The sequence below is a fragment of the Archocentrus centrarchus genome, chromosome 17 (genome assembly GCF_007364275.1).
Source record: "Archocentrus centrarchus isolate MPI-CPG fArcCen1 chromosome 17, fArcCen1, whole genome shotgun sequence".
In the NCBI taxonomy this organism is placed as follows: domain Eukaryota; kingdom Metazoa; phylum Chordata; class Actinopteri; order Cichliformes; family Cichlidae; genus Archocentrus; species Archocentrus centrarchus.
This window is the reverse complement of record NC_044362.1, coordinates 11357177-11470668: the sequence shown is the minus strand read 5'-3', so window position 1 is coordinate 11470668 and position 113492 is coordinate 11357177. Positions and strand designations below refer to the sequence as shown.

Sequence of the window (113492 nt, the reverse complement as noted above, 5' to 3'; positions counted from 1 at the left end):
GCGTGCTTGCCAGTGTAGAGAGGAGGGCATGTTGGGTTCTGTAGACGCGTGCCAGATAGGAAATCACGTTGAAATAACTGGAGCATGATTTTAAAACTACTGAAGGTGCTAAATGATGACTAGTCATGATAAGATCCTGGTATTACTCAAGGATTAAATGCATGTTGTTACACTTTTGGGCATTACTTTGCCACTAGAGTAAAGAGTAATTAGTACTGAACTGTTATTTAAACCTTTTTGACAAAGCAGGCTGTGAATGTGTCTAAAACAATTTGATGACGTAAGCGTGATGATGTAAAATAGCCTATGAGCAGCAGTCCTGCAGAGACACGCCAACCGCTGTGGAGGACAGTTGAGGGTCTGACGGGCCCAGCGTGTGTCCTGAGCGTGGTGCTCACACAGCGGGCCACAAGCAGAGCGTGACCAGAGGTCACAGGTGCCCCTCATTCACGCTCCCAACACAACACGGCTCCATCAGCATGTTGTCCTAAATCTGGCAACCCATCAACAGACCTGAGAGCCTGTCACCAAAAGATGGGGCCTCTCTTTGACAGCATTACGCGGTGCTCTGAAGGCAAACACTCCAGTCAATCCATGATCATTTAGCTGCTTCTGATTTGAAATCAGTGGACTTTAAAGGGACTAGGTCATAACTGAGACACATGCTGAACAACTACTGATTGGTGCACAATCTTCAGCACATACAGTACCAGTCAAAAGTTTGGACACACTTATGGTAAGTGTGTCCAAACTTTTGACTGGTACTGTATGTGTCCACAGTAAATTTAAATCTGAATTTCTTGCTGCAAATATGAATCAAATAACGTGTCTGTCACCCTAACAAATTACAAAACCCCACGCTTTGTGCAAATGATTCGGTCATTTAAGTTCACATCTCTGTTCTGGCAGAGCTGAGAGAAGATCAGCATTAACGAGAACTAAAAGACAAAATAGAGCTCCCCCTCCTATCAGAGCATCCTTTGAGAAGACCCTCGGAAAGACAAAAACAAAGACGGGCCCCTCAGTGGCTCAATGGCTCCTCTCTTTGTGACCCTCTCCATCTTCATAAAGGGCCTTTCCCTTGTTTATCCAGGAAGAGGTTTTATGGCTGGGAGCGGGGGAGGACCATGCTGTCACTTTCGCCGTGCTAAAGAAGGCTTATTGTTGGCTGCTCCCAAAGGTCCTGGTTTTAAAGGCTTTCTGACAGCTCTTCAGGCAAAGCTGCGCCATTCAGATAAGAAGAGCTCTGAGGTGCTGACAGGTATTCGCTGTATATGTGAGACAGACTTTTTGGAGTGGCTTTGGGCAGAGCAGCTCCAATAGATCATGACTCCTGCTGGTGTCTGTCCCCTCATCTCATCTCATCTCATCTCATCTCATCTCATCTCATGTCTTGTCTTATTGTTTCTTATTCCACTCACTGCCCCCCCTCCACTGAATCGAAACCCTACTTTGATGCAGTTTCTCCCAAACGCTGTAGAGCACAGAATGATAAACATGAAGACGGGTAGGACCTGCCCCTTTACTGCGCTCCATGATTGATGGCCTCCCCTCAAAATCAGAGTGGCAACAGTGACAGGTTCCCTGCTTGCAGAAACCGTCTCCCTCTGACACACACCGGAAACCTCCAGCGCCTCCACCTATGTGTGTGAATCGCCTCACTATTGTTCTTAAGGTTGTTATGGTGTTGATGGGGGTCGAAGTAGTCACCAGTTGTTCACATCAAGGCTAATGAATAGATTATGCGCTCGATATCAATGGTGAATGAACAATACTCTTTGTCACTTCACTCCAATTCATCACTTTTTGATTTAGCTGGTTGTTTTGGAAAATCTCAACAACCCAGAGGGGGGGGAATTTAGGACGAGCGTGACGCGATAACACTGGAAGGGGAAAATTGATTACTTTGAACCCACACAAAGTGATGATGCAGTGTTAAAACCAAATAACTCTGGTACTGCGTCATAAGTTATCACATCTTCAAATGGGATGTTGTGCTTAATGTCTGAAGGGGTGGAGGGGGTCTTGTTTTCTCTGTCTTTGTGGGCTATAAGCCCACGAAGGGTTATGAAGAAGGATTGTTAGGCTACATTTTCACTCAAGGTGTCCCTTTAAAGTCAAACATCAGATACATCAGATTTTGTACATGCTACACAACTGCAGCTTTAAATATGAAATAATTTTTTTTTTAAAAAAGCCTTGCATTTACTAAAACCTACTTTCAGTTTACCCCCCAAATGTTGGGCTTTAAAATTCTTGTACAATGACTTTGAGCAGAACCATCAATACAAATAAGGTGCAAAATTGAAAACAAGGAATTTATTGTGAATGTTGTATTGTTAGAGTCAGCATATAAAGAGCTCTGCTGTTTGTGGGAACTCTCAGGAATCCAAGTACCAAAGAGACCTAACCCCTCATTACCTCCTGGCTGTAGTGCAGGTAAAGCAGGTCACCTACTAATTGGAAGGTTGGTGGTTCAATCCCTGGCTGTATGCCAGTCTGCACACCAACGTATCCTTGGGCAAGATACTGAACCCCAAGTTGCTCTCATTCATCATCTGAAGCACGTAGACATAGAAAAAGTGCTTGTGTGAATGGGTGAATGAGGCATGTTGTATAAAGTGCTTTGAGTGCTCAAGTTGAGGAGAAAAACACTACATAAGAACAAGTCCATTTACCATTTTCATAAAATACACAAGGAATAAATTTTAGATACTACAGCCGGCCTCAGAATTGAAGCTCATAAAGAGGAGGACGTGGTGATGGAACAGTGTAAAAAGCAATTATGTAGGGAGTTAAATGCAATCGATGCAAAGCTTCTAACTTTCAGAGTATCAGTCAGCAAGTGTGATATATGATAAAGATGAAATTCTGGCTGGTCTTTGAGCTGCTGCCAGTCCTCACTGAGGCCTTCCCCAAACTGCAGACTCAGGCCCAGATCTATACTTATTCCATCTGTCATCCTCTTTCAAGAAACATTATCAGCCTAATTGAGGATGTGGTCTCTGCTAGTGAAGTGTCCTTAGTGGGGAGGTACTCTACATTATATTTACAACTGCAAGTGGAAGGATTCGTTTCTGAATCAAAGCCTGGAATCATGACTTGTCTGGATTGCATTCATAAAATAATTCAGGGAGAACGAAGCTTGGTGATGTTTTATTAAAACCATATTTGTGAAAAACACGTTTGTTTTATAATATATTTACTGCAGGAAGTTGGAGCATTAGAAGGTATTTCAGCAGCAGTGCACTATAATGTTTTGCAGTGTCTGACTTAAACTATAGAATGAAGGGCTGCATGCATGCATACATAATAAAAGCTCTCCATCTGGACACAAAACAAGGATAGTTTTTTGAGAGCAGAGTCCTGAGGGCCATAGTTCCCGATTCATCCTCCATAAATGTAATGTGATGATAAGGAGCTTATAGCCTCTTGTTATCCTCCAATAGGGGCTGACAAAACAAAGGGCAGTGTACCAGTATGCTAAAAGATTTCCATTCTGGTGATATCTCCCCGTCCACTTAACACCCACATCAGGTCAGCTGTTCTTAATTTGGTCAGCACCACCAATTAAGCTTCCATCCAGGGGTCTGAGTGCACTGAGGGGTAAATATTGACCCTTGTTTGTAAGCAAGGTTCACAGTTTGAGTGTGCAAAATGGCCCATTTGTGTTCGTGAGATGTTTAGGTCACCGTATCATCTTAACTGTGTCTCACCCTTCTCATAGGCTGTGCGAGAGAGAGGACCTAATAGACACCTGCCCACATAATAGCAACTGGTGTTGGTTATCATTTCATGACTGACTGAACTCATTTAAATGAGGCTGAAAGACAAAAACCATAATTGTGATGTTGGAAGTAGAAGAAAAAAAATTTTTTTTTCTCCCCCTGAACATTGAGACGTGTCCCCCAAACAAAATTCTATACAGCAACTTAATGTGACATTAGTTAACATTTTCCCATCAAAAAGTGAAATCCTGAATTCTCCCCACAGGCACTGAGCCTTAGATGACCTCTGGTCTTTGTCCTGAGGACCCTGCCCTGCCCTCGCCACCTCCTTTCTCACTGACCAGTCTAAACTCTGTGGGAACCCCCCCCCCCCCAGTGCTTTGTGTTGTTTTGGACATTGTGTGCCTCACCAGATAATGTCTCCTCCCCTCTGTGTCTCTTCTCTTCGATCTGAAGAGCTGCTCCGTGGAGTGTGGTGTCCGGTGCTAAATGCCCACTAAGCTGGACACAGAGATGAGGTGTGGCCACGGGGGCGAAAAGCAGCTTTTCATCCTGCGTCACGGGGCAGCACTCAGACACTGCTGCTGTAGCTCTGCTGAGTGATGAGAGCAATTAGCAGTGATGGATGCTGACGGGTGACTTAGTACTGATAACTCCATTAACTTCTTAATTTCCCCAAATTTCCCAATTTATGAATAATAATTTTCAGGAACTGTGAATTCCTGGAAGGGGCTCTTAAAAAAAAATACGATTTTCTATTATTGTAGCTCAATAATAGGTCATGTGATCACTTGCATGATAAAACTGAGGAGATCAATAATCTGACTGCAGCTCTCCACAGCTCCACAGAGCTTCAGAGTATGAGCTCTTTGCTTTGGGTTTTTACAAACTGCAGTTAATTCATTCTGCTCTCATTTCTGAGGCTAATGTGTCGAACGGTTTCTGTTTGAAGACGCAACTCTGACAGGCTAGCTTAACTGTTTCTTTAGCTGCTAAACTCCAAACTAATAGTGTCTACCTGCTGATTAGAAGCATTTTGATTAAGTCATATCAATAATATGAAAACAATACAATTGTTTTACAGCATTATTTGCATCAGCTAGGTTTTGGTTGATTTAATTCACAATATAATCATTGGATAGCGCTAATTACTCTTAATATAGCAGGAAACAGCCTCACAAATATTCTTCAGTGACTGCGTTGCTGACTGTGACTCATCCTTTTAGTTTCTTTTCTGTTCATATAAATGCCAGCCCACTCACTGAATAGAGATATGCATTTAAAGACTTCCATATGTGTTTCTGCTCATTAGCTGTACTTTAAACTTTAAATGTCCTGTTTTCAGAGTTTCAGTCAAGTGAGGATTACCTCCAGCTTAAGGACATCCCTCCAAACTCTGGAATTAAGTACACCACCACTTGAATTGTGATGTCAGTCACCTCGAAACGAGGACCCAATTGACCCCCTGGCATTTGACCCTTATTAACCATGGGTGAGAGTGCTGTATTCAAGGTGTAGCCATCTGTGTGCCTTGTTGTGTTGGGGCTTTCCTCCGCCCTCACTCTTTATTATCCCTCTCAGTGTTCTGGAGCAGTGGGGTGATCAGAGACTGGTTGGCTGATATTGAGATACTTTTGAAACACTGTGATGAATAGTTCACCCACTCCACAGTCAAGTATGATTCAGAAATATATGGAGAGATGTAATGCACACTACAGTCTGAAAGTTTGGGGCCACTTTGAAATGTTCTTGTTTTTGAAAAAAAAAAAAAAAAAAAGTTAAAGAAATGCTGTAAATGAAAATTTATAATTAGTGGAATCATCCTGAGAAATCATTAACAATTTTTAATGGTTTATGTACATTGACACACAGAGGCCTATTTTCAGTAAGATTCACCCCTGTGATCCAGGGGCACATTGTGTAACCTGAAGCAAGTTTATCAAGTTCATCTGCTGATTGATCTTTAGCTAACTGAAGGTTTGGACAGTTCATGTTTGCAGCTGCTATGCCTGTTCTAAGAAATACAGTCAGTTCCATGTGGGAAATTGCCAAAAAACTAATATTTTGTCAGTTTTCCTGCACTGAACAGTCTGCATGTAAATAATCATTTACAACATTTCTAATCGCTTTGTTATCCTGAATAAAAACTAATGTGCTTTTCTTTCAAAAACAAGAACATTTCCAAGAGACTTTTGAACAACACTATAAGTGTATTCATTTAATAAAATAAATTATACTTGCAGTGGACGTGCACTGACATCCTTCTGCTGCTTCGTATTTCTAACGCACTCCAGGAAAATCCTGCTCTACTTATTGCTGGATGCTATGACTGATCTAAGCCACGGTTAGCTTATGATATATAACACTGCCATGGCTCAACCCTCAAAGTGGTATATGCAATCATAATTAAAGTTAAGATAAATAATATTGCAACTTTCAGCTGCTGCCTTATTCACAAGGGGAACAGGTAGCTCAGCATGTTTGATTTGGCAGATGTTTTACCCCGGATGTCCTTCCAGATGCAGTGGATATTCTGCTCATGGTTGGACCGCTTTGCTTCCGTGCTGCTTTTCACAGTTTGAATGCCAGATGTTTACTTGTTATGGAGTACTTTTACATTTGGTATTATTGCTTTTACTTGAAAAAAGGTTCCTGATACATACTTCTACTTCTTCTACCACTGATTTATGGACCAATAATATTTCCTGCTTTGAAAATTCAATCCAGTAATTTGAAGAAGCAAACATTTTATTGAAATTGTTCACAGGAAGCTAACACCAAACTTCTTGAAATCAAAAATATGCATTGACATATTCATAACTACTCTGCCCCGTGCCAGTGATGATTGGTGTGTCTGAAGTGCCAGAGTACATAAAGAAGAGAACCTCTGACATCTGCGGGAGTTTAAATCACAGTAAAGGCGCATGTGAACACATGACTGACAGATTACTCATCGTTTCTTTAAGCAATGACAGGATGATCAGAACCTGAGTTGAACTTTGAACTTTAAAGAAAAGGTTCACCCACCTTTCTTATCATTCAGCTGCATTTGTGTGTATTAGTTATCAGCTGGTGAGTTAGAGTATTGACTCTGACAGTCACAGAACATGTAACGAGACTGTTAGTGTGGAGAAATTTTCACACAGAAAAAGTATGAAAACTACTAAATGGGGGTCTCGATCAGTGTCTCATTTCTACATTGTGAAGGTTTGTACTCATTTTTCACAATATGCTCCTCAATAGTGCCGCTATCCTCCTGAAACTGCACCTTCACCATCAGTGGGGAACATTTATCTACTTTACACTTTATGATCATGGTGCCATTTGATGTTTGTAGGCTACAGGTGCTGAGATCAGGCATCTCATCTTTAGACAAATGACACACAAGCTGATCCTTGTTGATGGACATGACTGTCTGTCTTCTCAAAAAGTCTGGGCTCTGACATACCACTCTGTCCAGCATCTCCACGTTCTTGCTGTTTGCCAGCACCCAGTCGTGCAGGTACCACATGTGGCAGTCACATTTCCAGGGGTTTCCATGCAGCCTCACAGTGTACTGCCAGATAAAATAGTCAAAAAGTTCCTCTGGGAGACTTTCCAGCTGGTTGTCAGACAGGTAGAGCTGCTGAATGAATAGCTGACTCTTGAACAGTTTGGCATCCAAAGTGCTGAGATTGTTCTTATGCAGGTAAATCACCTTAATATCAAAGAGTTCATTAAAAATCATTTCAGGCAGTAAAGTGATCTGGTTTTCAGACAGGGCCAGGTTCTCCAGGGCTGTAAGATTTCTAAATATGTCTTCAGTAAGATTGGAGAGCTGGTTGGAAGACAAGTTGAGGTCAGTAAGTGAGGTCAGACGACTTAGAGAGGACAGCTCAGTCAGTCTGTTGCCTTTTAGGTTCAGCTCTGTCAAATTTGAGCCCTCATATCCAAACACTTTATCACTGAAGGCTGTAAGAAGGTTTCCACGGAGGTTCAGCACCTGCAGTTTGGTTAGCACAGAGAAGCTGTCATCATCAAGTTGTGTTATGTTGTTCCCCGCCAAGTGGAGCTCTGTCAGCTGAGAAACATTGTGAAATGTGTCAGATGTAAAATTGTGAATGAAGTTGTTGTTCATTTTCAGGATCTCCAGCCTTTCCAGACCATAAAAAGTCTCTCTTTTTACTTCCTCAAGCTTATTTTGGGACAAGTCCAGGACACGCAGCTTGCGAAGGCTCAGGAAAAGAAATGCAGGTAGATCTGATATGATGTTGCCCTTCATTTGCAGAGTTTCTAGCTGTTTCAAGGAGTCAAACATGCCAGGAAGCACCGTGTGGAACCTGTTGAAGTTGAGCAACAATTTAGTCAAATTTTCTTGCTTTGAAAAAGTTCCTAGAAATAAATTATCCAGCCCGGGGTTCCCGCTGATCTCCAGCTCCTGCAACTCAGTCAGATGCTCGAATGACCGGGAGTGGATACTTTGCAGTTCATTATTCAGGAAGATAAGCTTGGTGAGTTGGGGGCTCCCCTCTAAAGTGCGAGGGAACAGGTACTGCACAGCTGATGTCATTATAATAAAGTCCTTGACCTGCCTAGAAGTATTCTTGGGTAAAGACTTCATTTGTTCATCAGTACACAGAACTTGGACCGGAGTGAAACACTGGCATCCGTATGGACAAGACACTGGAAACTCTGTGTTGCCTTTGTGGCAGAGAAGCAGCAGGAGCAGGGCCAGACCCAAATCTTTGTCCATTTTCCACTGAAACAAAACAAAGAGGAAACTCTAAAAAAGCTGAAACCCATGCAGGATGAACAAATGAAATGTGACATACCTCTGATCCAGGAGCATTGCAGCAAGTCCCTCTGTGGACTTGGAAGTCAGCTGACACAAAATGCAAACAACAACAAGGCTGGATTAGGCAAGAAAAACCTTTGCTCAGTGCCCCCCCTCCCCAAAACACACACACACACACACACACACACACACACACACACACACACACACACACACACACACACACACACACACACACACACACACACAAAGGCTTCCTTGCAGTTCAGCAAACCAGCATGCAAAAGCAAATGTTTATTCTGTTGTAAGAAAGAAAACTAAAACTGAACAAATAAATCTAAGAGGAGATGCTCTGTCTGTCAGAGAGGAAAAACAGTACTACACTTAATACCACTGCTGCTCATAATGCTGTTACTGACTGTAATAGTAAGAGACAGAAAATCTAGCCTCCTGAGGCTGGGGTCCTGGGGCGACCTTCTGGTGATGTCTGTGTGCCTGTCCTGGTTGATGGTGGTGGGGGCTTGGATGGTGCTGCCTTCGGTCCTGGGGTGTGGGCGGGGTGCTTGGGGGGGTGGTGCCGGCCCTCGGTCGGTTGGCTGGTCTTCCCTGTATGGCTTGGGGGCTGGGGTCTGGGGCCCCGGCACTGGGGCCGCGCCGGCTCCCGGTGGGCCCCCCTTGGCGCGGGGGGGGCCTCTGCTGTCCCGGCCGCGCCGCCGGGGGGGGTGGGTTGGCCTGACGTCGGGATGTCCGGTCTACGCTTTTGGGGCCCTGGGGTGCCTGCATTGCAGGGGGGTGGGGTGGGGGATGGGGCCGCGGTGGGGTGGAAGGGGGGGACTGGGCACTGCATTTCCATGCCCAGGCCAGTATGTCCTGTCGCCTGTTTGTGTCTATTGTTGAGTGAATGGGCATCTAGGAGGAGCGGGCCGCCCTCTGCGGTGGGGGCGAGGGCGCCAACCTCGGGTGCTGCAGTGCTCCGGGATGCTGTCACCGCGGCCCCGGGCTCACCTCCCCCTGCCCTGTGCTGGGGTGTGGGAGGTCGGGGTGCCTATTGAGCCAGCGGACAGCTGGCTCTCTTCTTCCAGGATTCTTCCTGGTCATATGCCCCCCCCCCCCCCCCCCCTCCCCCTCCCCATACACAAACACACACACACACACACACACAGAATACACATCACTCACAGATGTAGGATGGAGAGGCCACGTGGAGAGCTGCACCACCACTTGCCTCTCCGTTTTAATTGCACTTTAGTCATTATAACTCACAACACATACACACTTACACCCTGATACACATAGGACCTTTGGGGCAGGCATGTTACTCAGAGGTTGATGAGATGGGCCGCTGAGGTAGCCCCACTCGGATCCTCGTCACTGTCTGTCTCCAAATTTTATTTGCACTTTAGACATGGAGGGTTTTGGGGGGGCAGTGTGGGCAAGCACTGACGACCAACAGTTGGCGCTTGTGGCATAACTGTCCCCTCAATTTTAACTGCACCCTATACACCTCATTCACTCACAAACATTAACACATAGACCTACAAGTTGGGGAGGAGGAGGGGTGGATGGGTCTTCTTACACCCCGATTTCTTGCGTCTCGCCCGGGGTAGGGGTCGGGTGGTTCCTTGGGGACCGGGCTGGTGGCGTCCTGGGGTCGCTGTTGGCCCTGGGGTGGTTTCCACTTGCCCCGCCTTCAGAGGGTGGGTAGCTATGGATGAATGTGTGTCTTTGTGTATTTGTCACCGTCTCCGTGAGTATGGGTGGGTGAATGAATGTGTATGTATGGCATATCTGTGTGTGGGTAAGTATGTATGGGCATGTATGAGTATCTGTGTATAAATGTGTACACGGGTGTCTGGGTGTGTTTGTATGTATGGCTGGACCTGGGTCTGGGCCTTGTGCCTTGCCTCCTGGCCGCTCCTTGCTGGTTGCCTCCTCCCCCCTACCCCCCTGGGATGGGGGTGCCTCGGGGTTCCTGGGTGGGGCTGGGTGTTCTGGCGTGGGTGCTGGCCTGCCCCCCTTGGGGGTGCGGTGCTGGGCTGCGTTGGCTTCTTCGGCGTGGGGGGGGGCTCTGTGGAGGGTCGGGCGGTCCTTGGGTGCCGTGGGCCCGGGAGCCCTGCCGCCGGCCAGTGCAGGGGGCTGGCCGCTGGGGGGGGCTGGCTTCTCATCGCCTTGGGTTCCCTGGAGCCCTCGCTCCTCGACTGGGGGGGCTCCGTCTGAGACCACCCTCTCCCGTCTGCTGGGGTAGGTGTGCGGTTGTCTTTGGACTGAGTGGCCGGGGGTCTTCCTGGCTCTTGGTGGGCTGCTGGTGGCCTGGGGTTCCGGGGGCTTTCCGTACCTGCCTCTGGCTTCTGATGGGTGGAGCTGCAGCGTTTTGCCCTTATTGGTAAGTACGTTCCATGACACAGACACAAACATGACACAGACACAAACGCCCACTCAATCACAACTCAACAAAATTGTTGGTGTGCGTAACATGCTTTGTTAGTTTTGTTTTTCACACACAAATTTATTTTTGCAAGTATTGATAGTATTTTTTTATATGTTAAAGTGATGAAGTATCTGATTAATAGACTTGTGCTCTTTCCCCTTTTTTTTGCTCCCTTTCTCTCTCCCTTTTTCTTCTCTTTATTTTCCTCTTCTTCAGCCTGTCAGCTCTGGCTGTTACATAGTATGTGGAAAAATAACTCAGATAAATAAAATAAAGGGTTAAAACATCAACAAGAAGAGCCTATTGAGAACCTATAGAGCTCATCTTGAAATAGCAAATATGTTTGGCACAACAACGCATTCAGATCACAGTTCTGCTTGCAAGATCTACCAGACATGACAGGCTTAAAAAAAAAAAAAAAAAAAAAAAAAAAAAAGAAAATCTAATTTATTTTTAAAACTCTTTTTCGTTTTTTGTTTTGTTTTGCTTGCTGTAGCTCGTACTCTGTATTTGTCATGGGGGTGGGGTGTTCATTTGGTTTCATTATTTGCAGAAGACCTTTACATCCACAAGGTGTCATCCTGCTCCACCTGACTTCAGCAGGAGGTGATGGCATTCCGGGATCCTCCCTCTCCTCCAGGTCATTCCTTAAGGATGCACTGGTGGTTAGATGCCTTTATTTGGGAGCAGGTCGACAACACAAAGTCACCGGGAACAACATCAGGAAAACTTTTTGAATCACTGTATCGTTTTGCTTTTTTAAAAGAACAAAAAAAAAATTTTTTTTTGCGTCTTTTATCGTTTACCATTTTAATTCATTAAACAATGGCAAATGCAGGAGTGCAGCTTCTTGGCTTCGTGCTGGCTTTAATTGGCTTGATAGGCATCATCACAGCCACAATCATGGTAGAATGGAAAGCTTCATCCTACACTGGGGACAACATCATCACGGCTCAAGCGATGTATGAAGGGCTGTGGCAGAGCTGTGCAAGTCAGAGCACCGGACAAGTTCAATGTAAAGTGTACGATTCCCTCCTCAAGCTGCCAGGTACTGTTTTATACATCATGTTTTTACCTTTAATGACATTCCTTCACAGTTATTAAACACTGAAGACCATCACAGACAGAGCATGATAAGCTTATGAATAATACTGTCTAAAATCAAATGTTTCTTCTAGAAAGTTTTGGGTGTGGAAGTGGGTAGGTGGGTGGGGGAACAGGAATGAACGGTGCATGTTATGCAAATAATATCTGAAGTTCTTCAAGAGTGACTTTCAGTGAATGTCATATGCTAAAAGTTTGGAAATAACTGTCATTTGTTACAGAAAAATAGAATATGTGAAACTCCGCGATCTTTCAAACCCTCAAGGCCACTGAACAGAGTGCTCCTTTCTTCTTCTGAGACCTCTTGCATGCAGAGACATGTTGGTCAAATACCAGAAGCAGTCTAATCAAAAAGAAGTGATCGAGAAAGTTTCATGCTGTTAGTGTTGCAAATTAGTTGAATGTAAACATTTTTAAATTCCTTTATCTTTATATAACACATTTATCATATTAAAAATAATGTCCTCCTGCCTTTTATTTTTGGAAAAACATTTGTTCAGGGGAGGTTAAACAAGGAACAACACAACCTAAAGAACATTGTAACACAAGCCCCGCCACAGATGCAAAAAAGGATAATAATATGCCAGATAAGATAAGAATAAAATTTGTTTAAAAAGTTATTAAAAAGCATATCCTGTGTATTGTGAGAGAGTTCTTCCACTTCCAACATATTTACCCATTAGAAGTAAGTTTTTCTGGTCTGAAAAAGTGACCAAACATTTAAAAACAACTCATGTTTTTGTTTTTAGGACGGCCTGTAATCTTTCCTGGGGGAGGGTGTTAGAACTCTCTCTGCACCTGAATGCCACGCTTGATAGACAGTGTTCGTGCAGCTGAAGAATATGCACGTTTACGCAATTAAAATGAGCTGCTGTGTGGTCTGCTGAGGATCAAGTAATAAACATTCAGAGTGTTAAAGCTGCCTGACAGTTATCTTGAGCGTATTCAGTACCCAAATCACTTCCCCATTTCTGAGAAGGATCCGGCTATTCCTCTGTGTCCGGGGAACTGTCACGTGATTGAAGAGGTGAAACAAAATGTTTCCAGTTTTGATGCTTCAAGATAAATCTTTCTAGGATAATGGAGAATGTGGTGATCTGAAAAGACTGATTCTGTTTTTGAGCTTGTTGTAAACAAGAGGAGTCACACACAGATTAATAAAATGGAATTCCTGATAGGAATCTCCCCGTTAGGAGAGATTAAATCTTTCTCTTACTACTGAGTTCCTTGTTGCTGTTGAAAGACATTGCAGGCAATGAAACGCTTTAGAAAGTCTTGAATGAAACCTGCTCCAACCAACAGACCCTCTCTGTGTCTCCAGCAAATGTACAGGGAACACGAGGGCTGATGCTTTCATCCATCGTGCTGTGCATCATCTCTATCCTGGTTGCGGTGATTGGCATGAAGTGCACTACCGTTATGAGCGAACAACCGGAGCTGAAGGACAAAGTGGCTCTGAGCGGAGGGGTTGTCTTAATTATTGCTGGTGAGAGCTGATTCAGTTAAGGCGTACACATGCAGTAGACACGAGCTCCCAGAGCATCATCTGGGTTTTAGAGATTTATTAAATTTTAAAGGTGTTGCATAGAACTCCTTTTATTTTGTTTTTACCTCTATTTGCAGCAACATCTGAACACACACCTTTGCAAGTTCTTACTTATATAATGCAAGAACACAGAAAAGCTTTTCTGCTCACGGTTTTCCAGGTCTGCTTGCCCTGGTGGGAACATCCTGGTTCGGTCACAACGTAGCACAGGAATTCTACAATCCACTCACTCCAACTAATTCCAGGTGAGGCTCTCTCCCGAAATGTTTACCTGCTCCTTTGAATTACTGCACATCCTGACATGTAGCATTGACTAAGTTTACCAGGGCTGGCTCAAACCTTTTCAATACCCAAACTGACATTTGAATTTGATGCCCCTTCTTCCGAATGGCTGACTGGCTAGATAAAATATATCACTCAGCACACACACACACACACACACACACACACACACACACACACACACACACACACACACACACACACACACACACACACACACACACACACACACACACACACACACACACACACAAGTGTGTTTTGCTATCTTTGTGGGGAATTTCCATTGACTTCCATTCATTTCTACAGCCTAAACCTTACCTTTACCCTTTTCCTAACCCTAACCATCACATACCTAACCCTAACCCTAACCTAAACTCAATTCATACCTTAGCCCTAACTCTGACCCCTGACCCAAAAACAGGGTTTCCCCTTGTGGGGACAAGGCTCCAGTCCCCACAAGGAGCAATTGGTCCCCACAACGTAGTATATGTCAGGAAAATTGTCCCCACAAGGTATTATAAACATACGCACACACACAAGTGTGTTTTGCTATCTTTGTGAGGAATTTCCATTGACTTCCATTCATTTCTACAGCCTAAACCTTACCTTTACCCTTTTCCTAACCCTAACCATCACATACCTAACCCTAACCCTAACCTAAACTCAATTCATACCTTAGCCCTAACTCTGACCCCTGACCCAAAAACAGGGTTTCCCCTTGTGGGGACAAGGTTCCAGTCCCCACAAGGAGCAATTGGTCCCCACAACGTAGTATATGTCAGGAAAATTGTCCCCACAAGGTATTATAAACATACGCACACACACACACACACACACACAGTAGCAATAGTAGCAATGTAATGTATGTCATTCACAGGTATGAGTTTGGAAGGGCCCTGTATGTTGGATGGGCAGCTGCCACTCTGGTCATTATAGGAGGGGCCTTCCTCTGCTGCCACTGTTCCAACCAGGACTCAGGGCCAGCTCGACGCTACCCCCAGTCCCAGGCTCCAGGAGGCAAGAACTACGTGTAGGAGGATATTCACTTCTGCCAGCCTCTGCTCATTTGAGCGTGCTGGCTGTAAAGGGGCATATTTGAGACCTGCTTACTGTTTTGCAGCATGTTTATTCGCAGGTACTAAAGGTCAAAATGCAGGGGTAAAAGTAGTGTAGTGGGGCGGGATGCTTCTTTTCAATAATCTGACAATTACATATATAAATGTTAGCACTGAATTTTACAAATAATGTCCGCGAACAAGCGCTAAAGACCAGTAACATGTATTAAGATTTAAACTGGAATTATTTTAAAGCTGAAATTATTTGAGTTAAAAAATGTTCAGAATATGTTGAAGACAGTTTTTGTTATTCTTTGTAACTATTTTTCATTTTTGTATAAAACTGCTAAGACGCTGTTGATTTTGGTGCTTGTGTTTTGTTCCCATTATTGTTTTACTACATGCCAAATAAAATCCCTGCCACTTTTCTATGAAGGGAGGGTGTAACATTGGAGTGTTTGATTTTATTTGTTGCGTATAGTTAAGAAGTGAAATATAGTTAAGAACTCCCTCTCATGTTTCCCAAACCAGTGCACCACAGTACATCCCACAGGTAAAGGACCAAGACACCATTACAGTGTTTTTACAGTCGCCTCTGAAGCAAAGTGAAAGGATCAGAATGTTCTTTTCAGAGCTCCACCCTGACCCTGCAACATTTCATTGATTACTTGATAAGGTCATTTATAAGTGAGACTCTTCAGAATGTAAAAGAGAGGGCAGTCTTTTTATTTAAATAGAGAGATGTTTCAAAATCATGACATGTTTCAATTAAAATCATCTATATAAACCACAGTGCTAAACAAATACAGAAATATGTTGCCTCAGGGAGGAAAAAACACACCCAAAGAGAGAAAAAAGCAGAGGCTGGGGAGGTGGTATGCCTCAAACTTCCAGCTCCTGTCCCAACATGCCTGCTCCCAGACGAAGTCACATTGTTTCAACTGAGGCAGGTTATCTCTGAAAGCTACGTGGAAGATGCATCAGCCTGCCTGAGATTTTACTTGAAGGAATTTCAAAGCTTTTCAACCCATCCAACACGGTCATGACTTTATGCAAAGTAAAACACACAGACACCCACACACGTTTGTTTCCACTGTGCAGTGCTCCAACAGAAGGGGGCGCCACCTTCAGGCGATTTATTGAATCTGCTGCTCAAACACCACAAAGCAAACAAACTCCAGCTGTTGGAACATATTCTACACATGTGATCAGCTGTACAGCACATTGCAGAATTTTTTTTTTAAGTTATTATTATTATTGAAGGAACTGTTTAAATATTTGTCGGTACTTGCATTAATTTTTTTTATAAAGACTGAGTTTTATCATTAATCACAGTTCTGGTTCCCCAACAGGATGTTGTTGTTTTTTTTTAAAACAAATTTATTACTATTATTTCACAGGACAGTGCAGGGAGCAGACAGGAAATTGGGGCATGAGACACACAGGACACGGCTTGGATGGACTCCAACTCAGGCCCCTGCAGGAAGGACTTTAACCTTTGGTGTGGGTTGCAAACTCAACCAGGTGATCTATGCTGGCACCCAAACTGTTGGGTTTTATAACCTTTACAGTGAAGCTGGCTCCTGCTTGCTGACTTCCGTAGCCCCTTAACTGGCAAGGGCCCGGTGACGGGCCGTTTGTAGTCCCTTTTATATGGCAGGCTAGACCCTCCCATTTTTATTGACACGTCATTCGGCCAATCATGTAACTGGCTGCACCAAATCACCTGACAAAGCTACGTGACGCCCTCTGAGTATTATTGGCTCTGGGAAACCCATTTCTTAACATGATTGGCCGAATGAGGTGTCAGTCAAAATGGGCGGGTCTAGCCTGCCATATAAATGCACTTCATTCGGCCGGCGGACCAGACGCAGCCAGTTAATAGGCTATGAAATGGGTTGTTCAGAGCCAATAATAACCAGAGGGTGTTATGTAGTTTTTGTCAGGTGATTTTTTTGCTGCCAGTTAAACAGTCATCTGGCTTTTAGAGACAGATTTTATAGATTTTAAAGGTGTTGTAGAGAACTCTTTTTTTTTGTTTTGTTTTTGTTTACAGCAACATCTGAACATGTGAAAGATCACACACCTTTTAAGTTCTTACTTATATAATGCAGAAAGAAAGGCAGAAAGGCTTTTCTGCTCACAGTTTTCCAGGAATGTCCTGGTTCGGTCACAACGTAGCACAGGAATTTTACAGTCCATTCGCTTCAACTTTGTAATTATTGTAGAGTCTTTACCTTACAATATAAAGCGCCTTGAGGCGACTGTTTGTTGTGATTTGGTGCTACATAAATAACATTGAATTGAATTAAACTAATTCCAGGTGAGGCTTTCTTCTGTCATGAGAAACCCCCATCACGTATCAGGTATCGCTGAAGGTGTGTTTGGTGACTCAACAGACAGACATTTAGAAAACAACCTGCCTTCATGACACAGCTGCCTTCCAAAGAGTCCAAAATGAGTTTCATTTGATGCCCCTTCTTCCAGCTGAGTGGAGAGATAAAATGTATCACTCAACACACGCGCACGCATGCACACACACATGCACACACACACACAGTAGCAATAGTAGCAATGTAATGTGTGTCATTCACAGGTATGAGTTTGGAAGGGCCCTGTATGTTGGATGGGCAGCTGCCACTCTGGTCATTATAGGAGGGGCCTTCCTCTGCTGCCACTGTTCCAATCAGGACTCAGGGCCAGCTCGACGCTACCCCCAGTCCCAGGCTCCAGGAGGCAAGAACTACGTGTAGGAGGATATTCACTTCTGCCAGCCTCTTCTCATTTGAGCGTGCTGGCTGTAAAGGGGCATATTTCAGACCTCCTCACTGTTTTGCAGCATGTTTCTTTGTAGGTGCTAAAGGTCAAAATGCAGGGGTAAAAGTAGCATAGTGGGGCGGGATGCACTTTCTCACGCTGCCAAACTCAATGCTGATCTTTCTGCTCACCTTCCTTGAGCCAATCAGCCTCTGCTCAGCATGCTTTAAATATCGCTGCTCATCTGTCATTCTCCCTTTCAGACTTGTTTGTGCAACCCACCTCCTCTCCTTCTCCATCACCCAAGAGCTCCTTCCAAGTCTCCATCTTGGTCTCCACCACCAGTGTCTAGACTCCAGGGAGTCCTGTCCTAATTTCTATCTCTACTGGGATTCCCTTCAACTTCAATGGGCCATTGGAGTCTAATCACCACATAGCTGTATTGTATTTCTTATCAATAAATCATGTTCAGTTCCTCCTAATGATCTCTCATTGAACTGAATTTTACAATGTCTGAACAAGGACTAAAGACCAGTAACATGTATTAAGATTGAAACTGGAATTATTTTAAAGCTGAAATTATTTTGAGTTAAAAAAAAGTTTAGAATATGTTGAAGACAGTTTTTGTGTCACTTTCTTTGCAACTAATTTCTATTTTTGTACAAAACTGCCAAGACACTGTTTACTCTGGTGCCTTTGTTATTGTTTTACTGCATGTCAAATCAAATCCCTGCCACCGTCATGTAACCCAGATGGAGGACCCAGGAGAGTAAATATAAACTCAAAAAACCTCAGCTTTACTGATGATAAACTGAGTCATATGCTAAACAAGGCTGGCTTAGAACTGAAAGACAAACTACCATGAGGGACAATGTGACAAAGAACTAAGTAAAACTCAGGGCTTAAATACACAGTGGGCTAAATGGGAAACACCAGGGAACACAGCTGAAACTAACGGAGAGAAAACCAGACAGAAGAAGCAAAACTGAACACAATGCACAAGAGATGCAAAACTAATGGAATAAAACAGGAAGTAACATAACACAGAATCACAGAGACGGAAACTTGACAAGGCACAGAAAACACAGAGGAACTGAAACAAAGGATTAACTACAAACTAAGCAATAGCCAAGAACAGAACCCAGATAACTAAAACTAAGAGAACCAAACAACAAAGATATCAAGAACAAAAGACTGAGCACTAAACCATTGCCACTATAATGAAAAAGCAGAAAACTGAAGACTAACAAAAACAAACTCAAACTAATGACTCAGATGCCAAATTACAAAAATACAAACGTGTCCCAAAGAACCAAACTGAACACTGGGTCACAGCCCCCCGACCATGACAGCCAGTGTTTGGTTTTATTTGATGCACATAGTTAAGAAGTGAAAAATAGGTTAGTATAGTATAGTTAAAACCTCCCATTAATGTTTCCCAAACCAGTGCATCACAGCACACACCACAGGTAAAGGACCAAGACACCATTACAGATTTTTACAGTTGCCTCTGAAGCAAAGTGAAAGGATCTGAATGTTCTTTTCAGAGCTCCACCCTGACCCTGATCATGTTTGATAAGGTCATTTATAAGCTAGTCTTTTTCTTTAAACAGAGAGATGTTTTAAAATCATGAAAAATTTCAATTAAGATCATCTACATACAACACAGGGCTAAAACAAATACAGAAATTTGTTGCCTCAGGGAGGACAAAACACACCCAAAGAGAGAGAGAAGCAGAGGCTGGGGAGCAGGTATGCCTCAAACCTCCTGCTCCTGTCCCAACATGCCTGCTCCCAGATGAAGTCACAGCTTTTGAAACGAGGCAGATTATCTCTGAAAGCTACGTGGAAAATGCATCAGCCTGACTGAGTTTTTACTTCCCTTTCAACCAATCAACCCATTCTAACATGCCCCTCTGTCTGACTTTATGCAAACACACACACACACACACACACACACACACACACACACACACACACACACACACACACACACACACACACACACTTGTTTCCACTGTGCCAAAACACTGTGCAGTGATCCAGTAGGAGAGGGCGCCACCTTCTGGTGATCATTGAGTCTGCTGCTCAAATACCAGAAAGCTGTTCATCGTTTCTAATACAACAGGAGAGCTGCTGCAGCGTGAATGACTGCTGGATGTTCACATTTGACTTGTTCATGAGCATGAAATAAAAGGAAAAATTTAGCTGTTTGAACACATTTTCTTTTATTTGAATATTTTGCAGAGAAGCATTCATTAGTTAAAGGAAATGCAGAGAAAAATGACAATACATAAATAAAGTCATCATGACCATGATGAGTGTTGTGTACGCTCATCATGGGATGAATGTCATGGTAAGTTTGTGCTTTTAATGATTTCTTTGAAGTGTTCTTATGTTGGTGTGGAATTATCGTACAACATTTGCTCTGGTCTGGACACTTTTACATGTTTGATCACTCTTCTTGGCAGAATTGGTAGAGTTTTTTGGCATGGACCTGGCTTTGAAGTGTAGTACACAAACAATAGGATTGAGGTCGGGGCTTTGGGAAGTCTGTTCCAGAAGCTTAATGTTAGCCTGCTTTATTCCAAAACCAGTTTTGATGTGTTTGGGATCACTGTTCTGTTGAAACACCCAGCTATGTTGAAGTTTCAACCATCTAGCTGTTGATGTGAGGTGAAGCTGAAGAATTTGAAGGTAGCCCTCCTTCTTCATTATTCCATCCACTTTGTGCAATGTACCAGTACCACTGGCAGCAAAACAGCCCCAGAGCATGATGCTACCACCTCCATGCTTGACAGCTGCTACACTGTTCTCAGGTTTGAAATCATCACTTTTACTCCTCTAAATACACCTCTTCTTATTGTGGCCAAATAGCTCAATCTTTGTCTCGTCTAGCCATAAAACCTTTCTCCAGAAGGCATTTGGCTCGTCCATGTGGGCACCTACAAATTTCAGTCAAGTTGTTTAGAAATGACTCCAAGAGATCTTTCTAACTTTTCTAAATCTTTTCTAAATCTTTTTTTTAGACTGGACTTTCCCATTGTTCTGGGTGTTGATTAATCCAATGAGTGCTGTCAAACAAATCCTTTTTATGGTGGCAAAGAGAAACTACTGAGAAATTAATATGCCTTGGCGAATTAAAAGACATTGTAGAAACATCAGCACTGCATATTAAAAGATTTGAGTGTTTGTATGTATTGTAGACCAACATTCTCAAACTTCAGACTGCCCAGTATGAAGTGACAATCTTCTGTGTCCCACCAAAATGTGGAGGGTCAGATGAATCCTGAAAGTTACAGGAAGTTTCAACCTGACAGCAGAAGAGCTGAATACTGCTTCTATTGCACAGGAACCAGTTTCTTAGGCAGAGATTTTAGAGGAATGTCTCTGGAGGATAACCAAACTTTCTGAAATTGTATGCAGCGAGGGACTGGGGTCCTTCAACGATCTGCCAGGTGTCGATCCAGGTCCACAAGTGCGGAGGAGAGCGGCTCTGGTTTGGTTCCAGACTCGATGACTCCTTTGAAGGTGATGTTGGACTGAAGGTACCGCCAGGGTCCAGCTCTGGAAATAAAGGTGGTTGGTATCCTAATGACACTTCAAAAAGAGACAGACCAGTAGCTGAGGAGGTGAGAGTTATGGCCATACTTGATCCAAGATAACTGGGAGCGCCAGGAGGAGGGGATTGTTGGAAGCTACGCTGTGGAGAGCGGCCTCAAGCTCTTAGTTTAGTCTCTCAGTTCGACTGTTAGATTGTGGATGGAAACTTAAGACTTTTGCTCCTAGGGCAGTACAAAATATTTTCCAGACTTGGGAGATAAATTTCATGTAATCTGAATACATGATCTAACAGCAAATTGGCAGTCTCAGTGAGAACAATGAAGTGGGCTGATTTAGAAAACTGGTCTACATCTGAGAGGGTTACACTCTTCCCACTGGATGGAGATAATTGTGTTACAAAATCTAGAACAATGTAGGACCAGGGTCTATGAGGAACTGATAGAGACTGAAGGAGTCCTGATGGTGGTTGGGAAATGCTCTTATTGTGTGCACAAACAGAACATATACTCTCATATCCTCTTTCAGGGAAGGCCACCAGAAAAAGCAGCTCAAGTAGCTTATGGTAATACTCACCCTGGGATGGCAGATAAACTTGGTGGTGTATGCCTAGTGATTGAATGCAGAGTGATCCAAAGAAGGGGCATACCAACGGTTGGTGTGTGTGTGTGTGTGTGTGCACGCGCTGGGATCAGGTTCTGACTCCACTGCCGGGCAGAGTCTTTTGGCCACACAATGCAGTTGGCAACAAAATGCCCAGGCCAGCCATGATAAAGACACTCCCAGGCTTCAATCTGCCTCTGCTGCTCCTCCAGAGTCAGCTGCGCTCTGTCAATCTGCATTGGTTCAGGAGTCAAAACCCAGGATGAGGTGAATCAGAATGTGAAATAGAGGGCAGAGGCATAAGGGCTTGAGAAGGAACTGGATCTCGAGTCAGAGGTGACTGATGGGATCTGTAGTTCCTCTCACGGTTCCTCTCCCTGAGTCTATAATCAATCTTGAGACCCAGTGACACTAGAGCCTCAAAGGTTAGCTCACGAAACCCTTGATCCTTCATCTGATCATTCAGAGATTGGAAAAACACCTTGCAGAGCATTCTCTGGCCACCCTGTCTCAGTGGTCACAATGTGAAACTCAGTAATAACTCAGCCACACTCTTATTTCCATCCCCTTTCTTGAATTCACACAAAAAGTAATTTTATGGGTAAATTTCAACTGAATTAAACAGGAAGAAGACTTTTGCCCATGCCAAGGTTTTTCCTCACAAGAGGTTCACCACATAGAAGAGTTTATGGCATCATTGGGGAGGATGAGCAAGTGATGGCCAGGAAACACTGCAGCAGGAAATCCCCAGCGTCCCAACTCCGCTGAGAACAGCTCTGGGGATGGGGAAACTCCATCCTGGAACACCACAGCAGGAGTGGAAGAACAAGTGAGAGAGGCCACAAGTGGTGCATCAGCCTCTCGGATCACAGTGTGAGTGGGAGCGGGAGTCGCTGTTGGGGAAGCAAAGGGTAATCTTTTGTGAACAGACTGAATCATCAGCGCTGACTAGCTATCTGGTTAATACTCTTAAAGCTCATTCATACTCACTTAGTGCAGCACCCTGCTTAGCTAGGGCTGTTCGAACCGGGTCTGCTGAGTCCATGTGGCCAGATAGTACTGTCACGAGCCATTCAGGCCAAAACAATGCAGACTCAGTCGAGCCAGATTCATAAGGTTTAAAGTCTTTATTTATCTCAACAAGTGTTTGCAACAGATGCTGATCACTGGGGTTGCTGGAACTGGGGGCAGGGTCCACAGAGAGGAATGTCACTACAGAAGGGGAAAGGTCAGTGGATCCAAAAGTCCCAGATAAATGAGTTCCAAAGAGATGTTGGCTGGAAAGGAGTGCGTTGAGTAATTTTTGCTTGCCAAGGAGAGTAAGTCTCCTGGGGGGGGTTAGTTTGTACAAGGTTTAAGGAGTTCCAGGAGGGCAGGCAGAGAAGTAAAGGAAGTAAAGAGTGTTCGTGGGAGAGAAGAACCAATTCCTCAGAAACAGATAAGTTGTGTTGGTAGGTATTCCACTCTCTAGCCAGGTGAGAGGGAACTGGAGACAGGTAAACAAAGAAGTTAATGTAATGAAGAACAAACCAAGAAGGACCAACATTTGGAGAGCTGCGTTACCACCAAATAGTAGCAGACTATCTGGCAAGAACTGGAGGATCAAACTGGTCCTTAAGTACTGGTTGTTGATTGCAGTTTAATGACAAACAGGTGTGCCTGGCTGCTGACTCCACCCCCCCCCAGAGGGAGGAGGAAGTAGTTAAAAATCTTTTGGGATTCCACAAGAAATTTGTAACCAAACATTTTTGGAACCAATCCTGAAGGATTCTCATTTGATTCAGCGTAGTATAGTGATTGCATAACACAAAAGCCCCTGGGAAGGTAGTGTCAGGAAGGGCATCCAGTGTAAAAATCTGAGCCAAATTAAGTATGTGGATCCACCCGCTGTGATGACCCCTTGCATACGGGAGCAGGAGCCAGTCTATAAAAGTGCATCATCCTCTAGGATTAAGCTGTATAAAGTTTAAATGATGTGACTTTGGAAATTATTTATTTCTTAAAATCTTGTAAGACATAAGAATTTAAGTTAACCAGTTTTAAAAAGCTACTTTTTGGTCAACGACCTCTTGCGGCTCACTTGTAGTACCTTCAAGGTCCGCTAGAGGGCGTGCAGCCCACGCTTGGGGTCTCACTTCTGTAGACTAAACATACGAAATTAGTGTTATTTTAGGATTTTTGGGTGACTGTGTAGAATTCCTCACACAAACAGAAGCCAGACACACACCCCTTACTCAAGAACAGGCAATGCTGCAGCAAAGGCCAGCTCCTTATCTGGGGATAAAACAAACAAGAACAGTTATTGGACTGACAGGTCCTGTGGTTGTGATAGTAAATATCATCTGTCTTTTCCACTTCACATGTAAATGTCAGTTACATCATACTATGCCAAAAAATAACATGAAGCATGTACTGATGCTCAGCGGTGTGTTTAAAGTGGAGGAATGTGTCCTTTTCTGTTCTGTTTTTAAAGCTCAGGACTCACACTTGCAAGTTTGTGTCCACTAGAGGGAAACAGAGGCCATGTTAGAGCTGGGTTTTTTTTTCTTCTGTAACTCAGTAACTTTAGAAATAAGTAAGAATACCAGTAAGTATGAAGTCTTAGTATCAGCTGATAGTGAGGAATCAAACTATGGGAGGTGACATTGGGAGAAGATCAATTATGGGCTTAAGAAGTATTCAGAGGAGGATAAGTCATGAAGTACCTCACTTGACCTGCTGCTTTACATAATCCAACAAAAGGCTATTTGATAGCTCTTCTGTGATGGATAGAATATTAATAATATTATGAGACAGTAAAATAAGATTAAAGGCTACCACAAATTTAACAAGGTTAAGAAACACTGGACAGTATTACTGCAAAAGAAGATCAGCAGCATGGATTAAAATGAAATACTTGAAAGAAACCCAAACCACCCAAACTAATAAAGATAAACAGCATCTTATAACTTCTGACCAACAGTCATTATTCCATTCATTTTCTTAACCACTTCTCCAGCTTAAGGTCATAGCAGTCTGTTCTGGCTATCACAGGGCAAGAGGCAGGGTTCGCCCAGGACAGGCCGCCAATCCAACACCTAGAGACAGATAAACAAACACTCTCACATGCACACCCACAGCCAATTTAGGATCACCAATTAGCATAACATGGATATCTTTGGACTGTGCCAGGACGCTAGGGCAAAGCAGTGCAGTCACAGGGAGAAGCACAGGAGAATCACCAGGAGATCTGAACCACTGAGGCGACAGTGTGACTTGTAAGCATTAACGTTTTGGAGTACTTTAGGAGGAGAGCTAATAGGTCAACAGATTATGGAAACAATAAATCACAGTGATGCAAAATGTGCACTTTGATTTGCCCTTTGAGCTTTTGTACAGTTTATCTCAGACGGATGTAGGCTGAACCCAAATCCTATTTCCGCAAAGTTAACATATGGACGGCTGCTGCATGCTGAATACTGAAGACACATTTGGATAATAAACCTAAACAGCAATCAGTTTGCCTGCATTTTAGCAAAGAACCTATAAAATATGAGAATATCCTGTAATGAAATGCATTTAGAAACACATTTTTAATGTTTTTTTTTTTTTAGCACAACAACTTGACATTTAGACTGATGCAGCACATTGAAAGAGCAGCACTTAACTCGAGGGCTTCCCTTCTCTTTAGGCCAGTATTGGATCTGGAGCAGATCCAAACTCAGGCTCAAAATGCTGTGATCAGCAGAGCGCAGCTGCCAGACATCACAGAAAAATAAATGGGAAAGAACGGAATCAATACTGGAAACTAAACTGCTGTTAAAATCATTTCTCTTCTTGTGGCTTCTTGAATATGACAAACTGTCTTGAAGAGTTGATTCAGTGGCTTCTCTTCATCCACGCATAAACAGCAGAAACCTGATCCTGAATAACCAAAGATTAGAATAACTCTGCTCTTCTGGCAGAACACCACGTGGACTGAAGCTGAACTGTGTCAGATTAAATCTGTAATCATTATTAGAACATATGATTACATGTTACTAGAAAGACCTCAGTGCTGTGGATTGTTACTGTAGATTAAACAGGCATATACTTGGACACCTTTGTTAACATATAGTTTTTAAATGAAATAAAGACTTTTATGGTAAGTTAACATTTTCCTAGTTTTACATTGGTTGTACCACCTGACACGAAAAGTGTACCAGCCTCCATAGGAGTTTAATTTAGCTATTTTTATCCATGCTACACCCTTTTTAATCCAGCTCTAAAGACCCCACGGGGTCCTGGGTATGATGAAGTAGCTTTTCACTGTTATTACGTTTGTACTTCATAATTAAAGTCTCATAATTATGGTTATTTTAATGATCTCGGCAGCTAACAATTATGAATTTGGATTATTTTAACAATTTAAATGATACTGTTGCACCACCTGACATTGTTGTGCTTTAGATACCAAAATATTTAAAAAAAAATACATTATTTGAATACTCTGAAAATGTATTCAGGCTACATACAGAATAAAATCCTAGTCCTGAAATGAGTAAATTATTTTAAACAGCAACAATGCACTTGGACACAAAAAAGGCACATCATGTCAGTGACCCAGATAAAGATTTGCACAGTTTTTTAAATAGAAAAGATGAGATATGATTTCTTGTTGTATTCTTTCACTGTCTGCCTTAATTAACTGACTATGAAGAATAAAAAGATCAGTGAGGCCACCGCCAGTATAGAAACATAAAGCAATGATTCTCTACTGTTTCTAAAGGAAAATGAATATTTGCACGCTAAAACACATTTAACAAATGTCTTTGCATGCTTATACAAATACAGCTCCTGCAAGTGGTCATGAACTGCCATTTAAATAAGCTCTTTCCACTCGTGTTTAATGTTTTTATTTTAAAATGAAACTAAGTACATGAAGTACATATGAGCAAGTGGTTCACTGTTTGGAGTACACTGTACTTTCTCTGCACTGCTCACAGGATGTCTCACAGCTTGATTTGTTGAATTGGATACCAAAATAGTAAATAATGTAGTTAACATTATCTTCACAAACTGTAAAATTGCTCTTCCACGGTGACCCAGTTGTAATTGCAACAATATAACAAACAGAAAAAGTACTTTAACTTTTGAAACATTGAGTACATTTATTGGTAAATGCCTTTGTACTTATTTTACTTCCTACAAAACTTTGAGCACATACCTTTATTATTATTATTATTATTATTATTATTATTTATTTTTGCCACTGAATACTTTCCTCACAGGGTTTTAATTAGTTATTTATTTCTGTATTCTACCAGCAGAGGGGCGCTCTCTGTCTCGCTCTCTGTCAGGGCCACATCCTGAGCTCAGTCTGGGCACAGATCCTCTCAGATCAAAATAACCTGCTCTGTTAATCCACTCTGCTCAGTGTGCTTGTAACCTACAGAGCTGCGGGGCCATCCTGGGACAATCAGATACTGTTATAGTTTGACTAAATTCAGCATCAGGTCAAAGGAAATTTACATGTTTCAAGAGTTTTATTGGATGCAACGTGAAACACAATGCAAACATTTTCAACTGGAATGACAATGTTAAAGAAACAACCTCACAATACTGACTTCAATCATTACATCCAGCACTTTCAGGTAATAATAAATATACCATGTGAACTGTTTTTCTCTCTGATAGAATCCATGGGGGTCCACCTCCAGGGTCCCACCGCTGGATCCAGTAGATGGAAAGAAAAACAACCAGCCTGCTGATGCATAATACTAGGAATATTTTCTATTACATATGAGCTTATTGAGTACAAGAACACTGGTGACTGGCGCCATTCTTGAGGTTTGTAAATGCAGCAGTTCAGATGCATAAAAGCACTGAGTGAATTATTGAGAAAATTCACATAAAGGCACGTTCACATTCACGCGCATACGAGCGCACGGGGTGCATACAGGGACACCGACATAAACACATTTGGAGGCAAGATGATCCTTGAAGCTTAAGTAATGAGCTCAGCTTGACTTAGAGATTTTTCATTCAACTTGGCAGGAAGTCTAACTCTTTAATGTGTGCGCTTGTGGTCACAGCCACGCTTTTCTGTGGAGCTGTGTGTGTGTGCGCGCGGCCTAATATGTGTGCGTCTGTGTGATATTGACTTAATTAACTCTCACTGTGACTCGCTGCTTGCAACCGAGAGTCCAGCTTAAGTTCACTTATTAAGACTCTGCCGACCTCCTCCAGCACCTGGACTGTGTTTTGTACGCGAACGATGAGAGTTTCCATGGGAACAGGGTCTCCTCTTCTATATTTGTCAGGCTTAAAAAGAAGCACTAATTTCTCCATTCTCTTCACCATGCAGACAACAGGAGGGATACAGTTTTAGATGACGCGTGCCTGTGATGCATCTCTGTGATGCACATGAAAGGAAACAATGCGAAGTTCAGTAAATATGCAAAAATGAGAGTGAAGTAGAGCAGTTTGAGGTTATAAATCAGAGGAAAAATAAATAGCACATACAAGCAAAACCTCAGCTGAAAGGCGTCCGCACGAATACAAAAATAGGATACCACGTTCCAGCTGCACTGCATCCTGATTCTCTCTCTGCATCTGCCTCTAAGCTGTAAAGATGATGGACAATGTCCCTCAACTCAACTCAGCTACAGCAAGCTCAAGGCCTTTTTAAGTTGGCCTTCCACTATTGGGAGTTACTTCAATTTTGAACATATTTTCAGTATTTTCCACTGCCCTGTTGACCTTCTACTTCTAATATAAAACATTTTACAAGCTTTCTTGTCTCTTATGTTTCCAAAACATCTTCATGCTGGCTGACGCACATTATGTCAGAGCGTGCTCAGCCAGAACAGCTCAGCCCACACGTACGTGTAAGTGATTTAAACAAATAGAGAGACACACACCACCAAGCGTCACTGCATTAGCTCTGTGCCTCCTCCCATCAGAAGTAAAGCAGGAGACAGTTTAATTCAGAAACCTTCACCTGTGCTCGCCATTGTTAATGCCGCACCCTATTTGAGGCAGGGCGATGAGGATGTGACATTTTCAGATTTAGTTTATATAGCACTTTTCCACTCTAATGTGCTTATACAACACAACATACAACACAATGCTAAGTGAACCAGTTAATGCCTGAAAATAAAGACTTAAAAAATGCACCTCAGAAGTTCCAAAAATGCAAAAATCCAAACTTCCTCAAAGTCCTGATATTATCAACATGTGCCAGTGTTTGTGTTACTTTTCTTTTTTTTTTCTTTCTTTTTTTTTTTTTAAAGTCTGCAATAATGAAAGTTTGGATGTGGTACTTAAAAACTAAAATTATAGAAGTTCTCCACCAGTCTTTGACTGTTCCTTTCCCAGCCTTATTACAAACCTGTTTATTTGGACTCAGGAATGTTTTCACCATTGTCAGTTTAACCGTCATTCTGCTGCAGCTTTCCAGCATTTAATGCTAAACTGAGCAGTGCCTGCAGCTCCAACTGTATCACAGACAAGCATGTGGTGTTTCACAAACATAGAAATATGCAGTGTTACGCTGCATGAGAGAGATCACACCTTTTGTCCTCAGAGAACCATTGAAATGTTTTCTCTGGAGCGTCATACTAGTACAGTGAATCCTCCACGTGGCCGACACATGCTTCTGATTATGAGACATGGAAAGTCAGAAATGTCTCTCTTCCAGACACACTTTACTGCTCTTGTTTTTGTACTTTGCCTGCACAAAGCATGAAAACAAAATAAAAAGGAAAGAAGGAGAACAAAACTAGTTAAAAAAATATATTATCGCTCAGTATTTGTTTTTAACAACCACATCATTTTGGTTGCTGTGTATGATTTAAATGTGAGTGTGAATTTCTGAACTTAATGTATTTATTGCAAATACATATTTTTATTTTACCACAATTTATATTATATACAAATGCTGCAATTTTAATAAATAGTAAATACATGGGTGCCTTTGGGGGATTATATCCCGGCAACTTCCACATCAGTACAGAACAGTACCACAGTTTAAAACTGTCACATAAACTTGGCTCAGTTTATGTTTTCAGTTACTCTTGATGATTAAACCGCCTTTCGGGCTGACTTTGGGTGCTGCTACAGTGATGGTTGTGTAATTTGTCCTCTCCTAACAGGTGCTGTAAGACATAAACGGTGTTGCCAACACAGATTAAGCAAGACTGTTGGGCAGGACTGTAGTAATATGCCCCCCGGATAACTAAATAACAACAACTTTTATTTTTTGTTTCTGAATAGTAGCCCCATATGGCATCTGTCCTACTGGAAGGAGGCTCCGGGGCAGACCCAGGACACGCTGGAGAAATCATACCTCTCGGCTGGCCTGGGAACACCTCGGTGATCCCCCCAAGATAAGCTGGAGGAGGTGGCTGGAGAGAGGGAGGTCTGGACTTATCTGCTAAGGCTGCTGGCCCTGTGAAGAAAGAAAGTGGATGGATCCCCATATTTGCTTACTTCCTAATCAGATGAACAGCTGAGGCACCTGTACAATGTTGCATTTATTGGAAACGCCCCCCCAGAAAGTGCGCTTCTTTGCCTTAAATGTGCTGACAAAGGGTGACAGCATGGGAGTGTTGTCACGCAGCTCTGCAGCTCTGTGTGTGTGTGTGTCTGTTTGTCTGAGGATCCCGTGTTTTACAGTTTTTGGTTTATGGTAGTTTCTTTAACACTTTAATCTGTTGTGTGCGTTTCAGTTGGCCCACATTTTTTTCTCTCCATAGTCATCTGAAAGTCGTTCACTCAATTCATTTGGTCAATTTATTTAGTCTGCTGGCACCAACGAGGAAGAAAATTAATTCAGCGTGTTATGAAAAAAATATTTCCTTTCATTGGGAATGTTCTGTCGATCCCATACAAGCCATTTTTTTAAACTACACATGCATGCCAAACATTTGGCCAGCTGGCAGTGTGTATTTGGTAATTCAGTGGAATGATACAAGGACATTGGAAGGAGAAGGTGAAGGGGATGGAGGAAAGTTTTAATTTATCAGTTTAGTGAATGATTGGGTCAAGAGGTTGTTGGAAAATTGTGTTAGTTTAACTGGAAAAGTGAACATCCACGGTCAGCTGACGGAGCTGTCAGCTGATAAAGCAAGCATGAAAATAGCTGTCCTGACTGAACCTTCGCTCTGTCTAATATAAAGGACTCCTTTGTTTCAGGAGTCTGAATGAAATGAATTTAATCCAGTTGCAACTCACAGGAACATCATAGAATGTGAAGAGACACTTGAGGAAAAAGGTGATGCTAATAGTCCGGCTTCCATTACCTAACTTTACCTTGACTGATAGACTGAACATTCACTCTTCCTGTGGTGCTGTTGCTGTCTCATTATTCCCTCGAACTGCAGGGATACGGATGTGTGAAGTCTGGATTTTAGCAAAAAAATCTCCTTAATAGTGAGTGCTGGAAAATGACACCTTTCTGTGGAAAATAGTTTGTATGGCACTCTAATGGTACTACTAATTCAGGGGTGGGCAATTCCAGGCTTCGAGGGCCAGTGTCCTGCAGGTTTTAGATGTCTCCCTGATCCAACACACCTGAATCAAATGGCTGAATTACCTCCTCAGTATGCAGTCAAGTTCTCCAGAGTCCTGCTATATGTGACTCAGGTGTGTTGGATCAGGGACACATCTAAAACCTGCAGGACACCGGCTCTCGAGGCCTGGAGTTGCCCACCCCTGTACTAATTAAATGTGCATTATAAAAGCTAGAATGGACATTTAAAAAATGAAACCCTACAGTAAATACAGTAAATAACAATAACAATATAATCAGTTCAATTTAAAACAGCTACAACATTAAATTTGTGCTCGTAATACGGGATATTCTGAAATCTGGTTTCATAGTTGCCATTTGTGCTTTATGGGTCAGCCTCTGTCAAATGGCAAAACTAGGTTTACATGTGAAAAACAATTAAAGAACAATAATTTTCCAGAGAATAACATAATTTTATATGCACTGGTTTTGGTTGCTGCGACAGGCTGGCGACCTGTTCAGGGTGTACCCTGCCTCTCGCCCTATGACAGCTGGAATAGGCTCCAGCCCCCCCGCGACCCTGAATAGGATGAGTGGAAGCGAATGGATGGATGGTTTTGGTTGTAATCACTGACATTGTTTTTTTTCTTTAATTATTTGATATATGAATATAACTGCCCTCCAAATTATGATGTAACACATTTGCATTTCCTTTAATACCAGTTTCTAAAAGCCACGTGTTTAATGCTTTTTTCAGTTCTTATGTCCACAAAAGATAACAAAAATTTAATGCAAAAGCAAATATAACCATTACTTTACCATACTTAGTTACTGCACAGAATTCTATATATCACATGCATATGATCATGCTGCAGGCAGACGGGTAAATTATATCACAGGCTTGTGGGATGAGTTTTCTGCAGCATGTTCCAGGCTCTTACAGACATTAATATGCATAAATGAGACAAATTTTGATAAATAATTTTGATATTCAGTAAACATTTACTTATTTGTTTTCAATGAAGTGTTACACACAGAAAAGAAGTTTACAGGTATAAACTGCACTTGGTGACTGTAACCATTCTGTGTCCACAGCAGGACGAAAGATTTAAATGGCTCCCTTCAGAGTTGTGTGTCTTTTTTATTAATTATGACTACTTTACAAAACTTTACACTTTATTTTGCAAGATGAATGAATGAATGAATGAAGGTTTTATTGCCATGTGGGTGAACAGGTTCACACATTGGAAATTGCAATTAACAAACTTGCATAAAGAATTATAAAATAACAAACATATACAGACATATTTATTTGCCAGTAATGCACAGATTTTGGTTGTTTGGCTGTGGCTGAACCATATAGCAATTTAAGTACATTTTACTGCTAGTACTGACATTTTTAACAGCCACATTTGACTGAATACATTTAAATATGCTGTATTTGTTGCCCATTCATTCAATTAATTTGGTCCATTTGCTCTGGAGTGGAAACAATACAAGCAAATAAATAATAAAAAAAAATAACACAAAAGACTAAACTGCCAAAAACTGCAGTTCATCCAGTGGACACTGGCAGCTGGCACCAATGGCGAGTCAGTCCCCACAGACTCCTGTGTTAAAATACACAAATTTACAGCAGAAATAAATATGCTTGCAGCCTTTTACAACAATTACATTCTTTGAGGCTTAAAGTTACACACAGTCAGGGTGTGTGGCCCCTTTGAGTGAGAGATGGGTGCTGGATCCTCTTATTCAGTGATAAAAAAACGCTTTAAGGCACCTGCTCTCAGACCACTGGGAGCACTGGGACATTTCCCAGTGGCCTGAGGGTTTTTTTGGCCCAAATTGGAGCAGTGGTGATAAAAAGGCAGCAATAACTGGACAGACCTCTCTGAATCCATCAGGCATGCTCACCTGTAGACTGTGCTCATACCTCAATCTCTCTGTAAGGCATACAGTGTCTATCTGCTTCTCTACTTGCTCACCGATGCAATGGATGCACAAAAAGAGTAGAGGAGGAAAGAGGGGGAGAATTAAAAAAGAGCCGCAGCTAAATGCTGGATTGCCAAAAATCGTGTCAGTCAAGAATGTGAGTTATAAAACAGACTTTGTGGTATCTTTGTAGGTGTGTATGAAGTATTTTGATGTTTTGGTTCAATGTTTGACTATTAGTGGCTCTGTGCATTAGTATGTAGTCTGATTGGGGTATTCCTAGAGAAGGGGTATCTGTAGCCTTAGCATACCTTGATTTTTTTTAAAATAAACTACAATATACTACACACTACACTACAACCTGGATGACCTCTAATTTCCTGCTTCTAAATTCAGATAAACCTCAAGTTATTGTGCTCAGCCCCACAAATCTTAGAAACTAACCAGATACTTACTCTGGACACCATTAACTTGGCCTCCAGTGACACTGTCAGGAATCTTGGAGTCATTTTTGAGCAGGCTGTTTCCTTCAGTGCACATATTAAACAAACATGTAGGAGTGCTTTTTTGCATTTGTGCAATATTATCCGGATAATATCATTTAAACATCTGTGACAGATCAGATCTTCTCGTATTCTCTCCAGAAACATTATGGATACATGACAGATCCATAAAATTGGATCTGCCATGGATCATTCCTGAGCGTTCTGGATCTTTCTGGATACAGGCCCTTTTTGTCTAGTGTAGAAACATCCTGTCTTAGAATGATGCTGAAAAACTAATTCATGCATTTATTACTTCTAGGCTAGACTACTGTAATTCATTATTATCAGTCTGTCCTAAAAGCTCCTTGAAAAGCCTTTAGCTGATCCAAAATGCTGCAGCTAGAGTACTGACAGGGACTAGAAAGAGAGAGCAGATTTCTCCCATATTGGCTTCTCTTCATTGGCTCCCTGTTAAATCTAGAATAGAATTTAAAATCCTTCTCCTCACTTACAAGGTCTTGAATAATCAGGCCCCATCTTATCTTAAAGAACTCATAGTACCATATCACCCCAATAGAGCACTTTGCTCTCCCCCTCTTCTGTGGAACCAGCTCACTCTATTTTTAAGATTAGGCTTAAAACTAAAACAGCCCTACCAGCCCTAACTATAAGCTTAAAAGCTTATAGTTAGGGCTGGATTAGGTGACCCTGAACTCTCTCTTAGTTATGCTGCAATAGGCCTAGGCTGCTAGGGGCTTCTTAACTCACCTCTTTTCACTCTGTTTATACCTTCCCACGATCACCAAGTGCTTCCTCTTAGGGGGTCATCCAATTGTTAGGTTTTCTCTGTATTATTGTAGGGTCTTTACTTTACAATATAAAGTGGCTTGAGGCAACTGTTGTTGGGAATTTGCACTACTGTATACAAATAAAAATGAACTGAAAGTATGCTCTGTCTTTCCTTTTTTATTCTATTATGTAATATTAAAGTAACTTGAGCCAATTGCCTCCTATCAAAGTCAACTGCCTGTCCCATTCATATACTCTGGTGCCTATACTGGACGTACCTTGCTAAGCAAAATGAGTAACATGCAATAATAATAGTAATAACAGATTACAGATATGGTCACATTGGGTCTGAAAAAAAAAGGCAAAACCACCAACCATCGGATGACATCGCAGTGGCAACCTTCATCTCTTATATACAGTATATGGTTATTTCTGAATATCTGAATCACACAAGTGGAACACTTAAACCAACAATTTGAAAATTATATTTAACAGGTGCAGTTAGTTACATATATTAAACCACTAATGGTTGGTTGATAACAGTCACTTCATGAGTCACAAATCATAGCAGCTACAAGTATGTGCCCCCTTAAATCAGGCTTTTATTGTGGTGTGTGCTACTTATTCCTGTAATTTCTGTTTGTTGATTGTATTTTCACACTTTGTAGCATTAGTCCTTAATGCTACAAAGCTCTAAAGCAGTCCTGGGAAGCTTGCAGCACCCACATCCAAGCTGACACAGTGGGTGCGGAGGGTTCCCATCTGATTCAATTAACAAGAAACATGCGAGTGTCATTCACAGGATGATAAAGAAAAGTACATGAAGATAACGGCACAAAGCTGTGAGCACGCATGCTGCTATTTTAGCCTGAAACTCCTGAAAATGTATCTGATGTTTTGACACAAACCACATTACACAACACCATAAACACAGCAAATCTGATAACCAATTAAAAACAGCAACATGCCAAAATGCCAGTTATACACCTGCTTTTTCTCTCTCCTAATTCTGTCTAAAAACAATAAAGATCAATGCTCATCTTAAGCTAATCTTAATGGAAGTTAAGGAAAGAAAATAAATGTATCCCCAGCTTCTCCTAAATACTGAGTTATTCCTTTCAGCAGTCTTCATTATGTGCATTTCTGATCCACCACATTTTTTTGTTTCTGATTGCTTCATACCTCTTTTGACTTGGACTGGATGACCACGGGAGCGAGCTCAGGTAAACAGCAGGGTGTTCCACACTAAACATTGATTATGGACCCCAGAGGACCTCGGTTGCCAGGGCCAATCTTGGCCTTTAAGCTGTGGGTCACTAAGTGTTCATTCGAGAGTGATTCATCCTTCTGTGGAAAATCAAAGTGGTTGCTGCTGGGCTGGCAGTCTGTCGTGCTGCTTTTGCAGAGTTGTCGGAGATATCGCATTATGAGACCACACACACACGCAGCATGCCACGCAGCAACAGGTCAGAGATGGAACTTGTATAAAGTAATACTCCAAATACCTTTTGTGACAAACAAGCCGATGGCTCGCTTTGAGGGGTGATTAACGACAACCTGTGAAGATGCGGCGGTGTCAGCAGGACTTTGCTTCCACGTTGTAAATACAAGTAGTCGTCAATCTTCAGCTCCTCTTACATCCAAGTCCCGTCTGGATTTCTTTCTGGAAACACACGCATGAAGACTTTTTTAATAAATGCTCTGCTTGTGGGTCTATTAAAGCAAAAATACCTTTTTGTGAGGGAGTTCCTCTGGGGTGAAAACACTGAAGCTGTGTTTTCACAAACAACCATTTGAGGAGCAAATGCTCAGGGCATTTTATTATTTGCCGTCTCATCATTAATATATTCATAAAGCTGCTGCAATTTATAGTGAGGAACATACAAAGGTTGGTCACTTGTTTCAGCACATCTGAACTTTTTTTTTTCTTATGCTTTGTTTTTATGATTTACTCATTTGTTTGGGTCTCTCATGTCAGCATCATTTCCTGTTGCAACAGGCAACTGCTTTCAGACCAAATATCTCCAAATAACACAAACTCTAAAACACCAAGTCCCAGTCAGACATTTAAAGCCTTGCTGGCAAACACAGTGGAACATTTAGCCACAAAGAAACAGATTTCTTTCCCTTAAGAATCATTCCAGACTAAAAAGCAGTGAATATTGGGCTTACATGTTATTAGGAGAGGAGAGAAATTTCTTAAGGTGAATCTGAATGCCACGGTTTTTGTGTTTCATGTGTAAGGCAAACATTTGCTGCATGGCACGTTGTATTAACTTTGAGAAAACATGTCAGTGTGTTGTTTATGTGCTGCTTCATGTTGCCAAAAAAACTGGAGCTGACAGGATTCAGACTGGAGTCTAAAATGATAATTTACAACTTATAAGCAAAGCCAACAGTAAAAAAATGAGGCAGTAGATTTCACTGTGTCCTTATAATGTTAAATTCTGTTGCTTCTGTCATCTCTGCAAGATGTCTACTTCTTAAATCATATTTCTGTAGTAAATAATCATCTGGTTCTCAGTAGGTCTTAAAATTTGGTAAATACAACCTCAGATTAACGATAACACATGACATATTACACTGTGTCGTCATTTATTTAACAAAAAAGAAGACAAAATGCAGAAGCAGTGTGTGAAGAACTAAGTTTAGTAGCGTGTAGACTTTATCAGTGGAGAAATTCTGGCCCATTGTTTTTTACAGCATTGCTTCAGTTCTTTGAGGTTTGTAGTCATTCATTTATGCATAACTTTTTAAGTCCCACCACAGCACGTCAGTCAGGTTGAGGTCTGGACTTTGGTTCAGTGCAACACACTGATTGTTTTCTTCTTCAGGCATTCTGTTGTAGATTTTCTGCTGTGCTTGAGATCATCGTCCTCTTGCATGACACAGTTTGGGCCACGCTTCAGCTGTCTGGCAGATGGCCTCATATATGAGGCATGAATTATGAGAACTGCAGTAAAGAGTGTTTTTATTCCTTTCTAGGCATGAAAAAACAATGCAACTGAAATTTTGTTTATGACCCTATTTTTCATGGAGTTATAAACATGTCCGCTCAGCTGGACACCATGCGTATGAAATATGTATTTAACAAACCAATAACAGAAAATGATATTGCATTCTCAGATCCACTGTCACTACTGCTAGCACTGATTAATCCTGGTCCTGTTAATTACATTCAAATTACAAATAAAAATAACAAAAACAACTTCCCATGACTGCTCAATAGGCAGCAGTATATGGGATGATGTATAAGCATCCACTGTGTTGGCTGATATGCAACTATAACAACAAAACACATGGATATACATGAGAACAGCTTTTGAATAGCTGTCCACTGCAGTGACCACGATGCACGATAGGGCTAGAATACTTCAGTGTACAGAGGAGGTCATAGTCATCTCAATGCCTGCAAGGTGCCCAGGTCCTGAAAAACAACCCTAAATCATCACCCCTTCACCACCATGCTGATAGTTGGTATGAGGTGTTTGTGCTGATCTGCTGTATTTGTTTTTCTCCAAACATGGGGCTCCGTTTTGCTCTTTTCTGTCCAAAGGACACTTTTCCAGAAGTCTTGTGGTTTGTTCAGATCCAACTTTGCAAACCTAAGCCATGCTGCCGTGTTCTTTTTAGAGAGATGAGACTTTCTCCTGGCAACCCTTACAAACAAGCCATAGGGTACTTGTTCAGTCTTTTTCTAACTGTGCTGTCATGAACTTTAACATTTAACATGCTAACTGGGGCCTGTAGAGCCTGAGATGTAGCTCTTGTTTTTTTTTTTTTTGTTTTTTTTTTGCTGTTTCTCTGAGCATTGCTCGGTCTGACCTTGGAGTGAATTTACTGGGCCGTCCACTCCTGAGGAGTTTGGCAGCTGTTTTGAATGTTTTCCACTTGTGAATAATCTCTCACTGTAGAATGATGGACTACAAATAGTTTGGAACTCTTCTTGTAACCCTTTCCAGATTGACAGCAACAATTGCTTCTTTAAGATCATTGCTGATGTCTTTCCTTTTTGGCATTCTGTTAACTCACACCTGAATGCTCCAGACCAGCAGACTGCCAAAACCTCTGCTTTTATCGAGCTGCTCACACTTGCTGATGATCAATCAAGTACATTTGATTATCAGCATCTGGCTCCTACTTACCCTCTTAATTCCTATGAAAGCAGTAAGGGTCCACTTAGATTTTTAAACAATGCTTCTGCATTTTGGCTCAATTTTTGTTAAATAAATCATGACACGATTTGATATATCATGTGTTGTTGTTCATCTGAGGTTGCATTTACCTACTTTAAAGGACCAGATGATTTTTTTAAAAGTATTTTCTGATATGTAAAACCTTAGAACCGAAAGAGGGGTGCACTTTCATTTTACCATGATTGTAAAAGTGACCATGATTGTAAAAGTGACCATGATTGTAAAAGTGAACTATTGCTAGCTTTATTTGTCCCCTCCCAGAAACTGTGCTTGTTCAGTTATTACTCTGATGCATTTTAATGTGCTTGTATGTTTGTTTTGCATGCTCTGTGGGAGCTCTGGCTAACTGTGAGGTGAAACTGTGGCTGCTCCAGCAATAACCAAAATGGGAAATTTGATTTTCCCTGTTAATACAAAAGTTGCCTGAGGGTGTGTGGATTTAACGGAACACGTCGACCATCGCTCCTGTTAACTAGTGCTGCAACATGGACTCTAATGTGATCTCACACCACCCTAAATTGCATTTTCTCTGATAAGTGTGATTTTTAAAGTAGAGGGTAGAGCTGCAGCTATTTTGAAAAGTGGAGTGAACAAAGTTAATAGGTAAAAGTATTTTTAGTCATGCAGTGAACAGTGTGCACCCAACACCTTCTGTTCACATCACTGTGTGCGTCAGTTGTGACTGCCGAATATGTCGTCAAAGCAAGTACACGGTTAGTTGCTGTTCCTATGGTCCTGATAATGCTTCATCCATTTTAATCACCTGGTCTTATTCACTTTCTAGAGTATCAGCTGCACTGTGCATGTATTGAACCATTCTGCGAAGAATTACATGTGGTCAGGGATGTTTTCTCATTTGGAAAAGGCAGCGCGAGCCAATCGCTGTTGTGAGAGAAGAATGCTATAACAGATATTTTCTCAGACAAAAACTGGCGCATGTTGAGTACATTTTGACTCTGGTGAGGGAGGTCGTTAGGGAGGTCTTGTAAAAGTTTATTTTTCACAGATTTTGCCTCCCATGCCACTGTTGACCTCTCATGCTCTCTTTACTTCTGCAGATTGTGAAGTAGCAAGAAAAACTGAAATACTTTTATTGTAGTGATATAACCCTGAGATAATTTCACACTGTACTGTATATACTGTATACAGCTTGCATAAATGCAGGAATAAAATGTTCAACCCATGTGATGGTTTTCAGCCTCTCCTCCACCTGATTGAAGAATGCCATCTTTCAATCCACCTGGAACTTTATAAAAATATCAAATACTGTGATTTTGTATTTACCTCAGCAGGAGAGCAATAACGACAACGTCAATAGCTGAAGTTTGCAAAATGGCTTCCATTTAATAAATGACCGCTTGATACAGTATAAATAGTGTGGGTAACACTGTGAGTCTTGTGAAACCAAAGAGATGACCTGTAATTCTATGCTCTGACCCCAGTGTGAAGGAGGCTGCACTCACATGATTTCTTTCTTTCTTCTTTCTTTCTTTCTTTCTTTCTTTCTTTCTTTCTTTCTTTCTTTCTTTCTTTCTTTCTTTCTTTCTTTCTTTCTTTCTTTCTTTCTTTCTTTCTTCTTTCTTTCTTTCTGTCTGTCTGTCTGTCTGTCTGTCTGTCTGTCAAGTCTTGTTCTCAAATGTCCCTGACAATAACTATCAACACTCAAGGGCAATAGATGGCTGCACATGCCTGTATCATATTTCAGTCTACACTCCTCAAACTGGATTTACCAGTTCGGTGAGAAGTGGTAGGCCACTTTCTGCAGTCAATTGTTACAGACCCCCAACCTTCATGTGACTTTAGATTAGCTCTAGAACAGTGTGTACAGAGCTTCATAGAATGGGTTTCCATGGCCGAGCAGCTGCCTCCAAACCTTTACATCACCAAGCACAATGCAAAGTGTTGGATGCAGTGAAGTAAAGCATGCCACCACTGAACCCTAGAACACCAGAGACATGTCCTCTGGAGTTCACACCACTCTGTCTAGAAAGTCAATGGACAAGTCTGGGTTTGGTGGTTGCATTGTGTGTCTATCTGCATTGTGTAAAGTTTGGTGGAGGGGGGATTATGGTGTGGGGTTGTTTTTCAGGAATTGGGCTCGGCCCCTTAGTTCCAGTGAAACTCTTAATGCTACAGCATACCAAGACATTTTGGACAATTTCATGCTTTGTGGGAACAGTTTGGGGATGGCCCATCATGTTCCATCATGACTGCACACCAGTGCACAAAGCAGATCCGTAAAGACATGGATGAGCGAGTTTGGTTTGGAAGAACTTGACTGGCCTGGACAGAGCCCTGACCTCAACCCAAGAGAACACCTTTGGGATGAATTAGAGCGGAGACTGTGAGCCAGGCCTTCTAGTCCAACATCAGTGTCTGACCTCACAAATGTGCTTCTGGAAGAATGGCCAAAAATTCCCATAAACCTAAACCTTGTGGAAAGCCTTCCCAGAAGAGTTGAAGCTGTTATAGTTGCAAGGGGTGGATTGACATCATATTAAACCCTATGGATTAAGAATGGGATGTTACTCAAGCTCATATGTGAGTGAAGGCAGATGAGTAAATACTTTTATGTCGCCACATACATGATGCACTATATTTGCAGTGAACACATCAAAAAGTCAAAGGTCAAGCAACTCCACTGAAAGGAAACAGTGATGCAACAATAAGCATTAGACTGACAATTGCATTTCATTTTAATCTCATAAAAATTTGAGAGAAACTGAAACTTTTGGACTAAACACAAGGAAACGGGTCATTCCTCACAATCCACAGTGTTGGACAACAGCCTTCGTGCTGCGCAAGCTGAATTTTTTTGGTCAAGTTTGGTTTCATTGAGGTTTTTGGCTGCTGGGATCCAATTCCTCAGTGTTCTGTGATTTTCTTTGGCTCTGATGGATCTCATTTAGACTTCTGTGGTGTTGCAAATCAAGCTAAAATGGTCATTATTTTGTCTCTTAGAAACAGGGAATTTGTCAAATCACTGCAAGAAAATCAAACCCTCCAGGCTTCAATGCTAATAATTAAACACAAAAGTAGACAAATACACTAAAGGAGATGACAGAGAGTAGAGACTTAGATGGTGATATGGATGTCACTTTGTGTAAAATTTGACGCGTTAGGCAAGAAGCTGTTAGAGCAGGATTATGAATGAATTCGTGGAGGAAGCTTTGCATTACTAGAAGCTTATTGACCTCACTAACTAGTAACAATGTTATATCTCATTTCGGTCCACAGTATATTTTAGTGTAATGATGATAATTGACCTAGAGATTTTAGTCAGAGACAGATTAAATATTCAGATATTCAGATATGAATTAGTTAGCTTTAGAGTTGTCATTGGGGAGATTTTGCTCCCACTGGACAGAGCCAAGCTAGGTGTCTCTCCTGTTTCCAGTCTTCATGCTTACAAACTGCTTGCAAACTTCACATTGGTTGCACATGTACAACTATTTTAGTACTATAAGACAATACATTACTCAAAAATATTCCAGTATGAAGCATCTGCAGACATATGCGTGTTACTGTGAAAAAAATTTCATTTGCAACTAGTAGAAGAAGAAAAAGCAGCCTTTTGGCTGCTCCCTTATTCACTTAGCCACATCCGGTCACTCTGAACATTTGATTTGGCAGATTTTTCCATGGCCTTCCTGACACAACAACAAAGGGATTTGTGTCTCCTTCTGGGGATCAAACCAGAGATCTTTTACTTGTTAGGTGAATATGTAAAGCACGACATTATGACCCACTTTCATGATCCTATTTGTGCTCATGCAAATGTATATTGATGCACATGAATCATCCTTCAGCAGCCAGTGTTGTATGAAAGCTGTTGCATTGGATGAAGATGTGGAATGCTATTCAGTTCACCAAAGCATCGGCTTGTTCCATGGTCTAACTTGTATAATGACAATAGCTACTGCAGGAAAATTACAGGTGAGCCAAACTAAGTAGAAAAATCAGTGGCTTTGTTATACAGTCACACAGTAACTCTGTTACATCATCATAGCTTATTGCCAATAAAACAATGAGTGTGATAACTGAAGTGCTACGAGTGTTGTGACTCTTATATGAGTCAAATAATTTGTTAAGGCTACTTAATTTGTTACTCTGAGTAGCCATTAAAGTATTGTGTGCTGTGACCTGTAGTAAGTCCACACCCCATGTGGATTCATCTTTACTATTATGTTAACCTAATAATTTACTGATAATTTAAGTAAGAAACTGCAGTCATTTTTTCTTCAAAACAAGCTGACAAAGAAAACACAGTGACATTTGGTGAGTAAGAAGGAATCCAAGTACTGAAACATCAAAGACTTAAGTAGATGATTAAAAGCAGAACATCTGCACTGAGTGAGTGGCACTCCCATTTTTTTTTTGATGTTGCACCAGCATTCCTGAAATGAAGACCGCATACGGTATATTTTAGTTGTCAGACACAAACCGAACCATATAAATTTCCCACTCAGACCTGCAGAGTGGCAGACACTGCACTGCTGGTGTATGTCAGATTTTCTGTTAAAACAGGGCATAAAACATGTAGAGCAACAGTATGCAAATGCGTTAGGTTACAAAAACAGCTTCAAAATCTCTTTTGATGGTACACTGGCATGAAACAGGAAAACTCAGCTTTCTTCCCTTTCCAACATCTGAACATTTGGTCCTACTGTACACTGTGTAACTGTAGAGACGGTACAATTTCCCTGCAACGGTGCATAAAATATCACAACACTGCATCACAGACCACTTCGTGTGGAACGAGTGTACTGTGTTTACTACTCTAGATAAAATATGGATTCAGCCCGTGGGTCTGAAAAGTGCAGCCAATGCATGAAACAGCTTAACTTGTATTCCTACTAATGGCCCTCAAGGGACAACTCTTGTGGTTGCGTAACAACTAAATGATAAAATTGAAACAAGACACACATAATTCATGCTAAAACTTAGGAATTTACTGTTATGTCAGCCAGAACAGTAAACACAATCTTTGACAAGCTAACCTAATTAAAGACGTCTGTGTAAAATACTTTTCTGTTGACCCCATTAAACATTTGCATAAGTAGTTTATGGTTTCATTTGCTTCTTAAAAACAAAGAATTAGGTTTATTTGGTAAAAAGTGAGAACAGGGCATATTTTAGACCTTTTGACTGAACAGTCTGTAAAGTTGCACAAAACTCTGCAAGGAGTTGAGTGTTCGGGTTTGTCAGTAATTAGACCACATTGTTTTCAGCCTCTTTTCCACTAGCCAACATTAGCATCTTACTTAATATCAGAGCATGTTATGGATGTGTCTTGTTATCCAGGTGAGCTAACAAATGCTAGCTCCATTCTCTTGCCCAGTGTCTGGTTTCAAAGCACTAAGATGGCGATGGCCAAACTCAAAGTGTGCGCTGTGTGGCAAAGTTATCAACTAAGCCACGTTAAGGCAGTTCAGACTTAAATACTAGCTAGAGGTCTCAGTGTAAAGCAACAACTTCTGCTTTTCGTAACAGGAAATAAACTAAGAAATGTATTTTATAAAACACTGAGCTGCTTGCTGCTGTGCACAAAAAAGATTGCTGGTTTATACTGGTATGATTTGTGTTTGGATCCTGCGATAGTCTAGCGATCTGGCAACACTGCTGCCCCGCAATCTTGAATTGGATAAAAGGATAAGAAAATGGATGGATGGATGATTTCCTGTTTGTTGCCTGGGCCATTGTTTTCAAAGCCTTGACCCATTGCCCAGTCGAATTTAATGCACCAGAATCTCCTTATGACCATAGAGACTGCTTGTTGCTGCAAGTCAGAAAAAGTTTTAAATATATATATTGCTTTAACAACTGTGTTGTTTTTGTTTTTTGCTAATCCCTCCACTGCAGAACCAGCATTGTACTCTGTGTTCCCTCACCTGTTTTTATTGGATAGATGTTTTTCTTTTATTATCTGTAATAAATCATAAGCTGTTGAAGAGAAAAGGGGGGGAAACGCTCATATTCCAAACATGCTTTAACAAAAAGAGTCTCTGCAGCTGTTTTCTTATGAGTTGGAACTGCAGCCAGAGAGGGAAAAGAGAACCTCACAGTAAAAGCCTGCAGGTGTTTTTCTTCTTGTTGTGAATAATTTTTTAGTCATTTTACCACAAACACTCTGAACAATAACTCTCAGACAACACATGGATAGATATTAGTCGGGGTAACTCACCAAAACTAGAAAGATAGAGCACATCACCCCAGTTTTAAAGTCCTTACACTGGCTACCTGTAGCTAAGAGAATAGACTTTAAAATACTTGTATTAGTTTATAAATCGCTGAACGGTTTAGCACCACAATACATTAAAGACTTACTATCGTAGTATCAACCTTCCAGAACACTCAGGTCTTCTGGTTCCAGTCTACTTTGTATCCCCAGAACCAAATATGGAGGAGCAGCTTTCAGTTTTTATTCACCTTTAATCTGGAACAAACTCCCACAAAACTGCAAAACAGCCGAAACACTAAATTCCTGCTCTAAACAAAATATCTTATTACACATCGACCATCTCTGTATGATAATCATGTGTATCTGTTTGATGGCTTAATGATTTTGTGTGATGATTCTGATGTTTTTTACTGTGTAATTGACTGATGTTTTTAATGCTTTTAAGGATTTTACTGCACATTTGTTTGATGTCCTTATGATGTAAAGCACTTTGAGCTGCCTTGCCGCTGAAATATGCCATACAAATACATTTTTTACTTACTTACTTACTAACTAACTGACAGCTTTGGTAATGCATTTGTCCGCCATGACCATGGTGGTAGGATGATATCCTGGATGCATCCAATGACCAGATACTGTTGTATAATTCATGTTCATGCAGGTCCAGGGCATATCTGCAGCATAAACATGCATGGAATGCTTTTCATTTGGTTACCAGCAAGTATTTGAAGCTAACGTCGTTTTTTTTTTTTTTAATTTTTAAGTGAGGTAACATGAGGACATGTTGGAAATTTGGAAATTTCCACTTGCATTAAGATGCAAGTGGAAATTTCCAACATGTGTGTCCCTCCTACTGAGAAAGTACTCAAACTGTAATGGTTAATTTGGTAGTTTAATTCTCAGCAATCAAACTACAAAAAAGTAAAATTAAAAAATATATTACTTGGTGATAGTGATTGTAATTTCCTCATGTACATTTTGCACGTTTTGCCACGCTAAGTCCAAATATTTATTCAACAAACCTTAAAAGTACAGAGAGACTGTACAAAAAGCAAAGGAGTGAAGATTGAGAGTTGGATTTAATTTTAAGTTTTTGTGTTATTATTATTATGATGATTATTATTGTTTTGTACTTTTATTTTCCTGAAAGAGTCATGTGGTTTCTTTTAAGACAGGACACAGGGGATCAGAATTTTCTTGAAAATTTGAAAAAGCTCCCTGCATAAATTTATTCTGCATCCAAGACAATTGGAACTAATGTCTCTGTATAAATTACTCCATTAAAGATATGCGAAAAAAAGAAAAAAAATTGCATCTATTTTAATTATTTTAATAACAAATTCTCTCTGTTTTTCTCAACATTTTGTAAAATATAACAATTGTTTTGATAAGTCATCCTGAACTCACGGACAAACCTATAAACATACTGCATGTGACTTGCAGATCCTGCCTGACGTACACTTGGCAGTTACTTGGTGAGTAGCTGCTCACTAGCAGTATTATAATAGGAGATGTGCACTTGCATTTCAGAGTTTCAGCGCTACACCATCTTACATTTTTTGCTCACTTTAAGTTAATCAAATAAAATGAATAGTGTTCTGTAATATTTTAGGACACCAGTGTGGTGCAGTAACCATTTTCATGCAGTTCCTTTAAAAACAATTACCTGTCACAATGCTGGTCTTTGGCTGATATGAGCTGTATAACCTGTGTAAATATCCTCAGCGCTCTGTGTTCCCACTACACTTCTTTTCTTTGAGCATCATCAGCTAACTTCAAAAGCTCTGCCATGAAGGACAATACTTTTTCTAATTTAACTCATACCTATTTAATTCATGCATCACATCCGTATTAACTATTAATCAGCTTGTTGGTCATATGACAAGACCCTCAGTGCCTGTAGCTGGAGTTCAGAATGCCGCTAACAAAAGCTCATTAATCTCTTTAAGTCTTATCTCCCAACCTCATCTAAATGAAATCCATCATCAATAAAACAATAATGCATAAAAGTCCACATCATGCTGGATAATGCACTTTGTCATATTAATGTTATTAGTGCATGCAACTGATCTATGAAATTGAAAATTCTGAAGTAAAATTTTCCATGTGAAAAGGAGTAAATATTTTATATGAATGACTCACTGAACACAAACTACTGCAAGTCTCAAAGGAGGCCACCTCTCAGCTACACACAAATAAGGGTGTGTTCACTGACACCCAGCTGAACTGCTCAGGGAGCGGGCAGAACAAACACATCTCAACAATAACATGCAGGGAACACAGTGTGTCCTTTGAAAACTGTTTACCATTCACTTTTTGCTCCTTTCCTAAAGGTGATGCAGGTGATGTGTTGGGTTCTAGATGATTTTGATCATGTTGTATTGTGAAAAGTATTCAGGGTTCCACCTGAGACAGTCCATTGTAATACAAACTATAGACCACGGGTATTCAACTCCAGGCCTTGAGGGCCAGTGTCCTGCAGGTTTTAGATGTGTCCCTGATCTAACACACCTGAATCAAATGGCTGAATTACCTCCTCAGTATGCAGTCAAGTTCTCCAGAATCCTGCTAATGACTTCTATATTTGACTCAGGTGTGTTGAAACAAGGACACATCTAAAACCTGCAGGACACTGGCCCTCGAGGCCTGGAGTTGAAGAGCCCTGCTATAAACTCAGTGGATAAAGTATAAGCTCTTACAATCAATTGCTCTGTGTCATATGAAACCTTTTAATTAAAGAATTACAGGGTTTTGCTTGATATTGAATATAAGAGTGGCATCATATTAGAATCTAAGCAAATTTAATATAACTTTCTTTTTTTTTTTACCCCAATTAATAATAAATTACCCCAAACATGGACGGAGGTGAACAAGTGTCTACATGTAGTCCTTGTACCTGACCATTTTCATTTTTTTGTTTGTTTGTTTGCTGCTTAATACTGACCTATGAATCATTCAAGCATAAAAAATGCACCTAGCTCAAGGGATGAACCGGTGTTGTGCCTACATATAACAGACAATTTAGCAAAGAGACAATTTTAAATTTCTAGGTTTTTTGTTAGTAGCAGCCTGTCACAAAAACACAACAAGGTGATTCCCAAAGAGCTATTAGCTGAAAACTTGGCATATCTCAGCATGGTGTGGAGTGAGTCCTTAAAAATTTGAGGAAACTGGACAAGCGGGAGGACAGAAGAAAAAGTGGAAACCCTAAAAAACTGTCCGCAGCAGATGAACAGTATCTGAAAGTTAAGTCAAGAAATAGGAAAAAAATATCCAACAAAGACCTGTCACAGGAGCTGAGAGATGCATCTGGCTCAGCTGATCCGTCTACTGTTCACTGAAGCCTCATCAGAAATGGTCTCAGTGGAAGGGCGGCTGCCAAGAAGCCATTCTGAAGGAGGGGAACAGGGAGAAAAGGCTGAGAAACGCCACATTACACAAGAACTGGACTGAAAATTAGTGGCAACAGGTCTCATGGAGTGATGAATCCAAATGTGAAGTTTTTGGTTCAAATTATCATTGATAAGTAGGAGGTCAAGAGAGAGGTACAACAGTGAGTATGTACAGCCATCTGTAAAATATGGTAGAGCCTGGAGGACTAGTCCTGAAAACTACTGAAAGAAATGACAAAGCAGGCTTAAGAGAGTTCAGGCTGTGCTGGAGAATAAAGGTGGTCTTACCAAATATCGACTTTCCAGCTTGTTAGAATTGTGTAAACTCTTAAAGACTCTTAAATCACTGCACCTTTGTCTCAAGAGTTTTACACAGTACTGTACCTCCAAACCTCTGTGTGAATGTGTAAAGACTGCCTTTAATGTTATCCAGAGCCACTGTTTATATTTCAGTGACATTCACACAGCTGCCCACTTTGTTCAGTTTTGTTGCACCTTCACAGTGATATCTGGGGAAGCAGAAGACAAGACAGACAGGTTCTCACTTTATCACTGGGGCAAAATGGTTTGTTGGGGAAACAAATAAAAGGGAACACATGATGACATTAAGAAGAGAGTGGTGTTTACTGTAATCATAATCATTACATTAAAGTGAAACCGTTTCATTGTTTTGTGTTTTCCTTCTCTTTACAGTAATAACTTCTCAAATCAAACAAAAACCTATGCATTTCATGTCCATCCAGGTTGTTGGGCAATTACTGGCATTTCCTTGTTGCTACAGTAACAAGTAGATAAGAAACAGAGAAAAGGTGTGTGATAATTATAGAAACAGAGTAACAGGCTTTCACAAATATTCATTGCACACACAGGGTTTTTTTTTTTCTTTAAACGTGTCCAACTTTATTTGTATATCTGTGACTGTACAACATTTTAAGAGTTAAGCTAAAATCATGTTTTGTGATTTTTTTTTTTTTATTTTTGGAAAGAATGGGTCGTTCTCAGGAACTCCGTGAATTCCAGGGTGGTAATGTAATAGGATGCCACCTGTGCAACAAGTACAGTCAGGAGATTTGCTCACTACTAAATGTTCCACGGTCAACTATTGTGTGGAAGTGATTGGGAATGACAGCACCTAAGCTAGCAAAATGGCTGATGGGCCAGGCGTCAGAGTACATTTAGAATTTTTGGATAAACAGGAAAGGACATTAAAAGCTGTACCTGGTCTCTCAGCTCTTTTGGAGGAAATTAAGGCCTCAGGAACAGCAACAGCAGGTAACATTTGGTTGGGCTAAGGGTGTCACTCAGGAGCGTTCCTTTCTTAAAGCAAAACTACTCTAAATAGTTACTTTCTCAGCAAACAAGTTACTGTGTAATGACAGAAACCTTTAAAGGCTATGTCGCCCAACTCTGGAAATAAAATTTTTTAAAAATTCATAACTTCAAATTGTTGGGAGATATGATTGCACATGTATTTTAGAGCACCTCTGGGAGCTGCTCAGTAAACAAATGCCTTCTCCTATTGTCCTGTCCTTAGACTCAGGCTAATTCTTAAAGTGAAAGATATCAATCTTCATTCATTTTCCTCATCCAAATTTTCCTAGCTGTCCTATTGTCAAGGTTTTCAAATGGAAAAAAAAAACCCACCAGTGAGGCACTCAGGTTCACATGAAAAAACTTCCTTTATTTTCCCACACACGCACACGCAACCACACACACACACACACACACGCACGCACAAACGAACACACGCACTTGTTTCTGTGTAGCCCTTCCCCCCTGTCATCCTCCCGGAGGCTTTGCTGTAAAACAACAGGGAAATCAGATATAGCGACACCATGTACCCTGGTACTTTTCCACAGATAACATGCAGTGAAAGGCCAAGTGTTGTAATCTGTTTATATTGACTCAGTGCATTTATTGCCTTGCATTCCATATCTTCAAGGTGGTCAGCTCTCACTTCATTTAAATTGTTTTGTTCTTTTACTGAAAATAAATTGGCTACTTAAATTTTCCACTCATGACAAACATCTTCATTTGGATGCACTTGCTCAAAACAGGGTTACAAAATAATTCAAAACAATAAAAATTAATTATAGGTCAGCACAGAAAAGGACAGTTGGATTCCTACCTACTCCCACAGGGCAGTGTGTGTGTGTTGCACATGTAATTCCTCGGATTGATAGCACCAGAAATGCTTTTTCAACATATTTCAGCAAGCAAAGGGTTGACTACAGTGTGTCCACACATGAAGTCAATAAACTTGAATAAACTAAGAAACTTAAACTAAGAAACTAAGAAATTTAAATATAAATAACTAAAGAAACATATTCATCACATAAATACATTAACCTTAATTCCCGTTGAGACTCAGTGTCTCTTTTACAAGAGAGATCTGTTTCAAACAAGCATAATAATAATCAGATACACTATATTGCCAAAAGTATTCGCTCATCTGCCTTCACACACATATGAGCTAGAGTGGCATCCCATTCTTAATCCATAGGGTTTATGATGTCACCCTTTGCAGTTGGATGGGAAGGCCTGGCTCACAGTCTCTGCTCAAATTCTTCCCAAACATGTTCTGTCAGGTTGAGGGTGGAGGTCAGGACTCTGTGCAGGCCAGTCAAGTCCTCCATCCATTCTCTTCCACTTAACACAGAGAGACAGACAACCATTCACTCACATTCACACCTGTGGGCAATTTAGAATTTAGAATGACCAATTAACCTAACCCCAGTAATTGCATGTCTTTGGACTGTGGGAGGAAACCAGAGTGCCTGGAGAAAACCCATGCAGACAAGGGGAGAACATGCAAACTCTACACAGAAAGTGCAGAAAGGTAAATTCGAACCCAGACCTTCTAAATGTCCTTCTAGCTGTGAGGCAGCAGTGCTAACCACCACACCACTGTGCCACCCTCCAGTCAAGTTCTTCCACACCAAACTCGCTCATCCATGTCTTTATGGACCTGCTTTGTGCACTGGTGTGCAGTCATGTTGGAACAGGAAGGGGCCATCCCCAAACTGTTCCCACAAAGTTGGGAGCATGAAATTGTACAAAATGTTTTCCTATGCTGAAGCATTAAGAGTTCCTTTCACTGGAACTAAGTGGCTGAGCCCAACTCCTGAAAAACACCCAAACTTTACACTTGGCACAACGCAGTCAGACAAGTAACGTTCTCCTGGCAATGACCAAACTCAGACTCATCCATCAGATTGCTGGACAGAGAAGCATGATTTGCCACTCCACAGGACACGTCTGCACTGCTCTAGAGTCCACTGGCAGTGTGCTTTACACCACTGCACCAAGTGCTTTGCATTATGCTTGGTTGCAGCTGCTCGACCATGGAAACCCACTCTATGAAGCTCTCTACGCACTGTTCTTGGAACTAATCTGAAGGCCACATGAAGTTTGGAGGTTTGTAGCAAGTGATTCTGCAGAAACAGGGTCAGTGTCTGCGCACTATGAACCTCAGCATCCGCTGACCATGCTCTTTGATTTTTACATGGCCTACCACGCTATGGCTGAGTTGTTGTTGTTCCCAATCGCTTCCTCTTTATAAGACCACCAACAGTTGACTGTGGAATATTTAGTGGTGAGGAAATTTCATGTACAGGTACCTACAGGTAACTCGTGCAGCTGTTGGTGTGAGAGATATCAAAGATTTGTCCTGCATGCCAGATGTACCTGGAGCATTTTTTTCACATTTCCTAAGAATATGAACATAACAAGCCAGCAAGCAAAATTTGATCATTGTCACAGTTGCAGCTGTGTGGAGGAAGGGGTGGAAGAAAAAAAAAGGAAGGACACGCACATCCAATTAGAAATGAAGGCTGGGTGCTGGGCCAAAAAATATATAACCAAGAAACAGAGAAAAGGGTCCGCACACCTGCAAAGCTCCTGAATAATGTTTAATCTGAACAAACCTTAACAGAGAGTGACGTTTCGGTCCACAGATTGCCATTCTTCAGACTTAACCAAACAATGCAGGACTAATTGTGTATATACAATACTATGTCATGTGATGGAGGCTGCCTTCAAATCAGAGAAGAGGAAGGCAAAAGGCATACGTGTATACAATCAACCTTCACCGTGAAAGAAAATTATATAAAATTATATAAATATACAAATATTTCAACAATCCAGCTAATCATGCATATAAAATATACACACACAAGTATATATAGAAAATACTGATAATATGAAAAAGTCCTAAATGTCCTGCAATTCTGAAAAGATTTGTAAATATAAAAAGGTAAAATATATATAATCAAAAATGCACAGGAAAAAAATAAATCTTTTCAGATCTTTTCTCTGTTTCTTGGAGGAAGGGGTGGACACAAACACAGGACGAGGGAGTCAGAATTAAACTAAAAACTGCAGGTGACTGAGATAATACAAAAAACTAAAAATACAAAAACTGAAATCTCAACCAAAGCAAGATTAAACACAAAGCCTGGGAGAAATACTAAGAGGGGTAAAACACTGGAGAGGGAACACACAGCTAGGTTAACACTGATGACACCGCAACAAAGAACAGAGGAAAAACTAAGGGCTTAAATACACACAAGGAAATCAGGGAGAGTGGAAACAACAGGGAACAACAGGCGAAACAAATAAACCTAATGGCACAAGGGTAAGCAAAACTAAACACAAAGCACAGGGAACAAGAGACTGGCAAAATAAAACAGGAAGTGACTCAAGGGAACAGATATGCAGACCTGACACTGAACACTGGGAAACAAGGAACTAGAAAATCAAACATAACCAAACCCCACAACAAAAGAAAACCCCCAGAACAGACAAAATAAAAGCGAAACACAGGGTCACACGGACCCCAGACCATGACAGTTATATAATGCTATTCACAAGCAAGGGCCACCAAATGCTTTACAAAACAAACAAGCAACAACAACAACAAAAAAAATCTGCATTTATGATATTCCAAAATTAAATAGGGACAAAGAGCAGGCTCTTTGGATTAACATCATTTGGAGTGATGAGCCACAGTAACAGGCATGTTAGCCACAGAATGAAGACAACGTTCCAGGAGAAGAATCTCGCATCAACTGTTAAACACGGTGGTGGAAATACTATGGTTAGCAGTTAGTTTGTAGTCATGGGGACTCAGAAACTTGTGCTGATCAATTCATCTGTGAATTCTGTGATATAACATATGTGTCTGAAAGATGAACGTATGTGTATGAGGTGGACCTTCTAACATGATAATAATACCAAACAGTAGCAATTCACCAAGAAAATGCCAAAGGGAAAAAAAAAGACAAAATGGATGGTTAGGGAACAGTGCAGTCAAAACCAGATTTGATTCCTACTGAATTGAAACTGAAACCCTCAAAGATTATAACAAGCTGATAACAAGGTGTGGTGGGCAAGATATTTCACTAAAGCAACCAATGCTAGGTTCAGAGCAAAGGATTGCTTACTTTTTTCAGGGATAAGTGTTACATCTGTAATAAATAAAATAATAGAATAATTTAAATTTTTTTTTTTTTTTTTTTTTTTTTTTTTAAAGGTATTTTTCAACAGTTTCAACAGTTCCCATGAGACACTTATTTTTCCACATGACTGTAATGTACAGAGGGGGAAAGGTCATCTTCTTTATTTACAATCCTTTTAACCACTTACAACCGTGGATGCATTTTTGGCTTAGTGTAACAAAGCCGCCATTCATGAATCCCCTGAAAGCATTTTATTCGAGGTTGGACCACGAGGACATGAATCACAGTCCTCAAATGACCCGAGTCCAACGAGATGTTCCAAATAATGCGATTTATATTTTTGTCGGTGTTGAGGAACATTGCAAAATTGGCTTGTTCGCAGACGCTCCCTGGAACTATTGTTCAGTGTTGCTTGTATACGAACTTCAATGTTGATGATTTGTTACAGTTAATTAACTTGGGTGATGTAACATACGTTGTCTTGTTGTTTGTAAATTCATTACCAACCCTTTGCTCAAGTGAACCGAGATGGAACAGCAATGCACTGAATTCCTTTCAATGCTCAAATTATCTGTGCACCTGTAAACAACAACAAAAAGCTCCTGCTCTGGCAAAAAAAAAAAAAAAAAAAAGAGGTTGGCCCAGTTACGAAAAAAAAAAAAGAAAAAACCAGAGTGAAATTAAAGTGAACTCAAACACAGGAGTTTTAGAAGTTCTGTCATTGGCACTGAGAAACTTGATGGGGTAACAAGAGTAGAGGCATACCTCCTTCTAGGGCTTCTCTGGGACTGAGCCAGGCTGTGGAAACCACAGAAATGAGAACCATGAAGAGGAGGGTGAATGTCTGATGTTGAAGGAAGAAACTGTGCTTTCCTTTACTTACTCTAATGTAACATCTTATTCTAAAGTAGCACATCAAAAGCTATGCAAATAAAATGCACTCTTAAAAAGTGAGAGATTAAGTTTAACTTGATCCAAGTCAGTGTTTAAAGAATGTTTCTTCTTACTGCTGCAACAGGTGGTTTATCACTCAAAAATATTATATGCATGTAAAATATGGCTTTAAAAGCCCGACTACTCCTTATCTTTACAGGACATGTTATTGGCATAGTATACTCAGTGCACCTGGGCCTCTTGAAGTTCAGCCATTTTTACGCATACCACCGGCAGTTTAAATATCTACTTGTAAGTAAATCTCTTCAGAGTGATTGAAAACAGCTCAAAGGTCACTGTGTTAGGACTTTACATGTCCAGTGTCCCACAGGTTGTATGCAGCTGTTGAAAACTAATATTAAGGTTTGGACTAATCTTATAAAAGTCAGTTATTCCTGTGTTTCTTTGCTTTACTTTAGACATTTTTAACAACAAACATCATCTATTTTTTTTTATTGGCAGTTTTGCGGTTTGTTAAAACCAAAACAGGTCTGAGGTGTTGCAAACACTGACTGATCTTGCAAAATTTTGTTCACTTGTGCGTGCAACACCCCAAATTCAAGTGCATGCTGTCGGTTCAACAGAAGTGAATGCTTCCCTGTAGTCCGCATGTCAGAGTCAGAGTCATATTTTATTGACGTGACCTTTGATCCCTGTCAGGCAACCATGTGCCTGGATCATGTTTGGGGACAGGCCTGTTGATACACTTCTGCATCTCGGCCCCGGGGCAAAGGAGTTCGGGGGGGGGGCTTGTTAGCGCACAGCACAGCCCTCTTTAACTAGTCATGCAGGAGAGAAGAACAGCAGAATTTGTTCTGGTGCTGGCTGGCTAAACCTGTGAAGTTGTTTTCATATGTGCGTGACATTCTTTAAATGGACCCTGGAGAAAAAGAGAAAGAAGTCAGTTTGAATATTGTTTGCCATTGCATGCATGCAACAAGCACACCTAATCAGATACATGTTTCTTAACCAACTGATAACAAGCTGATATCAGTTTATGTGTCACGATCAGTAGTACTCAGTCACTGAGAACACTTACAGATCTTCTGTGGTTCAGACAAGATGTTTATAACTTTTCAGAAAGCAAGCCTAGTGATGTCACACTGATGTCATCAGATACAATGTACAACTGGAGGTTTTTGAAAGATGTGGATATTTACCAGAAGTTAGGGTCTAAGAAAAGAGGAGACCAACCTGCATTATGGGAAATGTAGGCTGATCCAATATTTACTGGAACCTGGGCCATACTAGAGACTAGACATCAAGATATTGTATCCTCTGGCACTTCTAAAGTAATCACTTAACCCAATTTTTACTTCTTTGACCGAGTGCAATGCATCTGTTGGCATTCGGCCCGTGCAATGATGCATTTTCATACAACAGAATCATAACCTGCTTTGTGCAGTTTTGTTGATCAGCTTCTTCTACCTACCAGTCTGCAACAAAGCTCATTTTTCTTTCACATATTCTCTAGCTTATCTGCACTTGCATTGCAGCAAACCTGTAACATGAAGTTAAAGATATTGCACTGATATAAGCTGACTTCTCAAACCTATGCATCCTTTTGGCTGCAAGTAAACAACCACACCAGGAAATCTGACTTTTTTTTTTTTTTTTTTTTTTCTGCCAGGGCTAGTTGACTGAATGAGTTTCATCTGTCATTCAGAATAGAAAATGTTGCTTCATTGAAAGGATGTGAAGATGAACAGCCCACAGAAACCTGCGCCTAAAGATAACCACTGGGGGAAAAACATCTACAGTCAAAACAACTAGAAACAGAGCACTTTGTTGCCATAGCCACCTGATCAGCTTTAATTTAGACACGCTAAGCTGCAGAGCACATTTACTTCAGAGAAAAAAAAAAAAAAAAATCAGTCTGACAATTTATCTTTTCTATTTTGTTAGTAGTGTTTTAGAAGTAAATTTTCTTTTAACAATTTAAGTTATTTATATGTTTTTAATTTTGGTTTTTAAATTTGTTTTTAACATGACCAATTAATACATTTTTGACGATGTTTTCATCTTTCATTTTGGATTAACTGGAAGCTAATTTATCAAACTGAAGTGTTTGCAGTGTAGATATGCAACTTTTAAATACATATACAAACACACCAGCACTGACAGTGGATGTGAGGCAATAGTGACTGAAGGTATGCACAATAAAAGCAGTTTATATCCAGTCTGTGCAGCACTAATTATCACTGTTGCCTCACAACAAGAAGGTCCTGGGTTTTAATCCACCAGCTGGCAGGGTCCTTTCTGTGCGGGGTCCGCATGTTCTTCCTGTGTGGTTTCTCCCCAGGTACTCTGGATTCCTGCCACAACACTGAGTACTACTTAAAGATTCACTACATGCACTATGATCTTTATAAAAATGTCCTTCTCACCATAGTCCCAGAGGAAGTTTAACAGTCGGGGGGAGAGGTGATGTTTGCAGAGTAGACACACACACAATCCTGATGTCTGTACCTAAAGGAAGACAAAAATAATAAATATATTGTGCAAGCAAGCAGGTAATTAGTTACAGGTTCTTCTGTGGTAATCAGTAGTGACTCATTAGTGAAGTGCATGTGTATCTAGGAGCATGTTGTAAACTTTACAGCAATCTGTTCATAATTTTCATGCCACAACATTTTCTTGAGACTTTCAAAGTAGTTCAGGGGATATAAAGGAATTTTTTGTTGTTCAATAAAAATCAGTTAGTTCAAGCTCTGTTGACTCATCAGTTAGTTTTTTTTTTTTTTCTTGCCTTGTTTTAAGTATCAACCAGATTAAAATGCAGCTGTGATAGCGAGGCAGGAAGTGGTGGGAACACAGACAAGTGCATCTCAGCTTTGTGGAGAGTTGAGGGCTTTACACATATGCACACCCTGCTTTAGCTAGACCATGTGTGACTTTAAAGTAGGCCTTTAGAGTAGCTGGTGTTAGTGAGATTCTTCACGCAGTCTAAGGTGTGAAATCATGTAACACATTTCAGTTATAATTTCTAACACATAGACTCATGATCATTAGAGTTTTCTATTAGATTAGAATATAGTTAAATAACTGGCAGAAATGTATTAGGTTAAAGTGGTCGAGTTACAGAGATGCAACAGTTTTACGGTAAAATCAGCGCTGGAGACATTTTTAGAGCACGCAAAGTGTGAAATGAAACCCACGAGAAGAAGAAGGTTGAAAAACAAACAAACAAAGAAACCCAAACGAATTTAATCCGTCATTATTGTTTGGATTATTCGGGGATAAGATGATTTCTAAACTCTTCACTGGCGTATAGGAGGGTTTTAGAGCCACAACAAGCGCTCATATTCCCCACGGTATTTATAACTCGGTCAGCTGACCTTGCACTTGGACCGATCCACTACGCGGGGAGATTAAATCAGACGGAAAACAACAAAAAAAAATCTAATTAGCAGTTATTTTTTGACATATGCCCAAATAAATGTACAGTCATGCTTTAATTCTAGCGTTTATTGAGTAAAGGCTGGTTATACTTTACAGCGCTGGCGGAGCAGGGCTGCAGAGCTGCAGGCGGCAGCGAGCAGCTCCCCCGCTGCGGACAGGATGGTACAGCCCTCTGTTGAAATTCCGAGAATTGAGCAGCTCTGTTTCTTAGAACTGGATTCTCAGAACTGGATTCTCAGAACTGGTGATGCACAGAGTTTCGAGGAAACTTTTACAAGGTGACTTTTTTCCCCTTCCTATTTTCTCAGCATTCGCTCAGAAGTGTAGTGAAGTAGCAGATGCTCATGCGCCTGCCTCGCCTCTTTCTCGCGCTCTCTCTCTCTCTTTGGACCACTTATTTGCATTATTGTGAATGTTTTGTGGTTCCCTTTAGCAAGAAAGTGAACGAAAAGATTTCAGCTATTATAGTTGGTTCAGATCAGATAGTTAGTAATAACTGCTGTTCGCTCATATACTAACTTTGTTTTTAGTTTGTTATTTTGCTTTTAGTTTGGCTGTTTTATTTATTTATTTTTTTTTTTACTGTAAAAGCTCGTCGGACCTGTTTGTCCTCTTTCTTAAAAGCTTCATACACCCTTTGACATGATCGAGGTTACGTATCAACTGGGAAACAGTGGCGCAACATGACCGGTCGTAGTGGTTCAGTCACATCTAATTTCCTCTGCGCATTTCTTTTGTCGTTACGCAGTCTTTTCTTTTGAATAATTGTCTTCTTAATACGGAGCCGACCACTTAAAACAAACAAACAAACAAACAAACAAACAAAAACAAACAGAGCAAGTGTTTGAAAAGCATCATGAAACTTCGCTACAGCCCTCCGACATGACAGCTTAACGGTCTTTCCGTACTTGACGGGACTTGTGCTGACCTGCTCGCTTGGCTTAACACGCGGCAGCAAGATCACACAGCCGCTCCACCACTCCTTGAAATCACATCCTACGACATCATGCCGCCTTCAGTTTAGTCTAAAATGCGAAGGCTTTAGAAATAACTCTGGGGATTAGTTTAGCATGAGGGGCGTAAATGTTAAACGAGATGAGTTGCACTCATATCGGGGGAACAGGAAACCTCTCTATGTGCTGGCAACCTAATCTGAGCGGCCAGGACGGAATGTGCTCAGAGTCAGACGCGCTTACAAACTGCAGGCTGCCAGCAGATAGTTTGCAGTGTTTGTCTACACGCTGTACCGCTGCGGCGGAAAGACGAGAAAGCTCGAGTTAAACAGTTGTGACGCCAGTTTGGGGTTTATGTTTGCGATTTTATTGTCCGTGGATAAGATTAGTTGTTATTTCCCAAAGGATTGTGTTGGCACTGACCTACTGAAGCAGTGCAGCTGTTTTCAGTATTATCTTGAAATGCTGATTATAGCCTCTGCTCTGTAATATCACCGTTATATAGGCACCATAATTATCAGAGCAGGGGCTGTAAAGGTTTAGCGAGCCTCCCTTTTGCTTTTCTCTATGCAGTAGCGCCGCCTTTTGTCCCAACACTGTCACTTTTTTGGCTCAAAGTTTGTTTTGACGCTACGTGGCTCATATTAAGCAGCAGCATATTAACAGATTTTGATCAGTTAAAATTTAGTATTTTCTGTCATTTAAGTTTTGATTTGTGGAATTATTGAAATGTTCATAATGCATTATTTACAAGTAAAATCACGTAACTCAAGATCTTTTTATTTTCTACTTATTATTTATACTGTTCAAACCATTTATAACTTGTGCACAGGTTGTGACAGCATGGCCACGACTACAGATGACTGTGTTCAGTTCACACGCCATGCAGGTGACGTTCTGCTCAACTTCAACCGTCTCCGCAGCAGGAACATCCTGACCGATGTCTCCATACAGGTGGACGGACAGGTTTTTCGTGCTCACAAGGCCATCCTAGTAGCTTGCAGGTATACACTGACTCCAGTTCAGCAGCACGAGTACCTAAAGAGACTATATCTGCAATTACTGTGTGATTAATTTAAAAGAATAAATGATCCTGACACAGCTGCTCTGCAACAGCATCATCAAAAAGAGATTGTGAAATTTGGTTTCATGCCTCATAACAGTTTCTGTTAATGATAACTATCATGACGTCCATCTCTCTTTCTGTTTTACAGCGGTTTCTTCTATTCCGTGTTCATGGATCCTGAGAATGCAAACCTCAGTGCCATCAGCTTAGATCCCAAATTAGACCCCAAAGCTTTCTCCATCCTGCTAGATTTCATGTACACATCCTGTCTGAACCTTAATGACACTGTGGTTGTGACCACCATGAATACAGCTATCTACCTGCATATGGAACATGTGGCCAACACCTGCCACAGGTTCATTAAGTCCAGGTAAAATCAAAAAAATGTTGCTTTATGCACTTTGTTCTCGTGGAAGAAATGGAAGGGATCTGACTTGGAGATGAATATGTTTTTACAGGAGCAAGACTCTGAGTTTGCAGAGTGAGGAGGTACAGAGCAACTCTCCACATCTGGCTGAAGAAATTTCTGCTTTAAGGCCTGACTATGGAAACAACTGCACATCAAACATACCCCCTCCCCAGGAGTCCAGGGTCTACATCCCCAATGTTTTTAGGGGGATCAACACCTCTGGCTCCTATCATGTCTATGGTGACGTCCATATTGCTGCTGAGAAATTAGAAGGTTCTCAGAACATTAGATGCTCACTGGTACCCAGTATCAACATGGCTCACAATGAGTCCAACGCCATTGTTTCCCACTCACTCCCATCCCATGTCAGTTACCTCCCCACTATCATCTCCCCAGCAGTAGCCCATGGTAGCTTTCGAGGTCCTGTTGCGCCAATGGATGAAGACAGCATTCAGCATCCACAAGCCAACTGTGTAAGACGGTCCCCAGGCTTTAGCAAAGGGGTCATTTGTAGCCCCCAAAGCCCCCTTAGATCTGACTGCCAGCCAAACTCACCCACTGAGTCCAGCAGCAGCAGAAATGCAAGCATGATCCTCACACAGCCATCAGACTGCCCTAAAGATGCCAAGGCCCGCAACTGGAAGAAGTACAAATTCATTGTTATGAACCAAACTTCTGATGAGAATGGAAAGGAGGGTCAAGGAAACAGCGCTGATGCTGCTGGAGCTGCGTCCCCTACACTGAGCCCCGGCAAGAGCGGTGCGGCGGGCGGAAACACTGATGTCCAGGCAGAAGAAGGAGCCGGTGACCATCAGGAAGAAATGCCCAGGTCTCAGAGTGTGGACAGCACAAGCTGCAGCAGTGTTAGGTAAAACTGTGGCTCTCTAATAGAACTAGTTTTAAATTGTTGCTTAAAGATGATAACGAGAATAAGTTAACTTCATATTAACTGTGTTCTTCCTGACTGCAGCAACAACAGATGCTCTACATGTGGCTGTGACAGCCCTCAGTGCATGCAAGCAGGTCACCTTTCTCCTGACTCACACAGCAAAGATGAAACCACCAAGCTACATTCAGATTATTCCTCCTCCAGCTGTGGTAAGAGGAATACACAAGAACTATACTATTAGCTTACAAGTAAGCTCTAAAAGCCACCTAACATGATTCTGTGTCACTGTTAGTCACACCTCCATTTTTTTTTTACTTCTTTTTGCAGAAAACAGCAGTTACATCTGCAACGGGTGTGACTCAAAGTTCTCAGACGAAGATTCCCTCAAAGACCACATGGTCCAGATCCACAGTAACAAGCCATACAAGTGTGACTGCTGCCAGGCTGCCTTCCGCTACAAGGGCAACCTCGCCAGCCACAAGACTGTTCATACAGGTATGATTCTTTTAAGGCTCCGTTGCATTTTCAGAGCTCCTTTAAGTTTAATCCAAGGGATGTAGATGTTGTATTCATTGCATTTCACAACCTCCAGGTGCAAAGCCATACCACTGCAACATCTGTGGAGCTCAGTTCAACCGACCAGCCAATCTCAAGACCCATGCTCGTATCCACTCGGGAGAAAAGCCATACAAGTGTGAAACATGTGGTTCCCGATTTGTCCAGGTGAAAAGAAAAAAAAAAAAGATTATGATCTTTAGGAAAATGTTTAAGTGTTGCCTCAATACGCTTGTAATTGATAATTTTAATATTTCTGCAGGTGGCCCATCTTCGTGCCCATGTGTTAATTCACACAGGAGAGAAACCGTACCCTTGTGAGATCTGTGGAACGCACTTCCGTCACCTTCAGACACTCAAGAGCCACATGCGCATTCATACCGGAGAGAAGCCTTATCATGTAAGCTTCCTAGTCAGCGTCCTCTCTTTATCCACTGTGTCTGCTTGCTAAAAAGAGAATAATCCCATCATGCCAGTGACCCATATGCTTGTCAATAGTTGTAGTTCCTGAGTGGTAATCCTGGAAATAGCTTTGAGCTGTTGCTGGTGTCCTGGAGGGATGAGCTGCCCCTTTAAAAGGGGATTCTAAAAAATGCGCTTTTTTTCTCCTCTTTTACTTTAGTGTGAAAAATGTGACCTCCACTTCAGACACAAGAGTCAGCTGAGGCTTCATCTGCGACAGAAGCACGGTGCCGTCACTAACACCAAGGCTCAGTATCGCAGGTCTCCTGGCAACATCATTACAGGCCTGGTGAACTCCTGCTGAGCCTGCTGCAGATCTTTGTGTGTCAGATTTTTTTTTTTTATTCTCTTTTTTTCACCAGCCAGCATGCTGTTAAGATTCTATTTTTTCTAAACACAACCAGAGATTTTCTTTGCCCTGTATATGTATATGATGCACATACTTTATGGATGCTGTCTGTGAATGTTTAAGAACAGAATGTACTTTGTTTTTTTAATGTGAATTGAAGTATTTCCTATATATGGCAAATTACTCAACACAGTGTCTGAATTGAAGGACAGCCCTCGTTTTCGTACATATTGAGAATCACTGTTACACTTTTGCTTCAGTTGTAGAGATGAGTTTGCCCATTAATGTGGTTTTTGCAGTCTTATGCCATTATTTTCCCTAAGGCTCGTCTGTAAATAAGATAATATATATTTTAAAGTTGCCATCTGCTGGCAGAGTACGAATATATTTGCATTAAGAAGATTTTTCTTAATGCAGTAAGCTTTACCGGCTGTCAGTAGGACAGGGGTTTGTTATTTTGTCATGTCATAGTTTGTGGTACATGATGCAATAAGCATAGATTGTCAATCATTTAAGCAGTTTTTATTGTACAGTTTTGGTTTCTTCAATTATTTCTGGGTTAATGGGGGTTTTTTTTGCACATACACATGAAGCTGTAATTCCTAGATTTTCTTACTTTTATTTGTGTATTTCTACTTAAAATGTTGAAGCAGCTTGTTAAACTCAGTTCTCGGCACTTGTATTATTTATATATTTTTATTTTTCTTGGCTGAATTCTCTTACATTTGGTGCTGCATTGATCCGTTTGTCTCTGCAGGATCATTAAACTTTGATAATCCTTTTACCTTGTGTGTCATAGTTCAATCAGACTAACCAGTTTAATCATAGTGCCTTACATTCACATGCTTCTGTGAGCTGCTTTCACCGACTAGCGATTAAGGCATTTTACTGTCAACAATACAGCTGCTGAAAAGAATTGCTTTTGTGATGCAGTTCCCATTTTCGCATTTGGTACTTTGCCCTGTTATTATGTGAAAGCATGTCAAGGTACTGTTGATTTGAAAGCTTCTGTTCTGTGTAGCTCTTTAAATGCAAACACCAGGCCTAAAACTCAAACACTCAGGAATATTTCTAATATGTAAGCAAATGTCTGTAACTGCAGATTATGCATATGTTATACATGCATACATATATATTAAAAACACAAAATAAAAATGTATATTATGTAGCACATAACACAACACTTGTTTTCATTATTTCCAAGAAAGATGCTTTGAGCAAAGAGTCATCCCAGTATTTAACTGAAGTTCATAGTTTAATATTTGTAGATACCAAATGTCATCCTGCTTTGTATTTGTATAAAAAGGTGTGTGTCTGTGTGTGGGTGGGGTGCATGGGATTAATTCCTATGGAGTCCAAAAAAATGACTAAATGAAAAATATATGTTGGAATATTTCTTATTTCAAATAAGAAATATTAGTAACTGGGAAAGTATTATATTTTAAAGCCAATAAATGTGCCATATCTTTTTCTATAATTTTATGCAATTAGTGAAATGCCAAAGATAGGTTTCTTTTTCTTAATAACCTGGAAAAACAGACATATTGTGGAAATATTATACTTCATTTTCTTAAGACATCTCAGGCACTAAATGTGCAGTTAAACTTCTTTACAATGAAAAAAAGGGAGGACAGTTTAGAGGTAATTAAAAAAAAGGTTATTAGATAAAGTCTTACTGGGCCAGTCTGAGATCAAATTAAGCTGTATGTTGCTCATGATGTAAAATGAGTTCAACCCAGTTAAACCGAGTATTTAATGTGACATTTGGCGCCACCTGCTGGTTGATCAGGTTGGACACTAACGGAGTTGTAGTTTGTGAAGTTTTAAACTATATACAGTCAGGCACCCATGCTGCTGGACAATAACACTTTTTTTTGTAGTTTTGCCTCTGTACACCACCACAGCACTGGTACAGAATTTAAATGAAATAATCAGTATGTGACTGAGGTGCAGACTTTCAGCTTTAATTCAAGGGGTTTAACAAAGTATTGCATTAACCGTTTAGGAACTACAGCCACAGTCTCCCATTTTCAGAGGCCCAAAATTAACAATTAAATCACAAGCCGTTTCATGGCCTGATGTGGCCTGGTCTCTCATTATTCCATGACAAAATAAGCAGATAAATATCTACCGTTGATTCCAAGTGTTGAACTTGGAATCAATGGTAGATATTTGGTGTATTTTCACTGAAGCTCACAATATGATGCCCAAACATATGTTGATGCAAGTGAGGGAGGCCATCATTAGGCTTGGAAACCCTAAATACACCTAACAGAGAAATAGAAAAAACTTCATGAGCGCCCAAAATAAACAATCTGGTTCATTCTTAAGAGGAAGGAAGGAATTGGTCAGCCAAAATTTTTCCTAAAGGTGAGCCTGGTGCTGAAAGACCACAGCAGACAACGGAAGTGCATGATGACAGAATTATTTCCATGGTTAAGAAAAACAACTTCATAACATCTAACCAAGTCAAGAACTTTCTTGTTGAGAGATGTATCATTACTGAGGTCTACAATCAAGAGGCGCCTTCATGAATGATTTACAAAAAGGTGCAAATCACTGGTTACACTCAAGAACAAGCGTTTGCCAGAAAAGCATCTAGCACCTGCACAGTTCTGGAAACCGATACAAACTAGTACCAGAACGACAGGAAGAGAGAAGTATGGAGGAGAGAAACAGTTCATGACTATAGCATACCACATCATCTGTCGAACATGGTGGAGGTAATGTTATGACATGGGCGTGTATGGCTGCCAGTGGAACAGGGCCACCAGTGTTTATTGATGTGACTGCTGATAGAAGCAGCAGGATGAATGCGAAATGTACAAAGCTATGCTCTCTGCTCAGACTCAATCAAATGCTGCTAAATTGCTGTTAAAAAGTACAGATGGATAATGACCCAAAGCAAACTGTGAAAGAAACCCAAGAGTTTCTCAAAGCAAAGCGTAGTATATTTCACTGGCCAAGTTAGTCACCTGATCTCAACCCAACAGAGCAGCTCTTCAGTTGCTGAAGAAAAAGCAGAAGGCAGAGATGCCTTTAAACAAGCAGCAGCTGAAGGCTGCAGTAAAGACCTGGCAGAGGATTTTCATCCAAGCATGAAAAACAATCCTAATATTTAAAATTATGTTAGTTTTTCAATTATTTTGAGTATAAAATAAGTATAGTAGTATAAAGTTGTATAAAAATGGCTGTAATTCCTAAATAATTAATGAACAATCTTTCTAAAACCCTTTGAAAAGCTGAAAGTGGTGTTGAGAGAGATTCTGTAATAACTGAGGTAACACAAAAAGTACTTTTTAAACTTTTTCAGCTTTATGCACCTTCTAAAAGCAGATACAGTACACATTTAACTTAATGTTCATTTTCATGTCTGTTATCACTATCACTAGTCCCAGCTGGCATGGGTGTGATGAAGCTCTTGCAGAAATAATAATGTGGCTATTCATCATCAAATTGAAGCTTATCACAGGAACATATACCTGATACTGACACACAAAAACAGCTGTTCACAGCCTGTAGCGCTGTCCAGTAAACATGAGATGGATGTTGTATTCATTTCATTTGGATGGCAGACAGGCTATATGTGGTTCAGTACAGATATTACTCCTTCCTTGTCATCAGGTCGAACAGCGAATTATCTGACATACAGTTTAAATACATTTTTTTTCTTACACTTTCAGTGCTGCAAGTGACTTTGAGTAAAGAAATGTCTCTAAGCTGATAAATGTTTTCCAATGCAAAGACCTCAGACTGTGAGTAAAGACTGAACTGTGAGCTCTTCTTAATAATAACCAGCTGATCACAAGTAGCTGCTTGGCATCACTACCCCACATTCATACACATTCTACATACTCACAAATAAACAGTATAGCGTTTACAAAAGACATGGAAGTCAAAAGTAACCAAATGTAAAAAGTCATATGATTGAACATATAAACTTATTATAGTGTAAATGCAGTTGATAAAAAGAAACGTAAAAGAAAAATGAATGTTGTTGGCAGTTGGCGAAACTCAATCCTCTTTGTCAAGGATGGCTTTCACATCAGCGAACACCTGGAAGAGAACAACAGGTAAATGTATTTGTACTTGTCAGGAGACAAAAAAGCAACTGTGTTTCAAAGCCTGAACTACCAGAAGAGCTGCAGATGAAGTCTTATCTGGCTGTCTTTAGTGGTGTAAGCATTTTCAGTGCCTAAAGTAAACAAAGTCATGTATTTTTAATTAATAATGTACTAATTATAAATATTAAAACTACAACCCAGACAGAACTCTGGCTCCCACAGATTTGCTGTGCACCCGTGTGGCACACAAATCAATTATAGATCCTCCTGAGCTCAACGTTATGTGTATAAAGCACACCTGTCCACAGAATCAGTGTCTTCCATTCCAACCAAGAACCTTCTTTCCTCAACCCGAACACTGATGATGGGTTGTGGATGGGTGCTCCAGTATGACAATGACCCAAAATATACCGCCAAGCCAATAAAGGAGTGGCTAAAAAAGAAGGATATTAAGGTCATGGAGTCCAGACCTCAGCCCTTTAGAAAATCTGTGGAGGGAGCTGAAGCTTCAAGTTGCCATGAAACCTAAAGGATTTAGAGAGTTTCTGTAAAGCTGAATGGGCCAGAATCCTGAGATGTGTGCAAACCTGGTGACCAGCTACAAGAAACATCTTGCTGCTGTGATTGCCAACAATGGTTTCTCCACCAAGTCCGAAGTCATGTTTTGTTTGGAGATTAAATACATATTTCACTCAGTGGCATGCATGATACCTTTTATGTAATGTGTGTGTGTGTGTGTTTTTTTTTGGTTGATTTTATATCTCATTTATCTGTTGGTACATGAAAAACAAAAACTAAGGTTTGTGTCCAGAAACATGAATCAGCAGACTAAACATCATCACTATTTCATGAACTGCCATGAGACTGTGTTGAATGCTGAAAAGACAACAACACAACAAAAACTCTGGGATGACCTGATGCACCACCTTTGGGCTTGGACACTGCAGACTCCACCACTGAAAAGTAATACTGAGACCCGTTCTCATCACTGGCAATGATCCTAGATCTTAACATTGGGTCAGTTTTATATGGAAGCTGCTCTCTGGGCAACTTTGGGCCCAATGTGAAACTTCAGACAAAAAGTAAATTATCTAGAAGGGGACTTCCGCGGAGTTCTCTAAAAATGGTGATCCAGAGGTGCATAAGGAGATGACCTTGAAAGGGAGACTGGCTAAATTTAAATCCGATGGAGTCACAGAACATCACAATGATGTAGCCCCTGTATGAAAAATGAAGTCACAGGATTGCATCCTGTTATCACATCCAGCCTGGCTGATTTTTGGCCCTTTTGTTCTTACAAAAGGTAAGTACCAGTTTTCACACAATCTCAATAGCATTAAATATAAAATTTTAACATTACAAATTTTAAATAAAAGTTCCAGGAGATCCTGGGGGCATGCTGGGGCACTGGATCTGTAAGGAACAAACTTTGGATATTCTTTCTTTCATTCAGGGCCTGTTTGCCTTAAATGACATCTATGGGAGGCATTACTGAATGTTTTCCTGCAGTTTATGCTGTTTACTCACCTCATCCACTGACCGAGAAGCATCTATAGTGCACACCTTCCCTTGTTTCTCATACAGGTCAATGATTGGTCGTGTAGACTGCAGGTAGGTTTGGATTCTGCAGCGAGGGAAAATATGGCATGATATTGGGGTCAGATGACACAAGGGACTCCAAGGAGACATAAATTAGGTCAAAAACATTCATGCAGGTATCCACCAGTAAGTTAAATGGGTCAGAAAAATCTATACTGATCAGACATGCTTATTTTTCTTATAGACAGAAGAAACAAGCAATGAAATGGAAGACTCCACTCAGAAACAAAGCACAGCCTTAAATCAAAACACTTTAAACATCTAATATTATTTCTGTGGTGGACGACTGCACCTTTTCTCCAGGCTCTCTCTGTTGTCATCTGTGCGTCCACTGCTCTTTCCTCTTTCTAGACATCTGTTGATGCAAACCTGTAGACAGAAGCTCTCAGTGTAAAATAACTCACAGAAGACTTGCTTAGTACAGTACAGCCACAAGTACTTTTAAGATCTTTTAATTCCAGGATGTTTATCCTCTCACATATTTCCACAGAAATCTAAAGGCCTGAGATGATTCACTACGTGTATGGAAAAAGCTGTACTTACACTTTATTTTTGTGGGTGACTACAAAACAATTTTAGCGCCACTCTGCTCCAGCAGGTGGTGGTAATAGAAGAAGATGCTCAACTAATCAGGTACAATAATTTCCCTGTAACCTCATTTAAACAGCGGGCCCTGCAGTGAAAACACAGCTAAAATAATAATAAAAAGGTTTCCATGGCGTACCTCGTTGCTGCAGTCAAAGAAAAGCACAAATTTAACATCAGCTTTGCCATCCATGACACGATTCCACCCCTGAAGGTTGTCCTCGTTGCGGGGGAAACCATCTATGAGAAAACGGAACTTTTTCTCATCTTTCTGCATCGTCTCTTCCATGGCCTAACAAAACAGGAAAAAAAAGAAATATTTTACCTTTGAGACAGACACAGGTAAGAACCTGTGTCATGGTGCTGACACACTTAGGTAAGAATTACACTGTCTCTTTGTGCACCAAACAGACCACAGACATCCAAATATATGCCTTTGAAATAAAAAAAAAGCATGACTCTAAGTTATATAATATACAATTTAAATTAAATATTATGTCTCTTTAATTTACAAAAACAAAGCATTATAATCTGAATAATATTAAACAGAAAGAAGCCCCTGAAATAGAATAATCACTGTAGCTGTCACAGCACTGAAAAACAGATATTTCTGGCTGAAATGTCTGAATCAAATTCAAAATGTAATTGAAAGCAGGTCTGACCAGCAGCAGGCACAACAGGATTTTCTTTCTAGGCAAACCAGATTTACTGCCTGTATTCAGTACGTACCTTCCTGAGTAAGTTGATGGTGATCTCCACTGGGACAATTTTGCCCTCTTTGATGTAGTTGGCAATGAGCTGTCCGAACTCTGACCCTTCTCTGTTTCGCTCTTCCCTGAGTAAATCCCCAGCTGACAAATGGGTGTACTTATAACTCTGAGAAACACACATATTTTAAAAATATTATCAACTGATCTGATGTGATGAAAAGCGCACCAAAACAACAATCAAGGGATAATTGATGGTGATGAGAATGTGGAAACTCAACAGTGAGGAAGACGGCCTTTACTGTCAGGCCAAGTCAGTCCTTATGTACTGAATGAAAGGAGCCTCTATGCCTCTAGTTGCCACACAGGCCTGATCACTGTGCTTGAAGCACAGCAGCCAACACCCAGTAACATCCGTGAACAAGGGTAGTTATTAAGTCTCTCTTAAAGAAGAGCTCTCTGCCAAACACACATCAAAGAATGCACACTGGCCTCCAGTAGACCTGCAGCTACAGGAGCTTTCATGAACTTCAGACAAATGTCAAAGAAGCAGCCTTACTTAGAGTCCTGGCTTTGCTTTTCTGACTTTAAGGGCAGTTTGTTCAAAATATGAAATAGCTTATGGGTAAGAGAAAACTTAGTGTAATACATAAGAACCACTTGACTGTTTTCTACTTTTGAATCAGCCTAGATTGATTTTTATTTATTTATTTTTTTATGTTTTCTTACTAATGCCAACAAATAATGATAACAGAAAACAAACATACCATGACATTATTGACATGTTTTGAAGTGTGACTTATCATCTGGATGGGGTGATTAGTTCCTTGTCCAATACCCGTCTGTGTCATAATCTGTTTCTGGTCAATCAAAGTCAAGTGCAGTCCAGACTCGCACTGACATTACATAAGCCCATGTGCATAGATAAGGTCATGATAAGCTTACAACACTGAAGAAATGTCAATAGAGTATATCTGGTTTGTACTGTGTTAACAGGTATTATTTAGCCCATTCATCCGGATGTAGGACTCCACAAACACTGTATTCTTTGCTACTTTGACTCATTTGTCAAGAATTATTATCAATGGGATTCCCTGAAGAAATAAATATGTTCAAATGTTGCTCCTGCATGCCGGTGTTGTGTCAAAAAGTGATTTTTGGTGTTTCTATGTGTGTTTTTCATGTGAAATATCTTTGCTTATATTGGTAAAGAGACTGTAGTCAACAGTATGTATGAGTATCTTTATGTGTCTGCGTTATTGTACCTACATTATAATCCAGTCTTTTTTGGCCACTTCAAACATATTTAAAGAACTGTGATGTTATATTTGTTGTAATTTCTACTGCCCTTTTAGCCGCATCTAAAAACACACTTTTAATATCAATGACAGTTTTTACCCTGATCAGTAAAGAATATATAAAAGTAACTTGACCAAAAAGTGACTGCAGCTTCTACCCTGTGTTGTTTCCGGCTCTAAATGACTTCATATCTAATAAATTACTTCATATATAATCAGAGATGTTTTTGACAGATTTTTCACAGATTATAGGCCGAAAAACAATTTGCAACAGTTTAAATACAGCCAGTCATTTATTTTTTTGGCAAATACCGTAAGTCACTATTTGGCAGACGATCCCTTTTTGGCACAACACGGGGCTCTGATTCTGTATCAGTATCGAGCTAGCTGGCTGGCTAACACATACAGGTTCATTTTGGAGGACAACCGGAAGTGAATGAGACTCGGACGTTATCGGATAATTCAAGATGCTACTTAAGTTAGAACCATTCAAAAATCCCTTGAGCAACATTTTCACTGCGTAATTCCCAATCCTCCTCATTAACGAGGACTCATTTCCTCGTCCTTTTCCTCATACCTCCACGATTTTGGAGCACTGGGTTCCTTTGCCGGCGCCAGGCCCGCCCAGAACGAAGACAACCTGCGGCTTCATCACCTGCGACACCCGGTACAGCAAGCTCGGGACCTTCTGAGACAAGCTACCGAACAAACGGCCGATCATAAACTAGCGCCACCAGCTACGGGTGCGACCCGGTGACGTGAGAACGTGTAATAACAACCCGAGCTGACCGGTGAATGCGTGTCAGTATGGGTTGATGTCAAACGACACTACTTCCTCTATTGAGTAAAGCCACCAATAGGATTCCACTCCGGCATGACGCAGCCTTGCAGACACGCCCACCTGCACTTGCTGTTTTTTTCAATGCAGAGGTCGGGTGACGCCCCTCCCTCCTTCTCTCCACAGCATCAGCACCTCCAAACCGAGCAACGCGCCCCGCCGCTGGAAGAGGATGCTCTCCGGTCCGTGCTAAGCAGCTCGAGGAGACGTAACAATGAGACCGCTAACCGAGAGCCTGACGGTATAGTCGCTGTTTTCTGCACGTTTATGCCGCCTCGCTGCCTCCATTCACATTGCACCATTCATGCATCCCCAAGAATGGAAACACGCTGCGAGGGAAACATTAAAATAACCCGTTGCAGCCCCGTTGTCTCGCTTTTATAAGACGTGTCCTCGCTTACTTAGTGAAGCTTCTATTCATGCTGATTTAAAGTGATGAAGACCCCGATTTTGTCTTTTGAGGGCGCCGCGCGAATGTAGGGCTAATACAGGAAAGCCAAGCAAACAAAAGGCATCCAGCCCCCTCCTCCTCCTCCTCCTCTGACGCACCTGGCTGCCCTGTCGCCACTTGACATGACAGCACAGAGCCGGGAGCAGAGCAGCAGGATCAAGGGGCACCGACGTGCGGCCGGACGTGCGGACTCGACAGGGAACACAGGAGTCTGCGGACGCTCGGCGGAGAGGCAGCAGCAGCAGCCCAGGGGAGGCCGGATTGCAGTTTCTGGGGACGAGCGCCAAGGGCAGTGCGGCAGTCAGCAGGCAGACCGGGGGGAGGAGGCTGCGGAGATCTGTGATACTTCCCCCCAAGTCAACATTACTGTCTCACCTCCATATCATCCTGAAAATATTATAGTGGAAGTTTTAATTTTTCATCAATGGTGACTATTGATTACCCCTCCAGCATTTTCTCTCTCTTTTCTTCCGTTATCCAATCAGTGATTATGTGCAATTAAAGGATTAGATCTGCTCTTCAGGAAAGGGTGGAACCCTGAGGGGACTGATGTGCATACTGGCCAGGTATCATCCGCTCCAGTCTTCTCTGGCTTTGCTCATTTTGCTTGTCGCCTGCACTATGGGCTGTATTCAGAGCATCGCATGCAAGCCCCGCATCAGACGGGAGAACATTGTCGTGTATGAGGTGTCCGCCTCTATTGACCAGTGTCCAACCATCATTGAGGAGAACTCACCGATTGTGCTCCGCTACAAGACACCATACTTCAGGGCCTCAGCAGGAGTTGTGATGCCACCAGTGCCCCGCAACGAAACCTGGGTGGTGGGTTGGATCCAAGCTTGTACCCAGATGGAGTTCTACAATACCTATGGTGATATTGGCATGTAAGTGTGTAGAAGACACCATCAGACTTGGTTTATGTGGGCCTCTGGGTGGGCGTGAGGTTTTCTCACACACATATAGACCACAACCCTGCACCTAATACTGCCTTTCATCCTGTTTCTCTGTGTCCTCCTCCCTGCACTGCCACAGGTCCAGCTGGGAGTTACCAGAGTTGCGAGAGGGTCGGGTTAAGGCCATCAGTGACTCGGATGGTGTCAGCTACCCCTGGTACGGCAATACCACAGAGACGGTCACCCTCACAGGCCCTACGTCCAAACCGTCCCGTCTGACGGTCAGCATGAATGACAATTTCTATCCCAGTGTGACCTGGGCTGTGCCCATCAGCAACAGCAACACACCCATGCTGACCCACATCACCAGGGACCAGAGTTTCATCACCTGGCTGGTGGCCATGAACTCTGTCACCAAGGTAGGGCCGAAACACAGTGAGCAGCTATTGTTCCCATATCATAATAGGAGAAATAAAATTGCCATATATCTTCAGAAACCACTCTTCCACTTCCACTCTTTCTCACTGCCTGACTATGATGTAATCACTTTCTCCTGCACTTTCCCAGTCTGGTGTAAAGTTACAAAGTATCACATCATTGCCTTCAACTCTCCTGATATAGCCGCTGCAGTGGCCATCAAAAGTCAGTCCAGCACAATATGTGCATCAGGATGTCTTCAGTATTTCCATATTTTTCTTTTGGATGAGATATTTTCTATGAGAACAGGAGGAGAACATGCCTGTATCCGTTTTGTGTTGGCAGCTTGTTCTTAAATGATCATTAGTAACTTATTACTGTCCACATTTATTAGCAGTAGAGGACAACATGCACAATGAAACAAGACTTTAACAAGACACTCTTCATATCATTATTACACACATGCAGGATTGATCATACTGACATGATGACTCTCTCTCCTCTTTCAGGAGCGTATAGTGTTGCAGACGGTGCGGTGGCGGATGCGGGTGGATATCACTGTGGATCCAGATATGCCGCTGGGCTCTCGGGCCTCGTTGGTGGGTCGGCCCTACCAGGAGCAACCGCACATCCTCAACTACCAGGAACCCATCCCTCCCAACGCGCTGGGGAGGCCGAATGCCAATGATGCCCAAGTGCTAATGTGGAGGCCACGGAGAGGGGCGCCGCTTGTCGTCATACCGCCAAAATAAGAGAGTGAAATGTTTGCACACACAAAAGTATAATTGTTCCCTTTTGGAAAAAAAGGGGGGAATGTAAAGAGATAGGAAAGCAATGAAGTCATGCCCCATGGCTTCTTATCTCTGAATGGACTATCAAGTGGACTATTATGATAAGCTGGTGTGGATATTATATCCGGGATCTGACATAGTACAAGAAGTCCACAACAAACTATTGTCGAGGACCCGGAGCTGCATCAAAGCTTGTTTTGACCCCTCACGTGCTTTGGACTGGAATATAGAGTTATGCCTGCCTTTTAGCTGAGAAGGAAAGCTGTTTTTAGATCTACCGCAGAGGTATTAGACCACAACAAGAACTGCATCCTGCATCCTTATGTAGACCTTATTGCATGAGAATGAGAGGAAGACAAAAAAAAAAGAACTATCCTTGGAGAAGTTTCAGAATAGCATTTGTTTTGTATAACTTGATACCTGAAGACATTTTGATTGAAAACTCAGCCAAAAAGAAAAAAAAGAAAGAAAAAAAAAACCAGAGGGCTGGTAAACCTCATCAGTGCCAACAAAGGCCTTCAGCAGTCTCAGTATTAAAGGATGTATTCAGATCATTTAAAAGAGACAAAGTATTATATGAATCTTTTTAGGTTAAGAATAAACTCTTACATCGACCAGATTGTAATAAGAGCACCCACCTGGCATAAAAGTCTGGAAGAAAAGACAAAAAAAATACAACCTGCTGTAGTTTTCACGAGTTTTGCTAATACACCAAACTTACACACCCATCTTATTTTCTTGCCTCAGTTGTGCAGCTGATAGCGTATTTGGATGGGTGTCAAATCTATCAGAGAGATGAGCCAGATCTGTTGATACCTTAAATAAATAATGTCAGCTATGCGTTCAATCAGTGCAGTGTAAATGACTTGGAGTCATGCCGGACAACAGATTTAAAACAAGAGGCCGACAGCAGTCGGCACATATATCATAGGTGGAATGAGGCCAAACTGTACTGAGGCTACATTTGATGTTGCACTACAATCAGGGAATCTAAATGTACTCTTAACGGTGTTCTTGGTGTGAAACCTAGACACCATTTTGGAAAAGGGATTTATTTGGCTCCATGCCAGCACTGGTTCTATGACATCATGCCAATTATTTTCTAGCATATTTCTGCAGATAAACATAAAGATGAAGACCTTCTTGCGTCGTGGCCACGGCCTGTTCTGGGCCACGTCCAGGTCCCTGCCTGCCACTCCACACAAGTCACATGACTCATCCTCCATCTGTGCTTCTCTACAGGTTTACGCCTCACCTTCCCATATGCCTGCTTGCTTGCTCCCCTGCCTGTGCGCCTCATACACGCACACTAGGGCCATACTTAATTCACTAATCTTCTCTAAGAGCCACAACTATGCAAACATTATCTGTGTCTTGAATATATTGGAAAAATAGGCAAAATGCCCCCCCCCCCCCCCCCCCCCCCCCCCCCCACACACACACACCTCGTTTTATGCTGCTTTTATCTGTTGGGATCATTGTTGAATAAAAATGATTGTTACTACCATTTAAAAAAATACACAGAGGTTAAAATAGGTCATATTAAGTCAGTGTGTCTTCATTTTTGTCACAGCATCTCAGCTCATTCAGCCATCTGTTGCTATAGAGACCGATTTGGTTTTCCTGTGTGCACTGCAACTGGAACTGAAAAAAGAAAAAAACTGTTCAAAATATTCATGGGTGTGCCTAGCTCTGTGTGTAAGGATTAGAGACACACACACACACACACACAGACTTTGATGTAAGAGAAGATCAAGGCAGGGCTGGTTGTTTCAACATAAAAAATGTTTTAATTTATTCATTTGTTGTTACATAAAGACCATTTTTTGCATTTAAATAATCCTAAAATGATATAAATGTGGTTTTAATACAAATGATCAGACTGTGAGGAGCAAGGTCAAAACAGTCATTTCAGTTTTATATAAGATCCCATCTCTTATTAAAAAAAAAAAAAGGATGTTCAGCATCTTTGGACAGAGGTAACCCCTCCTCTTTGCAGCAAGTTTGCTCCTCATTCCACCACTAGATGGAAGTGCTGCCAAGGATTCTCCTCTCTTTGACTATCAGCGCCATTAATTCCCATTTGCTTTGTAAATTTACTGAACACACAGTATTCCCTGTCTCATGAATATACAGTTCTTTTGTTCCCAAACAATATCTTTATTATTACTTAAAAACACAAACATCAGAGAAATAAAACACAAAAACAAAGAGCCAACGAGGTCCTCATGTTGGTAACAGCTCTTATGCCCCTTCAGAAAATTGTTCAAGTATAGGTAATAAAAATGTTTTTGCCCTTTCAAAACATATGATAAATAGAACACTGCATGGATCATGAGAACCAGTTATTTAGACTGACCTTCTGTTAGATCTAAATCTTTAAAAAAAGTTCTAAATGGGTCCCCAGACCCTTTCAAATATTTTATTTGTGCGTCACAACATTGTGCACACAAGGCACACAATGAAATGATCGTTCCAGATCACTCATCCGGAGACGAGCATCTGCGGTCATGCAGCCAGAGACAGGCGCTACCGGTTCTGGCTGCATTTGTTAATGCAAATATCTAATCAGCCAATCGTATTGCAGTGCATTTAAGCACATAGACATGATCGAGATGATCTGCAGAAGTTCAGGACGGAATCTGACATGAAACATGGATCCATCTTGATTTGTATCAGTAGTTCAGGCTGATGCTGGTGGTGTAATGGTGCTGGGATTTCTTGGCGCACTTTGTGCCCCTTAGCACTAACTTAGCCTTGTTTAAATGCCACAGCCTACTTGAGTATCGTTGCTGATCATGTCCATCCCTTTATGACAACAGTGTACCATCTTCTGATGGCTGCTTCCAGCAGGATAATGCAACATGTCACAAATCACCTCAAACTGACAACATGACAATGAGTTCATTGTACTCAAAATGTAATGTGTATCTAATGAAGTGGCAGTTCCAGTACAACCTGATTTGCAGTTCTGCTTCCAGTTTCCAGATCCCTGTCCCAAACCAATGATGTGAATGCTCTAATAATAATCTGTTTGTAGGGTTTTTGGATGGGCTAAGAAGTGAACTACTGCTTTTGCAAAGCTTCTCAGCTGATATTTACTGAAATGCCTTCTATTTACACTAAATTTATACCACAGTTCTTCAAATGATGTGAGAACTTTAAAGATAAATCTTTAACCTTTTCAAACACTTTAGAAGCCCAAAGCTTAAATGTAGCATCTGTTCTTCCAGGGGTGAAAATTCACAATTGTAAATTACATACATGAATTAGTTTGACGTTAGGTTGTCTGCGAGGTCTAGGTTTCATTATGATCTCCTTTCCCCTTTACTTTGCTTGCTTTGCTTCACCAGGATGTTTACGTGGCGAGTTCACAAGAAAAGCTGTAATATCAGATGTATTTCAGTCACTCCCATCATCTTTTGTACATTCTTACAGAGCAAAAAAGATCAGCTTACACAGAATTGTAAGTATTTGTCAGTAACTCGTCCACGTATGCATTTCCTGCATTGAGATTTTTCACGTGGCAAATTCCCCCATCACAGTTCATAGAAAACCTGTCTGTCGGGTAGCACAGTTCACACAAGTCTCAGACTACACTGGTGGTGCTGCTGCTGGCAGGTTTGCACTCATAGCTGTAAAGAAATGTGGCCGCAATGACCAGCACTGCACCTAAGAAAAATACCCTGAGGGAAACAGAGAGAGACAGAAAATGCATTACACTGGATGCAACAAACAAGCAACGGTGTGAATGACAGTTTAGAGTTGTGCTACCAGTTCTGTGAGGCTGTACATAGTGGTGCTTTGTCTGCATGCCAATAACACTGCCTTACAAAGATTTCATAGAGATTAGAAGTTTACTACAGTATGTTTACCATACAGTGCTGTGAAAGAATATTTATTCCCTTCCTGATTTCTTTCTAGTTAAAAAGTAATTTTGATTAACCACATTTGTTTGGAAAGCAGAGTTTAATTTCACTGCCCCACCCATGACTGATTACTACCAGACCTGCTGAACCTGCCTACTTCACTTAAATAGAACCTGTCTGACAAAGTGAAGTGGGCTCAGAAATCTCAAAAAGCAGCACATCATGCCAAAATCTAAAGAAACAGCTGTGAAACAGTCACTGACATCTATTAGCCTGGAAGCCATTTCTAAGGCTTTGGGACTTTAGGGACCCATGGTGAGAGCCATTATCCACAACTGGAGGAAACTTAGAACAATGGCGAACCTTACAGGAGCAACTGACCAACCAAAATTACTCCAAGAGCACATCGACAAATCATCCAAAATAAAGGCGTTGGAGTGTCCTAGCCAAAGTCTAGACTTTAATCCGATTGAGATGCTTTGGCATGACCTTAAAACAGACTGTTCATGCTGAAAAACCCTCCAGTATGGCTGAATTAAAACAATTCTGCAAAGAAGAGTGGACCAAAATTCCTCTGCAGCGATGTGAAAGACTCATTGCCAGTTATTGTGAACACTTGACTGTCAACGGTGGTACAACCAGCACAATATATGAAATCATTTCAAAACTGCATTTGTATTTACCAGGTTATCTTTGTCTAATATAAAAATTTGTTTGATGAGCTCAAACATTTAAGTCTGAAAACATGGAAACAATAACAAATCAGGAAAGGGGCAAATACTTTTTCATAGCACTGTGATTTTAACATGTTTGCAGACTAAGATTTGCTGATTAGCATTAAATATGAGGCTGATATCATTAGTTTTGATGACATGTGATTGTAAACCAGAGGTGGCTAAACTGGAAGTTGTGGTGGAAGAGATTTGTGTTTTAAATCAATACAAAACTTGCTGAAAATCCACAAATGTCAAAGTGGTGGTGGGGGAATGTAGTCAGTTATGGACCTAACAGCCTGGAGTAAAGCTGCTAGGCATAAAAAGCTCAAGAATACCATGTTTTCCACTGATGAAGTATTAGCAAATGGAAAAAAAAAAAAAAAGGAAAAACTTTTGTGGTGCATAAGCGTGCTTGTGTTTACCCAGTGGGGTTAAAGTCCTTCAACAGGAAATATGAAATGAGCGTGGACACCATGATTGACAGAGAGGTGGCAAATCCTTTGAGGATGTTGTCAGCATATTTAATGACAACTGCGACGAGCAGCCCACCGAGAGCCTGCAGGCAGACAAGCAAGATGAAGGCAAACTTGAACAAGAATGTGCTTTGTTTCATTGACAGTTTCACATGTAATGACATGTAATGACACAATGACACAACCTGTAAGACAACAACTACGCAGGTAATAGCGTTGTAGCCCTGAAACATCCCCGACTGTATCACTCTTTGGCCATCATATATCATCATGCCTATGAGGCCAAACACAAAGCTGAACAAACCTAAAAGAGACAAGAGGATGGGGTTAGTCGTGAGGTCTTTGATGGAACAAATCAGGCAAAAGTGGCATTTTAACTACTGCGGGTTTTAAAACAAAATAACATGAGCTGTAGTTGTGTTGTCGTAAACCAGACTGCAGTCCTAAGATGCTGTCAAGTTTGATTAATATCCAGCCCATAAACTCAGCTTTAACTCTCCCCACCACTGTTGTAATGCACACAGATGAAAGCATGCCAAGAAACCCACATCCATACAACAGGAAAGGTTTCATTTGGCAAATCACCAAATCAGCCTGAACAATTGGTAAACACAGAAGATATTATAAAAGGTTGCTGAACTTCAAAAGCCTCCAGGAACAGCCTAAAACCACCTTTATACCAGCACGAAGGAGGAGGAACACACTGTCTTTCTGCTACAGATCAGAGCAGTGTTTCAAAAATGAAAACACTTAGGATTCATCTGTAAAATACATGTTTCTCCTTTTTATGCTGTTATCATTCTGTATTTAATTTAACAGGCTATCCAGGCAGTTGTAAAAATCAAAAATCTCTATATCCATAGTCACATGAAAAAGAAAAAAATTCATAAGGCTCTATGCAGTTCCATAAAAAGGTGCACCTTTACCACCTCCATGTAGCCAGTAAGGTGATGCTAATCAAGTGCACTCAATTAATTGATCATCAGCAAGTGTGAGCACCTCTGTGAAAGCAGAGGTTTTGGCAGTATGCTGCTCCTAAGCATTCGGGTGTGTTTTAACACAATAGCAAAGAGGAAAGACATCAGCAGTGATTTTGCAGAAGCAATTGTTGCTCAGTCAGCATGGGAAGGGTTAAAAGTCCATTTCCAAACAATATAAAGTCCATCCTTCTACAGTGAGAAAAATTATTCCAAGGTTGCAAAAATTCAAGACAGTTGCCAGTTTTCCCAGGAGTGGACATTCCAGTAAATTCACTCCAAAGGTCAGACCGTGCTACGCTCAGAGAAACTGCAAAAACCCCAAGAGCTACATCTCAGACTCTACAGGCATCAGTTAGCATAGTAAATGTTAAAGGGTTGCCAAGAGAAAGTCTCTTGCATCATTCAGTTTCATCTGAACAAACCTCAAGCTTTGTGGAAAAATGTCCTTTGGACAGATGGAGATGTTCGGCTAAAACATGCAGCACCATGTTTGGAGAAAACCAAACACAGCCTTTCAGCACAAACACCTCATACCAGCTGTCAGCACGGTGGTGGAGGGGTGATGATTTGGGCTTGTTTACAGCCACAGGACCTGGGCACCTTGCAGTCATTGAGTTGACCATGACTTCCTCTATATACCAAAGTATTCTAGAGTCAAATGTGAGGACAGCTAAAGCTTAGCCAAAACTGGGCCATACAATGATGCCAAGCACAGCAACAAAACTACCAAAATGAGGCTGATAAAAAAAAGAATCAAGGAGTTGCAATGATCCAATCAAAGTTCAGACCTCAACCTGATTGAAATGATGTAGCAGGACCTTAAGATAAGATACGATAAGATAAGATAAAACTTTAATGATCCTACGACGGGGAAATTTGCGCATTACAGCAGCTCAATACAGAGAAAAATGAAAAAGGATGAGTAAAAACAAATGAACTAAAATAGAATAGACTAGAAAAACTATACACATACACATAAGCACTATATACATAAAATATATATCAATGTAAATACAATACACACATACAGTATACATATACACACATGTACACACACATCAGAACACCATATACAGATATCAAAAACATTATATACATTTGTAGCCGGTAAGGTACACAGCATACTGTGAATGCTGTGTACCTTAGTGTAATAAATAAGTGAGTGTAATAATAAGTGAGTGTAATAAATAAAATGTGTATGGATTGTAAGGATAAAGTGATGGCAGAGGAGGTAAAGTGAGGGCTGTTCATAAATGAATGCACACAAACCTCAATGACTGAAGTTATGCTGTAAAATAGAGTGGGCTAAAATTCCTCCACAATGATGTGAGAGACTAATAAAGTCACAGAAAAAATGAGTACTGCAAGTTATTGCTGCAAACCACAAAATCCCGGGTTAGGTTTTTCACAGGGCTGCGCAGTCTTGTGAAAACTTTCTTTTTTTATGGGACTGCGTGTTTCTCACCCAGCCCGTCATATAAATGAAGGTATAGCCACTCACCCAGCTGTATATTACGAACCCACAAACTCTGTTCCGTCTCTTTGAGGATCTTCTCAAAGTAAACTCCAGCAAAACCACTGGACACACAGGCCATCAGCACGGCTATCAGTCCCACAAACTGGGAGCCTGCTGACAGGATCTTGTGCTCAGAGACATCTGCGGACTCTGTGGGCCACTGTGGAGATTGAAACGCTGATGATCATGTGCAGAGAGATAGGCAGAGTATTTAAAATGTTTATGACAGTTTTCTCACTAATTCTGATTTGTGAATAAAGAGACTCATTTCACAGAAAAAAGCCATGTTACAAAGCTAGAAATCAAACCTTGCACTGCTCAAGATTAATGAGGTGACGGTGAGCACTGTTACCTGCACCAGAGTGACTCCAGCCATGAGTAAGAGCAGGGAGAGCCACTGGTACAAACTCAGCTTCTTCCTGAGCATGAAGACGGAGAACAGAGCTGTGGTGAGGATCTTCAACTGGTACGTGACCTGTGTTGGGCATGAACACACAAGTGATGCTTTAAATAAATGATGCATCACTCCTGTCCTCACTACAACACACAAAAATTGATGAAAGCTTTTATGTTAGCTTATATTAAAGCCACTGCCTGGCCCAGCTCCTGTCTAAACTACACAGTAGAGTTCATCACATCTTATGGACTGGGCTGCTGCCTACAACATATCAAACTTAATACCTACGTTTTAACACCTGGAGCCTAGAGAGGCAGGGCACACCCTGTACAGGTCGCTAGCCTGCCACAGGGCTAACACAGAGAGACAACCATTCACACCTATGGGTATGCCATTTTGTTTAATTTTTAGCTTTGCAGGGATCAGGCCAAATCTTTAAAAAAAATGGGACAGGCAACCTGTTTTTGAGGTTGCCATCAGTGGCACTCCCAGTGAAGGCTTTGCACTCCCATGGCTGGTATGTATATAGAACCTGTTACACTTCATTCTGTTGGTAGAGCTTCAGTGTCACTAAATCCCTGTTGACAGGATTGTTTTGTAAAATTCTCTAAATGCCTCTTACCCAGTTTCTTCTTCAGGTTCGGTGGTGCTTAAAGATAAAGTAGAGGTGTTTTGTTGTCAGGGTGTGGCTGTGTGGCAGGTAGGCAGGGTTGGACCCAAACACAGGACACGTGAGACAGAGCTGAACTCGAAACAGCTTCAATGCTGTCTTTGCATACAGTCCCAGAGCATGCAAAAAAACCACAAAGCCCCAGAGCCAAGGTAGGCAATAATCTACAGAACATGGTCCTTGGCGACCAAAAGGGAAACTTATCACAAGATAACAAGAGGAGAGTGGAAACATCTGGGGAGAACTGGTGAACAGAATTACACTAACAAGACAAAGGAAGCACAACTAAACACAACACACAGGGAACAGGAGACTGACAAAATAAAACAGGAAGAGACCAAACACAATACAAATGGAGAATTAACACAAAACAGGGAATACACTAAATATAGAACCAGGGACAATGATGCAGAGGGACAAAACAGACACCGGAACAGAGAGACGCGGGGAGGATGAGAAGAACAAAGGAAAACTAACATAACTAATATATAACTAATCTCAGAATTCAGAAAACTAAAACAAACTAAGAATCTAAACTGTAATCAAAGCAGAGATACAACAAAAAAACAGAACCTCACAGAAAAAACACAAAACACTGGGCAGGACCATGACAATTATTTGCTATACGGGTTAATAAAAGGCTGCAGAATTTTACTCAAGAAATGCTGATCAAGTGTTAATGTTTCATTCATTTATGTAAAAGTTTAAGACCTCAGTGTATACAAGAAGGACGGGAACTGGACAGCGTCACTACCATAAATTGTTGACCCAAATGTCCATAAATGCCCATAAATATTGACGTTCATATAGCTCAAACAGTCTAAAAATGGTCAATCTGTGACAAAGAGCAAAACTGAACTTGGCCTTTTTACCCACTCAAAAACACTTAATTGGAAGAATTTAGGGGTTTTTTGGTTGTTTTTGGTTGTTGTCTGGCTTGGTTTGGTTTTGCTAAAATTAAATGTGTGGGTATCATGTGCGCTAAACTACAGTCAGGAGTTATAAAAGACACTGAATGGCAGGACTGCTGTGTTTTTATTTTCCTATTAAGTTCCTAGTTGTTATTTCCATTAAAAATATGCTTTTTAAAAATGTAGACATAAGATGATTCACTAATTAGCAATGAGGGATTTGAAGCAAAATTTTAATTAAAAAAAACTAAAACACAACAATGACGCAAGCATTTTAAGAATATCCTAAACTATGATGTTTTACATTTAGTAACTAGCATGTTAATTTCCCCATTAATATTTACAACATATGTACTCTGTGAATTGAGTAAAGTAAACCCACAGAAAGCAGCCAAGTGAAACCATACACACACACACACACACACACACACACACACACACACACACACACACACACACACACACACACACACACAAACTCAGAGAACTCGAATCAACACATTCATTCATTTGTATGTAACCTGATAGGTGGCCGCATCCAGGTTGGATAGGGCAACATAGAGCAGATTGTTCTGCAGAGTGTAGATCCCTGCAGGAATGATCAGCTTCATGGTGTCCATAGGCTTGCTCAGAATCTCCTCGTTTAACAGCCGCTTCACTGCGTGCAAGTTGAAATCTGACAAGAAACAGAAAAAGCGTAGTCAGTAATTCAACCTGAGGACCACCCATGAAGATTATTAATAAGACTGGGGAACAGCTATGTAGGATTTTCTGCCAAAGTAGTGCCAAATCTGCAACCATGAGGAAATCAGAGTTTCTTTCTTACTTACCCTTCTCCTTGAAGAATAGGAGGGTGCATGTGAAAATCTTGAGTACTTCAGCTGACACCACAGCAGAGGAAGCCAGGTACCGAGGGCCATACTCCTTCAGGGTACGGGAGTAGCGCATGGTGAGCACCAGCAAGGTGGTTTGCAGCACCAGAACCCCCAGAGACATATATTTTAGTGACGAGGAATGCAACACCCCCATTGTGGAAAAATGTCTGTCTGCTGACGGGCAATGAAGAGGAGCCTTTAGGATGGACAAGAAGAAAATGAAACAGAGTGAACTGAAGGGTTCATTCAGTTTGGTTGTTTCCAGACAAAGAGACCTGCAGAGGATGTTGTTACACATGACAGCACGAGCAAGGCTGCTGCAGTGTCCTTGAGCTAGAAACCAATGTCTGCTTTGACGTAACATTCTTAATAAGTTAAGAAAATACCATGAAAGAGCAGCATGAGAGGACAGTGGAGCATACTGTGGGTTAACAGTCTGTGACTGGTCCTTTACAGATAAAAAAGTAATGGGGAACATGCTGGAAACAGCTGTCACCTTTCCTGTTCTTAGTTATTGGAAATCTGTCCTCCAGCATCATAGGCGTAGATTTAGTGCAGAGGAGGAAGGTGTCGGTCAGTCACCGCTGAAACTGTTGAGTGACCAGCCGCTGGTCAGGAAAACCACAGCCTTCCGTGGTTAATGATGTGTTTGCAGTTAGCTCTGCATATTTGACTGTTTTCACAAAGTTGAGGCAATAAACAACATTTTTTGGTGTGTTTCTTATAAATGTAATTCCTCTCTCTGAGTGCAGCTATTATTCCACACTGGCACCAGACGGCAGCTGTCAGTGGTGCCACATTTGTAACAAAAAAGGATTTCTCCACTAAACTTTTCAAATTTTCAGATTTATTTACACACACACACACAAACACACACACATATATATATATATAGCAGTCTGCCTTGTGTCTAGCTAGTGCTCATAAACTGTAAGCTGGGATGATTACTACCAGCTTCCTGACTCAGGTATCCAGAATGCCTGAAGAGAGTCTTCATTCTTTTGTCTTTTATTTCCAGAGGGCAGAATTTTCAAAGATGCAGCTCATACTAAACTTGTGCAGTGATGCCACTTAAAGGTGCACAGAGTCAGCCCCCCTTTAAGTAAAGAGATTTGCACAGTATGATTATTAATTGATTGCTGCTACATGTAACAGCGCAGTCCCTGTTTGAGCACTACAGACAATTGCACACCTGGATCTGACTCACTACAAAGTTTGCGGTTCCACCTTGTTGTTACACTCATATCATCTTAAAAGTAATGCAAGTAGTGAAAGTAATGCCAAAGTAAACTTGTGACTGTGTTCAACTTGCCACCGGGCTATGCTGTGAAGCAGTTACAAGTGTTATCGTAGTTGCACAGTGCTTTGCTAAAAATAAAAAATGGGATGCACAACAGGCCGAGATGAAGGCCAAGAAGTGTTGACAGAAAAAGAGGTGCAGTGTGTTCAGCACAGTGACCTCCTTATGTAGGAGCTCTGCTCAGCAGAAGGGCACGGCTGCACAGTCCCTCTCTGTTTCTGTGTGCGTCAGTGTGTGTGAGTGTCCCGCTTACAGAGCGCAGCTTCTACACCCGACAAACTCTGCCAACTCTCTCCAAGTACATTTTCAAACTTTTTTTTTTTTTTTTTTTTTTTGTAGAGCCATCTGTACTGTTACATTCATGTTCACAGTCATAACTAAGGCCAGTTTAACATCACCAGGTTTTAACCTAACTTGCATGTCTTTGGGCTGTGGGAAGAAGAACCTTCACAGACATGGGAGAACACGCAAACCACACAGAAGAGCACCAGCTGGCTGGTGAAGTCAGACAGTGCTAACCACTGTATTACACATTTAAAAAAAACGTCTCAATGCACTGAAGTTTAAAAGAAAATGGGCAATATTGTGCACAGTATGTGATGGTATCAGACAGTTTGGAATAAAGATTTCTTAATAGATATTTCAACTGAAAAGTTAATAAAAGAGAAAGGGTTCATCTGTGAAAACAGGCTTTCTTATTCTTACGATGCAGATACTGGTTCAAAACTAGCTGCATTGTCCCAGAAATGGCTCATTCATGGATTCTGTGTAGCAGAGAGCTGAGTTGTTATCACAGCATGTTTGTCAATAAAGAATAGAATAGAATAGAATACCTTTATTGTCATTATACAGGATGTACAATGAGACTGGAGCTCGACTCGTGTTGAGTTAATGAGCATCAGTACATTAAACAGCATATTTGTTTTTGTTTGCTTAAAATAGATTTCAGTTCACCTGCAGCCAGGCTGAATACCTTTTAAAACGGATACAAATACAGGTAAGAAACTGTTCAGTGAAATACAACAACAACAGAAGGAGGAGGGCAATGTCAAGATTCAAATACATGAATGACTTTACACCATAGCTCTGTCTTAATTACCACAAACAATTCATCTCTGAGGGAAACCCCGGGGTTTCTGATCCAGAAAGGGAGATAAATTCAGCTCTGAGTCAGTTACAGGTGTTGTGTCATAAAGAGATTGTCTGCCAAGAAATGGCTGTATTTAAACTGTTGTGAATGACTTTGTGGCCTAAATCTGTCAAAGACATGTCAAAAACAGCTCTCATTAATGATGTGAAGTCATTTTGAGCCATGCCACAAGACACAAGCTGCAATCACTTTTTTAGTAAAATGACTTTTATATATTCTTTATTTATCAGAGTAAAAACTGTCATTGACATTAAAAATGTCTTTTTTTTTTAAAGACAGATCTGCAGATCAGCAAAAATGACAACAAATATAACATAAGAGTTCTATAAAGATATCTGAAGTGGGCAAAAAGGACTGGATTATTATAACTGAGTTACTATAATCCAGACTCATAAAGATATTTGCAAAACAGGTAATTTCTTCATTTCATGCATCAGTCCTTCATCAATCCTGTTGACTACAGTCTATTTATCAATATAAGCAAAGACGTTACACACGAGAAACGTTTGGAAACATCGGAAATCCCTGTTCGGCACAACAAAGAGACCGTGAAGTGAACCTGCTCGCCGGCAGGTTTTCTTCAACAAAGGAGTGTCTCTCTGACTCCTCCCCTCCTGCTGCACCTGCATCTGACTTATTTCCTCGTTTAATTTATAAATCGCTGTCAGGGCGATTAGAGGATCGAAATAATTTATAGATGTTTACGTTTTTACAAAAACTGACGGTAGTTCGGTTTTACAGTCATTCACTTGCCAGTAGTAGACTACGGAGACCGCGATTATGTCACGGACATAATCAGCTCAGAATAAAATCTGTAACCTCCACCTTTCCCACTCTGAGACTCTGTGCAGAGTGATGCACCTGCAGACTGTCAGTTCCTCTGAAACATTTACTGTGGTTACTGTAACATCACAGTTTACATCTCACTGACCTGTGTCAAGCTTTAGACGCAGAACACACTGATCAATGATCGATCATTGGTCGTGTTGCAAAAGGTCACTGATAGAAAAATGTCCGGATCTCAGAGATGATGTGAGTATTTGAGTAAAGGTGAGGCTGAAATGATTTTAAGACTTGAAAACTGAAATAAATGTGTTTAAAGTGACGTTTTAACAACAGCTGCAGACTCTCTCTGTTCCGAACATTTTGCTGAAATTTGTTCGTAGATGGAGACTCAGTCATTAAATGATGTCAACATTTTGAAAGTTATGGTGTCTGAAATTCAGTGGATGAATCTCGACATATATTTTGAACAGAAAAATCCTGTTAATCAGTCTCAGCGGGCCTACCCAGAACCGGGTCCGTCCGAAGGGATCATAGGCGCCGTATCGGATCAACAAAGTCCACTTGCGCAGCAGGAGGATCAAAAACAGATCAGCATCGTGGGTTCAGACAGGATAAGGCTCAGATCCTGTATTAAGTCATTTCCCAGCTCATCCCGTCGAGATCCCTTAAAAATTGCTTATTTTTTCCCGACACGATCTAAACTGGAGGCTCAGCTCTTTACCCGTTGCCGCGCTGAATGCCGGTATCAGAGCTCCATTGTAGATGGTTTTCTTTCCTTACCCACGTACGCGTTAAACTCAAGGTGAACATACTCAGAGCTGGTCGAAATGACTCTGATGAGCTGCTCTGGAACAGGAAACTCATTTTGTTGAACATGCTTCCTGGAATAGGGCCAGGTTGGCCCTTTCATTTTAACAACAACGACACACCTGTAAATGTTTGTGGATGCATTTTGCTTGCAGCTGTGAAGAGATGCTAATTTTGTCTCCTCCTTAAGAATGGTTTCTTGGCAGCCATCCTTCCACTGAGACCAATGAGGCTTAGGCTTCAGTGAACAGAAGATGGATCGACTGAAGGATGCATCTCTCAGGTCCTGTATCAGGTCTTTACTGGACTTTCCCCCCATTTCTTAAGGACATGACTTCTGTGTGTTTGTTCACAGGGAGTTGACTTGGGTAAACAGTGATTTTCATCACAATCAGCAGGATGTGGATGTATCAGATGGAAAAACAACATCTGAATGAAAGGTGTGACCGAGTGCGTGACTGCCAACTTGTGAAACTGAATACTCCGTATTGTTTCCAGTCTGCTGCTGACAGTGAAACACACTGTCCCTGAAGGCATCTTGACAGATTTGAAAAGGATACAGAAAGCGCACGCTATCAAAGTTAGTCACAACAGATGTCTTTGCAGACAATCAGATGTTTGAAGTTCTTTAACCCAACAAGCACAAACCTGCTGCCGGCGACCGGTTCTTTTCTTTCCTTTTTTTTTTTAAATGACCGTAACTCCTGAGCCATTTGCGCAATCAAAAAATAAATAAATAAAAAATAAAAAAAATCCACCGCAGCGACTCTGCGCTTTTCAGTGATATAGTGGTCATTACGGTTATCCCAGGTACAGCAGTCCCGGTGTTTGCCAAAAAGTGATCGGTTGCCATAAAGTGATTTTCGATGTTTCTACGTGCTTTTCTGTGTAATGTCTTTGCTTATATTGGTGAATAGAGTGTAGTCAATAGGATTTATGAAGGGCTTAAATATAAAATGAAGAAATTACTTGTTATTCAAGTATGTTTATGACTCTGCATTATTGCGCATACATTATAATAAATCCAGTCCTCTTTGGTCACTTAAAATATATTTATAGAGTCTAATGTTATATTTGTTCTGATTTCTGCTGCCCTCTTGGCCAGATTTCTCTTTAAAATCTGACAATCACAGTTTTTACCCTGATAAATAAAGAATATATAAAAGTTGCTGCCAAAAACTGATTGCAGCTTCTACCTTGTGACAGAAATGTTGTTTGTCACTCAAAATGACTTGATTCATTCACGACAGAAATGTTTGACATATTTTTCACAGATTATAGGTCAGTAAGTCATTTACAACAGTTTAAATATGGGCAATCATTTTCTGGCAATGACTTTTTGGCAGACGATCACTTTTTGGCACAACACCTGTTGCAAGACGAAGGTTTTTGACACAAGAGCGAGTGAGAGTGACGGAGCTCTGCCGAAAACTGACATTTTATTACACTTTGATTTGTTTTTTACCATGTGTTTTTTAAAATTGTGTTCTTTTTTTCTGTTGTTTGTTGTGCTATTTGTTGTTGGTTTTTTTTTGTTTGTTTGTTTGTTTTTAAAAAAACAACCTGTTTTATCCAAGTGAGTCTGAGTTGCGGTGTATTTCTGCCGTGTTTGGCCCGAATCCCCAAGTCAAGAACGCTTTCCTGTCCCTGCCAGCACTGAAGATCTGGGAAAGAAGCAGCGCTCCTTGGAAGTGTCAGCAGTGTAATGCAGGCCTTTGCCTACAGCTTGAGAGGAACTGCTTTTTGGAGTTCTACTGTGAACCAACAACGCCTGGACTTATTTAGAAAAGAGACTACCCAAAAAGCTTAAGTTCACATACTTCTTGGTGTTCAGTATAGTTCATAGTTCAAACGGAAAATTCTGTATCTTTCATTCATGCAACCTGTGAAATTTCATTTTCATTTCCATTTTTCCATAATTCCAGGTGACCTGGTTTATTACGGTCTAAACTGTCACAAATTTTCCACCGCAGTGAAACTTACCTGTAAGCTGGAGCTCAGCTGACGGCGTGGATGACAGTCTGTGGGCGCCCGCTTACTGGATAGTCCTGTTTTCTATTCCTAGGTTTAACACTCATAGGGATAAACTATAACCCACATAGCTACAAAGAGTCTTTACGCACGTATGTGGGCGCAGTGCCTCCTCCTCTGTAGGCTCCTCAATGAATGAATCCACTTGTAGCTGCGGAGGACTCAGTCAGTCCAGAGGTTTGCTGACACCTGCTGAAAAAAACTATTACAGTGTAAACACCAGAGAGAGGGGACACTTTCCAACCAAAACCAAAAACGTTTTTCTTTAGTCCTCAAAATAAAAGATTTTTTTAATAATCAGATACATATCCCTACCAAAAGTTAATCATCATAACGATGTTAACAGATCCAGCTTTATTACGCTGGAATAACATTTTTTAACTCACTCGCTCTGATTCACGATCTACCGATATTTTCTGGTTTGTACGTAATGAATTCAGCAGATAGCGTAAACTTGGTTTTCTCTACATTCTTATTGACTATACTAATACAAATATAGATTAAATCTGATGCCAGTGACAGTGTTAATTGGCATGATTCTTGTTTATTTTTCCATCACTTCATATGTTTTTATTGATAATTCAGGATTTCATCCCTCAAATGAATTTGCTTTATAACAGGCTCGAAACTTAAGGAAATTTATTATCGTATTATATGACTCGAATACGAGCCTAGAATAAATGGCTGTCTTGCAGGACTCTCCAAATAAATTTGAATTTCAAATTTTGAAAAACATATATTTAGATTATGTTCTGAGGACGGGAAACATTATTTAAAAAAGATCTATGTTTATATGTGTGGGTGAGTGTGTATGTGCATGCATGTGTATTTGTACATAAATGAGTACATGGGTGTGCTTGCGGGTGTGCGTGTGTGTTTGTATGTATGGCTGGACCTGGGTCTGGGCCTTGTGCCTTGCTTCCTGGCCGCGCCCTGCTGGTTGCCTCCTCCCCCCCTGCCCCCTGGGGTGTGGGTGCCTCGGGGTTCCTGGGTGGGGCAGGGTGTTCTGGCGTGGGAGTTGACCTGCTCCCCTGGGGGTTGTGGCGCGGGGCTGCGGTGGCTTCTTCGGCGTGGGGGGGCTCTGTGGGGGTTCGGGCGGTCCTAGGGTGCCGGGTGCCCTGGAGCCCTGTCGCCGGCCTGTGCAGGGGGCTGGCCGCTGGGGGGGTGGCTTCTCATCGCCTCGGGTTCTTCGGGGCCCTTGCTCCTCGGCTGGGGGGGGGCTCCGTCTGGGACCTCTCTCTCCCGTCTGCTGGGGGGGGGGGTTCTCTTTGGGATGAGTGGCCTCGGGCCTTCGTAGGTCTTGATGGGCTGCTGGTGGCCTGGGCTTTCTGGGGGTTCCTTTGCCCGCCTCTAGCTTCTGATGGGCAGAGCTGTGGTGTTCTGCCCTCATTGGTAAGTACATTTCATGACACAAACACATACACCCACATAATAACACAAAATGGTTGGTTTGTGTAACTATGCTTCTTCTTTTATTTTGTTTTCCCCACACAATTTTTAATTTTGCAAATATTGTCAGTATCTTATGTTTAACAAGTGACAAACTATTTGGTTTACTTACTTGCACTCTTTCCTGTTTCTTTTTTCTATTTTTCTCTCTATTTTTTTCTTCTTCCTCTTTCCCTTTTCCTTTTCCTAAGCCTGTCATTTCTAGCACAATTTGTCACATAGCATGTTAAAAATAATTCAAATAAAATAAAGGGTCACACAGTAACAAGAGGAGCCTATAGAGAACCTATAGAGCTCATCTTGAAATAGCAAATATGTTTGGCACAACAATGCATTCAGATCACAGTTCTGTTTGCAAGATCTGCCAGACATGACAGGCTTTAAAAAAAAGGAAAAAGGTGGTAATGCAACAATGAAACATGTTAACAGAGACTATAACTGGAGGTGGTGGGTAGATGGCGCTGTTGTCGTCCACCACCTTCAGATCTAGACGACGAAGGAGAAAAATTGCAGCACGTGTTTCCTGTTTCTGTCCTCGGGCTGCTTTAGTAGAGCCGGTCTGACATAAAAAGCTGTAAAAATGGTGCGTAAGTTAAAGTATCATGAGCAGAAGTTGCTGAAGAAGGTCGACTTTATCAACTGGGAGGTGGACAACAATCTGCACGAGGTCAAAGTGTTGCGGAAGTATCACATCGAGAAACGGGAGGACTACACCAAGTGAGTCTGTGGCGGCTAGCTGCGTCCTTTAGCCTCGGTTATTTGCACTTTATAGGAGAATAGACACGTGTATGTGCAGTATTTCCGCTGATATTGACAAGTCATATAAACAATAAAAACGCGTTTTTCTTTCTGGTGTCTCAGGTACAACAAGCTGAGTCGTAATATCAGAGACCTGGCCAGAAAAATCAGAGACCTGGATGAGAAAGATGGCTTCAGAGCACAGAGCACACATCACTTAGTTGAAAAACTGTAAGGGTTTGGCGCTTGTACAGCTATTTAATGTGGGTAAAGTCCCCAAAATGTTAAGTGAAACTGATCTTTTAACTCTGCGTTTGTTTTGTCTTTGGTTTTGAGTGCTGTGTTGTACATTGTGTAGAGCTTATTCTAAATCTTTGTTGTTATCACACTGACAATGTTTTTTTCTTTATTTCTTCACCTAAGATACAGCATCGGTCTCATCCCCACCAAACAGAATTTATCACTCACAGAGAAAGTCACAGCTTCTTCATTCTGCAGGTGAATTTGGTTTTATGTTAAACTCATGAAGTCTACAGTATTGTGCAAAGGTCTGGAGCCACCTCTGATTTCTTTATATTTTGTTTACAAGGAGGCAAATTTTCTTGTAATTTTAGTGGTCTTGAGCAATAGCTCTCCAGGCTTTCTGAAGGTCTTTTAGAGTTTTTCCTTGGGCATTTGCTGCATTTTCACTCATTTTCAGTCCAGTTCTTGTATCTGACCATTTTCAGAGATTCTTAAAGAAGGGAAACAGGGAGGAAAGGCTGAGGTATGACATAATACACAAGAACTGGACAGAAAATCCACAGGTCTTATGAGTGATGAATGCAAATGGTTCATTAGCATGCACAGGGGAGGACAGGACAGATGTGCAACAGTTAGTATCTACAGCATCTGTAAGACATGGTGGAGGCTCTGTCATTGTTTGGAGCTGCATTTCAGTCTGTGGTGTTCAAGATCTTGTCAAAATTGCTGGAATTATGAACGCAGAAAATTACAATCAGATTTTGATCCAGAATGCAACAACATCTGGAAAGCATCTGATTGGCAACATCTTCATTTTCCAGCATGACAATGATCCCAAACACACTGCCAGTGCAGTAAAAACATACCTAGATAGAAAAACACTCAGTGGAACACTATCAGTCATAGATTGGTTCTCCCCAGAGCCCGGGTCTCAACATTATTAAAGCAGTGTGAGATCATCTTGACAGACAACAGAACAAAATGCAGCCAACATCCAAAGAAGAGCTTTGAATGTCCTTCAAGAAGCCTGGAGAACTATTCCTGAACACTACTGAAAGAAATGACAAGAAAGCTGCCTCAGAGCTGTGTTGAAGAATAAAGGTGTTAAACACCAACACCATATTACACCATTTCAAGCTCGTTAGAACTGTACAAACTGTTTTTGCCTTCTATGCTGTATTTCCATGTATGTTTTAATAAATCACCTATTTTTCTAACAAAATATAAAGAAGTGAGGGTGTCTCAAGACATTTATACAGTGCGGTGTATGAATGCAATCCTTCATGCATACTTGAAATCTGTGTGACTCCTGCAGGAGGCGGCTGCCCAGCATCATGCTGAACCTTCGTATGGCTCAGAACCTGAAGACAGCCATTACTTTCATCGAGCAAGGACGTATCCTTCACTGCTGTGTATTTGCAAATTGTTATGCTTCACACTTCAGATTTGACTTCATCCAAGGATTAAAAACAGATTTGCAGTGTTGTCCTTGACTCAGTCACAGATGTGCGTGTTGGTCCAGACATTGTTACAGACCCAGCGTTTCTAGTCACAAGGTTGGTCTCTGGATGTTAAGTCTTCTCACATTATCTTTAGAAACACTTTGATACAGCAGAATGCTGTTACTGCAACTTTTTCAGAAATATGGAAGATTTCGTCACGTGGGTGGACTCCTCGAAGATCAAGCAGCATGTCATGAATTATAATGAAGAGGTGAGCTCCTTTGCAGAATCTGTGTTTCGCTATCATTGAGGTCAAGGCTGCAGTTGTTTCCAGACAAATGAGGATCTGGTGCTCGAATCTCATGAAAACACTGTTGATAGTTTTCAGGACTAAATCATAATTCTGATGTCACAGAACTCATCAATGTGTTTCCTCTGCAGCGGGACGACTTTGATATGATGGCGTAAATCATTCCATTCATCACGCTGGAGGACCGAAACAAGAACTCTGCTCTTTTTACTCTGCTGTGGAAAAACTTGAGTGCAGGTTATTATTTCAGAAACTGGGGAAAAGTGAGACACCACACCTTACTCGTTCACTGAACAATGCGAGGCTGCTCAAAGCTGACTTTTACTGTTGTTACACTTTGACCACTGCTGTGATGTATTTAAACAGTAGTTGTAAAGTGAGTGACTAAGTGTGACTGTCAAGGTTAGTGAGTCTGTATTGTTGTCAGTATCATTTCACGTAAAGCTGCTGAGATGCCCGTAGCACAAGATTTGTGAACTATATGTAAAAGATGGACATAAGCCTTAAACATGCATTGACTCTTAATGGCCAGCAGCAGCCCTCAGGAAACACTTTCCTAATGAGTTCTTGTTCCCAGTCTTAGTTAATACAGCATGTTTATTTTGTCCCTGTTGGTGTCCCTCAGTTTCGGTCAAAAAGCTCAGATGGCCGTGGTGAAAATGCTCACCTTAAGGCTGAACAAAAAAAGGGACTTAGCTAACTAGTCGAATGTCACAGTGGCTACATCCATCTTTTATATACAGTCAATACATGGACACTGAATCTTTGTTTGTCGTCTTCATTTTGCCATCGGAGCCGTTTGCTGGTTTTCAAACAACTAAGGAGCAGCTTAGTTGTGCTGGTCTGACTTGCTTTTCTTGTTTGCTCTGACTTTGTCTAAATCTGATCACGTTTTTTTTTTTTGTTTTGTGATCACTGAGAATGCCAGTTTAAGTATATACAGTGCTTAAATTAATTAGTCCACCTGTCCAAAAAAAAAAAAAAAGAAAACACAATTAATTAAAAAAAAAAAAAAACCTGTCAAATGTCTTTAAAACTAAAGATTATATTGCTACTTATTAGGCAAATACACCAAATTCACGGTTTCATGCCCAAATTTGAGCCGGCACATCTGAGAAGTCAGAAATTAATCAAGCATTTACTTTAAAAACTAATTTTTCAAGTAAATAACTGTAATTTGGCATCTTAAAGATTATTAATGTGCTCTTTGGTAAAGCAGCAAATTTGAAAATTATGGATAAAAATCATATGACTTGATTTAAAAAGTGTGCATTCTGGTGGGTTAACCATTACAGAAACAAATGATTTCGTAATTACCAATATTGTTAATTTAGGGCAGGTGTGGCATAAACCCTAGACTGGATGGTGGTCTAAATTAGTTCAGCACTGTATGTTCTATATAGAGAAGGCCTGCTGCCTTTGTGATCATATAAATTGTCATATATAAAACTCAAACAGATTTCTTGATAAATATTTAATGTTTTTAATAACACTTTCTCACAGTTGTGTAAACTTTGTATACAAACATTCATTTCATCACAGTTTTAAGACTCTTACAAACCCCTGCACATGCTTACATGGATTTTCTGTAATGCTGACAGAAGTCCCAGTATTACTGTGTAGAAATATGAACTCTTTATGCTCTATAAAGTGACCTATGAAGCACAGAAGCCCCATCCAGCTGCTTAAGAAGGGCAGCTAATGGGAAGAAATTTGGCTAAAAAGGTGAAACTCTCAGATGAAAATTAACTGAGGAGCTGCAACAAGACCCAGTGTAAGATAAATAAGCATCATTCGAACTTTGACTCATACAAAGCTACTCCGAAGCCGTAAAGGAACATAATGGGTCCCCTTTAAATTTTCCAGTATTGACATGAACTCTACATAAAGCACTTTCTTCCATACAAACAGGAGTCCAGTTAAAGACCTACAGCTCAGTTTCTACTGTATAACCCAACACTGAATAAACTATAGAAAGAAGGTCTACATTCAACATGGGTCGGCTGTGTACAACTGTTTCAAGGCACCCTGGTATACAACAGGCATGTAACGCAATTAGTTTAAGTGCTCTTCAAGGGAAAAACTCCTTAGCATCAAGGTCCTTGTCAGAGCCACCAGAAACGCACGTACACAATGAGTGTGATAAACACCACGGCCACAGCTGCAACCTTAGCATAGGTGGAGCGGGTGTTGAGATAGTTGGCATCGTTGCGGTACTTTTTCGACAGGCTGGACAGATTGCTGGCTTTTGTGTCTATAGCTGAGGGGGAGCAAAAAAAAAAAAAATATGAACTGAACATCTATGAATAAATGTACATTGTAGTTTTTAACTTGGAGTAAGACCACAACAAACTGTCCACAGAATTCTGAACAGAATCAGCACCTCCCATTTGATGGCATGTATTGCCAGCACTGGCTACACTTACCAGAAAGAGCTTCTCCTCTCTGCAGGACTTCCTCAATATTTGCAACCATAATTCTCTGGATGTCCTGCAGCTCTGTGTTAATGCTGCCCAAGGTCCTCCGGGCCCTGCTGTCCACATATGACTTCTTCACTTTCTGGATGTATGTGTCTGAAACCACATGTAGGATGTTAGAAAAGTTTTCATCGTTTTTGTAGCATGTGAGTAGTGTTGTGATGTTCAACACCAGTCTTACCAAATTCTATGAAGGAGTAGGGTCTGGTTACTGTGGGTACTCTTCTTCCATACTGGTCATAAAACTCACTGTGGAGGTCTTCAAGGTATGCAAAAGCCATCTTTCTGGGAAAAGAAGCCTCGCAGAGGGACAGGTAGCATACACCCTGGGCTATTAAAAAGCTGAAAACGAGGCCAAACCATTGGTTATATTTGAGGCTCTTTATGATTCAAATTAAACCTCACCAAAATTTAACAAAAGTTTCTCTTTGTGAATGTGTTTTAAAAGAATGGGAGCACTTGTGTGTTCTTACTGAAAGTTCATGTCACCAGACTCAAGGGTACAGCGTTCTGGACTGTGAGCGTCCAGTTTACGGCACAGCTGCTTGGCCTGGTTCTGGTACTGCTGGAGGTTTCTTTCTGACTGACAAAGACAAGTTAAAAACAGTCTTGAGCTCATTCTTATTTTCATTTATTTATTCATTCTGTCATCGTAGAGTAAACCCAAGAAGTAATGCTTATGCACTCAGGCACTTTATTACTAGTGCCAGATTGGACCTGCTTTTGCTTTCGGAGCTACCTTAATCCTTTGTGGCATCCACTGTATCAGCGGATGCTGAAGTGAATAGTGTACAGAGGTCGGCAATTTTCTGCAGAGTCGCTACAGAGGGGTTATGGTGTGGGGTTGTTTTTCAGGAGTTGGGCTCGGCCCCTTAGTTCCAGTGGTAGGAACTCTTAATGCTTCAGCATACCAAGACATTTTGGACAATTTCATAATCCCAACTTTGTGGGAACAGTTTGGGGATGGCCCCTTCCTGTTCCAACATGACCAGTGCACAAAGCAGGACCATAAAGACATGGATGAGCGAGTTTGGTGTGGAAGAACGTGATTAGCCTGCACAGAGTCCTGACCTCAACCCTATAGAACACCTTTAGGATGAATTAGAGCAGAGACTGTGAGCCAGGCCTTCTCGTCCAACATCAGTGTCTGACCTCACAAATGTGCTTCTAGAAGAATGGTCAAAAATCCCATAAACACTCCTAAACTTTGTGGAAAGCCTTCCCAGAAGAGTTGAAGCTGTTATAGCTGCAAAGGGACATCATATTAAACCCTTTGGATTAAGAATGCGATGTGACTCAGGTTCAAGTAAAGGCAGACAAGGGAATACTTTTGGCAATATGGTGTAGATTCAACAAGATGCTGGAAACATTCCTCATATTTTGGTCCATATTGACATGATAGCATCACACAGTTGCTGCAGATTTGTTGGCTGCACATCCATGATGTGAATCTCTCGTTCCACCACATTCCAAATGTGCGCTGTTGGATTGAGATCTGGTGATGTTGGGAGGCCATTTGAGTACAGCGAACTCATTGTTCATGAAACCAGTTAGAGATTATTTCAGCTTTGTGGCATGGTGTGTTATCCTGCTAGAAGCAGCCATCAGAAGATGTGTACACTGTGGTCATAAAGGGAGGAACATGGTCAGCATTAATACTCAGGTAGGCTGTGGTGTTTAAATGATGCTCAGTTGGTACAAAGTGTGCCAAGAAAATATCCCCAATACCATAACACACAGACACCAGCCTGAACTGACCATTTTCTGTAAACCCTAGGGATGGTTATGTGGGAAATTCTCAGCAGATCACCAGTTTCTGACATGCTCAGACCAGCCCGTCTGGCACCAACAACCATGCCACATTCAAAGTCACTTAAATCACCCGTCTTCCCCATCCTGATACTCGGTTTGAACTTCAGCAGGTCATCCTGACCTTGGCTACATGCCTAACTGCACTGAGTTGCTGCAGCGTGACTGGCTGGTAAGAATTTTGCATTGACAAGCAGCTGAACATTCTTCATATTACAGTTAACCTCTTGAAATGAGGGGGAAAAAATAAAGTCATCCACATATGCAACTTGCAAAAGTGTCTCTGTATACTTTTGAAAACCAGAACCCCCAAAATCAAAATGCATCTTTTAATCTCCTGCATTGAGAACACTTGTACACAATCTGGGAGTCACTCTGATTTAGATTATTTGCATTAATTTACAACAGCCAAAACATTAAATTTCCCAATGTGGTACTTCAGAAACAGGCATCAGTGTGATCTAACCAACCTAGTTAACAATGCATCTGACTTTTTTTTTTTTTTTTTTGGTAACAAAACTACTGAATTAATTGTCACTTCAAAGATCAGTTTCAGATCCTGGCATAAACGCTTTTAATCTTTGCATCACGTTACTTATTCCAAACAGTCCATCAAATGTGGACATAGACTAACAGGTTTGATGTAAAGCAGACGTGCCATCAGTATCTTTGTAGACTTTTCCAGGACTAGCCCAAACTATTTTTATATTCAGTTCAGCTTTCAATCGGCTCTTGTTCTTGTAAAAAAATAACTTACACCCAGTGCTCCTAAATAATTACAATTTGACTTGAAGCTGCAAGAAAGATCTCCTAGAGGACCAAGGATGTAAAAATTACCCCCTTTTTTCAGTGGCGTTTGGCTGCAAGTGTGTTCACACAGAGCGCTCAGCCCTCATTCATACCTGTTCATCCTCCTGTATGGACGCAGCGAGCGGGAGTCCGTCCGCCACACGAACGATCATCGTCAGTAAAATCATAACGTTTGAGGTCGGGGATCGGCGGCTGTCAGCTCTCCGTTTAGTCAACTTCAAAAACTTTGCACGTTTGTTGCCTTTAATGATGCAGGAGAAAGGCGTTGGACGGAAGCTTACGGTGCGTCAGCGAAATAGGTCCGACTGGCAACCGGTAACATTAAAGCAACCCCCCCCCTCCTCAGTCGTCATTTTTCAGTCGCGTAGAGGTATTCTGTGGTTCGTGGGATACTGACTGGATTTCTTTGTGTGTGTGTGTGCGTTTTCCCTTAAAAACGAGTCTTTTCGAAGCCCGCACTAGCCGTGGTTCGGGTCGCTTCTGTGCGCCCTTACCAGCAGGCGCTGTTTGCGCACTGTGAGAGGGTATGGGGCCCCGAGCTGCAGACAGCTGGCAGACGGAGCGCCTGCACCTCCACTGCTGATGCCCGTGTGCTGGGCTCAGACATGCAGATGCGGTCTGGCTGGGTTCTCCGTCTAGACTAAAGTGTCCCTGAACTAAAAACCAGAGGAAGGAGCATCGAAGCATGGATACACCAGAAAGGTAACCTGGCTCTGCCAGGGCAGCGCTTATATTCAGATTTAAGCTTTCTTTGGTTTCATCTGTGTGAGATCGTTTCTTGTTGGCCGTGCAATGGCAGCTCTTTTCTCATCTTTTGTTATTATTTAAGTCCCCTGGATGAATATCCGCTCATTCTGATGTTGCAGAATGAGAAGGTTGTTGATATTCTTTGGATTTAGAGGTAATTCGTTTGCTCCGCATATTCTTCTGCATTTGCTTGTCTGCAGCTGAATGAATTGCAAGGAGATGTCCTGTTTACGGGGTGAAGCGTGTAAATGTGCAAATTAAAGCCAGCAGTGAGGAGGACTGTGAGGGGTCGGGACCAGCTGAGTCCCTGCAGCTGGACTCTGCAGGATCATCTATACCATAAGGGGATGAAGCACTTTGCATTTTGCAGAGCCTAATGCAAAGCACTTAGTCTGCGATCAAGTGATTTGGTATAACAGGCTGTTATGTTAGCCATATTTTTGTGGCTCGTACAGCCCGGTGTAACGGTGAGGATGGGAGCATTTGTGCGCAGCCACTTTAATCCTCTGAGCTCCACAGAAAGCCCCCATTCGCTAATAAAAATGACCCGGCGGCTTGGCACAGTGGCATCATAACACCCTGAAAGGCCTTATTGTTGCGGTGCAGCTGGCACCGCCGTGCGCACGCTGTGACTGCCAGACCGACGTGTGCGTGATTCACAGCCAGGAGAAACCATCTATTATATTGTCTCTTGGAGAATAGATAAAGATGCTCGAGTGTTTTTAATTCTGGGGTGGGGCGCTTCATGACTAATTGATTATGAAACTAGCGATTCCCATGACTGGAGTCATGGGGATTTCTTTACTGGGGAAATTAACACGTTTACATTTCTTTCTTGTACACAGATGATTTCTCCAGAAACGCAGTCTTCTTATCCCCCCCCACCCCCTCCTCCTGTGAGGTTTCTTCGGTTCATCTAACCTGTCACTTCCTCATACCTGTCCACATGTCCTCCAGGTGTGCCTGTGATGCTCAGGGCTGAGGAAAAGAGCAGCTGAGGAGAAGGAGATGGGCTGCACCTCCGCCAAGCAGGTGTCAGCCTTGCCCAACGGTGAGGAGGGCCAGAATAAAGCCTACAGCAACGGGGACCTCCTGTCTGGTCAGTCTGTTTACTCAAAAATAACTTTTGTTTATTTAGACTCATATTTCTCGTATACCTGTTCAGGTGAAATTCAGTTTTCTTGACATACTTGCTGTAATTCTGGCATTATTTTGATTTTTTCAGATGAATGAGAGCCAGACAGGGTGCCATAGGCTGTCATTTCCAAGAATATTTTAGGGCTGCAAGGGACAATAATAACACTTTCAGTGAATGTGCCACTAACATTTTAATAACAGATCTATAAAATGTGAAAATTACCTGCCACGAAATTTTATTATAATCAACAAAAACTAAACTAAACTTTAGCCTTGGTCAGCGTGGTTAAAAGGGTCAGCGCAACAAGCACAAGGACGCTTTTCATACTTTTGTTTATTGAGATTCAGGATGTTTACCTGACTGGGAGTCAGCTGCACGCTCCAAGTGTTGTGTTTGAATTGTAACATGTTCTGAAATTTTAATACGTGGCACTGCCACATACCAGCCCATATTACTGGAAAGCAAAAAAACTAAAACTAGCACGGAAAATAATCCAATAGAGACTAAAATGAAACATTTTGTAAAAATAAAAACTAAACTGAAACAAGCAAAACCAGCCTAGAGACTGACACTAAACAATGTTAAATTAAAAAAGCTAAATCTTCTGACATGTCTAATTTTGTTAAATTACGTTATACATTTTTACTTTTTTTTTTAAGTGTAAAAAAATTAGAAGCACATCCTGAAATCTTTCACATTTATCAAATCATCTGTGAGCAAATCAGACAATAAACAGCTGAAATTCTTACAGTTTTACCAATAAGTATCAGTTTTTCTACAGTCAGTCAGTCCACAGTCATTACAAAGAAACAATTCAGACCTCTAGCATAACTAAAATGAACATTTCAGAAACCAATCTCATCACATGAGTCCTTTGTAGTTCTTTTTCTTCTTCTTTTGCCTGCCCCCTTTAAGGGTCGCTATAGTGGGTCATCTGCCTCCATTTCATCCCAACACTAGCATCCTCCTCTGTCACACCAACCTTCTGCATGTCCTCCTTCACTATATCCACGAACCTCCTCTGTGGTCTTCCTCTTTTCCTCCTTCCTGGTAGCACCATTGTCAACATTTGTTGTCCAGTATAGCCGCCATCCCTCCTCTGCATATGTCCAAACCATCTCAGCCTCACCTCCCTAAACTTTCTTCTAAACTGATCAACCTGAGCTGTCCCTCTGATGTTCTCATTTCTAATCTTGTCCATTCTGGTTACTCACAGTGAAGATTTTAGTATCTTCAGCTCTGCCTCCTGTCTTTTTGGCAGTGCCACCATCTCCAAACTATACATCATACCAGGTCTCACTACCATCTTGTAAACCTTCCTCTTTCACTCTTGCTGCTATCCTTCTGTCACAGTTCACCTCTAACACTCGTCTCCACCCACTCCACCCTGCCTGCACTCTTTTCTTCGCCTCTCGTATACACTGTCCATTGCTGTGGATGGTTGACCTCAGGTATTTAAACTCACCCACCTTCAGTACCTCTGTTCCTTGAATCTTCACCTTTCCACTTCTCTCCTTCTCATTCACACATGTCTTCCTTCTGCTGACTTTCATTCCTCTTCTCTCTACAACATACCTCCACCTCTCCAGGCTCTCTTCCACCTGCTCCCTACTCTCACTAAAGATCACAGTGTCGTCTGTAAACATCACACATAATAAAAAGCTTCCTGGTGTTCCAGCATGGTGCTACATTTGTAGTATGCAAAGCATGACAGATCCCCATCTCCATGTTGCAGTCTACTGTCATCACTAAAATATGTGGAACAGCCAGCTATGTGGACTATTCTTGTTTGTTTGTGCTGTTGTTGGACTGTTAGTTTAATCCCTGCTCTGCAAAAGAAGAAATCATAATGTAGTATGTAATAACTTTTTTTTGTAGAGAATTTAAACCAAGTCATTAAAAAAAGATTTTCTCTCTTCCTGGTAAACTTAATAATAATAATAATAATAATAATAATAATGCACTTTATTTAAGTAACATTTTTCTTAACAAAGTCGCAAGTACTTCAAAGAAAAAATGTTTAAAACAAAATCACAGAAATAGTTAAAAACTTACAAAATAAAAAAATCAAGAAAAAAAAACCTTTCAATCAAAATTTTTTTAAGAGACTATAAAGAAGTTGTGATCTCAGTGGGCAGACTGCTCCACAGTTTGGGAGCTCTGATGGCAATAACCCACTGATCTTTATTTATTATTATTACCTCAGAATTACCAGCAGATCTTCATTCACTAAGCAAAGACCCGGGCACATAAGATGTCTGATGTCCTTCAGAGCGAGGCCATATAAAGCTTTAAAAGTTATTAGCAAGCTTTTTCTATTTCTTGGTTCCAGTAACAATCTGAGCAGCAGCGTTCTGCCTCAGCTGGAGTCAGTGAAGTGAACACTGAATGGTGACGGTGTAAAGAACAATACAATAATTAAGGCAAGGGGGAAAAATGCACATGTGACCTTGTGAAAATGAGTAGTGGATATCTTTTTTTTTAATTTGGACACCAAATCAGAAGTCACTGTCAAAAACAGCTCCCAGGTTAAAAGTGGTCTGCTTGGCATTTTTGATCAATGAACCATCCATACTGTAGGCCAAGGCCAAGAATTTTTTTTTTTTCTCTGAGCAATAACGAACACATCAGGCTTGTTATTGTTAACTTCAAAAAAGCAGGCAGCTAGCATTTGTTATCATTTAAGCAGGTAAATAGATTTTTAACACAGGGCAGGCATGGCAGTGGTACATGACACTGTGACTGAATGATCTGGCTAAGATGCCTGCACATAAATTCGCGTCCATAACAGTTTGTGGTGACATGGATTCCACAGGATGTTGTAACCTCTCCTAATTGCATCACATCATTCAGCTGCAGCACCATGCACGTGGCCAGCAACAATACTCAGATAGGCTGTGGCATCCAAACTATGGCTGAGTGGCTTTAAGGAGCTCAAAATGTGCCAAGAAAACATTCCCCACTTCATTATGGCACCAGCAGCAGCCTTTACACGGGGCAATTGAGGTCCATTGATTCACACTGTTGACACCAAATTGTGGCCCTACAATCTGAAGCCTCAGCAGATGTCAAGATTTAATAGATCTGCCCAGTATTGGTATCTGTGCCTGCTGCAGCTTTCTCTGCTTATCTGAGATTCTGTAGCCATTCAGTCAAACAATGTGGCCATTGTCTTTTAATCACTCTCATCAATAAGGCGTTTCCATGCCTGGAACTTCTGCTTATTGGATGCGTTTTGTTTTCTGAGCCATACTTTGTAAGCAAAGACGTTTGTGTTGAAAATCAGCCATTTCAGAAATACAAACAGTCCATCTGGCACTCACAAAAATTCCTATATTCCCCAATTAAATGAAGCTCCTGATCTGCATCGGCATGATCTAATACGTTATTTTCAGCTGCAAACGTGTCACATATGTATTGTAAAAGCCCAAATTTCAAAAATCAAAATCAAACCACCTCAATCTCTGCTATACAAAAAGTGCCACGCTCAGTTTTCATATCAACTCGATGTGCGGTGGGAAAGAATGCATTCGCTGATCAGTTTTTAAATGGTTGGCAGTGGTTAAAGTTGCTCGGATAAATTAACTGATCCTTAATCAAACCTGTAACATGCAGGTGCTCATCTTATATCTTAATTATTATGATTGCTTCCACAGATGAGCAGGAAACTGTAAATGAATACCTTACATAACAACAATCTGACGTGTTGTAACTGTTGTTACTATGTGCCGTATCCATATTTTCGTTTTCCTCTTTTCCAAATGTGCAGCGTGGGAGTGGGTGAGAAGAAGGGGCTGCCGGAGAGGGAGAGAAAAGAGGAGAATCAGGCTGACAGCTCCTGTGTTTGCTGCTTGCCAGCCATTGTTGAAAGAGGATTTAGTGTGGAGCGTGAGAATTCAGCCTCGTAATTACTTTGCCAAGTGCCGAACTGTGAGAACTATTAACCTCGGAGGATTGTGCTGATGAGAGCGGCTGTGAGTGGGTCATCCTCGGCGAGCCCGCTGTCTGTCGTGTATTAATCAGAGATGTGCTCCTCTCTGTCTCCCACTCTGTCACAGATGAGTACAAGATGAAAGGAGTGGAGAAAGTCAAGTACATCAGTGGAGAAGAGGCAGGAGAGGACGGCCAGGAAAACACAGTGCGTGATTTCTCTTGTTGTATTTTGTATATTAATTTGTCTCTAATGGAGAATTTAATTATATTTAATGAATGCTTGGAAAAAAAAACAAAAACAAACAAAAAAACAAAACAAAACACAGTTTGTTCAGGGTGAGTCGTGACATGAACTTTAGCTTCAGACAAACTCAGTGAGGCGTTAGAGGACCACGCTGCATCTATCTGCATGTTGATGAGGATAATAATAATGGTGGCACGGTGGTTAGCGCTGCTGCCTCCCATCTGGGAGTGCTGGGTTCGATTCTCTCTCTCTCTCTCTCTCTCTCTCTGTGGAGTTTGCATGTTCTCCCTGCGTGGATTTCCTCCAAGTACTCCGGTTTCCTCCCACAGTCCAAAAACATGCACTTACTGGGGTTAGGTTAATTGGAAACTCTAAATTGCCCGTAGATGTGAGTGTGAATGGTTGTCTGTTTCTCTGTGTTAGCCCTGTGACAGGTTGGTGACCTGTACAGGGTGCACCCTGCCTCTTGCCCTGTGTCAGCCCTGAACAGGATAAGCAGAAGTGAGTGGATGGATGGATGGATGGACTTTCAGATGGAAAGTTTTTTTTTTTTTTTTAACTGGGTAAAAAAAAATTATTTGGCAGTTCCAGCAGTGCGGGCGATGAACACAACATCATAATCCAAAATAAATAAATAAATCAGCAAACAATGAAATGAAAATCAAAAATGTAATTGAATGAATTGGTATTTCACTTCTTCTCCTGTAACTTACTTTTTCTCCTTATTTATTGACACTCCCACTCAAGTTTTTATTTTCTTTATCATTATTTTGTCATCTTTAAATATACTTATTTATGAGTTATTTTCCCTTTTTTTTCCTTTTTGTGTATTTCTGTTTTTTTTTCTGTTTTGTTTTTTATGCATTTCTGCTTCATGATGCAAATGAGAGGCAGGTCTGAGTGTCGTGCTGTTAACTTTTCACCGTCATGCTTTGTTCCCACAACAGTAACCAGACTCACCTCCACTCAGGTGGTCACAGAGAACTGAGGGGCTAAGCCAATAGGGGAAAAAAAAACACATAAATAAACATATAGATTCAAAAAGTTAATGAAGAGAATACAAAGGCAAACAAAAACAGAAACAAATATTTACTTTCAGCATTGTCCTTTTAGTGTTTTTGATTGCATAAAAATTTAATTATTGACTCAGTTATTTTTGATTTTGGCACATTGGGTCCTCCATAATTCAAAACTGCTTTAGCTGTGCATTTATTTTTTATTCTGTGTTTTCCATTCTTTATAAAAGGAACCAGGGGCAAACCTTTCATAGTATTGTTAACTGTGCGCATGTTCGTGTGTGTTTGGTGCTGCAGGAAGTGAGCGCTCTCCTCGGTAAAGCTCCACACAGAGATGAAACAGGATCAAATGGAAATGGAAAGATCCTGTAAGTGACGCACTAATGGTGTTTGTTTTTGCTGTTATACTGTCGTTGCTCTGACCTGGTGTCTTGTCCTCCTTGCAGCAGCATCCACTCCTCAGAGAGTCAGCAGGAATTCTTCAGGATGTTAGATGAAAAAATTGAAAAGGTAAAAAAAAAAAAGAAAGACAAATTGTTGCTGGAGCATCACTTTATGTTTTTGTGTTTTTCTAAAAAATAAATAAATAAATAAAAATCCCCTGCTAAATAACATAATGGAAGTTAATCCTATTGGTGCTGCAAATCTGTAGGAACTGAGGACACAGCAGATGACATAATGATACTGCAAAGCAATCTCAATCTGTCATGTCTGGTGTATTTTCCTACTGTGGCTATTTAAAGTGATATTGCCTGTGCTGCCAGATCCTGAAATATGATACCAATCTGTGTCACAGAGCTCAAACGCTGTCCAAAAACCTGATGAGAAAAATGTACGTCACACTGTTGCAAACAGACTGTAGATTATCCTACTGCTGGAAATACTCACCCAAAGAGACCGAAACAAGTATTAATCTGCAGCTCAAAGTAATTACAAACACCTGCTTCAGTAAATTTAGCCAAAACCTGAAGACGTGTGCTGTTTAAGGATTTAGGGTTTTCTTTAGTTTTCTGTCTTCAAAGGAAACAGGCTTGCCAAACATGGCAGGGAAGTTAGAAGACGAGACTTAAATAGATGTAAACTTTAAACCATTCTGTTAGATTTTCATAACTATTTGGAGATTTAAAAAAATTATTTTTTTTAAATCAGATGTAGAGCAGCCGATAGAGGTGCTTTCGGTTGCTCCCTTATTTCCCACGGGGTTGCCACACCAGATGGATCTACACGTTGATTTTGCACAGTCTTTACACCAGATGCCCTTGGGACACATTAGCATTTGACCCCTGACACCGGATTTGTGTTTCCTTCCGGTCTCAAACTGGGGATTTTTGCAAGAAAGGTGAAGGTGTTAACCACTACACCGGCTGTAGGCATCATGATAATGTCCTATATGTTAGTGGGGGCTTTTATTTTGAAATTAGCTGAACATTTTTTTTGCTTTGCAACATTCCCACCTGTAATCTGAATATTTTGCATGTGATTGTGAACACATTTGCCGTGTCATGATATACATCAGTATATCAGTGGAAATATGTTATTATTGTGAAACCAGCTTTATTGAGCTGATACTTGAACATCTGTGTGTGTGTGTGTGTGTGTGTTGTATCCAGGGCCGAGATTACTGCTCAGAGGAGGAGGATATGACATAGCCCCGTGGTCACAAATCCATGCATCCCAATATGAGAGGAACTACCCAGCATTATGGATGGAGCGTAGACTGTCTGTGACCGTGTCCCATCATGTTTTCATGTATGTGCACACTTGAGAAGAAAGGATTACTGACTTGAAACAAGCACCTTTTTTTTTTTTTTTTTTTTTTTTTGCCCCTCCTGTCCACAGCCTGCTCGTCTGATCGACTCCAGGAAAGATTACGACCAAAATCAACATCAAGGTTCACCAAAGGGTGATACGGTTTGAAGCTATTACAGGATAACGGAGATCCCGGAACACTTTTCTTTCCCTGCTGGAATAACTCCATATAAATAGCTGTCACTGAGACTTACTGTATACATGTGAAACACGCAGACTGCTGTCAGTGTGAATTTCGGGCAGCAGGAACAAGCAGTGCTCTCGTGGACACTCACTCAAATTGAAAATAATGCCCTGGCATCATTTCATCCTTGAAAGCCTCCCCTGACAAGTCAATGGGTTGGAAACTTCCTGCATTCCAAGACACAGTACAAACCTCTTTTCTACAGTATGTTTGCCACTCCAGTGTGTTTGTCTGCTCATGTTTGTTTCTGTTCTGATGTAGATTATTTATGTTGAATAAGGCTCAGGGTTGAAGTGTTGTAATCTTTGTCTCACGTAGTTAAGTCTTTCCTCTCATTAAAACACTGTTACACCATTAAAAGACACACACACACACACACACACACACACACAGTGGTTACGGATGTAGCCCTCTCTAGTACCTGATTCATATAACCCTAAGAGGTGAACACTGCAGCATCACGCAAGTCTCATTATGTATCTGAGTCACCGGTGTTATATTATTTTTGGTTTCTATGTTTGTTTTTTGTTTTCTAGGAAAAATAAAACATGTTTGAAGTAATTTATTTCCATTGTTGTGTTGTTTTTAAAACACCCAGCACCACAGATGGAAGTGCAGCAACACATTACACATTACTAGAAAGGCAGTAAATATGTTACTACTGAAAACTGATGTGATCATTTGTAGACAGCGCTGAATGAGCCACATTACAAAAAAAATAATAATAATAAAGGTACTGCAATGTTGACAGAATTATTGCAGTTTATAGCAGTATCAGTTCTAAGATTTTACATATCAGGACATAACAGAGGGACATCAAAAAAAAAAAATCATCTAGTCCTTAGTAGGTCTTAAAAATAGATGAACAACAACACAACATATTCCACTGTGTCATTATTTATTTAACAAAAGCTAAAACAAAATGCAGAAGCAGTGTGTGAAAAATTCAGTTCACCCTGTGTTTCAGTAGCTCGTAGAACCACCTTTAGCTGTATGAATGTCAGTCTCTTTCATCGTTGTGGAGAAATTTTGGTCCACCCTTCTTTACATTGTTTCTTCAGTTCATTGAGGTTTGCTGGTACTCAGTTATTCATGCATGTTGGGTTGAGGTCTGGACTTTGGTTCATTGCAACACATGGATTCTTTTCTTTTTTCAGTCGTTCTGGTGCCGTGTTTGGGATCATTGTCCTGTTGCGTGACTCAGTTTCAGCCAAGCTTTATCTGTCAGACTGATGGCCTCACATCTGACTCTAGAACACTTTGGTATACAGAGGAGTTCATGGTCGACTCAATGACTGCAAGCTGCCCGGATCCTGTGGCTGCAAAACAAGCCCAAACCATCACCCCTTCACCACCGCACTGACAGTTGGTATGAAGTGTATGTGCTGAAATGCGGTTTGGTTTTCTCCAAACATGGTGCTGTGCATAATGACTGAACATCTCCAGTTTGGTCTCATCTGTCCAAATGACATTGTTTCACAAGTCTTGTGCTTTGTTCAGATGCAGCTTTGCAAACCTAAACTGTGCTGTGATGTTCTTTTTAGAGAAGAGAGGCTTTCTCCTGGCAACCCTTCCAAACAAACCACACTTGTTCAACCTTTTTATGATTGTGCTGTCATGAACTGTAATATTTAACATGTTAACTGGGGCCTGCGGAGTCTGAGATGTGGCTCTTGGGCGTTGCACAGTCTGAACTTAGAATGAATTTGCTGGGATGTCCACTCCTGGGAAAACTGGCAGCTGAATGTTTTCCACTTGCAAATAATCTTTCTCGCTGCAGAATGATGGACTTCAACTAGTTTGGAAATAGACTTATAACCCTACCTAGATTTACTGACAAGCTAAAAGCAACACGCTGGCTCACTAACTGACCTTTTTCAGCAGCCACTTTAACACTTTAGCAGGTAAGCACAGGTGTTACTAATCACATTAATTAAAGCTCTGCACCAAAATGGAAGAGAAACTTTGTTCGTCTCATCAGTAACACCTGTTTACCTGCTATTTCCTGTCAAACCGCCTGCTGTGAAAAACAGCCATTTCACACAGTTTCCTTTATCGTCCTTCTTGAAACAAAATTCCTCGAATCACACTCAACCTCAGCTTTATTTGTGGCTACATTTTTAAATAAAACAGCCTGCTTACATTGTACTTTGGATTTTTTTTCCCCCAAATTTAACAAAAAATCATTTTTGAACAAAACATTTTCTAATCATAACACACTGTTGGCCTTTCTCTCACCTGAGAGTCATTTCAAGATAAGGCATATTTGAAAGAAATAAAACGACTGGCATTTATAGTATGTCTTAATAGTCATGTTTAAGAAAGTCATCAAAACCACTGGATGAATTCATGATTAAAACAAATCTCTTGATAAACCATAGGTGTAGATTTCAGGGAGACACACACACACACACACAGACACACACACACTTCCCCAAAATATTTAGAACACAAATGTGAATAGATGCAGAAAAGGTACAAAATTAACCAGAAATTAAGAAATGCCAAGTGCAGATACAAAACCTACACCCACATAAAGTACAGATTTTTAGCTTCTACTTCCAACTATCAATCCATTTTCTTAGCTGCTTGTTTAGAGTCACCCATTAACCTCACATGCATGTCTTTGGACTGTCTGAGAAAACATTTCTCAATCAACCACAAACGAGCAAAACACTAGTTGTAAGTTTTGTGGATGCTGACTCACCCCGGCCCCACTGAAAGCTTTTGATGGAAGCATGGAAACACATGAAGTATGGTATCCCTGAATACATTATCAAAGCTCTTAGTCAACTTTGTAGTGTACATACACCACAAACAAACCCCGCCCCTGCAGGGTGTAACACGCTTCTTAAAGATCGTTTTACCTCTTTGCCTTAACCTATCAACATGCAAGCGTCTGAGGTCAACTTCACGATGCCACAGGTCGCCCCAGGGTTGTTCTAAGAATCACATATGCAACCTGAAGGGCCATATGGGACTCTCTTCCATCTTCCTGGTCCTCTTTCTGCTTTCCAGCGATTCATCGTGTTCTCAATCAGCTGCTCAGCGCTGCTGCCGTCTCTTCCGCTGCTGCCGACGTCCCACATCCTGAAAAGGGCCTACAGGAGGTTCCGGCGTCACCAGCCCGTCAGTCATCCTCTGGTAGACGAGCGTGGAGTCAGCTGCTACGGCACACAGCAGCATAGGAAAGCCTCTGTCCAGCACCTGTCGTATGCTGCACAGCAGAGAGGAAGAAGCCCTGAGATTCAGAGGTTTGGGAGGGGAACCTGAAAGGGTAAAAGTGTGGGAGCTTGTCCAGTGTCTAAATACCTTTTGTGGCTCAAAGAACAGTGAACAGGCAGGGGAAGGACCGTTTGAACGGGCGCTCCTTCCTTCTCCCTCACTTCCAGTAAAACCAGCTGCAGTTCAGGACTCTTCACACAGGACACCTCTTTCCAGCGGCGCACTGCAGAGGACAGGAAACACAGGGTGAGAGTGTGGTCTCATTCACTTTACGAGTTCCAGTTTGAACTTAACTCTGTGCTTCTAACAGAAATAACACAATTTATTAAGAAAAAAGGAAGAGCTGAACAAATAAATTCAAACTTCCACACAAACACAAAACACTCCTGTTTTTCAAAATCGTGTCAAACTCACCCTCAGTAAGATCCATGTACACAAGAAAAGCTGCATGCACCTGAGCGCTGTCCCCAACCTGCAGGTCCTTCATCTGCTGGTACTAACACACACACACACACACACACACACACACACACACACACACACACGGCTGATTACTTACAGTACTCTCCCTGCACACCTGCCTGCACCTCACACGGAGCTCCTCTAACACTCACCGCGGGATGCTGCAAGATCCAGTTCGGAGGGGGACGTTTCTCCGGCATTTCTGCTCCGTCTGACGCTCCCGACATTTTCATTACTACACGGAGCTGCAGGCGAAAGAGCGGCTCAGTGACCACAATGTAAGGCCACGATGCTGTAACGGCATGGGAGAGCGGCGTTATCCCGTGTTACATTCAAAATCGTCCGTCTGGAAACATTTCTTGTTGTCCGTGTAGAGTTGGAGACCGCTCCGTCACTGCTCGGGACTTTAGCACAGTATTGTATGAACTAAATGAGTTACTGCATTATTATAATTACATTCAATATGGTGCTTTTTTTTTTTTAAAGATACATTATGATTGTTGTCATTTCTGTGTATGGATTCAGATTCTCTCTCTGTTTGAGTTTACCCACTCTGATGATACAGTC

The 113492-nt window shown here is 41.1% G+C and overlaps 10 protein-coding genes across 12 annotated transcripts; 5 read left to right on the top strand and 5 right to left on the bottom strand.

Annotated features, from left to right (window-relative positions):
* Positions 1–6475: 6475 nt before the first annotated feature.
* On the bottom strand, positions 6476–8586 carry LOC115796132 (carboxypeptidase N subunit 2). The gene is made up of 2 exons (XM_030752394.1): positions 8540–8586; positions 6476–8466 (listed from the first exon to the last, which is right to left on the bottom strand). The coding sequence occupies exon 2, from the start codon at positions 8458–8460 to the stop codon at positions 6892–6894; it is 1569 nt and encodes a 522-aa protein (XP_030608254.1). The 5' UTR covers positions 8461–8466; positions 8540–8586; the 3' UTR covers positions 6476–6891.
* A 3004-nt stretch (positions 8587–11590) lies between these two features.
* On the top strand, positions 11591–15372 carry cldn1 (claudin 1). The gene is made up of 4 exons (XM_030752268.1): positions 11591–11978; positions 13356–13520; positions 13741–13825; positions 14743–15372. The coding sequence occupies exons 1-4, from the start codon at positions 11756–11758 to the stop codon at positions 14897–14899; spliced, it is 630 nt and encodes a 209-aa protein (XP_030608128.1). The 5' UTR covers positions 11591–11755; the 3' UTR covers positions 14900–15372.
* Positions 15373–58280: 42908 nt separating this feature from the next.
* On the top strand, positions 58281–63926 carry bcl6ab (BCL6A transcription repressor b). The gene is made up of 9 exons (XM_030751441.1): positions 58281–58360; positions 59868–60039; positions 60250–60471; positions 60560–61378; positions 61481–61608; positions 61727–61894; positions 61992–62122; positions 62217–62354; positions 62577–63926. Exons 1-9 carry the CDS (start codon positions 58330–58332, stop codon positions 62718–62720), a joined length of 1953 nt encoding a protein of 650 aa, XP_030607301.1. The 5' UTR covers positions 58281–58329; the 3' UTR covers positions 62721–63926.
* Positions 63927–66058: 2132 nt separating this feature from the next.
* cmpk (cytidylate kinase) lies at positions 66059–71849 on the bottom strand. The gene is made up of 6 exons (XM_030751443.1): positions 71596–71849; positions 69743–69889; positions 69153–69305; positions 68721–68797; positions 68357–68453; positions 66059–66821 (listed from the first exon to the last, which is right to left on the bottom strand). The coding sequence occupies exons 1-6, from the start codon at positions 71737–71739 to the stop codon at positions 66780–66782; spliced, it is 660 nt and encodes a 219-aa protein (XP_030607303.1). The 5' UTR covers positions 71740–71849; the 3' UTR covers positions 66059–66779.
* Positions 71850–72740: 891 nt separating this feature from the next.
* Positions 72741–75762, top strand: fam78ba (family with sequence similarity 78 member Ba). Its single transcript, XM_030752346.1, has 3 exons — positions 72741–73191; positions 73340–73619; positions 74127–75762. Exons 1-3 carry the CDS (start codon positions 72857–72859, stop codon positions 74367–74369), a joined length of 858 nt encoding a protein of 285 aa, XP_030608206.1. The 5' UTR covers positions 72741–72856; the 3' UTR covers positions 74370–75762.
* Positions 75763–76175: 413 nt separating this feature from the next.
* On the bottom strand, positions 76176–91003 carry slc35a3b (solute carrier family 35 member A3b). 3 transcript variants are annotated; one of them, XM_030751000.1, is made up of 8 exons: positions 90842–91003; positions 84771–85011; positions 84462–84616; positions 82315–82437; positions 81948–82122; positions 79652–79770; positions 79416–79549; positions 76176–78094 (listed from the first exon to the last, which is right to left on the bottom strand). In XM_030751000.1, exons 2-8 carry the CDS (start codon positions 84967–84969, stop codon positions 77998–78000), a joined length of 1002 nt encoding a protein of 333 aa, XP_030606860.1. In that variant the 5' UTR covers positions 84970–85011; positions 90842–91003; the 3' UTR covers positions 76176–77997. The 3 variants fall into 3 exon arrangements, with proteins under 3 accessions (XP_030606860.1, XP_030606858.1, XP_030606859.1); XM_030750998.1 differs by having other exon boundaries at positions 79416–79770; XM_030750999.1 differs by lacking the exon at positions 90842–91003 and adding an exon at positions 88555–88883 and having other exon boundaries at positions 79416–79770.
* Positions 91004–92842: 1839 nt separating this feature from the next.
* On the top strand, positions 92843–96563 carry imp3 (IMP U3 small nucleolar ribonucleoprotein 3). Its single transcript, XM_030751296.1, has 7 exons — positions 92843–93055; positions 93200–93307; positions 93500–93574; positions 94635–94714; positions 94824–94875; positions 94960–95032; positions 95203–96563. The coding sequence occupies exons 1-7, from the start codon at positions 92919–92921 to the stop codon at positions 95227–95229; spliced, it is 552 nt and encodes a 183-aa protein (XP_030607156.1). The 5' UTR covers positions 92843–92918; the 3' UTR covers positions 95230–96563.
* A 43-nt stretch (positions 96564–96606) lies between these two features.
* sec22ba (SEC22 homolog B, vesicle trafficking protein a) lies at positions 96607–100490 on the bottom strand. The gene is made up of 5 exons (XM_030751295.1): positions 100260–100490; positions 98022–98131; positions 97730–97890; positions 97498–97644; positions 96607–97331 (listed from the first exon to the last, which is right to left on the bottom strand). The coding sequence occupies exons 1-5, from the start codon at positions 100332–100334 to the stop codon at positions 97177–97179; spliced, it is 648 nt and encodes a 215-aa protein (XP_030607155.1). The 5' UTR covers positions 100335–100490; the 3' UTR covers positions 96607–97176.
* Positions 100459–109789, top strand: LOC115795408 (uncharacterized protein C1orf21 homolog). Its single transcript, XM_030751299.1, has 6 exons — positions 100459–100869; positions 101872–102013; positions 106111–106190; positions 107543–107613; positions 107692–107755; positions 108856–109789. The coding sequence occupies exons 2-6, from the start codon at positions 101923–101925 to the stop codon at positions 108892–108894; spliced, it is 345 nt and encodes a 114-aa protein (XP_030607159.1). The 5' UTR covers positions 100459–100869; positions 101872–101922; the 3' UTR covers positions 108895–109789.
* A 750-nt stretch (positions 109790–110539) lies between these two features.
* Positions 110540–113256, bottom strand: tsen15 (TSEN15 tRNA splicing endonuclease subunit). Its single transcript, XM_030751297.1, has 4 exons — positions 113078–113256; positions 112878–112959; positions 112551–112686; positions 110540–112455 (listed from the first exon to the last, which is right to left on the bottom strand). Exons 1-4 carry the CDS (start codon positions 113156–113158, stop codon positions 112284–112286), a joined length of 471 nt encoding a protein of 156 aa, XP_030607157.1. The 5' UTR covers positions 113159–113256; the 3' UTR covers positions 110540–112283.
* Positions 113257–113492: the final 236 nt, after the last annotated feature.

What these genes read in the sequence shown, in the direction of transcription:
- sec22ba (XM_030751295.1), bottom strand. Translation starts at nt 100,334, where the DNA reads ATGATTTTACTGACGATGATCGTTCGTGTGGCGGACGGACTCCCGCTC. An exon ending in CCATACAGGAGGATGAACAG is followed by an intron (nt 98,132 to 100,259) that starts GTATGAATGAGG and finishes TGTCTTTGTCAG; the next exon opens with TCAGAAAGAAACCTCCAGCA. An exon ending in GAGAGGAGAAGCTCTTTCTG is followed by an intron (nt 97,332 to 97,497) that starts GTAAGTGTAGCC and finishes GCTCCCCCTCAG; the next exon opens with CTATAGACACAAAAGCCAGC.
- bcl6ab (XM_030751441.1), top strand. Translation starts at nt 58,330, where the DNA reads ATGCACAGAGTTTCGAGGAAACTTTTACAAG. An exon ending in GTGGTTCCCGATTTGTCCAG is followed by an intron (nt 62,123 to 62,216) that starts GTGAAAAGAAAA and finishes ATATTTCTGCAG; the next exon opens with GTGGCCCATCTTCGTGCCCA. An exon ending in CCGGAGAGAAGCCTTATCAT is followed by an intron (nt 62,355 to 62,576) that starts GTAAGCTTCCTA and finishes CTTTTACTTTAG; the next exon opens with TGTGAAAAATGTGACCTCCA.
- fam78ba (XM_030752346.1), top strand. Translation starts at nt 72,857, where the DNA reads ATGTGCATACTGGCCAGGTATCATCCGCTCCAGTCTTCTCTGGCTTTG. An exon ending in ACCTATGGTGATATTGGCAT is followed by an intron (nt 73,192 to 73,339) that starts GTAAGTGTGTAG and finishes GCACTGCCACAG; the next exon opens with GTCCAGCTGGGAGTTACCAG. An exon ending in CCATGAACTCTGTCACCAAG is followed by an intron (nt 73,620 to 74,126) that starts GTAGGGCCGAAA and finishes CTCCTCTTTCAG; the next exon opens with GAGCGTATAGTGTTGCAGAC.
- tsen15 (XM_030751297.1), bottom strand. Translation starts at nt 113,158, where the DNA reads ATGAAAATGTCGGGAGCGTCAGACGGAGCAGAAATGCCGGAGAAACGT. An exon ending in GTACATGGATCTTACTGAGG is followed by an intron (nt 112,687 to 112,877) that starts GTGAGTTTGACA and finishes TGTCCTCTGCAG; the next exon opens with TGCGCCGCTGGAAAGAGGTG. An exon ending in TGTTCTTTGAGCCACAAAAG is followed by an intron (nt 112,456 to 112,550) that starts GTATTTAGACAC and finishes TCTGCTGTGCAG; the next exon opens with CATACGACAGGTGCTGGACA.
- cldn1 (XM_030752268.1), top strand. Translation starts at nt 11,756, where the DNA reads ATGGCAAATGCAGGAGTGCAGCTTCTTGGCTTCGTGCTGGCTTTAATT. An exon ending in GGTTGTCTTAATTATTGCTG is followed by an intron (nt 13,521 to 13,740) that starts GTGAGAGCTGAT and finishes ACGGTTTTCCAG; the next exon opens with GTCTGCTTGCCCTGGTGGGA. An exon ending in CTCACTCCAACTAATTCCAG is followed by an intron (nt 13,826 to 14,742) that starts GTGAGGCTCTCT and finishes TGTCATTCACAG; the next exon opens with GTATGAGTTTGGAAGGGCCC.
- slc35a3b (XM_030750998.1), bottom strand. Translation starts at nt 84,969, where the DNA reads ATGGGGGTGTTGCATTCCTCGTCACTAAAATATATGTCTCTGGGGGTT. An exon ending in CTGGAGTCACTCTGGTGCAG is followed by an intron (nt 82,123 to 82,314) that starts GTAACAGTGCTC and finishes CAATCTCCACAG; the next exon opens with TGGCCCACAGAGTCCGCAGA. An exon ending in GGTTCGTAATATACAGCTGG is followed by an intron (nt 79,771 to 81,947) that starts GTGAGTGGCTAT and finishes TGTCTCTTTTAG; the next exon opens with GTTTGTTCAGCTTTGTGTTT.
- LOC115796132 (XM_030752394.1), bottom strand. Translation starts at nt 8,460, where the DNA reads ATGGACAAAGATTTGGGTCTGGCCCTGCTCCTGCTGCTTCTCTGCCAC.
- imp3 (XM_030751296.1), top strand. Translation starts at nt 92,919, where the DNA reads ATGGTGCGTAAGTTAAAGTATCATGAGCAGAAGTTGCTGAAGAAGGTC. An exon ending in CATCACTTAGTTGAAAAACT is followed by an intron (nt 93,308 to 93,499) that starts GTAAGGGTTTGG and finishes TCTTCACCTAAG; the next exon opens with ATACAGCATCGGTCTCATCC. An exon ending in ACAGCTTCTTCATTCTGCAG is followed by an intron (nt 93,575 to 94,634) that starts GTGAATTTGGTT and finishes TGACTCCTGCAG; the next exon opens with GAGGCGGCTGCCCAGCATCA.
- LOC115795408 (XM_030751299.1), top strand. Translation starts at nt 101,923, where the DNA reads ATGGGCTGCACCTCCGCCAAGCAGGTGTCAGCCTTGCCCAACGGTGAG. An exon ending in AATGGAAATGGAAAGATCCT is followed by an intron (nt 107,614 to 107,691) that starts GTAAGTGACGCA and finishes TCCTCCTTGCAG; the next exon opens with CAGCATCCACTCCTCAGAGA. An exon ending in TAGATGAAAAAATTGAAAAG is followed by an intron (nt 107,756 to 108,855) that starts GTAAAAAAAAAA and finishes TGTTGTATCCAG; the next exon opens with GGCCGAGATTACTGCTCAGA.
- cmpk (XM_030751443.1), bottom strand. Translation starts at nt 71,739, where the DNA reads ATGATCGGCCGTTTGTTCGGTAGCTTGTCTCAGAAGGTCCCGAGCTTG. An exon ending in CCATCAACTTACTCAGGAAG is followed by an intron (nt 69,306 to 69,742) that starts GTACGTACTGAA and finishes CTGTTTTGTTAG; the next exon opens with GCCATGGAAGAGACGATGCA. An exon ending in CTTCTCGGTCAGTGGATGAG is followed by an intron (nt 66,822 to 68,356) that starts GTGAGTAAACAG and finishes GTTCTCTTCCAG; the next exon opens with GTGTTCGCTGATGTGAAAGC.